The following is a 144,179-nucleotide window of genomic DNA, read 5'->3' as shown; positions in this document are numbered from 1 at the left end:
TTTTTTTTTTTAACTTTTTTTATTGTATAATGTCACATACATGCAAAGCAAAGAAAGAAAAAAGCAGTAGTTTTCAAAGCGCTCTTCAACAAGTAGTTACAGGACAGAGCCCAGAGTTTGTCACTGGCTACCATGTTATCATCTCAGATTTTTCCTTCTAGCTGCTCCAGAAAATTGGAGGCTGGAAGGAATATATATATATATTTGTGTGTGTGCATAGTCCAGGAATTGAACCCAGGTCTCCTGCATGGAAGGCGAGCCTTCTACCACTGAACCACCTGTATATTTTTTTGTCACTTTTTTTCATTTTTTTAATTATAGCCATCTTAGTGGATGTGAAGTGGTATCTTGTGCTTTTGATTTGCATTCCACTGATGGCTAATGACGTAAGCATATTTTTAATAGTGAAATAAAATTCAGATAATGGCGGTAACTGAAGTCTCTATGGGTCTGTTTTTGTTGTCCGTTCTTTTGCTGGTGTTCATGTACGGAGAACTTTCATGTATACCTAGTTGTCTTTGACAATCTACTAGTTATTGTATTTGAAACATTATTGGTAGGAAACATTTTTCCCTCAGACAAGGTACAGTTTTCCCCAGATGATGTTAGTATTTACTTCTGCCAGGTGCCAGGGCAGGGGAGGCAGACCAACATTCTGCACCACCTTAAATCAAGTTCAAAGCTTGCGAGTTCCTTGATGATCCTGCAGTTGAACTGCGACTCTGTTCTTGTACCCAGCTGCATCCTCACCCTGAGGTTTTGTCCCTTTGGAAGACCTGGGGAAAGTGACCTACTAGATTCCTTGTGGGATTTTGAGTTCTGCCCTTGTGCGTGAGTGTGATGGTTGGGTTCACGTGTCAACTTGGCCAAGTGACAGTGCCCAGTTGTCTGGTCAGGCAAGCACTGGCTTAACCATTACTGCAAGGATATTTTGTGGCTGGTTGATAAACCAGAAGTCTGGCTTATTAAATCATCAGTCAGTTGATTGCAGCTGTGGCTCAACTAAGGGCACACCTCCCACAGATGAGAATAATCCAATCAGATGGATTTGATTAGTCAGTTGAAGATTTTTAAGGGAGAAAAGAGACTTTTCACTGCTTCTTCAGCCAGCCAGCCTCTCCTATGGAGTCCATCTAGACCCTTCATTGGAGCTGCCAGCCTTGCGACCTGCCTTATGAGTTTTGGACTCCTGCATCCCCATGGTAGCATGAGACACTTTTATACATCTCATATTGACAGGTATCTCCTGTTGGTTCTGTTTTTCTAGAGAACCCTAATACAGTAAGGCTTTCAAGTTAAAAATTGCTATGACTGACCAAAACTGTCAAGGGAAAATGTGCCTTGCAAGATTTCATTTACCATTTTGTTTTGGCGTGTGTTCCTATGGCCTTGTCAGTAATTCAGTACTTTCAAGTATATACACGAGCACATGTCTACACCCTGCATTTATGTATATGTGTCTATGTCTCTCTCTCTCTCTCTCTCTCTCTATATATATATATATATATATATATATACATATTCAGATTAAAAAATTACTTATGACTGACTAGTTGGACCCAAGTTGAGATTAATAAAACGTCTTTATTTAAAATTGCAAAAGATTACTGGTAATACCATAATTTACATTTGTGGGACAATGTTTTCCTCTCTCCTTCAGAATACTTTTGAATTTCTTCTTAAAGAAATTGATAGTAAAAAGTTTTTTTTTTCCCTAAAGGAAAAAGATAGTTCTTATGGTTTGGGGGTTCCATCTAGTGGATGAAAGTTGTATACTCACTTTGGCAAGATTTCTCAAGAAACATAATATTGAAAGCACTTTCACTGCCTAACCGTGTGAACTTGACCAAATTGTTTCCACCTCTCTGAGCTTCCATTTCCACATTTGTAGGATAAAATGAAGGGGTTGTAAAAAGTGATATCTAATGCTCTTTCCTGTTCTGAGACTCATCTGCTGGCTGGAGTGCATCCTATCTGGTCTTTACACAGCTCCTACCCATTCTTCTGGAACCCAGGAGGCAAGGGGTTTGTCTCAGGCTCTGCATAGGAGAGGGTCACTCCTGCCAGCTAAATGTACTCTGAAGCCTCCAATCCATTTTTATTTTACTACAACCACTAGTCTTATAAACGCACAGCTTGGCTACAGTGTCGTAATCTTTAAGCCAGTAAGCACTTTAAGAATGGAATTCTCTTCTGGCATGGTTTGCCTGTGTCCTGGTCCCTGTTTCCTGGCTCTTATTCTGGGCTAGGCAGCTGGTTTTTCTGTTCATGTGAAGTTATGTTCCACAGAGTGTGATCACTCAGAACTGGAATCATAGAGTCCTGGGGTTTGAAAGAATCTCAAGGATGATCTAACCCAATTCTCACTTTACAAATGAGGAGACCAAGGCCCAAGACAGTTGACGAGGTTCTCCATAAGATACACTGCTTCAAAAACAGATTTAACAGACTTAGAAACTGGTCCTCAAGCCACTGCCCTTGATGACCACTGCACGGATCTTTTGCCAGATCTCACTGTTTATTTAATGCCATCATAGAGATAAATTCCCCATGAATTGAGGGACAAATATAACTTTATCTCCAGTTAGAATCCTGTAAATAGCATATACAGAATAATAGCCATGCATTTACATTTAATAAAAAATGTATTTATTGAACTTCTACAATGTGGAAGATGCTAATTCAGTCACTTTGAAAGTGAAGGTCTAGATCTGTATCAACTGTCATCTCGAAGCAAAACTTTGGTCATTTGGTACAGAGATTTAGAAGAAAGACATAATATTATATGGTTCTAATTCAGTCAGATGGGACATTCTTAACAATTTTAAAACATCACCAGGAATACTCCATCAAGGGTCCCATTATAATCTTGAATTTTTATCGATATGTAGAAATTTGTGGTTGCCTATATAAACTATAAATGACCCAAGCCTCAGACTTCCCCCTTCATACCTGACTTAGGTTCTCCTATCCTCATTGGTTTTCTAATGAGCTAAGAAAAGTTGCATCCTCTAACTAGTCCAGATGAACTTTGAAAGTCAGAGAAGAAGCTTCCATCTACTGTGTAAGTGGGGCTCTGTGTGCTCCCTGGCTCTGGGCTTAGAGCTTCCAACACCCCCATCTCAATGATGAATCCAGTGGAGGTCAGGCAAAACAGAATGTGCACATGATACCTGCAAGGTACATTGTTAGGATCTATTGCCAGGTTTCCTAGGATATGTTTTGATTTACAAAATACGGAAAAACTTTGGGCTCCCTTACAGAGATGTTGAGCAATGTCCAGACACCCAGCAATCTAGTTGCCTTCAATGTTGGGAAGAATCTCTCATGTGCCTTTAACACCACTAACTTTATTTCTGTTTTTATAGAAGGAACACTGGCTAATTTATTTGAACTATTCATTTAGTTTTTGTGTGCATTCTGTGTGCTAGGTTGTGAGCTAGTTCTTGGGACTTTAATGGTGAGCAAAATGCCCATTACTCACGATCTATTTTGGTGAGATAAACCAAGCAGATTATAACGTTAACAAATGGACGGTTATAAATTGAGATAAGGGCTTTGAGGGAAAGAAACATGGCTCTTTGAGAGCATACAACAAAGGAATCTAACCTAATTTGGGGTCTGAAAAGGCGTTTGAAGAATTGGTGCTTGAGCTTAAGTCTGAATAGGGATCAATGCACTTAAGGAGAGACACTGGTAGGGAAAGCATTCTAGTCAGAAGGATGTAAAAGGCTGCTTCATCTGTAAGCAGCCCCAGATGCTTATCTTATCAGAACAGGAATTCTCAGTGGCTGCCTCCCCACCCCATGCGCCAAGGTGGATAAAAACCACATTCAATTAGTATAGATTTGTCTCTTTTCTTCAAAGAAAAGTGGAGTGTTCAGAGCTGCTATCTACCTATCCTGACCCGGAACAGCTTTTGGCCACTCTGAGAAACTGGCTATGATGGAACTTATTCCCTTGCTCTTTTGGAGTCTCTGTGTGTTGTAAATGACAGATACGTAATTTGCCCTTTCTATATCTTTATACTGTGCAGAAAATAAACAGATCATTTGCTGAAAGTTGCAGGAAATAAACAGATCGTTTGCTGAAAGTTTCTGTTGTCCCTTGAACCTGTGTTCCCACAACACGAAGTTGTAGCAACTCACTCCACAGGGAGTATGTGGAATTTCATAGGTCAAGGGATTCATATTTAAGGAAAGAGGGGATGGTCAACAGAGTAAAATGATTGTGAGAGGTCATGTAACTTGAGAGCTGAAAAATGTCCTCTGGATTTGGTGACATGAAGTTCATTGGTGACTTAGAGCTATTTTGGTGAGTGATATGATATGAGTGGAAGACAAATTAGAATAGGTTGAAGAGTTAGTGGAAAGTGAAGAAATGTAAAAATGTGACTATAGACAACTCTTTCAAGAAGTTTGGATATGGAAGAGAGATCAGTAGCTTGAGAAAAATATGGGACCAAGGAATTTTTTTTTAATTTAGGAAACATTTGAAGAATGTTTAAACAATTATGGAAGATGAACCAGTTGAGTAGTTGAGATGGAGTGTATGAAATAGGAACTGAAAATATGAGGATCTTAAGCAGGCATGAGGGAATATAACTCAGAGCACAGGCATATGTTGCCTTTAAGTAGTAGAGAAAGCAAGAATGGAAGTAACTGAATGAAGTTTGTTGGTTTTGATGATGGAAAATTGAGTTACTTCTTGTGTTTTGGTCTTTGCAAAGTAGGAGATGAGGCTATCTGCATAAAATAGGTGAGAATGATTTTTTATCAAAGCCTGGACATTTTGGGAATTATGTCTTAAAACTCTGATTCTTACTTAAATCTTCCAGGTTAGCTAGCCTTCTCAGATGCTGTGTAGTGAGGAAGAAGGGTTCTGCCTCATTACTGCCATTTGGGGGGTAGAAGTCCATATTCTCTACTTGGTCTCAGATGTCACCCTTTGGCATGGAGAAAGAGGGACATTCTTACTACCTAGTGAGGGTGGGTGATCTTGACTAGATCTCTACTGGAAACACCCTGGCTGCGTGGTGGTGGTGGCTTCTTCTTCACCTCTTCATTTTTAAATTTTTTTTCTATACAAGCCATTTATTTGAAATGCCAACTATGTGTAGGATTAAGTCAGTGCTACATGCTCCTCAGTAACAGTAGATAAAGAGAACCAGTGAAAACCTTTGTATAACTATAATAGTACTCAGAAGAGAAGTGTATCACTTTACAATACTTCACACAGACCAATTCAAGTCTGGAGGTACCTAAATAAAAATGCTATATATGTCTTTAAAAAACACTATGTACAATTGAAGCACAAACAAGTTTTACAAAGAACCGTTTATGCAGGTTGTAGAAAGCACTTGCATAGGACATGAAATTAGTTTAAGAAAAATTTCTGTGCCTTCAGCATTGAAGGCACTTGACTTTATACTAGTAACAGGACAACCATGATAAACGTGGCGTTGTAGAAGACACCACCTCTCTTTTTTATGGATGTGGTACATAAACAGCAGTAGAGTTCAGGAATCTTTATCTTTCAGCCACCCCATCCAAGACCAGGGTGCCTAGTCATGTGCAGTCATGAAGCTCCCAGAACTTTTCTGCTCCTGTAGACGGAACGCACGGAAGCACACGTACACAAAAGGTAATTTTCAAGACACATGCTTGCAAGATTTCTTTCTATAGAAACAGCCATATTTTATAATAATCGAGACATAGAAAGTTGACACACAGTCTTAGGGTTTTCTAGAGGAAAAAAAATTAAGACTTGCCAATACAATAATTACATGAATTATTGCAAACTATAGGACAAAAAGACAACTTAACATTTCATGAAACATTGTTCGTACATCAGTGTTAATGGAAAATAGTAAAATACGTTTTAGCAGTATGCACAGTAACTTTTAGTAAGATTAGCTGTAATGAGTTTGAAAGCAAATTATTTAATAGACAAAATACATCATTGCAGAATGGGGCTAGCACCCATCACTGCTAATTTTTTTTTTTTATATGCTGTATGGTGGAGGTCACATTTCTCTTTTTCTTCATGTGAGTATTCCATTATTGCACACCACTTGTTGAATTTTTGTTTGTTTGTCTTTTCTTTCTTCTGTTTGCTAGTTTGTTTTGGGGAAGTGCATCGGCTGGAAATCGAACCCGGGTGTTCCTCGTGGCAGACGAGGGTTCTACCACTGAACTACCCTTGAACCCACGATCACTGTTATTTTAATAACTGAAGAAAGTTGAAAGTCAACCAAATAGTTTTAAAAAGTGAAATAAGCATTTCCCTTTGAATTCAGTCCTAAGATAAAGTATTAATGCCTTAGAACTGCAAAGCAAGTATCTCACAAGTGTTTCATGAAAAGCATTTTTCCCTAAAAAGGAAACAAAATGTTTTGAAAATACATCTTTTGCTAGTATAGTTAACTAAGAAATGTAGGCCATGGGAACTGGCATTTTACTTGGTATAGCACTTTGATGAGAACCAAATCAGAAAAACACCAGATTTCCTTCTGAGACCCTGGCCAGTCAGGCTGGTCAGACAATCACCACTTTTGTACCCACTGTATGTTGAAGTTAGAGAGCCAACCATGTAGATTGTAGAATGGAAAGAGAAAATTCAAGTTTCTTAAAGATGCTGTTGGTCCTTTTTGTTACATTTTTGTTTGAGTTTTGTGATTTTGATGAGTAATTTTAAGTTCAAAGTCTCCTGTGACTTCTAAAGAAAAAAATAGCTACATGAAAAGTGAAAGTTATTCCTCAAATGTAGTTTAAATTTTTCATGTATTTTTCATATAAAAATCATATCCTTTCTCACAGTCCCCCCCTTTAGCTTTTTCTAGTCACCAGCCCCTAGACCTAAGCTATCCTGACTTTTTGTTTGTTTTTTGTATTTTTGCATGGGCAGGCACTAGGAATCGAACCCAGATCTCCAGCATGGCAGGCGAGAACTTTGTCTACTGAGCCACTGTGGCCCACCTCTATCCTGATGCTTTGATAAACAGATTTTAAGGATTTTTAGTGAGAGTTCTGCATATTTAAGTCTTTCTGTAGAATTCTTTGTGAAACTTTACCTAATCTGTATTTTGAGCTTCCTCAAAAAATATTTGTTTTTATTACAATTGTCATCCTTTATTGGCTTTTCTTTTGATTTGATGTTCAAATCCTAGCAATGGACACAGTACGTGTGCAGCTGATTTAAGATGGGGATGCAGAATGTAAAGGGGAAAACTACGAATGCAGCAGAGGAATGGAGCTCAAAGCTGACATCCCATGCATTCTCCAGAGGGGAAGGAGGAACATTCCTTTTAACTTTTGAAAGGTTTTTTTTTCCTGCTGGGTAGAGGATTCTAGGGTTACTGCTTTTCTGTTAGCACTTGAAGCATGCTATGCCACTGTCTTCTGATTTGCACTGTTTCCAGTGAAAAGTCTTCTGTTTGCCTTTATCTTTGTCCCTCTATTGGTAATATGTATGTTTCTCTCTTCTTGCTTTTTAGATTTTCTCTTTATCACTGGCTTTAAGCATATTGATTATGAGATGGCTTGGTTAAGTTTTTTTCTTGTTTCCTGTGCTGGATGTTTGTTGAACTTCTTGTGTCTATAGGCTTATAGTTTTCAGCAAATTTGAAAAAATTTGGCAATTATTTCTTCAATTATTTTCTTCGGCCCAAACTCCTCCTTTGGGGACTCTACTTACATGTATATTAGTCTGTTTCAAGTTGTTCCACAGCTCCCTGATGCTATGTTATTTAAAGCTCTTTTTATCTTTGTATTTTATTTTATATATTTTCTATCAATATGTCTTTAATTGATATAAGTTGTATTTTCCTGATAATTTTTAAATTGAATGTAAGATATTGTGATTTTACCTGTTGGATGGATATTTCTATATTCCTGTAAATATCATAGAGATTCTTCCCCCTTGTGATACAGTTAAGATTTTCTGTGAAGAGTTTGATTCATTAATGGCTTGCATTAATAATTTTTAGTAGGAACTGGAGCAGCCCTTAATCTAAGGCTAATTGTGACTTATTACTAAGCTCAAGTCCTTTTGGATACTCTATCAGATTTCTGGGAACTTTTATTTCTTACTTGTGGGAACACAAAATTTTCCACACTTTGAGTAATGCTATTTTCTTTTCTTCTTCAGGATGATTCTCTTCCTGGATTTGAATATTTTCCTCACATGCCTGTGCTATCAGTACTCAGCTGAAGACTCAAGGGGAAACCTATTCAGATCTTCGAAGTTCTCTTCAGTGCACTTCTCTCTCCAGTACTCTGTCCTAAGAACACTAACCATATTGACCTTCTTAGATTCCCAACTTCATCTTCTAAGCTCAGCAAGAATGTGTCACCTGGTTTCCTATTGCTGTGCCCTGGAAAAACTCTTTTTTGGTAGGAATTAAATCATAGGGTTCACCTCATTTGTCTCCCCTCTCTGGGTCAGTGTCTTATCTTGCCTGATAGGTAATGTCTGAAAACAATTGTTTTTATATACTTTGTCTGCTTTTTTAGTTGTTTCAAGTGGGAGGGTAAATTTAGTTCCTATTACCCTATCTTTGCCAGTAGCAGAAGTCTTGCTATGTTTCTGGAGCCATTTTTATAAGCTAACTGACCCTGCGCAAGTTATATAAACTCTTTAAAATGCAGTTTTTATCAACTATAAAATGGGGTCAATATTATTTTATTCATAAAGTCATGTGAATATTAATGAATACATATCAGGTGCCTATTGTTAATGTTTTTAGTTTTATGAAGTAGGGTATCTTTTTCAAGGTCAAGGCAAGAAGGAATTCTTATTCATGAGATAAAACTACTCAAAAATTTGGCTGGGAATTTAGGTCTTGTGGTTTTAGGATCATGGAATGAAAGGGACAGCTGAGTTTTCCTGTTTCCTCGTCATGAAGGTCCTTTTATAGCTGCTGAAGTTCTTCTATCAAGAGTTGATAAATTCAAAAGTTTGTCTGGCATCATAAATCTCATGCTCCTTCAAAGCCAAGTTTCTGGTGGGGTTATGCTGCTATTGAGACAAGTATTGATGTTTAGACTCACCGAGAACCACATCAAGCAACACAGATTCTCCGTGGAAGGTGAACCTGGAATATCTTGCCAGGCCAGAAAGCAAAGAAGTGCTTGAAGACTGCTGGGGACATATAAAAAGACATAGATACTGACATGAGAAGGATCATAATGACCTGATTTGGGCTAATTTGAGCATGAAAAATAATAATGATGGAGATGGACCATGTTCTGGTTTGCTAGCTGCCGGAATGCAACACACCAGAGACGGATTGGCTTTTAATAAAAGGGGATTTATTTTGTTGGTTCTTCAGAGGAAAGGCAGCTAACTTTCCACTGAGGTTCTTTCTTACGTGGAAGGCACAAGATGGTCTCTGCTGGTCTTCTCTCCAGGCCCCTGGGTTCCAACAACTTTCCCGGGGTGACTTCTTTCTGCATCTCCAAAGGCCTGGGCTGAGCTGCTAGTGCTGAGATGAGGAATGCCGAGCTGCTTAGGCTGTGCTACGTTGCGCTCTCTCATTTAAGCACCCGCCAATTAAGTCAGACGTCACTCATTGCAGCAGACACGCCTCCTAGCTGACTGCAGATGTAATTGGCAACAGATGAGGTTCAGGCACCATTGGCTTATGTCCTCAGCAACAAGACTAGGTATGCTCACCTGGCCAAGTTGACAACTGAATCTAACTAGCACAGATCATAACACAATAAAGTTAAAAACAACAATAATTCTTAACTTCATAGTCCATAATGAGACTCAAGAAAAATAAGGGGGCAGGGAAGAACAAAGCTATCCTTTACAGAAGAGAGCAAAAAATAAATGTGGAAGAAATGAAAGAATTTTAAAAGATATTGCCATCTAACCATCATTCACATGATAATTGATTCAGGCAAAGATCATCAGTGAATCCTAAAACCATTGGGTGAAAGGTTGTTGAAGAACAGGATTTAACATGATCTTAAAATATTATATGTAGATTACTCATTAATTATAAGAGAAATGGAAAAAGTATCTTACCCTGATCTAGACCTGGAATTAACCTATTTTCCCAAGGAACTCTTGTTCTTTTAGTGAAGAATGATTTTTTTGAAATATTCTGGGCGCTATGTGTGCTCATTGCTATGGGATAGTATTGCTTCTAAAATATAGCTATGGGATATTTTTTATTATGAATTTATATAGGTACCATTTCAAATACAACCTTATTAGATTTTTCCCAGGTGAGCATACCTTTACCCATCATGCATATATTTTAAATTAGTCACTGTTTATGTAATACAGTGATCATATTAACATTTTACACAATTCCAAAAATTATTTTTAAAAACCTTATTCAAATTGAAAAGGTCCATGAACTTAGGTTTTAATTTGTTTAATTTATTAGGCCTGTTATTTCTGGCTTTCAAAGTTTTATAGCAAAACATTATATAGTCATTTTTTAAATTGAGATATATTATATTTTCACATACTATATAATCATCCAAAGTGTGCAATCAATGGTTCATGGTATCATCATATAGCTGTGTATTATTCATTACAATAGATTTTTGAACATTTTTGTTACTCATCTGTCCATACACTGGATAAAGGGAGTGTCAGTAACAAGGTTTTCACAATCACACAGACAGACCTTAAAAATTCTATGGTTATTCAATTATCTTCAAGAATCAAGGTTATTGGATTACAATTAGACAGTTTCAGGTATATCCCCCCTAGCTACTCCAAAACACCAAAAGCTGACAAGGGATATCTATATACTGCAAAGGAATAACCTCCAGAATGATCTCTTGACTCTATTTGAAATTTCTCAGTCACTGAAACTTTATTTTGTTTCATTTCTCTTCCTCCTTTTGGTCAAGAAGACTTTCTCAATTCCTCAATGCCAGGGCCAGGCTTGTTCCTGAGAGTCATGTTCCACATAGGGGGTTAGGGAAGAGAACTTAACCTCTGGAATTGGCTTAGAGAGAGAGGCCGCATCTGAGCAACAAAAGAGAATCTTTAGGGATAATTCTTAGGTATTATCATAAGTAGGCTTTGCTTGTCCTCTACAGGAATAAGATATCATAAAGTAAAGCCCTGGACCATCAAATTGGCAGTTGCCAATCCTTGTGATACTGTATATTCCCAAGGTGGGTAAGTCTAATATTTCCACTTTTTCCCCAGTCTGTCAAGGAGACTTTGCAAATAGTTTTTAATCTTCTGCCCTGAATACTCTAGGATATATTAGGGCATCACACCTTCCTGTACAAACCAAGATCTCACTCCCTATTCAAGAGTCCATGTAATTAAGGTGTTTGAATAAACTAACCATACAAGTTAAATTAGATTGCTACCAAAAATATAACTTTTGTACCAAATAAACATCTCTTCTTTGGTACCATACAGAAGGTGAAGTTTTAAAACACAGTCAATATCATCCTTTACCCTTTAGTCTGATTTACCTTACTCCTACCCAGATCAGCTTCATTCATATCTCTATTGAAGCTTGGTGACTTTTTCAGTGTTTTTAACAGTAGCTGTATGGGGTAATGCTGACTTTCAGAGTTGCAGAACTCTAGCTCTGAGTCTCAGTTGTCACACAAATACCCAAAGTTCCAAGGAATGACCAGGTTATACACAAGCAGCTCAGCATCTCAAAATTTAGAAATAACACTTACAACTCTGGAATAGATATGTGACTACTGTTAAGAATTTACAATCTGGGATCCTTTACCTTAGGCCTTCACCTGATAACCCATGCTTTCAAATTCAATTCTCAGAGTTTGCATGTTATAGTTAGTCCATATTAGTGAGGTGTTATAATATCTGTCTTTTCATTTCTAGCTTATTTTGCTCAAAATATTGTCTTCAGGGTTCATTGGCCTCGTTGCATGTCTCAACTCCATTCCTTCTTGCAGCTGTTCAACAGTCCATTGTATGAATACAGCACATTTCCCCTTCCATCCCTCTATGGATGTATCCTTAGCCACCTCCATCCATTGCAAATTGCTAACACTGCCACCGCAAACACCAGTGTGCAAATATCCATTCTTGTCCCCACTCATTTCCTCCAAGTATATACCTAACTTCGCGGCTGCAGGATCATATGGCAACCCCACCCCTAGCCTCCTATGGAGCCATCACACTGCCTTCCAGAGGGGATGTACCACTCTACTTCTCTACCAACAGTGAATAGACACATCTGTCTCTCCACATTTACTCCAGCACTTGTATCTTTGTTGATTTTTAAACAGTCTTACTCACATATCATACAATCCAACATAAGTTAAATAATCAATGATTCTTGGTATAATTTCATAGCCATGCCTTTACCACCACAATCTATATGAGGATATTTCCATTTCTTCCCCAAAGAATCCCATACCCCTCCCCCATATCCCCTGTTTACTGACATTTAGCTTTGGCATATTGCCTTTGTTATTCAATTAAAGTATATAACAATGTTACTGTTAACTATGGACCCTAGTTTGCATTGATTGTGTTTCCCCACCCCTCATATCATTCCATTTTCAGCACCTTGCAATGTTCACATTCATTTGTTGTTCCTCATGCATAAACATTCTTATATTTGTACACTTAATCACTATCATTCCTCACTCTAGGCATAGCTAAGTTAAACCATCCCAGTCTTTATCTTCTATCTTTCCTTCTGGTGTCATACATGCTCCCAGACTGCCTCCCTCTACTATACTCATATAACATTCAGTATAGTTAAAATATTGTGCTACCATCAGATAGTACTGTGCTATCCATCTTTGTATCTTCCCAATCATCCTGTTGAACATTCCGTACTCCTTCAGCATCAAATGCCCAACCTTCTAGCCTCTTCCTATCTCTTGATAACTTGTGTTCTTAACTTTAGCTCTCAAAGTTCACTCATTATTGTTAATTCATATTAGTGAGTCCATACAGAATTTGTCCTTTTGTTTCTGGCTAATTTCACTCCATACAATGTCCTCAAGGTTCATCCACATTGTTACTTGCTCCATGACTTTATTCTGTTTTATGGCTGCAAAATATTCATCGTATGTATATGCCACAGTTTGTTTAGTTTCTTGTCCATTGATGGACATTTGAGCTGTTTCCATCTCTTGGCAGTCACGAATAATGCCGCTATAAACATAAGTTTACGAATGTTAGTTAGTGTTCTTGCCTTCAGTTTCTCTGAATATATACCTAGTAATGGGATTGCTGGATCATACAGCAATTCTATACTTCCTGAGGAACCACCAAACTGCCTTCCAGAGCAGTCGCACCATTCTACATTCCTGACAACAGAGAATAAATGTGCCTCTTTCTCCATGTCCTCTCCAGCACTTGTAGTTTTTTTGATATATTTTTGATAATGGCGATTCTAGCAGGTGTGAGATGATATTTCATTTGGTTTTGATTTGCATTTCCCTAATAACCAGATAGGTTGAGCATCTTTTCATATGTTTTTGAGCCATTTTTATTTCCTCTTCTGAAAAGTATCCATGTCTTTTGCCCCTTTTTAATTGGGTTGTTTGTCTTTTTGTTGTTGATATTCTGGATATTTTTTGTTAATATTCTGGATGTTAAACTCTTATTTGATACATGGTTTCCAAATATTGTCTCCCATTACTTTCCTGACAGACCCTTTGATGCACAAATGTGTTTAATTTTGAGGAGATCCTATTTACATATTTCTTTTTTCATTGCTTCTGCTTTGGGTGTAAGGTCTAGGAAACCACCTCCTATCACAAGAGCTATAAAACAGTTTCTTCTAAAAGTTATATGATCTTAACTCTAATGCTTAGATTTTTGCCCCATTTTGTGTTAATTTTTGTATAAGGTGTGAGATACAGGTCCTCTTTTGTTCTTTTGGTTATGGATATCCAGTTCTCCAAGCACCATTTATTGAAGAAGCTGTTCTGTCCCAGTTGAGTTAGCTTGACTGCCTTATCAAAGATCAACTGTTTGTAGATGACAGGGTCTATTTCTGCACACTTAATTCAATTCCATTTGTCAGTATATCTATCTTTATGCTAGTGCCATGATATTTTGACTACTGTAACTTTGTAATATACTTTAAAGTCAGGTAGTATGAAACCTCACTTCATTCCTCTTCCTCAAGGTATTTTTAGTTATTCAGGGCACCCTGCCCTTCTAAATAAATTTGATTACTAGTTTTTCTATTTCTGCGAAGTATGTTGGGATTTTAATTGGTATCTCTTTGAATCTATAAATCAGTTTGGGTAGAATCAACATCTCAACCATATTTAGTCTTCCAATTCATGAAAACAGTATGTCCTTCCATTTATTTAGGTATGTGTTGATTTCTTTTAAAATTCTTGTGTATAGGACTTTTGTGGCATTGCTTAAATTTATTCCTAAATATTCGATTCCTTTGGCTGCTACTGTAAATGGAATTTCTTTTGTTGATTTCCTCCTCAGAATGCTCTTTACTAGTGTATAGAAATATTACTGATTTTGGGGTGTTGGTCTTGTACCTCGCCACTTTGCTGTTAGCTCTAGTTGCTTTGTTGTAGATTTTTCAGGAATTTCAACATATATTATTATGTCATCTGCAAAGAACAAAAGTGTTAATTCTTCCTTTCCAATTTGTATGCCTTTTATTTCTTTTGCTTGCCTAATTGCTTTGTAGCTAGAACTTTCAGCACCATGTTTAATAGCAGTGGCGACAGTGGGCAGCCTTGTCTTTTTTCTAATCTTAGAGGGAAAGCTTTCAGTCTTTCCCCATTGACGATCATGTTAGCTGTGGGCTTTTCATATATTCCCTTTATCATACTGAGGAAGTTTCTTCTATTTCTATCCTTTGAAGTGTTTTCATCAAGAAAGGATGTTGAATTTTGTCAAATGCCTTTTCTGCATCAATTGAGATGATCACGTGTTTTTTCCCTTTTGATTTATTGATGTGGTGTATTATATTGATTTTCTTGTGCTGAACAAGCCCTGAATACCTGGAATAAATCACACTTGATCATGGTGTCTAATTCTTTTAATGAGCTTCAGGATTTGATTTATGAGTATTTTGTTGAGAATTTTTGCATTTATATTCATCAAATTTTCTTTTCTTATTGTAGCTTTGCCTGGCTTTGGTGTTAGGATGATGTTGGCTTCATAGAATGAGTTAGGTAGCTTTCCTTCCTCTTCAATTTTTTTGAGGAGTTTGAGTAGGATTGTTGTTAATTCTTTCTTGAATGCTTGGTTAAATTCACATGTGAAGCCATTTGGTCCTGGATTTTTCTTTTGGGGGAGTTTCTTAATGACTGATTCAGTCTTTTTTTACTTGTGATTTGTTTGTTGAGGTCATCTATTACTTCTTAAATCATGATTGCTTGTTCATACTTTTCTAGGAAGTTGTCCATTTTGTCTGCATTGTCTAGTTTGAGGGCATATAGTTGCCTATTGTGCTGGTTTGAAGGGATGTTTGTATCCTTGAAAAGCCATGTTTTAATCAAAGTCCCATTTCATAAAGGTACAATAATCCCTATTCAATAGTGTATGTTTGAAACTGTAATCAGATCATCTCCCTGGAGATGTGATTTAATCAAGAGTGGTTGTTAAACTGGATTAGGTGATGAAATGTCTCCACCCACTTGGGTGGGTCTTGATAAGTTTCTAGAGTCCTATAAAAGAAGAAACATTTTAGAGAATGAAGGAGATTCAGGGAGAGCAGAGAAGAATGACATAGCCATGAGAAGTAGAGAGCCCACAAGCCAGTGACCTTTGGAGATGAAGAAGGAAAATGTCTCCTGGGAAGCTTCATGAAACAGGAAGCTAGGAGAGAAAGCTAGCAGATGATGCCTTGATTGCCATGTGCCCTTCCAGCTGAGAGAGAAACTGTGACTGTGTTCGGCATGTTCTTTCTCACTTCAGAGAAAAATCCGGAACTTCTATCTTTCTCTGGATGCCTTTGGTTGCACATTGCTATAGACTTGTTTTAATTAAGACATTTTCTCAGCCTTTGAACTGTAAACTAGCAACTTATTAAATTCCCCTTTTTAAAAAACCATTCCATTTCTGGTATATTGTATTCCAGCAGCTAGCAAACAAGAACACCTATAGTATCCTCTCATTATCTCCTTTATTTCTGTGGGATCGGTAGATATGGTCCCTCGCCCATTTCTGATCTTATTTATTTGCATCCTCCCTCATGTTTTTTTTTTTGTCAGCCTAACTAAGGGTTCATTGATATTATTGATTTCTCAAAGGCCCAATTTCCGGTTTCGCTGATTCTCTCTATTGTTTTCATGGTCTCATTTTCATCTATTTCTGCTCTAATCTTCATTGTTTCTTTCCCCTTTGGGGGTTTGTTTGCTCTTCTTTCTCTCATTCCTCCAAGTAAGCAGTGAATTCCTAAATTTTTGCTCCTTCTTTTTTTTTAAGGCAATAAATTTCCCCCTCAGCACCACCTTTGGTGCATCCCATAAGTTCTGATATATTGTGTTTTCATATTCATTTGCCTCAAGATATTTACTGATTTCTCTTTTACTCTTCCTTGACACTCTGGCTGCTTAAGAGTGTGTTATTTTGTCTCTATATATTTGTTAATTTTCCAGCCTTTTGCCTGTTATTGATTTCCATCTTCATTTCATTATGATCTAAGAAAGTGTTTTGTATAATTGCAATCTTTTTAAATTTATTGAGACTTGCTTTGTGATCCAACATATGGTCTGTCCTGGAGAATGATCCATGAGCATTTGAGAAAAAAATGTGCATCCTGCTGTTGTGAGGTGTAATGTTCTATACATGTTTGTTAAGTCTAGTTAATTACAGTATTATTCAAAATCTCTGTTTCTTTATTGATTCTCTGTGTAGATGCTCTATCCATTGAAGAAAGGGGTGTATTGAAGTATCCAACTATTATGTGTAGAGGTATCTACTTTTCCTTTCAGTGTTGTCAGTGTTTGTCTCATGTATTTGGCACACTCTGGCTTGGTGCATAAGTATTTATGATTGTTATGTCTTTTTGTTAATTTATAGTGTCCTTCTTTGTCTCTTATAATTGTTTTACATTTGAACTCTAATTTGTTAGATGTTAGTATAGCTACCGTTGGTCTTTTCTGGTTGTTGTTTGTGTGAATATCTTCCAATCTTTCACTTTCAATCTATTTTTGTCCTTGGGTATAAGTTAGTATCTTGTAGACACCACATAGATTGGTCCTAGTTTTCAATCCATTCTGCCAGTCTATGTCTTTCGACTGGGGAGTTTAATCCTTTAACATTTAATGTTATTACTGTAAAGGCAGCATTTTATTCTACCATATTTTCTTTTGTGTTTTATATGTCATGTCTTATATTTTTCTCTTTTTATTCTTACTGATATTCTTCATTTCTACACTCTTCTCCAGATCTTCTCTCTCCTGACTTTTCCTATTTGCCTGTAATGCTCCCTTTAGTATTCCTGGTAGAGCTGGTCTCTTATTCACAAATTTTCTCAGTGACTGTTTGTCTGAAAATATTTTAAACTCTCCCTCAGTTTTGAAGGACAGTTTTGTCAGATCTAGAATACTTGGTTGACAGTTTTTCCTTTTTCAGAATCTTGCTTCCACGGTTTCTGCTGAGAACCACATATTGTCTTATCAAGCTTCCCTTGTGTGCAATACATCACTTTTCCCTTTGCTACTCTCATAATTCTCTTTGTATTTGACATTTGATAATCTGAGTAGCAAGGGTCTTGGAGTAGTTCTCTGCAGATCTATTCTATTTGGGGTATATTGCACTTCTTGGATCTGTAATATTATGTCTTTCATAAGAGGTGGGAAATTTTCAGTGATAATTTTCTCCATTTTCCTTCCCTTCTCCTTCTGGGTGACCCAAACATATATATTCATGTGTGTCATATTGTCATTTAGTTCCCTGGTACTCAGCTCGTATTTTTCCATTCTTTACTGTATCTGTTCTGTGTGTAGAATTTCAGATGTTCTGTCCTCTGATCCTTGCTTCTGCTTCCTCAAATCTGTGTTGTAAGTCTCCATTGTGTTTTCATCTGTTGGATTGTGCCTTGCATTCCCATAAGTTCTGCTATTTGCTTTTTCAAGATTTTGAGTTCTTCTTTATGTTCTCTCAGTGTCTTATTTGTATCTTTCATCTCTTTTGCCATATTTTCCCTCAACTCATTGATTTTATTTTTGACTTGATTTAACACATTTGATTGAACAATAATTAGTTTTTTCAACTTCTGTATCTCTTTGAAGTATTAGTTTGTTCCTTTGGGTCACGTCTTCATTTTTCCTAGTTGACTTATAATTTTTTGTTTGTGTCTTGGCATCTGTTTTTCTTGATTACTTTATTCTGGGGGTCATTTTCAGTAGTCTTTAACCTCAGTGTGCCTGTTTGAAAGGATTTATGTACCCTAGAAAAGCCATGTTTTAATCTTAATCTTGTGGGAGCACCTTTTCTTTTAATCCCTATTCAATAATGTAGGTTGGAAATTTGATTAGGTTATCTCCATGGGATGTGACTCACCCACTTGTATTAATCTTTCAATAGAAGGAGATGTGACTCCACCATTCCAGGTGTGTCTTGATTACTTTGCTGAAAACCTTAAAAAGAGGAAGCATTTTGGAGAAAGCTTGAGATTCTAAGAGAGCAAAGAAAAATATAGCCATGAGAAGCACAGCATCCATCAGCCAGCAACCTTTGGAGATGAAGAAGGAAAACGCCCCTGGGGGAGCTTCATGAAGCAAAAGGCCTGGAGAGGAAGCTAGCATATATTATCATGTTCACCATGTGTCTTTCCAGTTGAAAGAGAAACACTGGACTTCATTGGCCTTCTTGAACCAATGCATCTTTCCCTTGATGCCTTAGATTGGACATTTCTATATCCTTGCTTTAATTTGGACAATTTTACAGCCTTAGAACTGTGAAATTCTTGGCAGATATGATCAAGAAATCTGGACAAGTAGGAGGAAAAGTGATCTTTGTACAAAATAATGCAGAGACTATTTCTTACTTGTATGTGGATCCATCAATATGTGCCACAGTCTTTTTAAAAAAATTTATTTATTAATTAAAAAAATTAGCAAATGAAATAACACATTAACATAGATAATCAGTAATTCACAATATCATCACCTAGCTGCACATTCATCATTTCTTAGAACATCTGCATCCATTCAGAAAAAGAAACAAAAAGACAATAGAAAAAGAAATAAAACGAAAACAGAAAAAAATAGATTATACCTACCATACCCCTTACCCCTTGCCCTCACCGATCACTAGCATTTCAAACTAAAAGTCTGTATCTTTTAACTGCTGAGTTTAGTCCATTAACATGCAAAGCAATGACTGTAAAAGCAGTTTTTAATTCTACCATCTTGCCCTTTAGTTTTTTTAAAACTTTTTTTATTAATTAAAAAAATTAACAAACAAAACATTTAGATATCATTCCATTCTACATATACAATCGGTAATTCTTAATATCATCACATAGTTGCATATTCATCATTTCTTAGTACATTTGCATCGATTTAGAAAAAGAAATAAAAAGACAACAGAAAAAGAAATAAAATGATAAGAGAGAAAGAAAAGACTATACATACCATACCCCTTACCCCTCGCATTCATTTACCCCTAGCATTTCAAACTGAATTTATTTTAACATTTGTTCCCTCTATTATTTATTTGTACTCCATATGTTCTACTCTTCTGTTGATATAGTAGCTAAAAGGAGCATCAGACATAAGGTTTTCACATTCACAGAGTCTCATTGTGAAAGCTATATCATTGTTCAATCATCATCAAGAAACATGGCTACTGGAACACAGCACTACATTTTCAGGCAATTCCCTCCAGCCTCTCCACTACATCTTGAACAACAAGGTGATATCTACTTAATGCGTAAGAATAACCTCCAGGATAACCACCTCTTGACTCTGTTTGGAATCTCTCAGCCATTGACACTTTGTCTCATTTTACTCTTCCCCCTTTTGGTCAAGAAGTTTCTCTCAATCCCTTGATGTTAATTCTCAGCTCATTCTAGGGTTTTTCTCAGTCCCTTGATGCTGAGTCTCAGCTCATTCCAGGATCTCTGTCCCACATTGCCAGGAAGGTCCACACCCCTGGGAGTCATGTCCCACGCAGAAAGGGGGAGGGTGGTGAGGCTTCTCGTCGTGTTTGTGCCACAGTCTTTTGCACAGCCCCATGGCAGCAGCTGCACCTCCCCAAGGCCGCAGGATCACCACCCGCATCTTAGTCCGAGAGTACACCTGGCCCTCTGGTATTGATCCATGGACAGTAATGACAAATGTATGATTAAAACTTTAATACAATTGATTTGAAAAATAAAATTAAGACAAAGGTTTTATTTGAGCATGGCAGTTTCCCAGAGAGATAGTAGTTTTGATACAGTGGATAATATTATGCAAAGATTTAAAAGGATAGCTTGATGAGGCAAAAATAAAAAAAAAAATTTAAACAAACAAGAATCTTCAACAAAACAACACTTTGGCTGTTTTTTTGTTTTTTTTTTTTTTGACTTGATAATGTCCTTAACATGTCTTCACTTTTGAAGGATTTTTTTTTTCTGAGTATAAAAGTCTAAGTTAGTAATTATCTTTTTCTCAACACTTCAAAGATGTTATTCCATTGTCTTCTGACTTCTACCACTTTCTGTTGGAGGGCCAACTATAAGTCTTATAGCTTCTCTTTTAAAGGCAATGTGTCCTTTTAAATTTGCTTTCAATTTCAATATTTTCTCTTTGCTTTTAGCCTTCAGCAATTTTTACTATGCTATATCTTTGTATTTTTCCTGTTTAAAATTTGTAGTCCTCGATTCTATGTCTTGAGGTCTTCAGTTTTAGAAAATTGTCTGCCAGTATCTCTGAATATTTCAGTTAACATTTTTTTCCTTTTTTCTCATCTTGGAACTTAATTATCTGTATTTTATAATTTTTCAGGTTATATAATACATAATTTATGTTCTCTTCTTTATAATCCATTGATTTCGCTTTCTGGGCCTCAATTTAGATATTTTCTATTGACCTACATTCTAGGTCAGTAGTTCACTATTTATTCCTATCCAAAGGAGGTTAAATCTGATTAAGTTCTTAATTTCATTAATTGTATTTTTAAGTTCTAGAATTTTCATTTTATTACTTTTTCTAAAAAAAATCCAGTTCACTGATGAAATTCCCCATCTTGTAATTTGTTTTTGTTAATATTTTAATCACAGATATTTAAAAAATGTGACTGTTGACTTCAATGATATCAGGTCTGATATCATTATTAGTCTATTTTATTGGCCTCACTGCTTAGTACATCTGATAACTTTTGCTAGAATGTCTAACCTTGCATAAGAAGAATGGTAGAAGCTTTGAGTGATGCTTGTTTCTCACAAAAAGGCTTCATTCAATTGTCTGGCAGGCAGTAAAGAGAAAAAAACTCCTTGATCCATTCAGGATCTGAGCATATTAGAAGCTCAGTGGAGGGTTTGTAAGGCACTGACTACTTGCGGTTTCCACCCACACGTAGGGTTGCTCCTAATAGGGAATCTGGATTGTTTAATATCGTCCCAACTTCTTCTTGGTGGGACTTAAGCTACAACATTTGTCTCAATAGCATCATGAGCCCTCCAGGAACTCTGTTCTGTCCTTTTACCACTTTTTGCTAGGCATCTTGTCCTTTTACAATGCTTTGTGGTAAAACCCAGTGCTGAGAATTGAATTAAAACCTTTGGGACAGCCTCTCCTCTCTCGAGGATCTTGACTCTTAACTTCTAGATGATTCAACATTGCCAGACCCAGAGGCCATTGTTTTTCTCTCTAGCTCCATGATATTGCTGTTTTCTTTACTTTTTAATAGCAGCCCTCTATTTGTTTTCCTTACCTCTTGTCTGAACCAAGAACTGGCAAATGCCTAAAGAGGAAAAGTGGTAAGCAGAATATTTACTTACTTCAATATACCACAATTCTCTTTTGGGGCTTGGCCCTTTGGATCATAGCTTCTCTGGGAGACCTCCTACGATCTATCCATATCTATCTATCTATCTATCTATCTATCTATCTATCTATCTATCTATCTATCTATCTGTCTGTCTGTCTGTCTGTCTGTCTGTCTGTCTATCTATCCAATCTATCATGTATCTCTATCTATATTTTAACTGGATTTCTAGTTGTTTTCATAAGGGTATAGTCCAACTTGAAGCAACTTCATCAAGAACAGAAGTGGAAATCAATTCCAGACATTGGAATCTTATATATTACCCACTCTATATTTAGTGAGAGTATTAAAATACGCAATTATTCTGAAACACAGTAAATCTTCAAATGAAATTAGGTTAAATATATGCTTAAAGTATTACTAAATATAGCCCAGCTTTGTTAACTCTGGATATTTCTTTAACTTTTGAGCCATTATTAATTATTATATTTAACTAAAGATTTCCATGTATCCCTAATCCTTTCATTTGTTAGTTAATTCAGTAATCATTTATTGAGTACAAGAAATGCAGTATAATTTAGGGAAAAGGAGCCCACAATTTGGTGGTGAATAATAGGGTAGAGTTAGGGAAAAATTCTTTCAGAAATTCGAGTTCATTATGTCACAATCACATTGGCCTCAAAAGACACAATAGATAACCTTATTCGTGAGTTTAAAATAAGGTCAAAAGCTAAGTAAAAAAGAGAAAACCAATATAAGGAAACATAAGCATTTGTTTTCCTAACTTTCCTTGAAAATATGCCACAAATTGTGGAAACATCATCAGTTTGTGATTATTCAAGTAGATAAAAGAACCCTTATTACTGAACTATAATTTTCTGTGGATACGTGTTTGACAATTTTGAAGCAAACTATCAAAAAGTGAAGAGTTTCCTCTGAATTAGTTACCTGTTTCATTAATCAATGTAATACATACGACTGCAAAGATAACGTCTCTTGAATGTGGAATTAAAGAATTTTATAGAATTTATTTCTATAAACAGGTCCCCTCATATGGTTTACATTTTCCAAAGGTTTAAATTTAAATATGGTATTTCATTCATTTAGGTGGATGTGGTTTTCTTGAGGTTTAAACTGTATTTCTCTACCATTCTGAATATGGAAAGTACAGGTACACAAATTGTATTACACATTCAGGAAGAAAGAAATTCTAAAGAATTAAAGAACACAACACGTTTCTTTCAAACATACCTTTTTCCTGATATTCGTATTTTCAAGGTTAGAAAATGAGACAATGTTGGGCAACTGATGGCCTGAGTTTTTTTTCTTTCTAATTTTTAAATTTCCATTATGCGGTATTCACATAGCATGCTAGATGGGAGATGAGAATCTTCTCATTGTCTGTTTCATTGCCTAAAATTTTGGGATAGTTTTGAAAGTGTTGAGAAAATTCTGATAGCCAACGGGGTAGCTGAGACTATGGACAAGAAGTCAGCAGTCTGTGTTGGTGATTAAGTTCTGACCCCTATTACTTACCGGTGATGTTACCTTAGGCACATATTGAACTGCTTCAGGCCTCAGTTTCCTCATTTGCTATACCTACCTTATGGGGTTGGTGTGGGAATAATGTTTGAAGTGTGCTTGTGCAGTGTGTGGCTGAATTAGACTTAATAAACAATATTTACCACTAGAACTAGTACTACTATACAGAAAAAGATGTGGAAATCTTTCTGTCAGTTTTTAACCAAATGCTCAAAGTTAGTTTTCCCTGTAGGTATGACCATGCTAAAGTGAAAAAAAAAAAGAAATAACTGCAATGGTAAAGAACCCAAAAACATACAAAGTCAAGAAGATACCACATGCTGTATCTTAGTTAAGTCATTTAACTATAAGAAAGTTGATTTTCTTCATAAAATTGTTCATGATGAATTTAAATGCATAGAACAGTGGTTGGCATATAGTAAGCATTAGGTAATTGTTACTATTAATAGTGCTCTATCTTTTAAGCATTGTATAGACATTACTATTTTTATGACTGTAGAAGCTAAACCTGTGGATTATCATACTGTTTATAGGGAGTGGAGTTTTTTTATGTAGGAAATTTTATGCAGAACTTCAATATTTTTATCAGGTAAAAATGGAACCGAAGCAGGCAGTCTAAAGATACTTTTGGTGAAATTTTATTAAAGTTTTAAGGCCACACCTCTGAAACTTGAAGTTAAATGTGCTCAATTCCCAGCCCCGAAAACTTCCAAGTCAGGAAGGGGAAAGGACTGAAATACCCACCTGAAGTGGTTAGTCAGCGCTTTTCCCCTTGTGGAGGCTGGTTAGATAATATCTACACAGACTGCTTAGCAAAGCCCACTGAGCTGAGCTGAGGTTATGGCACATGGGTTTCAGCCTACAGGCTTAGGATAGAGCAGACTAACGGGTGAGGTTCGCTCCATCAGCTCCACCGAGGACACCTGGATCAGGTTCTTTGGCAAGGAGAAATGAAAAAGTTTGGCAACTGCAGAGTCTAGAGAAATAACTGGGTTACCCTTTGGGGCTGGTATGGCACTGAAAGTCTTCATCATGGCAGCTGCGTATTGAGGTCTTGACATATGTCTGACGTACACGTTCTCATTTCATCTCTTCTGTAGGGCAGGCAACACTGTGGGAAAGTATTCTGGAGATGAGGAAGTAAAGGCCAACAAGTATTCTAAAGGTCATAAAACTAATGAGTGGTGGCGCTTGGATTAAAATCTTGGAACACTCAGCTGCTACACCAATGTTGTTTCAACCATGAGACTTCAGAGCTCACGCTGAAACTTTGAAGCTTCTTTATTGGTGAGCTTTTATCTTTCTAAGCTTAGAATGGTTATTAGCTATGTGATCAGTGTGGATGCAAATTTTCTAAAATATATTAGACTTTTTGTTTGTTGTCTGAGACAAACGTGTGGGAAATTAAGAAAATACCTTGAGAATAATTTTACCTTTTTTTCAAATATTCAAATATCTCAATTATTTCAGTTTTGCTGAGTTGAACATCAGTTTTGGTCCTGTGCTATAATTTAATAAAATCCTTAGTACTTAACAAGACTGAAAGACTTTGCCTATATACCGTATGGCCTAGGAGTCTATATGATTAAAAAAATTCTGATGCCACTTTTTAGTTTTCATCCGTATCTTGAATGTCGTCTGACATTTTTTCATCCATGACTTTTTTTCCCTTCAGCAAGCTGTAAATTTCAGCTGCTGTAGATTTGGAAATGAAATTACTGATGTGCTTTTTTTTTTTTTTTTTTTTGCATTAGGATATTTTTGGTTGTACATGATAGAAACCCAACTCCAACCAGCTTAAGCAAAGAAATGAATCAGTTCACATAATTGGGAAGTCTAGTGGAGAATGATTGGGTCTTATTTCCCTTGTGATAATATTTGTACCTTGTCTTTTTCAACCTGTTGGCTCTTGTTGGTTTTAGCCTGCATGCAGATTCACTTCACATATGAATAGCAATGAATAATTTCAGGGAAGGCAATGAATGCCATTGCTTGGAGGTTTGCGAGGGATCTTATTCAGAAGGAGGGGAAGGGTCTCTATCCCACAAAGGAAGGGAAAGCTCTCTTCAGGTCAGGAATCCGCCTTAGTCCCAGCTCTGTCTTCTGCTGCTCTGGAGTAACGTGACTGTAGCATTCAGGATTTCTCAGCTGCTGTGTTCTAGGAAATCCGTGTTCTGTATTCCCTGAGAGGGGCCAAAATGATTTGTGACCTTTCAGGAGAATTTTCTTCCCTGGAGGTGAGAGTGTTCTCTCAAAAGGAGAATTGATTTGTCACTTAAGTGAGGGGCTGGTGGGACAGAATACCATGATTAACAACTCAACAAGAATTGCACGGGAGAAGGGAGGATTGGCTTTCCTGAGGAAGGATGCTGATAAACCAAAATAATGCCTACCACCCTTGCTTATTTACTGCTCATTCAACAAACATTTTTTTTTTCTTTTAAATGAAATGCTATGCTATTGGAATAGTAAGGCGAATAATATATAAAATAAAAATGTGTAGGTCCTGATGAAGTATCCAGGAGGCTCTCAGATGAGTCGAGTCAGTGGCTTTTACTCTGTGTCTTGTAGTATTTATTTGTTGGCTTGTTTTACTGGTTCTTGGTTATGGTCCATGTAAACCAGATGTGGGAACACTGAGTGCTCCCAGGCACTTTCCATATATGATTTTCACAATGAACTTCTCTGGTGGCTAAGATTTCACTCATTTCAAAAAGGGGGAAACGGGGACTCAAAGAGATCGAATCGAGGGCTGAAGCTCACAAATCTCTTTGTGGTGGGTTGGGATTTGAATGCCATTCTCTTGGATTCTGGGGCCAGGGGCACCCCCACCTGGCCCCTCCTCTTGGCAATACGTGCCATGTTTTAACACACGATCGTGACAGTTATGTGTTATTTATATTTGGACACATGCTGTGCAAAAATATGGATCCCCTGTGGTTATCTGCGTTGTTTAGGTACAGTGTATGTCTGTGGTAATAACTATAAATAAGATCTAACTTGCCGACTAGGCATGGTTCCCCTTTTAGGTAGGCATTTCTTGCTAAATTAACCACAGGATGAAATCAAGTGAACGCTTGATTAGTTTCTGGAATTTAAAACAAACAAAAATACCCAGTGCTACAGAGGCTGCAAACTTTCAATAAATGGCTCACAGTACTCTAATTTAGTTGACCTGGTTAACAAACGGCAAAAGGGCTTATTGAAATTAAAGTAGTTATTAAAGAACCATCTGAGAGTTTCAGTTTACATACCAAGGGATTTTTAACTCAAAAGGATTCAAAACAAATGTGTATATTTACATTTAAAAACTAAAACAAGTTGGGAGGAGTGCCAGGTAAAATTGCACGCCAACTTACTCCTCTTCCTCTTTTACTCGATTACTAGCTGAATTGCCATACGAATTTTTGTGGGAAGAGAAAAGTGCCTTTTGTAATTCAGGAGTGATACTTTCTCACTTTCCAATTTTGATTTTTCCAACTTGAATAAAAAGTTTTCTCTCCTTAAGAGCTGGCTGATGATTTTTTTAATGCAGGTATAAATTTGGGGAGAGGCTCTTCTCTGGGTCTATATATAGCATCTCCTCTGGCCATAAATGGGAGGGAAGGGTCAGGAGCTTGGAGTGAGAAATTAGTTTTGCTTTCCTCAGCCAGAGCTTGAGTAGCTTGGTGAGCTGGGTGGGGCAGGGCTTCGTTCCTCTTTGCCATTTTCATTTTTCTCTTGGTAAGTTTCTTTCTTGTTCTTTCTTTTTCTAATTTGTGGTTTGGGGCAAAGAATAATAACTTGTAGAAAAGCTGGTCTCACTGGAATTTCCTAATTGGCCCTATTTCCAGGTTAAAAAAGATTTTTCCATTATATACATAATTAACCACAGGGATGGGGTGGGGAACCCAAATAATTAGATCTAAGAGCTGTATTTCTCTGACTACAGTTTATGTCCAACTAACCTGTTATTTATATTCTGTTGTCATGATCATTATTGTTCTAATATCCTAACAACCCCCCAAAGTACTTTGTATCTTAACCCTGATTTTTGCTGCGTTGTCCTTTAGATCCTGTGAATTAGTTGAATGAGCTCTTCAATTTTCATGAGTCTCAGAAACAGAGGTCTCAGGGAGACTGCAGAGTCTAAATGGTGCAAAATACAATTGGATACTTTCTTAAGAAAAAAAGAAATAAGAATAATTTAATATAGACTACATTTTACAGTGAATGGTGAAATCACAATACTTCTTGTCCAGTATTTTCTAGTTTTTTTTTAACCTCAAGATGACATTTTGGTCAGAGTTGTTTTTTTCTTTGAACTTTTAGATATATTATGATCCTCCAGATTTTTTCAGCTCAATCCCACTGATGGAGCAGTGCATTCTCCAGCCATGCTTTTGAAACTATGCCTGCCAGAAAAAAGATAGTGAAGTTAGATGCCTGCACTCAGGCAGCAGTGAAAGGGTGATAATGAAGGAAAGGAAAGTTGGAATAGTTGAAATAAGGAAACTAACTTTCTGTATTTCACTGTTTCATGTTCTTTTCCTACTGACTAGAAAGAAAATAGGTGATAAGGGGCAAATGCAATAAACAAAATTAAGAAGTATATTTAATAAACTGAGTCTGGGTGGATGAGTGTGAAATTAACTTTGAATTAGGGAACTTCGCTGATGTATATAGAAACAAGGGTAGTCTACAGGTAAGATTTTTGTGGAATGAAATATTTTTATAAATGCCAATTTATAATTCTCTGAAATTGGGAAGAATTTTGTAATTATCTGAGTTGGGGAAAGTGCACCTGTTCAGGAAGCTGCATGTTCTCTGCTCTATCTAATTTAGTACTGCTTAAGCATTAGGGCAGAATGAATCTGGCTCCTTAGGAAGCTGGAGAACTTTGTAGATATAGAGTGTGAAGTAGTCGAAGGAACACCAAAATCATTTCTACCTCAGTTCTAAAGGTTATTTGGAGGAGTACTTAATCTAGCTGCCAGAGATCAGACATCAGATACTGGATAAATCCAATATCAACCATATTGGATTTATCACTGATGATGGCTTAAAAATTATTTTGTGCTCGGTTATAGCTATTTTTGGTGATACTAGGTTTTGGTTTGGAAAAACCTTGGGGAAAGTACTTTCTAGTATGAATGAGCTCAGATAAACTCTGAATGCGCCAATGAAACCTTTTATTGTGCTGAAATACGTGCTAATTTAGAATGTTCATCTATGGAGACAGTTTTAGCTGTATAAACGACTTCTTTCATTAAATGGAAGTAAATACTTTTTTACTTGAAACATTTTCACAAATTAAAATCCCTCTTGGTAACATGAAAGATCAGTGCCAAATATTCTTCGCAGGAAGGGATTAGTACTAAGCATATTGCAGACATACGGGCTGTGTTCTTGAGGAGAGTGTAATATTTCATTTTGGTGTCTTAATTCCTAAACGTGTCAGGAGCATTCCATGGTGGCTTGGGAAACCAAGGGAGCCTGGATCTGGGTTGTGGTGGAAAGAGGATTGGATTGGAATTTCAGCTCTGTCACTGGCCTAACCCGTAACCTTGGCGAGTTATTTTAACTACCTGAATCTTAGTATCCTCAAATGAAAGTAGAGATTCTGGGGATGCAAGGATAGTTCAGTGGTAGAATTCCTGCCTGCCATGTAGGACAACTAGGATTCTATTCCTGGTCCGTGCACTTCCCCCCAAAACAAACAAGCAAAACAAACAAACAAACAAACAAAAATGCAACAAATGGTGCTATAATAACAGGATACCCACAAGAAAAAATGCTGAAATGTGACCCTGCCATCAGCATACAAAAAAAAAATAGAAATTCTATAAGAATAGAATGGAATATATGTAAAACTGGTGTGAATGAGGTCAATTTGCTGAAAGAAACAAAACCTGTATGTATGGCATATCATTGGTTCACATCACCTGCCTTTTCTCCAGTTTCAGTATCTTAGGAAGGTTGATGTTACAGGTGAAGTGTTGCCTGTAATATTATTCAAGTACAGTCATAGGTTCATATGTTGGTCAAGTTCGGAGGAATCTTAGATGTCACCTAGTTCAACCCCCCACCCCCATTATGCACAGGAGCACGCTGAGGCCTCAGGGCTGGATGGGCTGCTTTAAGTCACCAGATCACCTCTAGAATCCAAGCTCTGAAAGTCCCTTTTGTTTTGAGGAAAGGATATCTTTCAATGTGTGTGTGTGTGTAAGACATGTTTCCAATTTTCTCCTCACTTATACACACACACACTGAAAATTGGAAACATGTCAGAGATAGTTTTATTAAAAAGGAAAATGACTTTTTCTGAAAAATAAAATGAAGGGAAATCTGGGTGCTGATTGGCTTCTGTTATTTCCCTTTTCTTTATCATACAGTGAGTAGTGTAGTGAGTTTGGTCTAAGCTCTCTCTGTGGTCTCTTTCACATACAAATGCCCTGTGACTCCAAGGCTGCAGTTGCTGTGCTTTTGCTCAGCCTGAAGGCAATATGCTTCCGAAGGATTTCATCTCGCTTGGCTTCGAGGAGGTAGCCCTAAGTTGGGCCGGGGCAGCTGGGAAGTTCTAAAAATTTGAGGTCCAATGAGGGGTAAAGAGATTGTAGTACAGCACAAAATAAATGAAGTTGGAGTGGGCTGGAAGATGCGTTGAGGTCCTGCTGCTATATCCAGGTTGGGCATCAAGTTGATAAAAGCCAGATAGGGCAAGTAGAGTAAATGGAGTGAAGTGCTCAATTACCATCATCCTCCAAAGATATGTTGGGGTAAATATCACACACACACACACAGAGGTGCTGGTCTTCAGTAGGTCTCTGAGTCAAGGTGAGGAACACAGGAAACTTGTACACTTGATTCCAGCTCCACTTCTCTAATCACTACAAAGTATATGCTCCTCGCACATGAAGTGTTTGAAGACTTCCAGGCCCACACTGCCATGTGTCAAGTTGAGTCAATGATATATTGAGTGCTGATTGTGCCCCTAGTGTTGAATAGGACATTACAAACCAGTTAAAGGCTATCTAGTCACTGGGCTGTAAGGAACTGAGCAATGCTGACCTTCACCAGATATGTTACATTCAAAACAAGAGCACGAATCTAGCCAGGCGTGGATTCTTCTCTTTGGGATTAGCGTCCAACATTTAGAATTTCATGATCTCTTATTCTCTCTAAGCCATCTTTGGACCTTTCCCTTTGCCAAGAAAGACAAATGCATTTAAATGTTAACCCAACATAAACAAGAATGTTGTGATGGGCGACAACCACGTGGAGTAATAGGGTGACTGAGGATGTTCATGAGCTCAGCTGTTGGATAACGCCCCTTTATTGTGCAGGTATAATCTGAGAAGAACTCTTAGAGTGGAAACTGTGACTCAAAGCAGCGAACCAACATCAAATAGCTATTCAGTGGCCAAGACACAGGGTGCTATTGGTCTGATTTAAATTCAGTGAGCTTTCCCAGTACCACACAGACTCCAATGGTAGTAAATAGAATGTACGATTACAGGAAAGAGGCATTTTTTTTTTTGCAGATCCACCTAATCAATAATTAGAAAACCCCACTGATAAGCAGTCAAGGATATTTAAAATATTAAAATGATAGATTTTTTAAAGATACTTTTTTCCTAACTAGTAATAAAATAATATTAATAAGCAAGTGATAATGACAGTTATCAATTTTTTTATCATTTATTACTCTTTGCCAAGTACAGTGCCAGGTATTATATATATTCATATAGAATATCAGAGTTAGAGACGTTAGGAATTAGGTTAATGAGTTTTTCATTTGAACCTGAGTCTATCAGATGACGAAAACTGTGTGCTTGACCTTTACTTTAAAATATCGCTTTTAGTATTGGTGTAAGGTGAAGGGGATTTTTTTTATTGTGTTTTATTAGAAGCCACACCCTATTATATATTTATAAGCAAATCTATGCTCTCACATTGTAAAATACATGTTGGACTCTCAATGATTATGGGTTGGTTAGTTGATTAGTAAATTAAGAGGTCTGCTAATTAGTCATGGACAGTGGTAATGATAGCACAACATAGAGAATGTAAGTCTCAGCACTGAAATACATATATCTGAATATGATTAAAAGAAGAAGTGTTAGATTATAACATTAGATTATGTATGTGGTAACTGAATAAAAATTAAAAAAAAAATCCATGGACCTATACTACATAATGAATCCTAAATTAAACCATGGACTATAGTTAGTAGTACATTTACAAAAATATGCTATCATCTACTGTAACAAATGCTCCCCATCAATGCAAGATGTTAATAATAGAGTGGTAAATGGCAATCTTGTATTTTATGCAAGATTATTCTGTAAACCCATAATGTCTCTAATAGAGAAAAAAATTATAAAAAAAGAGGAAATACTGAGATAATTTAGTATGCAATAGTCTCAAAGGCCCATAAATAGAAGTCTGATGACATCTGCTTATGCTAACCCCTTCTCTATGCTTTTGGGGAAATCATTTCTCTTCTACGGTCCTTGTATTTTACTTTCGTATTTTCCCCCTGTAGAACAGAGGTTTGGATAATCCCTAAGGATGTCTCCAGCTCTATATTTTTGTGATTCTAGGAAGTCACAGAGTCTAAAGGAAATTGATCATAAAGAGTATACTTGGAAAAATTATGCCTTTTGGTACCCAAAGGATGTGAACAAAGGTGATGAATGGAAATAAAGGATATTTAATCTCAGAACAGGACCATGCCATTTCCAAGTCTATGGTGGGGGTGGGGGCCTCGACTCCCATTGTTGTCTATGTGAATGACACCCCCTGGGACTGAGTCATGGCCCTTGCCTAAGAGTTCCTTCTTTAAATGAGGGCAGATTTTCCAATTTAAATGTAAATGACAAAGCCCTCACATTTGGAAGAGATGTTTTGCATCTTTATTTGGGAAATTGTTGAGATTTAGAAATACTGTTTCTGTATAACTTTTTAGAGAAAATTAAATAACCCAGTAAATTTGCATTTTTTAATTTTGGCTGAGTGTGTGCAACAAATGACTATGTGTAATTGGCGAGACCTCCAATTCTCAAGGTGAGGATGGATCTCAACTATTTCTTGTCTTGGGAGAATGTAACCAAAAAAGTGCTAATTTCTTCACATCTCTGAAGTACTGATGCTGAACTCATTCCCCTACCAAGCTCTTCTACAAGTAACCTGTGAGATATGATTCTAGAATGATTGATCTGGAAGGCATTTTGAAGAACAATCCATTTCTTTGAGTCCCCCCTTTTTGAACAGAAAAGAACTCGTAGCTCCTTAGGCAGACATTGAAATGAGGTTGCAGTATTTGCCGAGCAATTTCTTATTATGCTTCTTCAAGTCTCCTAAGATCCTGTATTTACTGCCTCCTGCTTGTGATCTTGGACTGCCCTTCTTTCCACCCCCATCTCAGTGTCAGTCATGCCCACCCATTACTGCTGTTCTCAAATGTCCCCTAATTCATGGAAACTTCTCTGGCTGCCCTCTCCTCCTGTTACATGTGCTCTCCGCACTTTCCAGAGCATTCTCTCTCTCACTCTCTCTCTCCTCTTTAGCTCTTATCATATCTTTTTACCTACTATTATCATAAGCATTTGCTTACTTTTCTAATCTGTGTTTAATTATTTTTATCCATCACACTCACATTGCTTTTCACATTGCCTTGAGTGAACTTGGTATATTCTGTTAAGGAGTTCACAATTAAGTGAAACATATAGCCTAATCTTCTAATTTAATGGAAGTATAAAATAAAATCAGATCTCAAGGGAGCTAATGGGTTTCTTGACTCCTGGTCCAAGATTACTTCCACTTTTATAAAATTTCATTTTTTCACTGAATGGGGTTCTATTAATTAGAGTTCATTTTTCCCTTTGGAACCATGCAATGCATTAATACGAAATTTGTAGATGTTTGTATTTGAAAAGGAACTCATTAGTATTTGTGTTACTCTTCATTCATAGGAGTACTCAAAGATGTCACTTGTAACCGTCCCCTTCTATCAAAAGAGACACAAACACTATGACCAGTCATATCGTAATATTCAAACAAGGTACCTTCTGGATGAATATGCAGCAAAAAAGTAAGTTGAAATCCACTGAATAGATTCCCAGAGTTTGATGATGGGTGCTCAAAATTTAAAGGCAAAAAGCTTTATCTAGTTCCCTGAAACTTGGAGAACAGCTGGTTTGGGGAGGAGTCTGGGAATAGAGATGGCAATGTTCACTGACAAACATCTCCCAAGCCAAAGGAAGCAAGTGGACCAGACCCAGGCTGTCACCAACACTCCGTGTACGGGTTATCCTAGTAGATGGCGATGTGTGATGTACTGGTTCTGAATCCCTGGCTTAGATAATGAATGCAGGGACTTTTTAGTAAGTGCTCACTGATTTTACTTTTCCTAATACATCTTCCAGAATTATAATCTAAACTCACCACAAATAAAAGGCAATGAGAAGGAGACCCATGGAAAATGAATCTAGGTAGGAGAGAGGTTAATGGGTTGCAAAGTAAAGCTTGAATGGAAGCCAATATTAATAAAAATTTGGCTACATTAATAATAAGTGAAGCAAGGGGAATTTATGCACTGCATAATAGGTTGGTGTCAAGGCTACATCTTTCTCTGCAACTTTCTAAAGTAGTCTTCCCACAGACCTGCAACACGTGCTGTAGTCAACACTGTTTGTATCGTAGCCTATCTGGCAATTTTAATTGGCTGATTAGAAGGCTGTGCTGAAGAATGATAGAGATTGCTGGGCCTCCTCCAACCACTTAACTGCCTGCACATATGTTATAAACACTCTATCTTTAGAAACACTTTATGGTACTTGTATTTGGTTTCCATTCCTTTTTAACAAACAAACATTCCCGGTCTCTCCCAACAACTTTTGGGAGTTTCACATCCTTAAAGAGATATATGAATAATCATGGCATTAGGCCAAAAAGTCTGTGGAAGGCCTAAGTTGACACTGAAGAATAATGGTAAGAGTGATAGAGAAGCTCAGTCCATGAAAACTTCCCATAAAAGGATGGAGCATGGAGAGATGGAGGGTAGATGTGGATGCCCAGGGAGGTAGCTTTGTATTTCTATGTGTGTTGTATTTGGCTGTATGTGCCCGTGTGTGTTTCAGGGTTGAGGTAAGAATTGGGTATGCAAAGAAAGTGCTGCTGTTTGTTATGATAAATTTAAAGCACTTCCAGTATGCTATCATTTTTTTTCAATTTCCATAAAGGCGTGCTTCAACCCAATCATCCACCCAGAAGTCTTTTACTCAGAAATTATCTTCCCAAAAAACCTCCAGCTCGGCATCTATTGGAGGAACGGTTTGCAGGCTTTGTGCAAAAAGAATAAAAACTTCGTCAGCTGAAGAAGAAGAAGATGAAGATAAAAATAGGTAACCACTATGTTGGCTCTTTCAGACTTTGCCCACCAAGTCACATTGTGCTAACACTATGATGACATTGTAAAAACACTTCTTGGTCTTGAAACCTAGGAAGGATCTTCTATAGGGCAGAGAAAGAAGAATGAAGCGGGAGTTTGCTGAAAGGGAAAGTCAGAGAACATTGAGATAAAACTTGTTTGTAACAACAATAATAATTCTACAATTTTCTGAATACTTGCTTATTCCTTTCCAATATTATATCAATTAATCCTAATAAGAACATTGCTTGGAATGAACTTTTTTCCCCATAATTTTGCAGAAGAGGGTATTGAGGTTCAGAGAAGTCACATACATTGTCAGAGCTGGGCTTTGTTCTCAGGACTTAATGACTCTCCTGCACAGAAACTACCTTTTCACATTGAGAGCATTATCAAATCTGAAAAATAGTCAAGATCTAAAAGTTTGAAATTGATTTTGAATTTCTACTTATAACCTCTTCGGCTTAAGAACAATGACGAAGGGTTGTAGACCCAAGCAAGGTCATCTTCTGAAGAGGGAGCCAGGGTTTTAAACAGTTGTCCATGTGGAAACTAAAGAGTTGTGAAGGGGTTCTATAAATTGCCATACTTTGCATTTCAGTGGAGCCAGCTCATGAGGGGAAAATGTCATATGAATGAGATGGATTAATAAAATGAAGTCTTAAAATTATTTCCATATCACAAAGAAACAGCTGGTGTTATTTACTTTGATCTGTTTAGAACAAAATAAAAATTAAGTATCTTATTAATCTTTCATTTTACTATACCTCTCGTATTTTTTTCCTTTGTCCTTCCCTACTATTATAGACATTTTTCTCTGTATCTCTAGAAAACTTAAAACCTGAAGGAAAAATAAAACTGGTAAACATATTTAATTTTTGAAAGTTGCATTATGATCACGTAATTTGTTGAATGAAAACAACTCATAGCTGAGAAGATGAACCAGTATTGAAAAAGTTCAAATTACTTTTGGGATTCCTTATGGGAATTTTACCCTGTAAATAATTGTTATTATAAAGTGAAGACTTTTTCAGTAGAAGAATCACTTCAAAATATGGACATTAAAAATCTGGATTTTATAAATTGATTATTTCAAAAAAGGGTTATACTTAAATTTAAGTTTTTGAAATTGGAAACAAGAAGATGAGAGCTGTATCATTTTATTTATTCATTTTTAAATAATACATTGGTATGACCTTGAACATGAACTTCCTATGCTTTAATTTCCCCACTAGTAAAATGAGGGAAAGGGGGCTTCTATTAACTTGAATGATTAAGGAATGGTTTACTGTGATTAATAAGTTTTCAGCAAAAATAACTTTTGTGACATCTCAGGTTGTTGGAAGTTGTCTTAAAATATAGTTAGTCTACTTTCTTGCAATAGTAAACCTAACTCAAAGGATGTATTTTAATTATTGATGCCTGATTATAATATTACTGTAATTTTCAAGCTCCTTTGAAATGCCAGTACCTCTTGCTAAAGGCAGTAGACATAGATGTGGAAGGCTGGAGAGAGTATTAACTTTATACCAGGCCCACCGCTCCTGACATGGGATGAAATAATTTTTACGAGTCTCACACTGCCTTAGTCTCATAATTCATGTGTATATCTTCCAGAAGAAAGAGATTTTGGAAATTAGTTCTTTCCTCCCTTAAAAGTAAATCTGGGGGTGGTGGGTGGTGGAACAGTGGGTCAGTGGTAGAATTCTCGCTTGTCATGCGGGAGACCCAGGTTCGATTCCCAGCCCATGCACTTCCTGAACAAACAAACAAACAAGCAAACAAATGAAAAATCAAACAAAAAATTCAACAAATGGTGCTGCAATAAGGGGATATTCACGTAAAAAAAGAAGGAAATGTGACCCTGCCATACGGCATACAGAAACAAAAAAAGATAGTAAATCTAAGGAATTAGGGGTTTTGGTTAGTTGGGTCAGAGTTAATTGAGATTTTACTGCAATGCCTCCTCTGTTTCTCCCATGCAGGAGGGCTGTGAGGATGAATGAAAGGGCACCGCTGTGTCGAGTGATTCCAGCAGTTAAATTAATTCTAGCTCTCATTATTACAATTCACTACCTAGCTAGCCTTAAGCTTTATTGAAAGCACTTAATGTATTTATATCTTACCTCCCATGGCAGGTATTAGTTTAACGTACTGGACAAATTGCTCCTTTGTGAAAGATGAAGTTGTGAGTTCTGTAGTTTGAGTTACAGCTTATGTCTTCATGTAAAATAAATACTGAAGAGGCATTGATGTGTTCTGAAGGATGTCAGCCTGTCCTTTTGGAGGACACGGGGGATTTGAAATGTCCACCTGATACCTTTGCTTCTGTCCTAGTGAAAAATATGCCTCCCTTAACCAGGCAGGCTGTCTCTATGGGCTTGTCATTAAGAGTCAATGCATGATGAATGACGTAATTCTGTACAAAAGAGCCGGCATTGTGGTTGTGTGATCACACACATGCGGAAATGCTTTTTCTATGTACTGAATGACGGTATTTGAGGTTGAGAGGGGAAGAAGAGAAATAACAGACTGTGTATTCTATATTATAAAACGTTAGGGAATGGTGGTGCTATTGACTTAAAAATAAACCCAAGAATAAACCCGAGCCTCTGGTAAGTAAAATATAAATAGCATGTAATCATTTTAAACAACTTCAAGATAGGACTCTGATCCTTTAAGCGTATCATGATCATTTCTAGCACGAATAGAGATTTGTCTTTTCTATCACTCCATTTCGATAGGATTTACTATCAATAAGAAGGCTTATTTTCTACAAGGCTTCTTAGGTGATGTGTTCCTTCATTTATTCAACAAATATTTATAGAACCTCTCCTATGCTATTGGCACTGTTCAAGGGGCTGTGGATGAAAGGACCAAACATATACTATTCTGTCCTCTTAGAATTTTGAGCCTAGAGCCAAAGATGGATGCAAGCTTACATACACATCCACGTGATTAAAATGGTGATAAATGCTATCTAGGAAGAGAATATGTTGTTATGAAAGAGAGTTGGTAGAGTTATAACTTAGGTGTGGCACTAATGGAAGTTCTCTCTGAGGAGGGAACCCGTATGTTGAAAGCTAAAAGGTAAACAAGAGTTAGCTGGGCTGAGTTGGGAAAAATCCAGAATAGGCAGAGGATGTGTAGAAAGACCTGTGGTGCGAAGAGATTGTCTCCTTCAAACAGCTGAATGAAAGCCAGGGGTCTGGGTCATGCGAGTGAAAGTGAGAGTGGGAAAGAGGAGGTTGCATGTTAATTAGGAGTAAAGAGGAAGGGTGGATACATATTCAGTTCAGGTTTTAATTTTTATAGTTTCTCAGCCATAGTTCTGTATTAAGAAGATGTACAATTTTCTGAAATTTTCAATTAGATCGCAAGCTTCCCAAATGCCTGTTAGGTTCTAGTTTACTCTATTTAGAGAAATACTAAAAACTGATCTGGGCTGTATAGCATTGTGGAATGCCCATTGGCCATGGAACCCCGGAACCTGGATCCTAGGACAGGCTTTTCACCAACCTACATGCTCTTGGACAATTTTTTTTCTGCATTTCTGTGCATTTGTAACTCATATGATGTCCTCCCAACTCTGATATTCTAACTTGATAATATAATGCCAGCCTTGTCCAGCAAGTCCATCAGCCTCTTCATTATGCAAATTTCATGCCTCAAATAGTTTCTTTTGTTCAATATTGTTACCCTCATGCCTGTATTGCTTCTCAGGTAGTATTATACACTTTTCTGATCCTCGATACTCATCAGCGTTTACCTCTCCTCTGTTCTGGTTTAGACTAATGATAGGCATTGACCATGCATGGAACTGTGTAAAGGAATCTGGGGAATACAAAAACTAGAAGTAGCCAATCCTTTCTCTTAAGGTGCTTATATTCTCCTAGGTGGCAGGGACAGACTTGTAGACAAATTATTATCATAGGGGTCACAGAAAAATAAAAAGAGCTCCGAGGTTCAAAGGAAAGAGGAGGGAATTAGGAATGGCTTCATGGGACAGGCTGATTTTGAAATAGGCCTTGAAGGATGGATATAATTTTTATAGGAGGGGATTAAGAGGAGGTTGTTTCCTGAGGAGTAGGACAGAATCAGCAGAGGATCAGCAAACATCTTAATATTGATTGGACCTAGGAGATGCAATAGTAAAAAGGAGAATATAAGACTGGATAAAGATGGCGTAACCTTTTAAAAGAGGGCTCTGTCTGAGAATGGCCAGTGATCCCACTGCAGTATTGGGTAGGTGTGTTTTGTGGGGCTCACAAAGATGGTGTGTACAGTATAAGGGATGTGCCCATTGTTTATCTTTATGAGTTGAAGAAACTGAATCTTTTCATTCTTTTAATTTTTCTAGAGCACAGACTTATTTTTCATTACACCTGTTACCTCTGCAGGCGTAGTTCAGTCTTAAATTCAATCAGAAAATACACTCTGTATTGGAAAACAAATGGTGTTTATATGATGCCCAGCAGAAGGAAACTTACTCTTGGTTGTGTTCAGCATTTTCTTCAATTGTTGTATCACATTTGAACTGATTTTAAAGGAAGCTCCAGCCCAGTGGTACCTAACCATTTGGAGTCTCAGACCCCTGAAACCAACAGATTCCTTTATTGTATTAGTGAGGAGACTGTGCCCAGAAAAAGTTACATGATTTGTTCACAGTTGCACTATCTTTATCGAGCGCCTATATTCATGAGTTGCCATGTATATAAAGATGAGTGAACAAGTCCTTGTTTTTAAGGAGCCTGAGGCTAATTTCCTGACTCTGAGTTCAGTGCTTATGCTTTGTTTCTTGTCAAGTATGATGTACACATATAAAAATCACTCCAGCCCTTAATACGGCCAGTAACGGATGCCAATTCTTCATATGGGATTTACTCCCACTTGGACTCTTCAGAGCAATTTTCTAAAACATAGCGTGTGGGTTCTCCAGACTGTTTCGGTTGTGCGCTCTTAGTGGTAAAAAGAAATCAGAGCACACAGATCCTATATTTTATCCATAAATTGAATACTTGTCCCTTGCAATTTCCTTTTAAATGTATGGCTTTAAAACAATCACCGAAATGTACTTTTAAGAAAGAGATAAAAATAAATAGAAATAGAACTTCTAATCTTTTCTCCTTGCACCCCACTTAAGAGAACCCTCGGGGAGAGAATGGTATCTTGTCTTTCATATCCTTAATGAAGGCATAATCTTTACGGTGTGTCGTGAGAATAATGGAGCTTCTTGGGTCCTGCAGATACCGGTCCCTGGTGGCTGCTTACGGAGAAACCAAACGGCAGCGTTTTCTCCGAGAACTGGATCAATTAGAAGAAAATGTTCACCAGGCGCGTTCATTTGCTCAGGAGAAGCTGGACAAATATTCCATTCAGCAGATGGTAGGAGAACCTTTGGATCTCTTTGTTAGATGTGTTGATTTAAATTGCAATGTGTCAACATTATGCTTACATGGCATAGGAAAGAGTATCAGTTATTTATGGAACATAACTCTTACTAAAATGCATTGACCTGTTCTGGTTCTGGTTCCTTGGTAACAGGTGGAGAGTAAGATGGCCTGGGAAAGATGCACCCATGAGGAACGGATGAGGAGAGCCCCTGAGATTTTGGTGCGACTGAGATCCCACACGGTTTGGGAGAGTATGCCTGTGAAGCTCTTCTTTACTGTCCAAGGATTTCCTACTCCTGTGGTTCAGTGGTCAGTATTTTTCTGTTCTTAGGGGTTGAAAATGCCACACTTTGTTTTCTTTTAAGGATGTGGCAGCAGTTGGCTTAAATGTACAGATGAAGAAGGTCAAAATGAGAAAACACATGCCAAGGAGAAACTATTCTATGGACTGCTGTGCTTGAAAAGCTGATTAAGAAATTCAGTTATAAAAACCCATGAAAGGGTGCACGGGTAGTTCAGTGGTTAGAATGCCCACCTTCCGTGAGGGAGACCCGGGTTCAATTCGCAGCCCATGTACATCGCCCTGCCCAACCTCCCCCCCCGCCCCCGACCAAAAAGAAAAATTCAACAAATGGTGCTGCAATAATGGGATAGTCACATGGAAAAAGAATGAAATGGGACCCCCACCATACAGTATATACCCCCCCACATGAAATATCAATTTAACATACTATACAGGTAATTTTATTTTAGTGGAATTCTTTCCATTAATTTTCCAGAGTGTTTCTTATTTAAAAATGGGTTCATTGAAATCACATGCATTGACCTGGGCTGCTCTCATAGAGTTTTCCTTTGCATTGTTGTTGATTTTTTGTATCTAAGCCCAAAGATTCTAAAATTTTAATTTTGTGAAAACTCATAAATGGAAAACTTGAATTCGGAAGCTTTGGGACAAAGTGCTATAGTTAATTGAAGTTGGTGATACTTGAAGAATTAAATCTTCAGATCTTATAGCCTCTTTTTATTTCAACATCTGAAAAAATATTTAAAATTGAAAAAAGTTGATATCTATTTGTTTTTCCATGCACTGGAACTGAAGAAAAATCCCCAAAGTTTGTGGCTTGCTACAAAATCCATAAATCCATTAAATGTAATCTGGTTTGGGCCCCTCAGCAGCAGCTTAGAAAATAAAGTCTCAATTCTATGACTGTTTATAAGGCAGGTCTAGGAGACTGGAATTCTCCTATTCTTGACCCCAAAGCTCTAATGGGGGCAGATGTGGTCCCACTACCCTGGGGTAGAGCTATGAAGCTCGTTTCCTTTAGTCATGATTTAGTGTGGTAAGTTCCTGAAGAACTCTCTGAATATATCACAGTTTCACTATGGTCTAAATAGGCAAGTCTGGGATCTAACTAACCTTGAGTGCATTGTTCATACGGACACATTGTTCTGACTTCCTTTGGAGCACGATCTGTCATGGGTTGTGGATGGCACAGGTGATGGGCCGCTTGAATCTTGCAAGTGCTGCTCTCTTAAAAAAGAGAATAGCGGCTCTGTTTCTGTCCTACAGTGTTCCCCTTCTCCCACTCACCTACGGCATCAATAAGCGGAATATGTAGAAGCATAGCAAGTTAGAGGGGGCATGAAAGAAGGCCGGGGCAAAATGGAAAAAAAAATCTGCCTTTGAACTGAAATAAATGTTTCTCCTGTTTAGGTATAAAGATGGTAGTTTGATTTGCCAAGCAGGCGACCCAGGGAAGTACAGAATCGAGAGCAACTACGGAGTACACATGCTGGAGATAGACAGGTAAGGCCTGTAAGTGCAGGAGCGTGTACTCTGAGATACCTGACGGAATAATGAGCATTTAAAACACATAAGAAGATATTAAATCCTAAAAATGGCAGCCAAACCACACCGTATCTGTTTGCATTACATGTGATTTTAAATGCTATCGAAGAGTTAATTTAATTGGTGTTACAAGCTACACTGTTTATTGTTGGTGTTAGGCCAAAGGAATACACAATCAGTGGCTAGGTCAACGCTTCTTATTCCAGGAACAAAGAGAATAAATAGAGACATTGAGGTACAGAAGCTACAGTGAAGTATACGAACATTTCATTTACGCTTCTTTAGCATTGGGGGCTTATCTTGCTACCAAGTCTGAGTAACAGTCCCTAAGCTCAGACTCTTGAAAAAAACGTAGAAAATACAGATAAGTAAAAGAAAATAAAAACCGTTCATATTTCCAATATCCTGTGTCAGCATTTTAGTGTATACGTAGCCTTTCTTTCTTCTACACACAACACGCACACACATACTCACACACACTTTGGTTTTCACAAAAGTGAGATCAAGCTTCTCTCTCTGTTTCTCTGCATATACTTTTACTAAACAGAAATTCATAAAATTATGCAATCCATGTTTTTCACTTAATAGTACATGACACTTTCAAAGTGATTACTCACAAATTTTTAAAATAAAGCTCATTACTTAATGTGCTGTAATAAAAAATCGAATCACTTATCTAGAAACCAGAAGACCTGGATTTGGGTTTGCAATCTACTATTTATAGTGCGATTGTGGATAAGTCATGAACTCTTCTTGCGTTATAATGTTCTCGTATGAAAATAACTATGAACAGACAGATAGTAAACATTTGTATTCGCTCTGTTTGCCTAATAGCATTATTGTGAGGATCAAATAAAAGCATGTGTGAAAACTCTAAAAATAGATTACTATATAAATATATGGCAATTGTATACATGTGTACATGTGTGTGTAATAAATTACATTAAATCCTTTCTAGGCTAAGCCAAAGAAAAAAAATAAAATGTTTAAAAAGTAACTACGACATTTAACTATATGATTTTTAAAATTTAAAGTAGTGATTGCATCATAGTTAGGCTCAGTTTATTCCCAAATGTGATTATAAGAGTCAAATGTGACAGTATAGCACAGGTGTTTATCATTCCTTCATCTCTGCATGGATGGTGTCTACAGAGTTTTGCTGAATACCTTTGCCTTGCAGGTCAGGGTGGATGGGACATCAGCTCTACTTTGTTCCTTCTCCTTGTGTGCAAGCCCCAGCCTCCTCCTTGGAAGTTAGACACAACCTTCTCATGAGCCTCAGTGAGGTGTGGAAGGTTTTCTACTGTAGAGTCATTATAACAAGGAAATAAAAGGTTATAGTTAAAATCAACCTCTGTGATACCTTGTTTCTTTTAGGTCAATTTGAGGCTCTCTAGAATAACTCAAGGTTCTATTGACCTCTTCTCACTTAGTTTCATTTATTCTGAACTATTTATTGGGAGCTAAATATCAGGCACTGTTCTAGATGTTTGGGATACACCATCAGTGACGAAAGATTCCTGTCTTTGTAGTCTTACATTCTAGCATAAGGAGGTGAACCATAGTCATAATAAATAAGTGCTTTAGACAGTAAGTTAGAAGGTGATGAGTGCTGGGTAATGGGATGGGGTGTGTATGGGGTGGCAGTAGGGCAAGTCATAGTTTTACGTAGGGTAGTCAGGGTAGACACTTTGAGAAGGTGTCATTCCTGTGTGTAAGGCTTGAAGGAGATGATGAGGAAGGAGTTAGAGAGTTGGTGGCAGGGGGTGTGTTTGAAGGGGTAGCATTCTAGACAGAGGGGAGAGCAAGCAAAGGCTGTGAGCAGGCCCATGCCTAGCATATGCGAGAAACAGCAAGGGAGCCAGTTTGGAGGGAGTGGGCTGGTGGCAATGGTAGGAGAGGAGAGCAGAGAGGTAGCCCGGGGCAGGGCAGATCACATAGGACCCTATAGGTCATTGCAGGAAGGTAGGATTTTACTCAGAGTGAAAAGGGGAGACTTTAGAGGGCTTTCAGGAGAGAAGTACATGATTTGACTCACAATTTAAAAGGATCCTTTGACTGTGAATAGAGTATAGGGGCAGAAGCAGGCTGCCTGTTGGGAAGCCAAAATTCAAGAAAGATGGTCGTGGTGGGCCAGGATGGTGGCAGTGGAGGCGGTGGATTTTGGACAGATTTTGAAGGTAGAGTCAATAGGTTGGGTTGGATGTGTGGCGTTAGTGAGAAAGAGAAGGTCAAAGTAATTCCAGGGCTTTGAGCCTGCACATCAGCGAGGTTGAGGAGGGCTGCAGTGGAGCAGTTGGATTCAGGGAATGGACCCAGGTAGAAGTTTGGGAGCTCTCCTTGTTTGTGGAAAGTCAATTGGAATACTGATATCCCCTTTCAGAGGGTACTTTGTTCTCCTTCAATTTCCAAAATTCATGGACATTTTAAGATATAATAAGCTGTAATATTTAGAAGGAGAGTATTTGCCATCATTTTAGAGAGGACATTGATCTTTAGAGATGGATGACTGTTTTCTGATCCGAGATGCGTTACCACTGTTTACAGTTAAATCGGTCAGCTTGCATGAACAATTAGCTTATTTCCAAGCTTTATTTTAATAACTGTTTTTAAAAGAAGAGCCCTTTCCCTTTTATCATGCATGAAAAAGAAAATCACACTCATGCTAGCATTGGCAACTTTTAACTTTATATTGGGAATAATGTAGGCTTTGAACTAAGTGAATAATAAATCAAGCAGATGATTAAGTGATTCACAATTGGAGTCTCTTTTGACATACTGGATTTGTGTAAATATGCAAATAATAGAAAACCTTCCCAAGACCAACTTCTGTCAGAATTCCTAACAACATTGGGAGGTTTTTCGCAGATGACATATTAATATTCTCCAGAAAAAGCAATGGGGGAAAGCCCACAAGTGGTGGCTCATCTCAGCTGTTCATACCAAAGTGCTGAGCTACACATCATCTGATCTGTGGCCATTTAAAGTGTGTGGAATGTGTTGGCTTCCCTCCTCCTGACTGGCATTGAAATGAGCTTTTCCTTCTGTTACAAGAGTGACATTTATTCCTATGAATATTCTTTGGCTACAATAGCTGAATTCTTTAAGTGCCGTAAAGGAAGCTGACCCTTTGGTACTTGTTGAATTTAAAATTGTACTTGACACTATTTTGTATGCTCATAAGACTTTCTCTTGGGACTCATAATGTGAGTTCTGTTCTTCAAAGAATTTTTATATAGTTCTCACTTTTTATTAAGGTGTTTAGAATAGTCTTTTTTTTTTTTTTTTCCTCATTAGTAATAGCATCACTCACCATTCCCCACTGCCCTGCAGAATGATTTTAGGACTAAAATGTCCTCATATATTATTTCCAGAAGTTGATATTCAAATTCTGATTTGAGTTAGATTTTAAATCCAATGTCAAAACTCCTTGTGATTGGAAAACACTGAGCCTGGCCTATACATAATACATTAATTTGCCAGTTAACCTTTTTCCCTTCATCAGTCTATCTGTAAAATAGATAAACTATCACAAGTTTCTCTCATGGAGTTATTTTGGGAGCACTTCAATTTGAGATTTTGGGACGCAAATGTGCCCCATGGAAATTTATATAAAAAAGGAGACTATAGAAAACTATCTCTGTCTAATCTGGGAACCTGGCCAAACAGAAAAATAAAACCCTTTGCTCTTAATCAGTTGCTTGCAAATTCTCACAGCATGAAGTGAAGGCTAGAATTAGACTCCGTGGGTTAGCTAAATGCTTTTTCTTAGTAAAGCATTGGGAAGGAGGAGGGAGTATGTGGAAGGAGAGAAAGAATGTAGTCCTTTTAGAGTACAATATCACGTGTGGGACACATCTCTCAATCTCAAAATTACTGACAGACAAGACTTTCAGTTAGTCTAAGAATCTTCAGTGGCGGCCTAGTCCTTCCTCTCCATCTAACTAGTATCTATTCATGCTATTTTTGCCCCCAAGTACCTAGGCTTCTCCAGTGATCTCTAGTAAGAATGGCCTACAGCTCTACCACTGGAACAGAACTGTATAAATATTTTTTGGCTCTCACCTTCAATCTGTGTATGCATGCTTATTTATAACCCCTATATATGTACCTCTCTTCCAGTATATTTCATACAGTTTAAAACATTTACAAAAGAGAATTATAAAAAGAATGAAATAGAAATTAACATAAATAAAAATTCTAACTTTTTTTTCTTTATATCAATGGGTGATCTTGTACTCTCCCCTTGGCTGGGTGCATTGGAGTCCATTGCGGTAGATCAGTGGGTGTGAAATGTTAGGGACTGTGGATTTCTTTAGAATCAATTGAAAGCTGTGGACACTGTCTTCTGAGCAAATGAAGATAACTACATCCATGCAAAAACTTGCGTATCATTGCAGTAGGTTCAACACTCTCTAAATCCTGCAAAGATCCAAAGGATCTGCCACTTGCCTCCAATGTACAGGGTTCTTTTCTTCCTGATCCCATTCCTTACTGCTAAGTCTTATGTGCTAACTAGTTTCTTAAAAAAATAATCACTGCTAATGTGTTAGGTAGCTTTCTCCCTGGGATCTTAGTGCCTTCAGTCAATTGAAAAATAAGCTGGGAGAAGCTGTTCTATACTTGGGCCTTGGAATATAGTACTCAACTTGTTACTTTTTGCCTCTTATCCCAGGCACAAACAGCTCATTTTCATCCATTTTCTCCAAGCTTTATTCCCTTTTTGAGTTCCTTCCAACTATTCCCAGCTAAGGAATAGTGAGGGAGCAATTAGTTGCAGGTCTCAAAATACTTCGAAATCTGTGCTGTTTTGTATGACTATTTGGGCAACGAGAAATCCTTTCTGCAGAAGAGAAGTGAGGGAAGCATTTCTGAACTTTAGGTCCAGGACTTTGGCTAATGAATTTTATCTAAAAACATGTCAGATTAATATAGTACTTTGAAATTGTATAATGTTTTCAAATATATTATTTTATTTGATTGTCAATGAAATCTACCAAGGTATAAGTACTTGGTGACAAATTTTAGAAGTTTAAAAAATACATGTTAATTATATACTATATATTATTATAAAATCAATAACTGAGAATTACCATCCTGTTCTAACGAATGCACACATTTCGAAATGAGAACTCATGGATGATTGTCAAAGTCTTCTAATAGTCTAAGCACAATGTTGAAAAAAATCCTGATTCACAAAGATAAATAGTGTTGAAAAAAATCCTGATTCACAAACATAACAAATGGAAACATTGTTACCTTGGTATTTCGGAATTGTATTCAACTCAACAGCGATGGTAGGACAAGCTTTGCCTTTAGAGGCATGTAAGGACAAATTAAGCTGCAGCACACAAGTCATGTTGCTGGGCTTCAATGTTACTAGTACATAACATGTTTGAACGCATATTTTTACTAAAATTTTAAAAACTGTTAAAATACATATGGAAGAAAAAATTTGTAGCACATTTGGAAATTTGCTTTGAAAAGTATGGGTCACAGTCTGAAAATCACCAGTGCTGAGTAATTTCTAGGAGGGTTCTTTGGAGTATTTAAGAAGATAAGATTTAAGGGATACTGCTTGGACATATATTAAATAAAATCTATAGATGCTTTCCTCTAATGACTTAATGTGGGTTTAGGTATTAATAGTTCTCTTACTCAGGTATTAGCAGCAACCCCAGCCAGTTGGGCTATGGGGACAATCTTTGTCCTGGTACAGCTGGATCACTGCCTGCGAGTCCCGTATTCCATCTATCCTACTTGCTGTGCTCTGGGCTGAGATGTTTCTTTTTGGCTTGTACCTCCTCTAAGCCTTAGTTTATGTTTCGTGTGTCTAATGTACAGACACCAGGTCAGGTTTTAATTTTTACAGAATGCTTTGCACCTTTCCAATATGGCGGAGTTTCTAATCCTTCCAGCTGGGGCTGCAGGACTTTATAGCTCTCATTTCTCTAATCTGTCGTATTGTTAGTGGAAGTGGGAGTGTTGTAGGAAAAGGTTTAGGGCTAATCCCCAAAGAAGGAATTTATGAAAATTTAGTGCTTTTATTGTTTAGCAAAAGTAACACAAGCACAAGGTAAAAAATTCAAGCAATACCAAAGGCTATATAAGAGAAGAAATTCTTCCACTCTAGACTCCCGGTTTCCCAGCAGTGTTCTTGAAAGGCAGCTTCTGTACCCGGTAATCTGTTTGGGTATGTGTATGCATATATTAAAGGGATAGATGAGCATCTAATGTTAATGTAAGCAATGGAAAAAGCATCTACATTATGGGATTTTTATGTATGTTACAAACATTCTCTATTACTTTGCCCATGGGGATATGGCTATACCTGCAGTGTATTTGTAAGTTGCATAGCAAGGTAATTTCTAATGAATTCCAGCTATATTTGCAGTTTTGTTGATGGGCTCTGTAGTTTGGTTTGTATTCCTCCAAGGTGAACTAGAAGATAATGAACTTAGTTTGTAAATCAACATGGATTGGGCTCTGTTTGTGCAATTTCTCCCTTGAGCAGTGGCAGTTAAAAGAGGCCAGATGGCATTCACCATCACATTAAAGCTGGATTTGAACTTCATGGAGGAAGTGAAGGAGTTCTAAGTTGATCGCATGGGTCTCTAAAAACATATCTCTCCTTTATTGGAGACACTGTGTGCAAAATTTTAGGTGAAGAAAATACATTCAGTTGAAAGCTAGATGGAGAAGAAAATAAAATAACTACTGACCTCACAAGAATGGGCTTTGTCTCCGGAAACATTAGATCTGGAGTGCATTTTAAGAAACTTGAGTGACCTTTTTTTTTTCTTTAGTGGTATTTTTCATGGTATTTCCTTTCCCAGGTTAACATCATATTCCTTGTACCAACTTCTGAGGGGCTGCAGAAGCTAGCAGACAGAGTACAAAATTTGAAGTCATTCATATCTTGTTTACCTAACTTCTTAAGGTGTCAAGGTTCTCACCGTTGTTAACAGGATAATAATATCTATTTTCCAGAGTACTTAAGTGTATCACACAAGATAGCAAGTGAAAAGTACAGAGCAGAGTATCTGGCATTTAGTAAAAAGTCAATTTATATTAGCTCCTCCCCCTCGCATCTCTCTTGTTTCAGTTTTCTGGGGGAAATTGAAGGGAAGGCAGTTAAGAGCCAAGAAAATCAGCTTAGTCTTTTGCAAGATGCATGTGAGAAGGCTGAAGAGGCTGCACTTTCAAAAAACTGGGGTCTTTGAAAATTCCTAAGTGGTTTTACTCAGGGATGAACATGCATGATGCCTACCCCCCTCCCCCCAAAACTCTTCAAAGAGGGATATCGCAGGTGTTGTCCAGCTTATTTTCAATATAGTCTTGACTGGAAGATTCATACTGGGATATTATTTTGGGTTTCTGCATGTAATCTTCGATTAATATGAGAATCCTTGGTAAGGAGTGAAGTAGAGATGTAGACTTCACCTTTCCTAGCGGGAGGTTTCTCATTTAATAAGCTAATGTGTCTCTGCACCTATGTCTTCAGGCCAGACAAATACCAGGCTCACTGGGACTGCTTTAGTTCCGGTCAGGGACTTTGATGAGCTCTCAGCTGCCTCATCCTGGGTGCATTAAACAATGCGAACGATCCAAGGCACTGTTCTCAAATGTTTGCTTGTAGAAGGATAACCTTGTGAGAGTTAGTTAAAATTGCATGTTCCTGGGCTACTTTAGAAGTGGCAGTTTGGGTAAAATTCTTAGGCGAGTTGATCAAGGTACATAATGATATAGGGGTTGGGCTTTTTATCATGAAATAATTTCCTTGTCTTCTATGGAGAACAGTTACAGCTGGGAAGTACGCTCATCGATTGTTCCATCATGAGTAATTCTGCTAGACCATCAATTGAGGTAATGGAGCCTGCCCATTGAAGAAATAAAACAACTGATTCTATAGGGATTAAAAAACAGGACAGAGTGAACACAGATTTCTCTTTGAGAATAAAGCTAGAGGATTTAGGAAGTTCCAGTTCCTTTACTTCTCAAAGCCAAAGCCAAACCATTGTCCAAGATCAAATGTTTGCCCGTGTCTATAATTAATTTTCTGTGCTGCCATGCCACTCCAAGGATAGAGCTGGCATTGTTCTTGGACAAATCACTCATTAACAAATGATCTGGGTCATAAGTTTTGCTTTCAAGGAATGCTTTGTTCAAATTTGGGTCATCGACTATTACAGAACAGTCCTGCAGCAGGTTTAGGACTTTGTCTTATTTTTCTTTTAAAAGGGCACACTTCGATGATACTGCAGTATATTCAGCAGTGGCAACTAATGTCCATGGACAAGTGTCAACCAATGCTGCGGTGATGGTGAAAAGTGAGTATTCACTTTCAAGGAAAGAAATAAGTTCACAGTTTCTATTTTCTCTCTTAACAATTTTCATTTAACTGTTCTTCAGGGTTTAGAGATGACGACCCACTCCACTCTGTGAGACTACCAATTGGATGTAAGTATATTTTTTCTTTTGTTGTACAAAAATGTTTAGTGACACAGTACACATATTTAAAAATTACTAAGGGTCAAATCTTTTTTTTTTTAAATCATATTTCTAAAAACTCGTCCATGTTTTCAACGGCCAGTGTTAGTCCACTGATGTTTTTTCTCATGTATTTATATAGATAGTGACATTCTTAAAACACTGCTGAAATTGTGACCTTGAGAGACTTTATATTTTTGAATTGGACAAAATAATGACTTCAAATCCTTGACCTGCATAATACTACCACATTTTAGCTTTTAGGACATGCTTTTCCAAGAGTCTTTGTAGTCATTTACAATGACCAGGCACCTCAGAGCAAAATGGTGATGTGCAGGAGATTGTAGAAGCTGGAGTTCTACAGGTTGAGGTCTTCCTTTAAGTCCTTCAAAATGATTTTTCCTTACAAATATAATATATCCTAAATTTTGGTCCCGTAGAGTGTGCAGCTTTGTATCTTGCTATTTCACTTACTGTTATATTGTTAACATTTCCCTTTTTGTTACACTTTTATTCATAATATTTACTGCTGTATACTATTCTACGTTGCAAATATACCATAATACATTTCATCCAGGTCCCTGTGGCTAAAGCAGCCTGTAATGGCCTTGCAATGATGGCAGCCTATTTCTGAGTTCCATGGCTAGTGTTAGACTAGGAGACCCAAGAAGCTTGCTGACCTAAATCAGACGAGAATGGAGGGAGGTGGCCATGTTGATGGCATTTGAAGAAACAAGACATGATGATGAATTTACTCCAAATATAGCTTATTTAGGGCTTGAGGAATGGGATTTAGATTTGATCTGAACTTCCAAAAGAATAATTATGTATTCCAGTAGAAGCTTTTAATTTTTACCACAATTTGAGGTCTGGATGTTATTAAACAATTATTGAGGATAAAGCCTCTCCTGCAGTCCCTGATTACTTTGTGTATGGTTTATTTTTGATATTTCTCATGCTGTTTTATTGTATGGGCTTACATACAAACTTGGTGGGAGTTGAAGACCACTAACAGGCAAGTTTGGAAGAGTTCAGGTTAAACACAAAAGAGGTGGGTTGGGGAGAGTTGAGAATTTGTGTGTGCCCATGCAAAGGTCTGAGAGTCTTTGGATTCTAAGGACAAAATATGTCTGATCTGGAGAATTGCCTCTATGTATCAGTGAACCTGGAAGTGACCTTAGAAGTCATTGGATTTCATTTCCTTGCTTTCTTCTATTTACTATTGTTTTTCTGCCTTTCTAAAAACTATATGTAAGTATCAATAACATGGTGAAAAGTATAAATAACAATGTGATAGATGCTCATGTATTCACGACCCATACTTAACAAATGTAATTTTTTTGCCGTGTTTTCCTTTTTTTTATTGAAGTAAAATTCATGTAAAATAAAACGAACCATTTTATACTTTATAATTCAGTGTCACTTCAGTTATTTTTAAAGAAACAAAAACATTTCAGAAATGATTAAAGCTCTATGTGCCTTCCCTGACTCTTCCTCATTCTTTGCCTTCTTCTAAAGAGAAAGTCACCATCTTGAATTTGCAGCCATTTTTAAAACTTTCACTAAGCGCATATATTTGTAAATAAAAGTTTAAAAAATATTTTGCAAGTTTTCTCCTATATCTTCCTTTGTTTCACTAAATGTTATATATTTTGAGATTTAAGCATGTGGATACCTATGGATGTAGTTAATTTGTTTTGGCTGCAGTAGAAGTAATATTCTACCAATGAACATATCACAGTTTACTTTGATGATGGGACAACCTGTGGTCTCAGGGTTGAAGCACCTGGCCTACTTATCCATTTTGGGACTGACATAGGACTTTAATGCTTTACTCATAGCATATGGGCCAGATTCCAAGCTGCTTTCATGTGCAGCTATGCCTGTATGTCTTCCTTTGGCACCCATGCAAGATATAATTCTATGGATGTTATCCTGATGCTCTAGAAGTGGCTGTTTTGAGAACGTGAACTTACTGTGGTGGTGAGGAAATATAATTTTGCAGTAATAGCATGGCATTTATCTGTAGTGCTCAAAACTATCTGATGTGACTGTGTTTGATTCACTTTGTACAGTGCCCTTACCATCTGTGATTCCATATACCCATTTTGATGTTCAGTTTTTGGAGAAATTTGGGGTCACTTTTCGAAGAGAAGGTGAAACTCTTACCCTCAAGTGCACTCTCTTGGTTTCGCCAGACCTGAAAAGAGTGCAGCCGCGAGCCGAATGGTATCACAATAGTAAGTACAAGGGCAACTGAAAATGCCAAGAAAATGCTCCTGTGTGAATAAAGCTACTTGTGCAAGCTCTACTAAGTTATTTGTATAAAATTAATGTTTGAAACTTTGTACAACAACCATACTGGCTGCAGGTAGCAAAGTACAACAACTGAGTGATGAAAGAGAACTTGGTAGTGGTGTAACTGACCTTGAAATTCATCCAGATGAATTTTCTGGAGGTTAACTGGGAGGCATCTGAATTTAGATGAGTCACTGAGAGATTTTTTTATAGCTACATAGAAAAGATATCTATGTAATAGAAAACTGAGAGAAGCGTCAGTTTCTCTCCTTTTTTCCTCAGCTAAAACAATAGCTAACATTTATTAGAGTGTATTATGTGCTGGACTCTATTCTAAGTGTGCTAATTCAGTTAATTTTCATAACAACTCTATGAAAAAACTATTGGTGTTCATTCTGTATTATTAAGGAGGAAACTGAGAATAAAGCTCTTTGACTGGTAAGTGGCAAAGTTGGGATTTGAACCAATCAGTTTGGTTCCAGTGTCTGTAAACTTAACCACCATGCAATATTGCCTTAGCAGACACAAATAGTTCTTTGCTTCTGTGTTTATGCAAATTATAGAAGTGAATATATCTTTCATCTTTTCTGGGTTGTTGTTTCTAAACGGAACTTTCTATGAACTAAATCGCACTATTTACTTTATATACAATTATTCAGGACCTAGCAGGTCGCAAAATATTACAAAGAAACATATGACTCCATTCCTACCCATGAAATATTTATAATTTATTTTGGTGAAAAAAAATTGTGAAACATTGTTCTTCTAAAGCATAAGAAATATCTCAGGATAGGTTGCAATGGTTTGCCAAATACATGGTACTGGCTATATGCGCAATTGAAGTTGAGATAGGAAAGTAGGTTTGGAGTGTTGAAGGAAAACTCTTTGGAAAAAAAAAAGATTCTTGAAAGCTGAGTGTAGAAGAAGAAGCATTCTTGTGTGCCAAAACCTGGAGGCAGAAAAATGCAAAAACATGTTCCAGCCACAGAGAATATACTTGTAACCCTGTATGCAGCAAAGTAGGGTGAATTGGTAAGTTGGAAGGGGCATTGCCCTTTAGAATTTTCTGTGGAACATAATAGGTATAACCATGGTCTCTTCTCATATGACGTGATGTGATATGATGTGTGTGTGTGTGTATGTGTGTGTGTGTGAGAGGGGGACTATTTGTGCTTGGAAGAGAATATTTATCTTTCTAATTTATCATTTCTGAAGAAAAATGGAATTTATCCTGAAAGGATGGTGACAACAATTTTACAACTTTTCTGGTAATTAGGAAGTGCCTAGAATTCTGGTGACATGGCAGTTCTACAAACCTTGATCAATTTGAACGGAAAATAGATTTTTTCAGAAAAGTTACCTGATACTTCCCTTTCCATTTCTAGTTAAATCCTTGTGAATTGGAGTGGGATTTCGTCGTAAAAGTAGCTCCACATTAGCAATCATAATCAGGTCTTCCTAGAGTTTATTATTCAAATGGAAAGCAATGGAGGCAATTCTCTATGGCTTATTTTTAGACATTAAAATGCAAGGGGATATTTTTTACTATTTAAAATTAATAAGCTTCAAGCCACCAGGTGGCTGGTAAGCCCCAGAGGCAATGTCAGTCAACCGAATGAAATCCTCAAACAGGTCCAAAGAAATTGACTATGCAAACAGGAAATTTGGAATTACTGACACAATCTAAAATGGATTAGTGCTCTAAAGCTACCGTACTGAAGTGATCACAAAAGAGAAAACCTCGGTTACTTATCATAAAGGCTAAGACCACTTTTGGGTGTGCTTTGCACTTGAGGCTGATTTGGTAGGTAATAATAAGGCAATTACAAACGATGGGATGGGCCTCAGTTCCAGGAACTGGCTTCTAAACAGACATCTTGCTGAAGTCGAGCAGTGAATTTGGCCTGTAGATCCTGTTCAGTTTGTATATATAGGCCGCATATTTAATAATGAGAAACAGTTTTTCCTTTAGTGTGTCAAGAACTTTACCAGAGAGAAACAGGTTCTTTGCCGGGATAGTTCCCCATTATGAGTAACCTGGCCTCATCTTGGAAATTCATATCAATTCTGAAGTTCTCCATACCCCAAGCTATGCCCTCCTGAATGATGTTTCCAGGTGTATTAGTGACCCATAGCCCCTGCTTTCATCTTTACAGGGAAGTTATATTTATGTAAAAGGGATTCTGTGATGTATAAGGAGCAGTTCATCGGCTGTAGCAAGGCGGCTGTGAGTTCTCTCAAGAATGGGTGCCTCTTCCCAATGGATCTGGCAGCAGGGTAAATGCGCTTCTGTAATCATTAGATAAAACCATGCATGGTGTAATTTTCTCTAGATTTGTCCTTAGTAAGGTTTAGCAGAGGTGAAATTAAACATTTTTAAAGCAACCATTTGGGGAAGCGTGATATGCCATGGCTGGTGAACTTGACAGCACATAAGACCCACGCTATCCCTACCCGTGTGAATCTCATGTTTTAGCCAGGGTGGTAACAAATAGCACATAATTCCTGCCAGCTACCCCACAGCAACATATACAAAGGGGCACCGGGGTGCACTTTTCGTGTGGTATAAGGCATTTGGATTGTTCTCCATCAGTCATTTGACAACTATTTATTGAACTCCTACTAGGTGCCCAGCTCTCTTTTGAAATCAGCAATAAACAAAATGTCCTCTCGGGTCCTATATTCTGTCATGGGAGATAGACAAAAGACAAATAAAAAGGTAAATATATAATGTAGTATCTGCTACTGATGAGTAGCTAGGAAGCAAAGTAAATCTAGATAAAGAGATGGAGAGTAGTGTGTGTGCATGTGTGTTCATGTGTGAAAGATTATTGGAGATGAGGTGGCCATGTAAGACCTCTCTGAGGTGATATTTGACAAGATGCCTGGATGAAGTGAAAGAGCAAACTGTGAAAATCTAGACAAGCATTCCAGGCAGGGAAAACAGTAAGAGTAAAGAACGCGAGACAGAAAATTTGGCTTTTTCAAGGACCAGTATGAGTCATATGCCTGGAGAATAATGAGTGAGGAGAAAGGAAGGAAGTGAAGTTTAAAATAAAGATGGTGGAAGACCCTCTGAGGTGGTTGGATTTTATTTTGAGAGTGATGGAACGTTGCTGATGATTTTGAGCAATGGAACACATATGACCTATAATTTAAAATTACACTGTAAAAATGTTCCTCTGGTTCCTGAGTGGAGAACCACATGGATAGGGGAGGGGATGTTGTGGAAACATGGATACCATTTAGAAAGTAATTGTAGAATCTAGAGAAGAGGTTGTGGCAGCTTGGAGGATGTGTTGGAGGTAAGAAATAGTGAGATTTAGAATTTGTCTTGATTCATCAGACTTGCCAAAATATTGGAGATGAAGCATGAGGAGAAAGGAGTCACTTGTGACTCACAGGATTTTAGCTTGAGAAATGAGGGAGTGGATGCTTTTAATCTCACTGCTGAGTGGGGAAGCTTGGGGCAGAGAAACCAGTCAGGGAATGGGAGATCAAGAATTTCATTTTAGACAGATTAATTTTGAGATGTCTGTTAGACCTCTCACTGGAGATGTCAAGTAGGCAGAATGGTATGTGCTTCTGAAGCCCTAGGGAGAGGTCAGGGCTGGAGATTTAAATTGTGGGAATCACGGCCATCCAAAAGTACTTAAAACCATGGGACTGGATTAGTCCACCTAGGTTGTATAGACAGAATAGGACTGAGAACATTCTTGAAATAATCAGAAGTAATAAATTGGTGTATGTTTATATAAAACACCTAATCTAAGCATATGACCCTGCTTAAAGGGTGGAGATAAAATATAGAAATCATGATAGAAATAACACTCTGAAATACAATTTAATTTAATGAGCATCTACTCCATAACAAACATTGTGTTACTGCTTTCATATTACCTTTAAGATGAAAACTGCACCTAAGGTAGGCATTGTTATCTTTTCTTTTAACATGAAGAAATCTAGATTCACAGAAGTCAGTTATTTTTCCAAGGTGACCCAGCAAGACTGTGACAGAGCTTGACTTTAAAAGCAATCTGATAATGAATTCCAAGCTCTTTCTACCTTGTCTCTCTCGTCAACAAGTAACATGCAGCTTCTAACCTAATGATCCTATAATATTAATATCTACAAAGTTAAATTCTGTTTGTATAATAAATGGTAATATATGACACAATGGAAAACATAAGTATTTAAGTAGGCATGTTCTATAAACTTTATAGAAGAGAAAAATCACTGTGGGTTGGAGTTATCAGGGAAGGTGGCATGGAAGAGGTAGAAGCTGAACTTGTCTTTGAAAGATGAGAAGCTAAGGATTCCCAGTAAATGTTTTATCTCATGTCTCAACTAACTGCAGGCAGTGTAATTGAAGTTAGACCTGACATTTTGGGAGAACTCATGACCTGGAAATAGGCATGTCCACTAGTGCGAGGATGGAAAAAGCACTAGCAGAGCACAGTTTTGGAGGATGTGACTATTGTAGACGACTGAAGCTCCAGTAAAGGCCTAGGAATTCAGCTGCAAGATTTTCATCCTCAGTGAAAACATGAAAAACATGTCATTACCAAAATGGAGATGAAATAGCTGCACTGAAATTATTTGAACAAGGTCATGGAATTGGGGGAACAATCTGAACTTCATGTTCACTCACTTTAGTAATGAGCTCCTTAAATACCCCATAATGGACTCTTCCATTGATTTTGGTTTCAATGAATTTTCCAGATGATTACCAGATTTGAAATCTCCTTTTTTTTTCATTTAATAAAATACCATACAAACATACAAACAAACAAAAATATCATACATATGTTTTTATGACATCAGGTACTCCTTTTTTTTCCTGGTTTGTGTTACTTTATTATTATTATTTTAAAAATAATGTATATATTACAAAATTAACTAGAAGCAAAGTATATAGAGTGAAAATGTATTTTCCTTCTAAATCCAGATCAGTTGTTTCTTGGTTATCCATGCAGAAATTTCCAGTTTTACACACTCACATACCCAAGCATATAATGAGATATTCTTGAAAAATTTAGTTATTTTTTTGAGTTTAATAGAATACCTTAAAGATCTTTCCAATACAATACATACAGATTTATCATATGCTTTTAAATCAAGATTTATGTTTGACTATCTTAATTCTTAATCAGTTTTTATCTTTTTTCTTTATTAAAGAAGTGGGTTTATGGATCATACACAAAATACAGAATTCCCATGTACCATCCATCCACAATACCTTGCATGGGTGTGGAACATTTGTTACAATTGTTGATAGCACATTTTCATAATTATACTATTAATTAAAGTGCATGGTTTAACTTAGGGTCACTGTTTGTGTAGTGTAGTTCCAAGGATTTTTAAAAAAGAAATTTATTCTGTTAGCATATATACAAACTCACATTTCTCCTATTAATTATTTTCATATATATATTTCAGTGCTATTAATCGCATTTGCAAAGTTTTACTACCCCACCACTACCCATTACCAAAAGATTTTCATCCTTCCAAACTGAAACCCCATACATTTTAAACCTCAACTTCCCATTTCCTATACCCCCCCTGCCCCCTGGTAACCTAAATTCTGGATTCTGACTCCATGAGTTTGTTTATGCTAATTGTTTCAAATCAATGACATCATACAATAGTTGTCCTTTTGTGTCTGACTTATTTCACTTAACATGATGCCTGCAGGGCTCGTCACTAGCTTTAGGGTTCTAAAGGGTTCATTTAGAACCCTAAATGCACCGTGCTTGCCTTATAGTTGGATGTTTGGGTTGGTTCAGTGTTTTTCTGTTATAAAGAACTTTGGAACAATAGTCTCATCATGCACCTCTATTTGTTACCTTGGAATAAATTCTTTTAATTTTTATTTTGTGTTCAAAAATTACATTTTTGATAAGCAGTTTTTCATAACCATTCTCACTTTGCCCTCTATGTAATTACACTCTAGAAGGAGATATGACTTTCCGCCCTTTCTAATTATAGAAGTTGCTCATTTTTTAACCTACCAAATTTTGTAGGTGAAAAATAGTTTCTCAATACTTTATTTTGCCTTTTTCTGATGACTGACATTGAATATTTTTTGATAAGTTTATTTCTCATTTGCCTTTCTTCATTTACAAATTGCGTGCTTAAAAGTTTTTTTTTTTTAATTTACCTACTGGTTTGATGGTGTTTTTATTATTTACTCCTAAGTGACAATTGTTTGAGGACTGTCTCTTTGTTGGTGTCTAGGTTAAGTGCTTCATGTACACCGGAGCATTTACTTCTAACAGAAATTTTATGAGGTACATACTATTAGAATCGCCGAGCAATAGATGAGAAAACTGCAATTTAGAGATCAGCCACTCCGCTGAGAAGCAGTGAGCAGCCATGAATCAGATTTATCAGGGTGCCAAACTCGTGAACTACCTGTGACACATTCTATCTTTATACAGTTGGTTATATACATAATGTATCTTTATATGCTTTGTCCTTTATGCAAAAGGCCATTAACCTTTTGTTCTATGTTGCAAATTATTTTTGACAGCTTTCATTTGTGTGTGTGTGTGTGTTATATAAAACAGCTTTTAGACTTTTATGAGCTCAGAACTTTTCTCATTGGTGTTGAGTTTGAAATCTCTGCCGCAAGATTATGCAAATATCTGCTTATATTTCCTTCTATTTATTTCTGAGGCAACTTTTGCATTTTAATGCTCTTTCAGATGTACTAGTAAAAGAATCGAAGTGGACAAAGATGTTCTTCGGAGAGGGTCAGGCCTCCTTGTCGTTCAGCCACCTGAATAAGGATGATGAAGGGCTCTACACCTTAAGGATACTTTCAAGAGGAGGCGTGAGTGACCACAGCGCTTTTCTGTTTGTCAGAGGTATGGATTTGTGGGTGTGAATAATTTGACAGCAAAGACCTAAGAATACGCAGTAGGGTGAGATGCCATCAAGATGGAGAAAACTAAGCAAAAGCAGCATGAGAACCGAAAAATTAATTTTCCTTCTTAGAAGCTTAGCTGACTGTGAAGTAGATGTTCCCGAGGCAGAAACTCATTGGATTGCATCCTGACAACAACCAGATGGAAAGTAGGGTCTTTGGAATACAGTACAATCAGAACTTTTTGTCTCTCCACTAATTTATGGAGTTACCGGAATTTATAAATGGCTCATAAGAATGAATATACATAGCTTACTCATTCTGGAGGGACTTGAGCACAGTTTGACATATCTGGTAAGGATGGCTGTTGAGAAGCATGCTTACATCTCCCAGTTTATCTCTTGTACTCCCTCTAGACTTTTGCTTAAAAAGAAGAGGCAATGATGATGTCAATTATTGCTATTATGACCACTAAATTCCATTAAATTAGTGTTTAAGACAAGAATGATAATGGCAGCCAATATTTACTGAATGTTGTCTGCCAGACAATATGCTAGTGTCCTATAGTGTTGCCATGTTTAATCCCCTCAACAGCCCTCTGAGGCAAATATTTTTGTTCTCATTGTTCAAATGAAGGTATTGTGTCTCAGAGTCCTGAAGGAACGTCTCTAAGGTGGAGGAGCTGGGATTTAAAATCTTTTGGAATGCAGAGCATGAGAGTTTCCCCTTGCGGAATCACTTTTGGCCTTGTGGTACTCTGCAGAATGGGGCTTAGTGATGCTTGCTTATTTCAGCCCCAATCCTGTGGCTCACCCCAGCATCTGCCTCATCTCAGCCCCTGGGTTTAGATCCAATCTCCTCTCTAGGGAGCAGCTGAACTTATTAGTAAGCTAGTTGGTTCATGTCTGCTTTACTGAGTCCTCTGAGTGTCCCTCTCCTGGCCCCACAATGCTCCCTGTCCTTTTGACCAGCTCCAGAGCTAGGCCTGCTGTCCATTTTGATTGACAGGGCCCAGTCCATACCCACCATTAAATGTTTTGTTCACCTTTAAACCCGTCTTGAGCTTTCAGAGCATCTGTGCAATGGTGATAATGCCATCGGTGTATTATTTTTTCTTCAATGGGTCAGTTAAAACACATCATAAATATGTATATATATATACATATACATAAACACATATATATATTGGGGGTGCAAAGGTAGTTCAGTGGTAGAATGCCCACCTTCCATGCAGGAGATCTGGGTTTGATTCCTGGTCCATGCACTTTCCCAAAAACAAACAAATAAGCAAAACAAATAAACAAAAAACAAACTTCAACAGATGGTGCTGCGATAATGGGATTTCACGTGGAAAAATAACGAAATGTGACACCGCCATACAATATCTCTGTATATCTATCTATATCTATATATATCATGATATATCACTATATATCATTATATTCACTATATCACCAGTGAATAAATTATCTTAACAATGACAATAATGCAAAACAAACAAATACATCTCACCCTCCCCCCCAGACAAGGTAGCATACACTTGACTTAGATTTTAGACACTTACACAAAGTTTTACCATTTTTATTAGGTTGGCATTAAACTCTATCTTCTGTTCTCTGTGTATTCCTTCTGGCAAGATGTTTCACCCCATAAAAATGCAATAAATACAACATAGCTTAAATTGCCCTGCTTATCCAGCACCACCAACAGGAATAAAATAATGCAAGTATGGGGGAGTTTAACAGTTCTGGTTACTTTTTGAAGATTTTGAATGTGAGAGAAAATATTTGGCTCAATGTCAAGAAATCCTTAGCTTTTAATATGTGGAGGAGACTTGAACAAGAAACCATATAATGCTTACACTGCTACGAATGTATAACATAACCATGGTTACTCAGTAAATCCATATTTTAGATAAGGGAATTAAATGTTCAGTGTACTAGTTTTCTAAATAACTCTGACAGCCTTCAGTGCAGCTGTAATTAAAATTCGAAAACAAAACAACTGCATTATAATCATACATCACAATTTCTCACAACTTGCAGAACAATTTAAAAAAATCTCAAATTTTCTCAGGATTTTGAAACGTAAAAATGTCTAGAAACCTACATTTCTCAGATGTTTGAAAGGACAAATTATTATTATCATTTCATCAGTAAATTTTCGACAGCACATAGTCCAGAGGTGAGCTTCAAATTTAGATCCAATTGTGAAAAGTCATAGTCAAGCATTTTATAGAGGCTTCAATTTTCTTTAGTTTTAAAACATATGAATATATTTATATTGCTTGTCACCAATCCATCGTAGTCAAGAAAATATAAGATTTTACCAGCTGGATTACTAAAGGCAATATATTCAAGCCATTTGAGCATTAGGATTAAACAGCGGACCAAATCAAGCAGATAGAATTTTGAGATTGAGGAAGCCATCAATAGGCTTTACACGGACTTTCAAACATTTGAATGATCTGAACACGTGCCTTTTCTATATTCCTTTTGCCACAGATGCTGATCCCTTAGTCACAGGAGCTCCCGGGGCTCCCATGGATTTGCGATGTCATGACGCAAACCGAGATTATGTCATCGTGACTTGGAAACCACCCAATACAACCACCGAGAGTCCTGTCATTGGCTATTTCATTGACAGGTGGGTGCGCATGGAATTCCTACAGAGACAGTTAATTCCTGAAATGAATGCTGTCGTGGATCATATATTTGGATGTTTTTCTAAATGCAATTTCATTTCACTAATATCGATTGGATCTGGGTACATTGCTATTTTGGTTATTTAACTTTACTGACTAGATAATTGGTCAATATTGTCAAATAGGCTGAACCTAATGCAACCACGGATATCTTTTTGTTGTAACTGGAGACTGTCTGTTTAATACCCTGCGACAAATCCCGTGCTATTTCTGCAGTCGTGCTCTGAGCCCTGATTTCGCAGCTTTGCTGAGCACTCAGGCCTGTGCGCTATGCCTGGGAAAGACGTTCTAATTTAACAGGTTTAATGTTCAGCATTTTGTTTCTCCCTTCCAAGAAAAAGAAAGTAGAGACTGTTTACTGTTTTTTGGAGGTAGAGGATGCAGCTGAAAACAATGCTAGTTCATTTCTACTCAAATTTCTATTCTTCTCTCTACTAAGTAATAAGATTTTCTTCTTGGTTTCAAGTTAACATACTGGAATTTCTAAGTATAAAAATTGAAATTTATCTTTGAGTTAATAACTTAAGTTTATATCATCATTAATATCAATGGGGTTTTAACTCTTGAATTTTCCTTCATTTGGTATAGTGCTCATAGCCTGGGAAGAAACCTGAGAAGAGTCAATTAATTTACTAGATATATAATTATTGCCTTAAATATAACTTTCAATCATTGAAATAAATTATTGTTAAAGAAAATAAATTTAGAGGTAAGATGGCAGGATATAAGTTATTGGATATAAGAGATGGTGCCCTATAAGAGCTTAAATACACATGTATATACATAAATAAATATGGTTTTTGTATCTATATAAGATTAAGTAAGTATTAAGTAAATGTATAGTTTACATATATATAATTTAAGAATATGCAGTTCACATATATATGTAAAACAACAAAATGAGATTAATATTTCAGGAAAAAATCAGTCAGCTCTATGTGTTTTTGGAATATGTTGATTAAATTTTATTTTCTGGACCTCAACAATGCTACTTGTTTAACTAAACTATTTACCACCATGGTGATATTTTAATAATCTAGAGATAGATTTGCTGTATGTATTGCTCAGAATTTAACTTGAATTATAAAACAAAAGACAAAACAAAAACAAAAGGCAAAACTATTCCCCTTTGATGTTAGACAGCTTTTTCCAGCCATGTTGGCAAAAACGATTTTATGCCCCTTCTCTGTTAATAAACCACACTCCTTTCTCGCCTCATTAACAACAAGTAAAAGCAACAGGACCAATTTTGGAGGTAGAGTCTGCAGCCCCTTCCCTTAGCTAACTCCTGTCCCAACATCCTGCCTATTATCGATGTAAACTGAATATTTTTCCCTGCCCAAACTTTCAGTTTTGACATTGTCATACTCTTTTGTTAAAACTGGACATCAAAAATGGGTCTGAGAATTTTGGTTTAAAAACTGTAAATAGTTATGAGGAAAGAGGGTTGATTCTTTCAAAAATGAAGGTACAATTCTGAAGTTGAACAGCTCAGAAAGACAACATTTTCCAAACTTATTTTCATGCTAAAAAATTAACATGAATTTTTTTTTAAATTTAAATTTCTCAACCTGTGATAACTGGAAGTTAATATTTTCTACAGGTTCAGGTTTCTAGTTAAAAATATTAATTTTTAAAGAAACAACATTAGTGGAAATAGGCCGTGAGACTGCATTCCAATGAGAATTGACACCTGTGGCTCACTAGAGTGAGAAGTGTCTTTGGGGACACAGAATGAAGAGCTGTTTCATTTTTGGAGCCTTGGCAACAGACATGCTAGGAAGCTTAAGGGAACCTTGTGATTTTGGGATATAATTTGAAAACAGAACTTAACAGGATTGATCCAAAATAACTTTTTGAAAAGGACTTTGCCTAAATGTGTTTGAGGTAGAAATTGATCTTCAGCTATAAATTGTCAAGGTTTAGGATGCACACACACATAATGTTTTATTACATTTGCTTAGTACTGTATTTATTTATATAACTACTTATATAAATCAATATTTTGACACTATAGATTTTGCCAACTTGATATATTTTCTTAATTTATAATTGCTATATATCTGTATACATTTTTAAAATGGAGAGATATGCTATTCTCTGCTTTATTTTTTGTTTTTACTTATTTGAAGGTGCGAAGTGGGAACTAATAACTGGGTTCAGTGCAATGATGCACCAGTAAAAATCTGCCAATACCCTGTGACTGGACTCTTTGAAGGAAGGTCTTACATATTCCGGGTGAGGGCAGTTAATAACGCAGGAATTAGCAGACCTTCCCGGGTCTCTGAAGCTGTCGCTGCCCTTGACCCTGTGGACTTGAAAAGGTTACAAGGTAGGTCCTAAAATTTTAAGTTCCAGCTGTGTCTTGGGACCTTTTGGCCATTTTATATGAGATTTGCTCCTTCTCTCTCTTTTTTTTTTTTTTGTATGTTATACGGCGGGGTCACATTTCATTATTTTCCATATGAGTATCCTCTTATTGCAGCACCATTTGTGGAATTTTGTTGTTGTTGTTTTGCTTGTTTGTTTTTTGGGAAGTGCACAGACCAGGAATTGAGCCCAGGTCTCCTGCAAGGCAGGTGAGAATTCTACCACTGAACTACCCTCGCACCCCTTGCTCCTTTTTTTAAACCTCCAACTACATGTGAAATTTTGAATGTGTTCAGATGCTGAGCATAGCAGATCTCTATTGTCTCCATCAATGTCATTTTAGGGATGGATATAGCCAGGCTGACATTTATACTTTAAAACCAATGTATTTCACCTTCATACAGCTCCTCATTGAAATCTAGTTAAATTGGTTCAGAATTAGACCTTTAACACATTCATAGTCCACTGATGATATAATTTCAATGCATAATGAGCCTCAGAAGACCTTGAAACTGAGTCGCTCAGTTTCTGAATTTTAATTTCACATGACACAGATTCCTTAATGGGATTGGACCCTTAATTATGGTTTTAAATGAGCCACTATATTTTCTGTTACCAGCATAGTCTTTTGAATCCACTACAAAGAGGTGAAAAGTACTTAATATTATTAGGAACAGCCCCCAAATTCAACTCTGATTAATTTACAGGAGTTTATAAATTGCGATTGTAAGGCAAAAGTGATTCAGATCTTGTCCTGAATTAGGGAAAGTAGGGCTTTCTTTAGGAACCATTTGGATATCAAATATAATATCAACTTTTCTCTCTGCAGCAGTGCATTTGGAGGGAGATAAGGAAATTGTAACCTATCAGGATGAACTGGAAGGTAAGTTGCTCTTTGCCATTTCATTTCAGCTCTTTTACCCTAGGGATTTACCCTAGGATTATAATTAGAGAAATGAGAGGTGGGGAAAAGAAAATCCACCTGGTGGGAAGACTCTTTACATGCAAAAATAATAATTGCAAGTCAAGCCTGCAAACTTAATGTTTGTAGAAGCTAAAAAAAAATTAAGAAGGCAAAAATAAGGGAGCATTGCATTTTTTGGTGACAAGTAGAGAAAGAAACCAAACTGTAGCTAAGATTTTATTATTGGTTGCCAATTGGTGTCCTGTTCTCACAGATTCCACTGGTTGGAAGAGCATTTCATTTTATTTTAAGCAAAAATCTTATTCCTGAATTAACTTAAATAGAGTAATTCTTTCTTATCAAATAATGTTTCTGGTTTGAAAGTTTATATTTACTTCACATATATTGGATTTTGTGGATATTTTTCCTTAATATTCCTTCTAGAGACAGCCAAAATGAATGCTTAAGGAGGAGAAACTAATATTATTAATCAGAAGTCCAAAGAGATTAGTTGGATTTCAAAGAAAACCACATTGAAAGCTTAAACAAGAAGATTCAGAATAAATTTGGAGCCCCTGGTTAAGGAGATAATTTTGAGCTCTTTAAAACTGCAGCATTTTCAAGTTGTTTCCCCCAAGAGACTGCAGGTCCTTCCAGGAGAAGTTTGTTGATTCATTTTCAAATTTGTGGTGAATAGGCCCAAAAATTGTACACAGAAATTGTATCTGCTGTTCCCATAAGTGTTTTACTTTGGCACCTCAAAAAGAACACATATCAATGATACTCAATTAAGCATCTTTTAAGAATTTTGATTGATCCTACAGTAACACTTAAAGAGTAAGCCTTAGTTAAACTTATACTTCCAGAAGAACTCAGAAACCAGGAAAAAAGCTTAATAATTAAGTAACAAAAGGTAATAATTGGGGGAAGGTTGACTTATTATGACTTCTGAATGGTTCTGTTCTCCACTGGTGCATAATAAACTCCCAACATTTTTTTGATGATTAAAATATAGATATTCGAGAGAATAAAAATGACTCCAAATTATTTTGGAAGAGATGCTTTTGCAGTAGACCAGTCTGTATAAAATGTGACCTTTTGAAATGCCAGAGGAAAAGGAAGTTCTCTTTTTCACTCCCCTTGGGCATCTGGGACCAGTGAGGAGAGCTGTGATCTGGGTTGTCCTACCAGGAATTCAATCTGGTAAAAAATGATCTAAAATGAGAAGATCTAAGTTGCTATATAAATGGCATAAATCTATGATAAAATTTGCATTATGCAAAGGTCATGATGACAAGTACTGGGGATAAAAAATAATATAATCGAATAAACCTTTCAAAGGCAGTAACTCTGCCCTTTTACAAGAGACAAGCTGTTTATGTATATATAGATATAGATGTATGGGATATAAATAGCTAGCTATGTTTTAAATACCAAATGAATAACTAACATATCTTCAAAGATCTGGTTTTCCAGTTGGTAAAATTCCAATTTCAGTTTAGGTAGAACAGGTTCAACAATTCTTATTTACAAATGGAATGAAGTAATGGATACTATTTTTCATGTTTATTCTCATGTTCCCCCTCTTTTAAGAAGGAGATTTGCTGGTTTCTTTGGTCTGTGGCTTTGTTTTGTTTAATGCATGCTTGAATGGGCAGTTTTGTATTTATAGTTTGTATTTATACTCTGGGAAACATTTTTTGAGGTTCTGTTTATGTAGCGGATCACGGAAGGCAGAGGGTAGGACACTTAGATGGAGAATTATTTGACTTGGGACGTTGATACTGCCTGGAGATCAGCCACATTTCTCTGGTGTGAGCTCTCACATGCAGCTAATGGAAAATTTCCATAGCCTCAAACAAATGAGCTTTGAAATACAAATTCAGTACATTGATCCAGGGATTTGGACAGTTCATCTGCTCACCTCATTCATTCTAAACAAAGAATAACTTTTCTAATTAAAAAAAATCTTTAGACAGCAAAAGATTCCATAATGCTTTTCAGCAAAGGATTTCTGCTATCAAAAATTTGCTATTAGGAAATTCTTCCCTTTGTTTCCCATATCTCTTCTCTTCATCTAAACTCATTTTTCTCTGCTAAAATAGTTTTAGGTAGAAAAGAATTGGTAAATGCTATTTGTTTTAATGAAACTGAATTTTATTACTTTTGTTGCCTAAAAATGATTCCACTGCTATTTTAATCTTTTTTGCTAAGTTTTACTAATGACTTTAATCTGGCTTTAGTGTCTTCCTTTAAATATTTTAATTATTATCAATGCTTTCTTCCTAATATCATCCAACTTTTCCACTCTTCCTCGAGTTTTTTTCATTAAGAAATGAAAAAAAAACCCTCTATTTTTGGAAGGGCCAGAATAGACTTTTCAAAATATAATGAAATTGTTTTTGTGCTACTAATTAAGTATCCAAGTATTCAAAGTACCATCTTGGATAAGATCATTTGTGGATTACATGTTTAATTAATCATTTGCTCTGAATTCTTTACTACTCATTTATAGTTGCATATCCTCATGAATTCTGCCATCTTGGGGGTTCTACAAATTTCATGTTTCATTGACTTAGGTAACATATCTCCTGAGGAGGTTGTGATTTCCTTGGGTTGATAGAACAAAACACAGGATTTGAAATCAAATGACCTAAGCTTGAATCCTAGTCCCACCACCTAATAGCTGTGTGATCTGAGGAAATTATTGCAGTTTTCTTGAGCTTCATTTTTGCATTTCTAAATTGGAGGAGAACAATACTATCTTCCTCCATAAGTGATAAAAATCTTATAACGAATATGAAAGCATTTTAAAACAATACTTGACGTATAGGTATATGCATGTGTGTATCATCAGTTTGACCCAGTACTGATATGAGTAATTAACCCAGAGCTACAGGGGAGCATTGTGATACAGAAGCAGAGACTAAAGGTGGCATCCCTGACTAGGAGCACATGGCATCACAGTGAAAAGTAACCTAAGGATAAAGTCTGTGGCCATTTTTACTTATTTTATTGAGCTCCCATTTTCCATTCTAAGCACTTTTCTCTCAGCAAAGTTGTGTCAAAGATGAATAGTAATGAATATAATTTCATTTTCTTGGCCTTCTCTTTGACTCATTGGGGCCATTAAAAAAGCTTTCTGATTGTGAAATACTTTAAAACTTACAAGACAATTACAAAAATAATACAAACCCCATACAGACAGTTCCAACATACTTCTATTCCCCCAGATACCCAGATTCACCAATTCGAACATTTTTCCACATTCACTATATCTCTCTCCCTCTCTTTTGCTCTCTCCATCCATCCACCCAATTTCTGAACACTTAGCTATAGGTTGTATACATCATGCTTCTTGAACATTCAACATAGCCATGTACATTTCCTAAGAACAAGGATATTTACTTATGTACCCACCTTAAGTGCCATAAGTTCAAGAAATTTAACATTGATCAAAAATTTGCAGTCTATGCTCCAAATTTTTCATGTCCCAATAATGTCCCTTTGAGTCTATTCTCCTCCACTGCCAGTTCTCATCCAGAATTATGTATTGCATTTACTTGTCATCATTTCTTTAGTGTCTCTGTCTTTTTTAATCATGATAACATATATACAACATAAAATTTCCCATCTCAACCATTCTTAAACCTACCATTCAATGTTATAGATCACATTCACAATATTGCGATACCCTCAGCACTTTTCATTGCTAAAATTATCCCATCTCCCCAAAGAGAATCCCTACATTTATTAGGCATTAACTCTATATTCCCCTTGCCCCTGCCCATAGCAACATGTACTCTGATTTCTGTCTCTATTAGTTTGCATGTTTTCTGATACTTACCTTGTAGTTACCATGGGATGCAAATTCAACATTCTAAGTCTATAGCAATCTCAATTGCTTTTATACCAACTTAACTTCGATAGTATATGCCAACTATGCTCTTCTAGTTTTCTGTTCCCCTACATCCATGAAGTTCTTGTCATAAATTACATGTTTATATATCATGAGTCCAACACCATTGATGTATCATTACATTTTATGCATTTGCCTTCTAGATTTTGGAGAAAGTAAATAAAAGTGAAGTTACAAATCCAAAATATTACAGCACTGGCATTTATATTTGCTCATGTTGCTACCCTCACTGGAGATTCATTTCTTCAAGTAGCTTCAATATATTGCCCATTTATCCCTTTTTTCAACATGCAGAACTCTCTTTAGCATCTCTTGTAGGATAAGTCTAAATGGTAACAGATTCCCTCAGCTTCTGTTTATTTGTGAATGTCTTAATCTCTCCCTCATTTTTGAATGACAGTTTTGCTGGGTATAGAATTCTGGGTTGGTGATATTTTGCTTTCAGCACTTTAAATATGTCATCCCACTGCCTTCGTGCCTCCATGGTTTCCGATGAGAAATGGGCACTTCATCTTATAAAGACCCCACCCACCCCCATATGTGACATGCTGTTTCTCTCTTGAGCATTTCAGAGTTCTTTATCTTTGACATTGTACAATTTGATTATATTATGCTGTTGAATAAGTCTATTTGGGTTTATTATGCTTGAAGATCATTGAGTGTCTTGTATCTGTATATATTCATGTCTTTTATTAAATTTGGGGAAATTGTCAGCCATTATTTCTTTAAATATTCTCTTTGCTCCTTTCTCTCTTTCTTTTTCTTCTGGGACTCTCATAGTGCATATATTGGTAAGTTTGATGGTGTCTTACAGGTTCCTCAGGTTCTGTTCTCTTCTCCCCATTCTTTCTTCTTCTTGCTCCTCAGACTGAATGATTTCAATTTTATTATCTTCAAGTTCACTGATTCTTTCTTCTACCAGCTCCAATCTGCTGTTAAACCCTTATAAGGAATTTTAAAAATTTCTGTTACTGTGGTCTTCAGTGCTGGTTGGTTCCTTTTGATATTTCCATTTCTTCATTTTTATTATCTTTGTATTCATCTTTCACTTTTCTGTTTGTTCTTTAACTCTTTGTCCATGTTTCCCTTCAGCTATGTAAGCAGATTTTGGGCCATTTTAAAAAAGTCTTTGCAATATCTTAAGGTATTACACTGGAATTTAGACTCTGAGGTGTCTGTTCTTAAGCTTGTGTCCAGCTAGTCTTTGACAGGGCTTTCCTTGAATGTCAGGAGCTAACAAAACCAAAAACAAAAACAACAACAACAAAAAGAAAACAAAAATCACTCATCCAAGTCTTTGTAGATGATCTGTGCAAGTAACCTTCTTTAGGTCTTCCCAACAAATTGCAGTTGAACTCTTTCTAGGGTGGAACCTGGAGCATTTCAATGTCCTCAACTCTTAGAAAAAATACCTGCTGCCCAGAATTTAGAGAGTAGCTCCAGGTCAAGTGTAAGGGCCTATCTGATCCCTTCTGTGCATGAATCTTGTCTTAGACATGCATTAGGGGTCCTAGAAAGTTCCCTGCTTACATCATTCCCAATGTCTCCTCTTCCCTAGATAACAATTTCCTCATGGTCCCAGATACAGCACCATATGTCTTTCAACCAGTTTTGCTTACCCCAGGCAACATAACTTGACTGCTCTCCTACAGTGTTCTGTAGGAGGTTCTGTGAGCTGCCTTTTACATGTGGTGCAAGTTCTGGGATGAGTTCCTTAGGCCATGAGAGATAGATTGGGCCTGATAAGCTTGCTTTCAAAAGGTGTACTTTGCTCCCTCTGGATTGGAACCAGGAATCTGCAGTGGGTGCATGGGGTGACTCTGTGTTGAACTGATGAATTGTAATAGAGAGTCCAGACAGGGCATCAGAAGATCTACCACTTTTAAGTGCCCTTTGTGTTTCTTAGGTGCTAACCCTCAAGTTCTTGCTGATTTTTCTTAGCTTCTGTGGAGGGATGGAGCCCTGATGCATCTCACTCTGCCATCTTGATCAGAACAGGGCGCTGAGGCCATTTTGAGACCTATTCTCTTTTGTTCTAACTCTTACGTCCGTGGTTGGGGCCACATACAAATCTGCAAGGCATGTGCTGTGGTCTTACTAACTCAAGTATCTTATGCTGATTGGGGATTCCCTACAGAAAAACCTGAATTCTTCTTGCTTTGGCATGAAATAAAATCTCTTCTTTCATTTTTCCTGTGCCTAAAGGTTATGTTCCAGGTCTAAAAACAGCAAGATCTTTCAAATCTGAAAGTGTGTGAAAGACTAAATTCTGCGTTTAAGTATTCACACTTTCACACTGCTTTTTATTATTTGCCTTGCTTCCTTCTGTTCTCTTGATTTTCTTCCTGTGTAGTTTAATACATCCGAGATAAACTATGATTCCATTTTGGAAGTTTAGAATATAGTGTTCTAAGACAAGCTTTCTCCATCTTATCTCTTTCACATGCTTCTCTCTGGATCTGTTTCATTGTGGACACAGTATATGGATTGAAAACAGGCTAGTGGAGGGCTCTGCCCAGTCATTCTCCTAGCACTTTCCTGGAGACACTCTTACTACTTGTTTGAAATTCAACCCACTTGCCAGAAAGGATTCTAGATTAGGTCATGGCAGCGTTTACATGCCCGCGTTGTCTTTAAAGGTTGATGTGCTCTGTAACAGGGCTCTTATGAAATGAAACTCAATCCTGTTTTGGGCCATTTCCATGTGGCTGTTCAATTCCTCTCATGCAGCAGAGTCCCCAGGGAGCAATTGGATATTGAGAAGTGCTCAAAGATGTCCTGAGGAAGTTACAAACCATTTTAATCATGTGCTAATCTAATCTGAAGTACATACTATTTTTATATTACAATTGCAGGGATTGTGGGTCTGGAAAAATGCCACCTCTTATGAAAAGCTTTCAAAAATCCAAACTTAACTTCCCCTTGATACCTAACATTATTTTTAACAAAAGATGAATATCGGAAGATAACTTTACCGGGACATCTGAATGCAAATATTCTGTTATTGTTATTTGCAAAAGTTTATCTATACTATCCCAGAATTTCAAGTATATAGGCATAAAATGCTTGAAAATGTGGTACAGATCTACCAAGGGAGGAACAAAACAGCGTGCTTTAGAAGTTGATATATAATTTAAATGCTTTGAGGGCATAGAGTATGACGCAAACAACCAGAGAGCGTCATTAGAGACATTACAATTACAATCTGCAGTTTCCATATTGCAGAACACAGACTGTTAATACTTTCTCTGCACAAGTTCCCAGGACAGCCAAAGCTCCATTTCTGGTTCAATTCTCTATTTCTTCTGAGGGAATCCTTTCCCCACGTTCAGTCAAAACACTGGAGGACTTTTTTTTTTTTTTTTAAATGAAGTGGTTTATATTAGAAACAAAAGTCATCGGGTGATCTTTACCAGTATATTTTACTTTGATCCTGAAAAAATAGTTCTTGTAGTTTATGTTCCCAAAATAGAAAGGAAACAAGTGCAACACTGATATGGCAATTCTTTAATATCCTGTAATATAACCAAAGGACTGTGCTTGCAAAGATGGGCTCAAGCAAATGTGCTGACATGGTGTTAATCTACTGTTTAGCACTCACTAAGTTTATTACTCCTCCAGGCGATGTTCAGATTCCAGGACCTCCCACCAATGTACACGCTTCAGAAATCAGCAAAACATATGTTGTCCTCAGCTGGGATCCACCTGCTCCCCGTGGCAAGGAGCCATTAGCGTATTTCATTGAGAAGGTACTGTGAAGTCACATTTCCTGAGAAATCAAACCGCTGAGTGATCAAATATTATTTTCTTTAATGCATGCAAAGAGGAGAAGCTATCAAATCAATCATCACAGATGCGTCATCATTATTACTTAATAATACACTTAATAATGCACTACAGGTGGGGTTGCTGAACTGATGAAAGGAGTTCTAGAATGGGAATTGACGTTAAGATAATTGTGTCCCAGATTTGGCTTTGCTGCCATTCACATGCCACTTTACAATAGAGGAGTTGAACTTGCTAGATCTAAGTGTGTTCTACCTGTGAAAACATTCACAGCTATTAAACTCTGAGGTTTACCCGAGAAGCTGGGAAGAGAAAGACTGCCTCTGCTTGCAGTGTTAGTCAATAAGCCCTTTGACCACTTGGTGGCGCTCTTGTAGAGGGAATCCACAGTTCAGCTGGAGAAGGGATAGCATCACTAGATCATTGGCTTGAAGAGGTTTTTGGACTTGGTGACATATAAAGAAGTGGATGGTGCTGCAGCCCTGTGTGCGCACACACAACCAAAGGAAATTTCAAAAACTAGATCCTACTATGTTATGCATTCTCTCCTTCTTTAATATAATTCGTCCTATTTCATAAAAAGAAAAAAATGTTGGTTGGGACCCTCTAATTCGAATTCATGAGTCTCTACTTGCTATTGGATTGTGCACCATAGCTTAAAAAACTTTTTAAAGTCCTACCAACCCTGTAACTATGGTTTTGTGATACGAAATTTATAAGGTAATATGTAATGCGATATATAATAAATAGTTAAAATAAAATGAAATGATACAATTTATAAAATACATAATACAATAATGTACTATAATACAATTAAATGAAGCACAGCAGAAGTGGAAATGGAAATGAACAAATACATTAGACTCCAAAATGTATAATGACCCGCTTGCCTACACTAGTTACATGCAACAGTTAATTACCTACAGGACTGTAACTGGAAAGTATTAATCTTAATTGTAGGTTGTAAATTGCAGTATTTATGAGAAATCCCAATGTCCAGCCCTGTATGCAGACTACCTGAGGGTGAGAAGTACTCCCTCATCCCAATTCAGAGTTATTTCCCTACTTATCTGCAGCCGATGCCAGAAATGTCAGGTATTAGTGAAAATAAATAAAATAAAATAAAAATTAAAAAAAATACTAAATCATAGAGTTTGCAAGTTAACAGGAATTCATTTATTTAGGTACCTGCTGTCAATAGTGAATAGGTAGCTTCATGGAATGCAGAAGACATACGTTTTGATGAGCAAGAAGAAGCTGCCAGGACAGCTTCAGGCAAGTGATGCTCTGAGAGATCCTGGGGAGCAAGGAATAGCATGAGGTCCCAGACTGTGGTTGGAGCTTAGCCACACAGAGATGGAAAGAAAAATAGACCTGATAGGTGGGGACAAACTTCATCTACTTCTGTTGCAGTTAGCTTAGAGTGGACAGCACATCTCCATCTAGATAACATTATCTCTTGATGTGCTTACATCCCATCAAGGTTAAAAAGAACCACAGGACTAGTTGTAATTTTTTCCCCCTTATATCTATAGTTTCATTCTACATTAGATCTTGTGAAATTATATGAACTGCACTTAAGCAATTAATACAACTGATTATAGTCTGTTCATTATGTCACATTTTAGCGTATAATTAGAAATAAGCACGGATTTCTCTATAAATAAATTTAGCATATAGTTAGGAGTAAGCATAGATTTCCCTATAAATTAGCTGTATTTGATAATTCCAGATTTAATGATAGCTGAATGCTCTGTTTTTCTGAGTAGATTCACGTATGGCACATTGCCTATTTCTTTGTATCTTGAAGCTTATAAGTTCAGTAGTCTAGTGGCTGCTTATTTTTACTTGGATTTTTGTTTATACTTAAGACAGAAGTGTCTTGTTCATATTCATAAGACCCAAACGTATACGATAGACAATTTCCCCCACCGAAGGTATCCAGGGCTACACAATTTCCTCCAGTCTCTGCTTAAATAGCTGATGACTTCATTTTGACTCTCAAGTTCTTCTTTGGCTTCTGGGAGATCAGTGTTAAGCTCCTTACATATTTCCCCCCTCTACTCCTTCACTGTCTTCCCTTCTCTAATATGAAGACTCTTTTCTCTGACTGATCGCAGCTAATTGCTGAGGCTTTCATGTCATTTCCCATTTCTGCTCCTCCATGCCGCCTTTCATCTCCCCAGGATGCCACGGTCCAGGCTAACAGCACAGCTGTGATTATGGACAAGGAACTTATAGCGACGTGGATGTGGGAACCTCCTACCTTGAATACCTGATTTCACCTCCACAAAAAGGAGAGAGCCTTCTCCTTTAAACACGAATCTGATTTCTAGAAGGCCGTGTTGTTATTTGAAATGTTTTGTTACCATTCCTTTTAGTAGCTTTTAAAAAGGGTCAATGTACAGCCAACTTTTACTACCTTTGAATTACTTTCAAAGTGGATTTTTTATCTCTACAGGGGAAAAAAATAGTTAAATACAAACATGTAATCCAGGTTTTAAAAATCATTATCAGTGACAAAAATTAAACAAACAGTATAGAAAATTTGGAAATTACAGAGACCTTCTATAGAATAAAGTTAAAATCCCCAATAATCCATCATATCAAATAACCACTATTAACATGTAGGGCATTTTTTTGTAGTCTTTCTCTCTATAGATTTTAAAAACTGTACTTGATTTTATATTATATATATGATTTGCATCCTCCATTACACCTGACAAAATAGATACAACAAAATAGCTTAATTCCTTTAATCTGCTTAAAGATCTTTATATAATAATTTAAATCTCAACATGTTATTTTAATATAAGAATGCGTACCCTCTTGCTAGATACTTAGAGTGCAGCCACTGTTTCACTACCAAAGCAGCTGCAATACGGTGATATTTTAAACCGGAATAGTTTAGTTATGATGCAGCTTTACAAATACACTCCCAAATGATCTTTATTTACAGTCCACTCCATTTTGCTAAAACTACAGCCTAGCATTGATTGCCTGGAATTTGCTATGGTTTCTTCGCTTTACAGTAAAAATTTGCATTAGTAAGCCATTTTGTTTTACTAATGGGTCATTTTTCACTTGGAGCCCCAAATTGGCTTCACTCTTTGAAATTAAAATAAACAAGCAAACAAACAAATATTCGATTGCCCATTATCTGCAGGCTGATATAGACATACCTGAAATATCACTTGATTCGTTAAAATGCCATATTTCCTTTGGCACACTTCCAAGGAGCTCTAGATTTTATAAAATTGTAGCTCGAGTTTCTCTTTGCAGTCCATTGTAGGCAGTGGGACGTGGCAGCGCGTGAACGCGCAGATGGCGGTGAGGTCCCCGCGCTACGCCGTGTTCGATCTCGCTGAAGGGAAGTCCTATGTGTTTCGAGTTTTGGCAGCCAATAAGCACGGCCTGAGCGACCCGTCAGAAATAACTTCTCCCATCCAGGCACAGGACACGATTGGTAAGTAGTTACAGGGAGTCACCCAAATTCCTGACAGGCCCCAGATGAAATGGCACGGGATGAAGGTGAGAAAGCCAATGCAAGTGCTGTTGTGCGTGAGTTAAAGTTCAAGTTGCTGTGAAGTTTCATTTTATGAGCGATTTGGCAAGTTTTGGTTGATACTCAAGTTTTTCCCAAAGTTCCATCACCTTATGAAGTCGGTAAATGGGCTAAAAATATTTTTAGGCAATGGTCACTTTTTAAAAAAAAATCCCAACCCTCTTTATAGTTAAAATGCAATAAAATTCTGGATTGAAATCTATTCAGGAATTGTAGCAATCAAAAAAGAGGGCTTCTGACAATCCTTCTGAGCGCTTGTGTTAAAGACGCCATTTTGGTTTGATTATCGGGCATTCTAATTTTGAATAGTAAGATGCTTGCTTCACCTCTCGCTTTACACCATATTGTTATAAGACAGATACACAGATAAACAAAATGCCAAACATATCATTAGGAATCTGACCTCAAACTACCTCCTGTCGTAATGGGCTTTCAGTTTGATTCCGTCCAGGCCTTTTGGCGTCCCCACCCACAGTTCTTCGCAGTGAGAACTCACATCAAGTTAAGCACCACAGCACACATCTCACTTCATCACACATAGGAAAATGACCATAATCATAAGGAATACTGGGGCATGAGGGAGAGGTGGCTTGTGGACCTGAGTCCTCTGGCTGTACCAGGGCCTGGTGGCATCTGTGACCACAACTCACCATAGCCCCTCGGGGAAGCCCAGTGGCAGCCCCAGCTTTGGGGGAGAAGCGCTGACAAGTTTGAATCCTTTTACTAATTTTGAGGAATCCTATAGAAAGGTGTTTTACTTTCTTAAAACTGATCATTCACTTTCCCCAAATTGCTATTGCCCAGTCAGCTAAAAGCATGATGTCAACAAAAGATCTTTTTTTGACTAATCCTGGTGGGGGTGCAGGAGATTTTATGATTGCAATTCTTTTTCTTTCGTGAGTCAGGACCAAGCAGGGACATGGAAACGGAGAGGAGATAAGAATCTAGTAACCATTCCCATTCCCCATTCCCACCCCTCTGGTGATTAGTCCATCGTTTGTATCCTTACTTCTTTTTATATCATCCAGGTTTTGTTTAAAACCACAGCTCTGTCTTGCAGTCCCTGTGGAATAATGGACTTGAAGATCTCTGGTGTATATTCCAAAACTCTGAGGCTGTGAACTGAATACAAATCGATGTCTTAGTTTGCCAGAGCTGCTGTAACAAGTACAGCTGCCTGGTTGGCTTGAACAACATGAAAGTGCCTCACAATTTCGGAGGCTGAAAGCTCCAAACCTAGGCCTTGGCAGGGCCACCCTTCCTCCGAAGTCGGAAATGTTCTTGTGCTGGCAGTCCTTAACTCAGTCTCTACCTCTGTCGCATGGCCACCAGTCTGGCTCTTTCTGTCTCTTACTACGCCTGTGTCCCGTTTTTTTCTGCCTACAAGGATTCCAGTCATTTTGGTGTGAGGCCCATCCTGAACCATTTTGGCTTCACCTTAACTTATCACGTCTTTGACGATTCTGTTTACTAATGAGTTTGCATCCACAGGACTGGGGCTTAGGACTTGGACGTGTCTTGTGGTAGACTTGATTCAGTCCACGACAACTGGATAGAACGTTTATTCAGTTGTGAATTAGTGTGCTATGATATACTAAAAAATGCATTTTTTCTTACTATATTGCCTATTAAGCTTAAGAAATCATTTTGTCTTCTCTGCAAGTTGTTCCTTCTGCTCCTGGGCGAGTACTTGCTTCAAGAAACACCAAGACATCAGTTGTGGTTCAGTGGGACAAGCCAAAGCATGCAGAGGACCTCCTGGGGTACTACGTGGACTGCTGTGTGGCAGGAAGCAACCTGTGGGAGCCGTGCAACCACAAGCCCATTGATTACAACAGGTAACTGCTTCGGCGTGACTCCCTCTCACTTCCCCAAGCCCTCAAAGTCACTGTTTAGAAACATGGTACGTCTCTTCTTTAGCAAGAACTACAATCAAATATGAACTACACGGTACTCATTATGAACTATGGTAGAAAAATGTCTGCAAAGTTTCGTTATACTTGAGTCCATTTTCTAATTCACCCATAGGGAAAAATATTGTGTTAAAGCTTTGACCACTCACATTTGACAAATTGGATGAGTTAGTCGTTAAACACTTGGGTGAAATGATTTCTCTTTTTACGAGAGAACAGTTCCAGAATCTTGGTGTTCTGGACATAATTAGCATTTAAGATTTATCTTTGAATACAAGAATTAAAACAGCAGCTATAGCGTGAGTGTAGTTTTATTTGTCCTTATTGAGTTTTCAAACTTGCAAGATTGCTTTGTTCAAATAACTGCCAGTCCTTTTCTCTAGCCCTCTGATTGAGGAAAAATCAGTAAGGCAATCTTCTGCTCCTGGACGGAGATGAGAAGAAAGATGTTACCTCTTTTGCAGAGAAAAGGAATGTCTCTACTTGTGGAATTGATTTATTCCTGTTTCACACTGAGTGTGCAGGGCTTGTCTGAGTTTATTAGGTTTTCTCCTTGACATGCTTTTTAGGAAAATATAGGCAGCTGTCAGAATAGCATTTGTGGATAGATTATCAATTACAGCTCAACTGTTTTTTTCTCTTTAACTCTTTTTTTTATTATTAAATTGGAAAAGGCAGTGGCTAGAAAAAAAAGACGTAATCGACAAGAATAATAGATATATTATTAGATAGATAATAGATATAATACAATAGATATAATATAGCCAGAAGGATCCATCAAGTTTAGAAGATTATTATTCTAGCAGGGATATTGAAAATGGTTAATACACGTTTGCTGAATGAATAGGGTAAATCATAATTGCTTATATTTACTGAGTGCTTACCATGTGCAAGACAATTGTGCTAAGTACTTTACATTGAATGCTTATGACACTGCTATGAGATAGGTATTATTCTCCGTGTTTTACTGATGGGAAAAATTTTCTTGCAAAGGTTAAGAAACTTGATTAAGGACATTAAAACTCTAACTAGCAAAACTAGCATTCAAGCCCAGTATGTCTGACTTCAAAGTCTTAGCCTTCAGCCACTACATTATAACCACTTCAAATTAGGTTTTTATAGTTCTTTTGGGTGAGGAGCTGAATACTATTTTATAATAGACCTTTGATCCCAACAAGATCCAGAAAATGCAGAAATAAAGGGAGAGTCACCAAGTAAGTGACTCTGTCAAGGTCACGTAGGACTTGTGAAGACTGTGCTTTCCGTGATCTTAGGCCCTTGTCAAGCAACCAGCAACCAGTTCCTTCAGCCCCTGGTATAATTAGGTGCTATCATTTACGTTTTGACCCTGGAATGTTGATTTAAATGAGCCAAAATTGGAAATGAAAATGGATTTTGGGTATGCACACATAGGCACTCCAAAAGTCAACTTCGTTTAAGATCAGGTGAAAACTTTTTATGAGGACTTCAGAGTGGTTTCTATTTCTGCTGTGGGGAAAGAAAAATTGAGTTGTTGGAAACATGACCCTCATTCGTGTTTTCCTTAGGTTCGTTGTGCATGGCCTAACGACTGGGGAGCAGTACATCTTCCGAGTTAAAGCCGTTAATGCTGTGGGGATGAGCGAAAATTCACAAGAGTCTGACATCATAAAAGTCCAGGCTGCCCTCAGTAAGTAATTCATGGCCTGTTCAGAGCCAATTTCCAGTTCTCCAGTACATTTTAATTTCTGCATGAATAAACATTTATGATGCCATTTGGGATATTACCAGAGAAAAAAAGTGGATGTAAATTGTTGAGCAGAGAACATGCAATTCTTTGGAAACTTCTCGTCAAATTGGGTACTTGTCTTGGAAATGCCAGTGTGAGAGGGAGAAATGATAATATGCTAATAAAATGCAAATTAAAAATAGAAAGTATTATTAGAAATCGCTTGTTTCTGAATGCCTGAGCCCCCTGTTAAATATATGCCATCAGGTATGAAATTCTCTTTTCAAATAGATGCAATGAATAGAATAACATTAGCAGACTTTTTAGGTATCCTTAGTTCAAGAAATTTCAATACGTTCTTTCAGGGAATTTCAATTGTTTATATAACTTTGTGGCTTTGTTCATAAATAGAGATCTTTAAAAATTATTATTATTTTGATCAACATGAACAAATCAGGTCCTAAATCTCAATGATGGTCTGTAGAAAAAGTTGATCTGTAAGGCTTTGTGTTTAACAATTGTTGCTCTTGGCATTTGGTAGTAAACACTGTACTGCTGAAGTATATTTGGAAACATTTTGAAACACTGTCACACATTACAGTAATGTGAACTACAGTAATATCTTTTCAGTTCTGAGAGGAATGTTTTGTTCTTTACCTTTTGTCTCTAATTAAATTTACAAGCATTTTAAGAAATTAAGATTTCTCTTTTTACAATATTATTACCAGAATTGTCAAGGAATGTGAAATCTGTTAATACCCGGGTGGCCACAATAGCAAAAAATATTTATTATTTTTTGTATAATATTTTATGGTCAATATTCTTATTTCCCCTCAATTTTTTCTCAGAATGAACTTTCAACATTCCCATTTACCTCTTTAAGTCCTTCCTACTAAATAAATGCCAATCATTTCACCTTGTATTGTATAATGAAAAAAGCTCATTTCCAGTTCCCACTATCTCAGGTAACAGAGGAAGGTCATATCTAGGTTACTCCAAGGGAAAAGGAGAGACACAGTCTTCTTCAACCTGCTTGGAAAAGATTGCCCATTTCCAATATGGTGTTTAAAAAAGGGGAAAAATGAATTCATACACATTTAAATTAATTTGAAGTTTCTATAAATATGGAGAAAAATGGAAACTTAGTAGCCCAGATAACATTTATTACCATTGGTAGTGGAATAGGTAGTTGTTACTTTTCATGGTTGCAAGTGAGAATGCTCCCTTCTCAAAGTTTTCTTTAAGAGTTGGTGGCAGGGGGGCAGGGGAGAGCAGGGATCTTTTGTTCCAGAGCAGATTTAAATAATCCATTGGCTTAAATGATTGAAATATTGGAAGATTGTGTTTAGAAATTGAAATAAACATGTATGTTTTACTTAGTCTCTTTAAAGGAAGAATTAAGAGATGGCTAGAAGGTAGGTCAAGAAAGAGATGGAAGGCACAAGTATTCAGGGTAATCTCTCAGTTGACTCATTGGCTTTCTGAAATGCTGAAGCTTGCTGTATAGTAGGATAAAGAATATTGTGCTAAGATTTTCAGTAACTTTCATGCTTGTTTTAATTTGTAGCTGCTCCATCCCATCCATATGGAATTACTCTTCTGAACTGTGATGGCCATTCTATGACTCTTGGTTGGAAGGTGCCTAAATTCAGTGGTGGTGCAGCAATTCTTGGCTATTATATAGACAAGCGTGAAGCACGCCATAAAAATTGGCATGAGGTCAATTCTTCACCTGTTAAGGAGACGATATTCACGGTTGGTTTTTGTTTATATATGCATATCTATCTATCCAATCTATTTATTCATCTGTTTTTCCCATGTGATTTTATATTTTGGGCAACTCATTCATTCACTTTTTTTTTTTTCTGAGAAGAGATGAAGAAGTTAAATTAAGCAACTAGAACGGGCTTAAAAATTAGTAAATGACACTGAAGCAATCAGCATCCAGGTCTCTTGGGCTCCACTGCAGTGTCTTTTTTTGTTCAGCTACAAGCTTCTTGAAGACAGATATTGAGTCTTATGTGTTTTTTCATCCCTGGTATATGGTGTGATGCCTGGTGGATAGAATATGTACTTAGCAAGTGCTTATTATAAGAATAAGGCTGACTTTGCCTGTTTGCCATTTTCCTAAGAAATGAGTGTATTTCATGCCTCTGAGTAAGTCACTTGCTCAAGTACACATTGTGTCCAGGTGGAAAGATTAGAAAGAACATTGACTTGGAGTAATAAAGATCATCGGGAATCAAAGCCATACTCAAACCCTCAGCAGCTACTGGGCTTTGTATTTAATCTCTTTGAACCTTTGATTCCTTGTTTGAACAATGTGATCAGTAACATTTACCTCACAGGGATTTTCTGTTTTAGGATAGAAACAAATCAAAAGAAGTGCTTACTATAGTGCCTGGCATGAGGCAAGTTACTGACAAATGGTGGCTCATTATCATTACCACAATGGAGTGGCAAATCTATTTCATATGGATTGTTTAACTTGTCAAATGAGATTTTCATTATTTTGGAGGAACAATGTCTTAGAAGATCTCGTCTCTGTCTTATAGAAAATTCTGCTATACCATATAACAGTATTGCCTCAAAATTAAATTTTGGTGTGACAGTCTTGATACTTTGCCCACATTCAGTATTTACTATGCCTAAATGTTCTTTGTTGAGTCATATATTCCTTAGAAAAAAATCCTCTTATTTACTAAATAGTAGTTATTCCAATTGGAATAATGAAGTCTGTCTTTCAGAAGATGTAGTAGTTAGGTTCAGGTGTTAGCGTGGCCAGGTGATGGTGCCCTGTTCTGGTGAGGTGGATTTAAATCATCTGCATGTGAAATTCATCTACGGCTGATGTGGTGGGCTAAGGGGAGTGCCTTCTGCAATGAGTGACAGTCACTTTAGTTAGATGGAGGCTTAAAAGAGAGAGGTCAGAAGAGAAACAGCCCAGTACAGCCCAACAGAACTCAGCAGCAGCCCAGCATGCCTCAGCATGCCTCAGTCAAGCGCTCAGAACCAGCTAAGACCCAGACGTTTGGAGATGCAGAGAGGATTCGCTAGGGAAAGCCGTTTGAACCCAGAAATTGGGAGACAGGGCCAGCAGATGTCGCTGTGTGCCTTCCAGAATCGGTAATTTTGTAGCTAAATAAATCCCCTTTAGCAAAGCCAGTGCATGTCTTGTGTATTGCATTCTGCAGCACTGGCAAACTAAAACAGAAGGTAAAGCAGTTTAACCTAAAAAAAGTTGGCTTTAGATCCTCACAATCTTTTTCAGAGACAATATTTATCTGAAAATGACTTTTATTCCCAGTGACTCTGCAGTAAATGAAGATGAGTGGTTTTGGCCAGGAGACCACCTTTGCTTCGTTTTTTTGTATTACAACCAGGCTTCTCTAATGTGACTGTTAACCATAGAAATTTAGCAGTCTAGGTAATCCCTACCACCTAAGACATATCCTTATCTTAGAGATTAGGTTGAGTGTGTTGGTGAGAGGAGTTGACAGAGTTCCCCACTGTCGCGCATCTAGCTCACAGGACTGGAAAGCAGGTTAATCTGTCTCCAGCGCAAGGGTTTCTTTCCATTTTGTTCCATGTCTTAGTTGGTCAGCTCAGAGCTAGAATGTGGGTTGGAGAACCAGGCTCAGTTCATATCTGCTTTTCTATTTGCTGTTTGTGGGTTTGGGACAATCATTTCATCTCCCTGAACCTCAGTTTCCTTATCTGCCAAAAGGAGATCATGTCATCCTCATAGGCATATTGTATGGAAGGAATGAAGTAAAATATGCAAGATTTAAAGAATTTCCTGCAACATAATGGGCATATCAATAACCCTACTTAAATTATTTAGTCTAATTTACTGACAAGGTTCCTGACATTCATATTTCATTTGCTAAATCAGTTATAAACACTCCTTTCCCCAGTGGATTGTTATGAATCTTTATTCATGTATTAATTTTTAAAAATCTGAATAGGTGGAGGGCTTGACAGAAGGCTCATTATATGAATTCAAAATTGCTGCAACCAACCTCGCTGGGATTGGGCAGCCGTCAGACCCCAGTGAACTCTTCAAGTGTGAAGCCTGGACCATGCCAGAGCCTGGTAAGAGGCATCTTTTGTGAACACATCACCAAGTGGATTTCCTTTCTAACACGTGGGGGCTAATCGAAGAAGGGACTCTTCCATGGTGTTACACTTATTTCTCTAGCTCAGCTATGACTAGCCTCTTGCAGCTAGCAGTCATTCTTTCATTTGCCATATGGAGTGATGACCATTGTGCAAGCATTGGAGTAATATAGTGATTAAGATGGACATATTTTCTGCCCTCAGAGAGCACTCTGCGTGATATAAGACAAGGGAACAGATGGTAAGAACAGAGTAATAAGCTTAGAAGTGTGGGGTAAGAGGGAAGCATTTGGAAGAGAAGTCTAACCCAGGTTTGTGGAACAAGACACAGTTTCCAAAACGCAACACCTGATAAATGACAAGGAATTGGTCCAGGCTAACATCTCCCAAGGGAGTAGAGACAGGGAAGACAGGGGTAGAAGGTAATACCCGTGGCAAGCCTCAAAGTAGGGACAGCATCATATCAGGATCCCATTTATTAGCTAAAGTGGCGTCTCTTCTCAGATCATTTAGGAATCTTGAGGCCTCCAGTTCTAACATAGTAATTGTTGAAAATCTGTGTTTATTTCAGATTCTACATTTTTAACTGTTTTCACAAATCCTCAAGTACTGGGTGTTAGTTTCTTTGCATCCAGTCAGTCAGGAACCCAATGAGTTGGAGATACTCTCACATTTTGAAGAAAAAAAAATTAATTAAATATTGAAGCTGAAAAAGCTCAAAATTCTATTTTTCAATTTTGTGGCCACATTATATTGTTTTCATAGTTTTTGCAACTTCCTTTAATAAAATTAATTTTGTCCCCTATATAAACTAGTGAAAGGAAAAGCTGTTAAAGTTTCCAGAACCTCTTTGAGGACTTAATAAAAAATGCCTTAGCAACACTCAAAGGAGGGAGCATGATTTAATTAAGATGGAGCTAGGCTACTGCACCTTTTCACTTTACTGCACAAAGCTTATCTATACCTAGGGGATCAGCACCACACACACCTTTGGGATTGATTTGGATGTTTGCAAAAAGCAGGCTAATGTGATAATGAACCCGGTTGCTTAGCCAGACCAGGTGGTCAGGTGCTCTGAATGATTTGTGCTGTGATTGACAGGTTTTCCATCCAGTGGGTGGGAGGCATGAGGACCCTTTCCTGTTCTTCGCCCAGTTTTCTCTCTGTGATACATATCTGCTGTCTCCAGTGAACGATACGAACTCATGAATTATTCCAAGTATAACCACAATTACCCAGCTGCCTAACAGAGAAAGCTGCAGAAACGTTAGGCTGGAGTTCTCCTTCCCAGCTCCCCAACATCATGCCAAACATCCCTTCCCGTGAATATCACCCTCAGAGAAAGGGGGGGTGTATACATTTAATGAGGAAAAATAATGATGTCTGTGATGCAAGGTGTTCTAGTCAAGAAATAGTAAGGTGACAGGGGCTTAGAGTGGCAGGCTTGCCATTTGCCGTGTTCGTTATGGCTGCACATGTACACAGATTGAATGTGAATTTTCAGGTCCTGCCTATGATTTGACGTTCTGCGAGGTGAGGGACACCTCACTGGTCATGCTATGGAAAGCTCCCGTATATTCTGGCAGCAGCCCCATTTCTGGATATTTTGTGGATTACAAGGAAGAGGATTCAGGAGAATGGCTCACAGTAAATGAAGCGACAACTGCAAATCGTTATTTAAAGGTGATAGTGTTCATTTGTTCATTTTCTTTTGTTGAAAGTGTTTTAATCCCTGTAGCAAATAAGCTCAAAGACTTAAGGTGAACCTGCTCCCACGAATATTCTCTACTGGGTTATTACTGCGGGAGCAGTGCTGATGCCACTTACAGATGAAGAAACAATGTGAGGGGGTGCTTTTCACCTTGGTGTAGACTTGTATAGCAATTACAACGATTTTCCAGCAGATGGCAATACAGTGTCTTGAGGAAGTGGCTTCATTTTCTTATTCTCACAAAGTTGCCATTTTGGCTTGTTGGGAATTGTCTAGACATGTCTATTTTTCTGGCCATATTGCAGTGTAACAACTGTTAACAGTAGCGCTCTAAGACTTGTATGTTTATGGACTGCACTTGTGCTTTCCACAAGGATCATTAGTGTTATATTATGTCCTTTCACTTCATGCTACAAATTTCATTTTTTTTTTAAAGGAAAGACAGAGAGAAGGAAGGAAGGATAGAAGGAAGGAAGGAAGGAAGAAAGGGAAACATTTTTTAAACATTTTCTTGTTTTATTGTATTCTGTTTCTCCGTTTTTGTTACATGGGCTGGGGCCGGGAATCGAACCGAGGTCCTCCGGCATAGCAGGCAAGCACTTTGCCCGCTGAGCCACCGCGGCCCGCCCCAAATTTCATTTTTTAACTTTCTTAAGTTCATATGATTAAGCAATAGTTATTTATTTGCTCTACACACACATCTGTATATAAGTCTACATACATACATACACAGAGAATTCACGCTGTTATAACACATTAGGCAAAGTTGTAATTTGGAAATTGTTATATACTCTCTCTCTCTAAATATTTCTGTTTTATGCACATACAATTTACTAGCCCTTGGATAACTTGTGACAAGTGATTTTAGACCTAGTAGCCCATATACTCTGCTAATTTGCCTAGTTGATTTAGTCTATTGCTTTTGTCTTAGATTTTGTTGTGCCGTTTAGATAGAGGTGCAACACACATCCTTATTTAAAGAAAGGATTAGATTAATATTTAATCATTTGAGTTAGGTACATGGATACACATTGACAGAGGTATAAATAGGCAGCAACCTTTGGGGAAGCAATTTGACAACAGATCACAAGCCCCAATTGAGCCAATCAGCTTCTAAGAATCTATCTAAATAAATTAATTACAAATGTAGGTTATGTATACATTACAATATACAAAATCTGTATGTGTATAAGAAGAGATTGATTTAATTGTTATGTGGCCAAATAGTGGAATATTTTATACAATTAAAAAATCATTATTAAAATAATATTTGGTCATATAGAACATATGTTAAATACATTACCAATTGTATTATTACAAATTGTTCAATATGATTTCAATTCTACTTTAAAATATGCACAGAACAAAAGAATGAGCAAATATATCAATTGCTTAGCAAATTTGTGTATTTCTGGAAAATGAGATTATGAGTGCTTTTCTGTGGTTTTCTGTTAGTTTCTGTATCTTGCCAACTGAAAAAATAAGTTGTGATTGAAAAATGTTATATTCATTATTAAATGTGAAAATGAACAACATGGGCTTATCGAAATATAAGCACGTATCCTTTTCTCTCCCATTTTAAGATCAATGACCTACACCAAGGTAAAATCTATGTCTTCAGAGTCCGGGCAGTAAATGCCAGTGGGGTGGGAAAGCCCTCGGATACCTCTGAACCAGTACTTATAGAGGCCAAAGCAGGTAAGATTGTTCCTCTTAGCTATTAAAAAGAGCAAACTGTTTTGAACAGCAATAATTTGGAATAAGGGTATGAAAGTATGCTGATATGCACGGATGGAAGGCTGGATAAATGAAAATCTTGCCATATTTTAAAAAGGATTTGGATTTGCAAAGGAAATAAATTATATACTTTAAGATAGGCTATAATGTCCCTGCATTAGGAATAGAGCACAGTAGAACATCATGCATGCTTGGCAGAAATTTTTCTTTGGGGCAGTAAAAAATAATGTGCAGGAATGAAAGTGCTTTATTATTATTATTATTACTACTGAGCTTTCATCAGAAAATTACAAAGCCATTGAGAAGTTTCTTGGTTGCAAGTAATAGAAACCCACCTGAGGCTACCTTCAAAGGGCAAGTATTTATAAAGGCTAAGGATAAATGCACAGGGCACATGGGAAAGTGTGTGCCTGTGTCTCAGAAGGTGATGGACCCAGAGACTCTAAAACCACACTTTCTGCCTCTCCAGTGATCTCTTATTTCTCATTCTGCTCAGGTATTTGCTTATTCTACCGCCTGGTTTTCTATGCTTTTCCATATTCTTTAACACCCTATTTATGTGGCCACTGTTGCATTCATGGGCAGAGGCTGAGATGGTCTCATTCATTTCCTTATTTCTAAAAAATAGAATTTAACTGGTCTGTATTGGCACCTCCCCCCCACTTGGTCAAAAACTCACAAACAAGAAGCCCCTCCCAAAGCACAAACCAACAAAAACAAATGCGTGAAGGTGGAAGCTTGTGTGGATGAAATCAAGTAGAGAAAACAAGGCTGCATCAGGCCCGTTCTTATGGATGGGTGAGAGGGTTTAGATCTTATAGAGAAGGGGGATGGTTATGGCCTGGGATGGCAGACCCAAAATGTATTGAGAGTGGTATTGGAAACTGATGATTTGATATAAAATACACCTTCCACCTGTGCCATCCCCCTCCAAAAGAAAAAAAAAAAGAATTCAAAGAACACTATGTTCCTAAGATATTCAAATCGTATCCTTGCTATGCAGGCACCAAGGAAATCAGTGCCGGTGTCGATGAGGAAGGCAATATCTACCTAAGTTTTGACTGTCCAGAAGTGACAGATGCATCTCAGTTCACTTGGTGTAAATCCTATGAGGAAATTACAGATACTGGGAAATTTAATATCGAAACTGCAGGAGATCAGTAAGTCATACATTTATGTTGGTGATCGTAAACTTTTAGAAACTCTTACAAACACATAATTGTCACTATCTCTTCTTTCTTTTTAGTTCAAAACTGTATTTTAAGAATCCAGATAAAATGGATTTAGGGACCTACTCTGTGTCTGTAAGTGATACGGATGGAGTGTCCTCCAGCTTTGCTTTGGATGAAAAAGGTAACATGTTAATATGCCCACCTCTTTGGTTTTATAGTGCTCTTAAAGTTGACCCTGTTATAATTAAAAAGGCATTTTTGTGGGAGGCTGAGGTTGGGGGGGGGTATAATCAAGCGTATAAATCACCTTGGAAATCAAGCAAGCTCTAGAGTTTATATGTAATTCACTCAACAATTAATCACTGGTCCAGGACATATTCGCTTATATATTCCTAAACCTACTCTTGATTTTAGTAACATTTTAATTGTTTGACAAACAGGGAGTAGTATGAGGGCAAATCAGTCAATAAAATTAATAATAAACATACAGGTGAATAGTCACTTCCCTTCCAACACTGAGTACTCTGGATGATAAAATAAAAGATATTTTTGTGTGTGTGAATTAATTTTTAACTACCATAGTCAAAAATCTCTTGATCTTTTACAAATAGAAGCCAGCAGAGAGAAATGTGAAAAGTCTGTTTAGTATGACCCAGGAAAAAGCAATAATTTTTCTTAGGGAGGTTCACAGATTTGTGTTCACAAGCAAATGAGAATGGCCTATGAAGCTGATACTTTTTACTACCTGGGATTATATTTATTTGTGCCCACCCCTTATCTACTGTACCTCTAGGCCAAAGCCAGCCTTACAAGTTTTTAAAATGAAAAATCAGTGATGTGGAGTGAACTGTGTAGGACTTGGGCAGAATCCTCATATTGCTAGATTTCTTTGGGTTTTTAAGGCTTTCCATTCTTTGAGAGTGCTCTGTTAAAATGCACAATGCTCTTAAGTTTTATAAGTCAGTCCTCCAGTTATCAATTGGCGTCTTGGTTGACCTCATGCATTGGGTGTGATCCCAAGGAAACCTAACGCAGGATGGGTGCCTAGAGTGGTGGGGTTGGGGTAGAAGCATGAATCCATGGTGAAAGGAAGCTAGAGACAGCTGTCAGAGACAGCCTGGTGCAGCTCTGATGGCTTCACAAGTTTGCAGGTCTGGCTCAGATGCTAGTTAAATTTGGATGAGCGCATGCAAATTTAATAAGAGGCAGCAAGAGAACAAGGGAAGGGTCCCCTCAGTCTCTGTGCTCTAGAGTCTTTGGTTTTCTGCTCTCAGACAGGGACAGGAAGGCAGCTGGAATCTACCAGCATCCCTTTAAAGCTGCTTTTCTGACCTTAACTTAGTGGTCTTCAAACACCTTTGTATTCATGCAACATCCTTACAGAAATTTGAAAAGCTATGTTCTCTGCACCGTTTTTAAGTTGCCATACAATCTTTGCATCTTAATTCTAGATAGTTGTAAAAGGTGAATTTTCCAGCATATTTTATATTGTATGTAGACTCTAAAAATACTTTAAGACAAACTTGGGAACTGTAGATTTGGCTCATTTGACATATGGAAATGTCCTGACATATGGAAATGTCCACCATAAGACCTAGTTGGAATGTCAGTCCAGGTTGGAATGTCAGTCCAGGCTGTCAGACCAATCACCCAGATTGGGTTTAATCTGTCAGGAAATGTCTGACTTAATTTTTCAGCTCAAATAGACAGGTTCATCCCCATGACCACCACCTCATTTCTGATAGTCATCTAATTTTAAAAAGGAAGGAACGAAAGAAGACTAGAAAAATGGGGGAAAAAAAGAAAGAAAAGGAGGGAGAGGGAAGGAGAGAAAAGGAAAGAAGGAAATAAATGAAGAAATGGCTTAGAGCCTTCAATTTTTCATAACCTGCTCCTCACGAGACTCTCATGAGGAGCAGTGCAGTCTGACTTTTACATTAGCAGCAGTGCAACATAGTGAGGTCCTGAGTGGGTGAGAGGGATGTACATTTTCTTCAGTAAAATTGGAAGAGGCCATTTTAAAAGAAAAAGGAAAGGAAAATCAGCAGATCCCAGCACGGGCTCAGCTAGATCAGTTTTAGCAAAGAGTTCGTATGGAAATTGAGGACCTCGCAATGGATCTCCTTAAATCTCTCCCCTGAAAAGCCTTCCTACATTCTAGGAATGTACCTGTCCCCACACATGCCCCAAGACCACTGCCCTAACTTTTCCTAAACTGTTCCATTAACAAATAGGCTATTTAAATAGTAAGAATCTTAATTGGAGGCAGATACCAATTGATTGAAGAGAATATTCAAAGTTTAAAGTTGTTCTATATATCCTTTTCTTTAATAGTTTGCAATTGTTTTCACCAAATTAAATTTGTGGGATGTGAAGTCTCTGATGTTGTTTAGACTCTACTATTGTTTACAGATTTCTGAGTGTAGGCAAAAATAAACTATTTTTCTTCATTTTAGAGTTTGACCGCTTGATGACACTGAGCAACGAAATAAAAAATCCCAGTAAGTAAATCTATAACCCCGAATATGCAGTTGCAAATTGGGTAGGATCATGTTCATGAAGACCAACTTTGGGAAAAGGAAGTGCTCGTTGTATGCTCCCAGTTTACAGGCTGGCAACCTCATCATTTAAAACAAATTTGAGTTTACGGTGTAACTTGTGCAACTTTTCATTGTAGGGAGAGTGTTTTGAATTGTGGGTCTAGCAGAGATGTCCCTAATCCAAGAGAGCTGTCTATCAAATTAAACCTTCAATCACTGAATTAGATTAAACACAGAAAGAATATGTACATGTTCAGTCACTGAATGCATGAAGAAAGCTAGATTATGCATGAACACATGCAGAACTCAGTGTGAGGTGTTTTTTTTTATTAATTAAAAAAAATTAACTAACACAACATTTAGAAATCATTCCATTCTACATATGCAATCAGTAATTCTTAATATCATCACATAGATGTATGATCATCATTTCTTAGTACATATGCATCAATTTAGAAAAAGAAATAGCAAGACAACAGAAAAAGAAATAAAATGATAATATAGAGAAAAAATAAAAATAAAAATAAAAAATACAAAAATATATAAGAAAAAAAAGAACTATAGCTCAGATGCAGCTTCATTCAGTGTTTTAACATAATTACATTACAATTAGGTAGTATTGTGCTGTCCATTTTTGTTTTTTAGAAATCATACCATTCTACATACGCAATCAGTAATTCTTAACATCATCACATAGACGCATGATCATCGTTTCTTAGTACATTTGCATCGGTTTAGAAGAACTAGCCATATAACTGAAAAAGATATAGAATGTTAATATAGAGAAAAAAACTAAAAGTAATAATAGTAAGAACAAAACAAAACAAAACAAAACAAAACGAAAACCTATAGCTCGGATGCAGCTTCATTCAGTGTTTTAACATGATTACTTTACAATTAGGTATTATTGTGCTGTCCATTTTTGAGTTTTTGTATCTAGTCCTGTTGCACAGTCTGTATCCCATCAGCTCCAATTACCCATTATCTTACCCTGTTTCTAACTCCTGCTGAACTCTGTTACCAATGACATATTCCAAGTTTATTCTCGAGTGTCGATTCACATCATTGGGACCATACAGTATTTGTCTTTTAGTTTTTGGCTAGACTCACTCAGCATAATGTTCTCAGTGTGAGGTTTTTAAATGTAACAAGAGGCTAACTAGGGTTTTATTTTTTACTCAGTGTGAGGGTTTCACATTGTCCAAAAGTTTAATAACTGAGATTGATATTTTCCTAAAATATGCAGCTTCTTTCTCCAAAGGATTCATGCATTATTGACCTGTGATTTCTTTTCTTCCTGTAGCAATTCCTCTGAAATCAGAATTAGCTTATGAGATCTTTGATAAGGGCCAGGTTCGTTTCTGGCTCCAGGCTGAGCACTTATCACCAGATGCCAGCTTCAGATTTATTATTAATGATAGAGAAGTCTCTGATGGTGAGGTAAGTGCACGTGTGAGGAATCTTCACCTTTGGATAGAGCCACGTTTTACTTTGATAGGTTATTTACTTAAAGACAATATTCTGGGTTTGTTTACATCCCATTTTGAGCTACAAAAATTGGGGTGTAGAAGGTTGACAAGACGAATGAGACGGTTGATTCTTGCAATGTTCAGAGATTTGGTTTGGGTTAGATAAGAGAACAGGAGTCTTTAAATCCAAGCCTGTTTGAATTAAAAAATGACAAACCATATCTTAGAGACATTGAGTTTGGTTTTATGAAAAGGTTCGGGTTACGTGGGGAACATAACCTCTGTGAATACTTTTATGTGTCCTTGATAATTGTTTTTTTTTACATGGGCAGGCACCGGGAATCGAACCCGGGTCCTCTGGCATGGCAGGCGAGCACTCTGCCTGTGAGCCACCATGGCCCACCCCCTTGATAATTGTTTTGAAGGCATATATTTTTCCCTATTTTGAGCAATACCTTTCCCCCAGTGGATACCTTTCCCTTGAAGACATGGTCCTGGAAACAAATCTCTGCAACATCTCTAACCACCAGACTGCCATCTGGGTATGGCGGGTCAGCAGAGCAGTCAAATTGTTAAAAATATTATACTATGATACACTTTTGCCCCTGTTCTACTTTTATTTGTAGAAAAGGAATCTTATAGTTATTATATGCACTCCTTATTTGGCTTTATAATATTTGAGAAAACCTTATGTTCAGTTATATTCCCTTTTTTCTAGTTATAGTACCTCTGGGGACCCAGTTAAAGGACAGACTATTCAATGGGGTTTTCTTTATTGTTCATGATGGAGTTGAGATCTTTAAATTTCCACCATGTTTGCCTGCTCTGCCCTCTTTTCCTTTAACAACCAATTATAGTGTCACTGATATAGCTGCTTATCCCAAGTCCAAGCGGTCCATTCATTTATTCACACTATAAATACTTATTGAATGTGTGAGATGTATAAACCTCTTGTGTCTCAAGGGCAGACCCTTTATCATTTCTCTTAGCAGGATTCTTTCTTTCTAGTCCAGATATTTAGTAAAGCTTTGCTGAATTCATGAATGTCTATCAGGCAGAAATTTTGCATGGGCAAAGATAGTATGATTTTTCTTATCTGGTCAATTTTACCCATGGGAATAATGACACTTCTTTAATGCTCATGCAAATGGGCCAGTTGGCTAATAAATAGAAGGCATGTAGTTTCTCTCTGACTATAAAAAAAAATCAGTGGTATGAATATCGTCTGTGGGAGAGCACTGCATGAGCAAGGTAATTGGGAAGTTTTCTTTGGGCAGAGAACATGCTATGAAATGAAATGGAAGTTAGTGTAATTGCACTTTATTTGCAGAGTATCTTTTGATTAACATTTCCTACCTGCTATAGAGCTTGTTTTAAAAATGGATGCCATTGCTACATGGCTAATCTTCTAGAATATGGCTGTACTATTTCACTTCTTTAATTAGTAATCCACAGGTGACTTTTACATTTGAAGATTGATGCTATTTTGTGAAAGTCACATAAAAGCCTGTATTTATGGCACCCATAAAATCATTGAACTTCAACTTGCTGCATAATGGCAATAGCAAGAAGCCTAATTATTTTCTAAAACCTGCCCAAATACTGCCGTGCAGAGCTCAGAATATTGAAAAAGCTATTGTAGTGTTGAGAATCTGGATGGCGAGAGTCGTATCTTTTTCATTTCTTAAACTTGATTGTAGTAAGTTCCTATAGTCCACCACTTTCAGATGTTTGAAGCGAACATAAATGTAATACAAATCAGAGCAGTTCATTTTTTTAATCAACTTGAATTTTGCTCTCAATATTCAAAAGTAAATACTCAAAGCCATAAAGAAATTGAAGGAACAAGAATAGTATGTTTTCATTACAACCATCATATTCCTGTACCTCTCTATATTACCTCTAAGAACAAGTTTGATCCCCCAGGTCAGAGACAAATATCTCTATTGTGCTTCCAGTAATTGGTGTAATTTCTTGAAATTAACTCTTTTACAAAAAGCAATCTGAGGTCATGCTTTCCCATTCATTTCTGTATCTCTCTATCATGTTAGCTATACCAATTTCCTGTTCCAGTTTTCCATTTTAGAATTACTCTAAGCGATCTTATGAAAGTACATATTGCACCATTTACATATTTGAAATATTGTTGGCATTTCTAATTGTAAAAGTGAGTGTTCATGTTTATTGGAAATCAAACGTGAGATGAGGAGACTTTATTCACTTAAAACCTGAAAGTCATATTTGAAATCAAACTGAATCTGAAGCATCACAGTTACCCTTTGGACACTTGAATATGCATCTTCCTTTTCTGGTGGATGGCAGCATATATTCTGCAAATCTTTGGCTGTTTATCTGCCATAGCCAATAATCCAGTACGGACAGAGAAGCAAAGCAATAAATCTTGCCACCATGGTGTTTATCATAGAGTGGAAAAAATAAATCATAAAATGAGAGAGAAAATTATAGAAGTAAGGATATGTTGAAACTGTTCAATAAATTCTGTTGGGATTCAGAGAAAGCAGAGATTTGGAGGAGCTGAAGTAGTTGGGAGAGGTTTCAAGGAGGAGTAGTTTATTGAAATGGGCTATGAGAAGGTAGAATTTGGGGTTGGAATGAAGAGAACGAGGTATTCCATGCTGCCTGTGCATGCAGAGAGCTGGTAATATGATCCATGCAGGGGAGTGAAGAGGCTGGAAGGACTGGAGAGAAATATTCGTACTTGAGGGATTTCAGGAAATATGGTTGGATAAGTAGGAGTGCGACCAGAAGGCAGAGGTTTAAATGTCTTGGAGCAGAATTGGGAAATGATGCAGAAAGAAATAAAACTGAGAATTTAGAAATAATGCCAAGGGAGATAAACCCTGAGTAAGGTTGCTTTTATGCTGATATTGATATTTCATGTTCTCTCTTGATAAATTGGCATTTAGAATTTCAAAATATAAGTGTAGCTTCAAAGGGAAAGAAGGGCATTGTAATAATAGATATACATGATATATCAGAAAAGAAGTGCTGTTTTTCTGGTTAAAGTTATAAATTGTCTATTAGGGTTACCTATAGATAGAAATTATTTTTGATGTTCTTAATAGTATCTTTTAAGGTAAGAGTGATAAAAGATGCACAATTTCTAAAGGAATGATGGTGTTTCCTTGTGGTAATCCTGCTTTAATTGCTGCTCACTAAAAATTATTTTTATTCTGTTTACTTCCCTGCTCACCTTTCTCCAAGGGCCTCCTACTTTGATGTGTGAGATCAGTGTTCAGGTTTCGAAGTAGTTAAAATTCCAGCTAGACAGAAGGAATGCAGGCAGGAAATTTCAATAGCAGAAGTTATCATCCTATTGTTAATTCAGAACATGGAAAAGTCCTTTTATGATTTCCTGAGGAATTTACTTAGCAGAACCCCGAGTCCTGATGTCCTCTCTGTTATGTTATCCTTCCTCTGTATTATCACTGCATTTAAGATGACTCATTTATTTCGATGTGGTCATTGTAATATCTTCAAGTCCCCTGTTCAATTTCAGGTGCTATATTATCCAAGGGTGTTATAAAACTTAATCCATTAGCAACCATAAAACATATCAGTATTTCTTAGCTCATCACAAATTATGAGAGGGCAGAGTCTTGAAGGAAAGGTAGGCTTTGAATGGGCTGGGTGGCCTTCAGAAAGATGTCTAATATCAAATGCAGTCTAGACAGGAGAACTGCAGTGCCGTGGGCATATTCAACCATGGTGGTGGCTGTGGGCAGAATGGGGGCCATGGGTGTTGAAGGAAGGGAAGTGACAAAAGTAGAGAAAGGTCAAGAAGGGAAACACTTTGACAACCTCACAGTTTAACCTGAGGCTTGATCTGAAAAAGAAAAACACCTTTTCCAAGAAGGTGTCCCAGATTCTGTAGCTGGAAGGAAGTTCTGGTTCACTCACCAGCCTCTGCTGACTCTTCCCATAACTGTGCATTGCTGTAGTTCTTACATCACTTTCTGCCTCATGTTAGAATTACTTACGCACTTTTGTTTTTCCCCCATGAAGCTGTAAACTCCTGAGGTCAGTTCATCTTTGTGTTCTACATGGTCTCCCAGAATTAAACATAGAAGGAGCAACTCGATAATTCACACTAGATGAATGATGCCCAGTGCAGAATTTCTTACTGGAAAATAACAGTGGAAAGATGCAGGGAGTAAGAATGTCCTTGAAGAGAACTTTGCTGAACATGAATCAATAGTGTCAGGAGACTGAATGACATAGAACCCAAAATGAGCTAACCTTTCACAGGTTGCCTGTCTCATTGACAATTTGACCAACATTTATTTACTGTTTATTACCTCCCTGGCATTATGCAAGGAACTATATGAGGATGCAGAGATGAGTAAGATACAATCCTTGCTCTCAAGGACTTATCATCTGGCAAGGTAGACAAATGACAAGAAGATAGTTATATCCAAAGTGTGATGGCTCCAGAAAGGGGCGGGGGTGGGGGGGAGGCTAGCAGGGTACAAGGAAGATCACCTAATCTAATTCTAAAAAGTCTTCTTTGAACCAACAATGAGGGTTATTATTCATGGAAAAGGCCTATGGCGAGAGTTGAGGGGCTGTGAGGAAATGCGTAGACAGGCTTAGAAATAAGAGGAAGCATGGCATGTTCAGGGGAAATGTAAGGGCACTGGGATCTCAAAAACATAATGTCTGCATGGAGAGTAGAAGGGGCAGGTAGACCAGACATTCTGTAGACTATGCCAGATTGCACCATGCCAATAAAGCCATAAAAATTAGCAAGACCTATTGAAGGCTGTGTTTATACTTTCCTTATATGAGATTCCTGAACCACTGAAATAACAAGCAGAAATCACAAAGCTTGGGGTTGTCAGAATCCTCAGGAGCAGATTTAAAAATGGTTGTGAAGATCATGTCAATGTTGCTATCTAAATGTAGTTTAGTAACTAGCTTATAATATACTATAAGGCGCATCATTTTGTTTTCTAATGCGTATTTAAATTATTTTACATTCAGCATCTGTTCTTGGGGGAAGTTGTAGATAAATTCTGCTGGTAATAAGCAATAGGCTGTCCAGTCTTTTGGGAGCACTGACACAGAAAGAGGGCTTAGTCACTGTGAATGAATATTTGTCACTTTGTTTGATCTTTGGTTCACCAAGAGACTTAGTTGATAAAATTTCATTTTTATGTGTGTTTCACTATCCCTTAAGATGTAGTAAACAATGCAGCTATTAAATATTGATATATAAAACTAGAAGAAGGAATTTCATTGTATAATTCTATATTTCCCTTACCGCTTCCAGAGACACAAAATTAAATGTGATAAATCAACTGGCATTATTGAGATGGTAATGGATCGGTTTACTACTGAAAATGAAGGTACCTACACTGTGCAAATCCATGATGGGAAAGCCAAAAATCAATCTTCTCTGGTTCTTATTGGAGATGGTATGCTATTTTGAATATTTTCATATGTACATAAAAGTTAATTCAAAAAATTCCTTTGATGAGAAAGAATTAAACGTATTTCATATTTTTTTTCTTTACATGTTGAATTTAGCATTCAAGGCTATCTTAGACGAGGCTGAATTTCAAAGAAAAGAATTTCTCAGGAAACAAGGTAGGTAGCTGAGTGGCTCCCCTATCACTAGCATAGAACAAAGACTTAGGATTTGAATGTTTGCTTAAAGCAAACGTACATGGTGACAACTCTAAATACTTTAAATGTTTAAGAAAGTAGGCCATATTTAACTATATAAATTTAGACTCTGTTCAGTTCGGAGACCTTTGAATTCATTTTTTGTCAGTATTTTTTGTGTTGCTTCTACCTTCAAAAGTCCCTGGATCTATTATTTAATTTTCATATTTCCTATTACATTCCTATGTAATTTCAGTTCCTTCCCAAGAAATGATCAGTCTTACGAGGCTCAGTGATAGACTTGGTGATTAACTAACTAGTCTAGTCTACATACTGCTGGGAGATAAATCTTCCCACATGTTTGTTTTTTAAGGTATTCCCTTGCCTAAAAGTCTTAATAATTCCTTATGGACTACTAGATAAATTTAGACTCTTCTTCTTGACTACCAAAAGCTCTCCATAATCTGGACCCACCCTGCTTAGTCAAATTTTATCTCCCACCTTGCCCCAATAAAACTTTCTGGATGATTCCTTGAAATGCCTCCCTTTTATCATGCCCATTCCTGCTTTTCTGTACTCTTGTAATTCTGGAATGTTCTTCCATTGCTGCCTATTCAAATTAAGCCACCATTCAGAGTCCACAGAGGATCTTCTCTGCTGCCTGTAGCTTTTCCCTACTGATTCCCTGCTTTTCTGAAGTCCTTTAACCTGCTTCATCTGAGTCCTTGACTTTGAAATTTAATAGTAACTTGAGCTGCTGAGGATGGCGTCTATCAGTCCTGAACCTTTCTCAGCACCTATAAATCTTCTTAGTGTTCTGAACACATTGCAGACCCTTGGTACCTCTCAAATGGATGTTGTAGAAACTGACTTTACAACCAGATAGTGATAAGGAAAGGGGGGTCTTTCCTTGAATGTCTAGATGGCTTCTAGCAATGTTGAGAAAAAAAGAATAAACAAAGAAAGGAAGTGGGTAGTTTGAGAGCATTATTAGACCTTGAAAGGTAAAAATGGCAGAAGTTATTCCAATTGTCAGGACTTGTTTTTTCTACTTAAAATTTGAACATTTTCAAGGAATAAATTCCAATTATATTGTTTTAAAAATGCATATTGAAAAAACAAACAAACAAAAAAAACCCAAAAACCTCATTTTGAAAAGATTCAAAAGAAAATGGATGGATTTTAAAATCTCAAAATTTACCCAATGGCTCATGTTTTAAAAAATTTGTATGTGAAACTGCTCCACCTTTTGCAAAAAAAAATATATATATATGGATTATGGAATATTAAAAAAAATCAAGACGTTATTCATTTTTTATTGTTTTAAAATATATAAAAATTTTAATTGTCAAGTATTCTATTTTACCTATTTCCACATTGTGAATTTTATATGAAAGAAATAACTACCTTTAAAATCTATGTATTTTTGTGTTGAATTGGAGAATGGTGGTGTTATTAGTATATAACTTACTAATTTTATTTTAAATAAAAATGATGGATATCTTGAAAAATATACCTAAATCCATCTTTTATTTTGAAAGCTGTGTAAAATAAATTATTATGTGTTTGGGAAATTGCTAGATTAAACTGCATTTTCTAAATCTCATCTCTATTAATTCCCCTATTTTAGAGGTTTTATATACTATGCTGTTGAATATTCTGTTACACATACGTCTTGAGAAGGAAAATATAATGGCTTCAGTAGTTTTCCTTCTAAAGAGCAGTAGTATTAGATGTTGGCAAAGAGAGATCAGACAGTAGGTCTCTACTAGGATATACAGAGTCCAGAGAAGAATCAGTATTACATACAGTTGACTTTCTTTTGAGTCAAATGAACATTAATTATCTTGGTGTCAAATTGCACCGCTATTTTCTTCTGGCAAAAATGCATGTACATGCATACCTACATATATCTTTTTTTCACTTTTATTTTTTCAACTTAAACAAATATACCTCTTTTTCCCATTAGGTCCTCATTTTGCTGAGTATTTACACTGGGATGTTACAGAAAACTGTGATGTTCGACTTATTTGTAAGGTGAGACTGCAATAAGAAGCTTATTCTTGTAACAATTCATAGAGACCTTTCAGGAAAGTAACTATGGTGAAATCATATAATTATGATGAAATGCATGGTATTGATTTAGATGTGAATGGACTCAGCAGTTTTTGGGTCTTGTAGATTTTTTAGAATTTAGAGATTTAATGCTTGTCTTTGCTTCTTCATGAAAAGGTTACAGGTTGTGGCATGCAAAAGAAGATTCAAGTAGGTATTTTATAAAAAAAATATTTACCTAAAATTTTAGTAAGTGAATGTATGAGACAGCATGAAGTCATCAAATTTTTCTGACAATTTTCATGCTGCTCATATTACTATTTCATTAGGAAATTAGAAGTATATTTTGGGAATAAGATGCATCTTAAGTTTTGTTTTTACAAAAATTTAGTGATGAAGTAAGCTTAAATTACTACTAAAAATAAAAAAACTTGCAATTTGACATGAAACAATTTAATGAGTCCAAGCTGTATGACCTATATAAAGTATGGAGGTAAAAATTAAATCGATGATGCATTGTTTTGTCGTCCTCAACTTACCTACAGTCTTAATGGATAAAACAGGAAAATGAACAGAAAATTTCAGTGAGTTATGACTCCTGAGCTGAGTATTAGATGATGAATAAGAATTATACTGGCAAATAGGTATAAAAAGACTATTCCAAGAAGATCCAACAGCATGAACAAAGGAGCCAAACTCTGAAACAACAGTCTGGGGAACTAACTGTCAAATTATTAGAGTATAAATTATGAAGCTGGTAGGACAGGTGGTGGCTAAATATACAGGGCATTTTATATCACGATAAAGAGATTGACTTACAGTCTGTAGACACCAGAATGCCATTGAGAGGCTTTAAGAAGGAAAGTGCTCTCTCTGGATGCTCTTTTATGATGGGCAAGTCTAGAGGCTGCAAGGTTAGATTGAAAGATGTTTCACTTGGCTCACTGAGAGATGATATGTACTTGAACAAGGATAATGGTAATATATAGGGGATAGAATTGAGACATATTTAGGAGTTAAGACCAACAAGAACTGGTAAATAATGAGATGCGAGGGTGGGCCACGGTGGCTCAGCAGGTAAGAGTGCTTGCCTGCCATGCCCAAGGACCTGGGTTCGATTCCCGGTGCCTGCCCATGTTAAAAAAAAAAAAAAGAATAATGAGCTGTGAAAGAGCAGGAAATATCTTGGGAGTTGCTCAGATTGCTGTCCTGGTGGACTGGATAGTGGTGTGATATTAGTAGAAATAAGCACTAAAGGGAGAGGACCAGATTTCAGGGGGGTTGAGGATAAATTCAGTTTTGCAAATATTAAGTTTATGTCTGTAGAACTGGCACTTAGATATAACACGCTCGCAATGGATACATGAGCCTGACACTCAATGAAAAAATGATATGTAGATTTATATGGTATCAGACTACACAGCGTGGTAAAAATTGTGCAAGTGGATTAGATTGCCAAAGGAGAGAATTTAGAGACATAAAAATAATGAGAAATGTAGGATTCTGGAAAATGACAGATTACTAGCATAGAACAGGAGAGAAGCTCAGAGATTATTAAGGAGAAACAGAGAAGTAATAGGAGAACTGACAAAAATAAGGACTTGGTGACAATTAGGAAGGTAGAAAATTTCAAGGAATCACATATTACAATGATATAAGGGCTAAATTATCACTCTGGATTTGTCAATGCTTAGGCTATTTTCTGTCATCATTTAGTGACATAGTAGTTGGAGAATCTAAATTGTATTAGGCTGATAAATAAAACAATAAAAAATAAAACAAAAAACAAATGAGGACGTGGATATGTCATATATTCTACTCTTTAGATGTATATGTGAATAGTAAAGGAAAGAGCAATCAAGAAAGGTTTTCTTTCCCCAGTGTTTGGATTTTATAGGTTAAGGAGAGTGAAACAGAAGACAAGTCAAGAGTGAAAGTAAAGGAGAAAGTGGGTGATGAAGTATCTCCTTGAAGGAGATGAGAATGAATAAAAAGATTTAAACCATCAGTTCTTCTTTGGAGTACTAAATAGGGGTGAGAGAAAAAAAGGAGAAATAATGGAATATATGTCAGTACATCCTAAGATGGTGATCAATCACTTTGGGAAATATGAGAGGGAACCCATTAATAAGAATTAAATGAATTGTTGAGTGAATTTGATGACTAACAGTAATTGGAGATAATTGATAGTAGTATAAATCTGTGCATTTATATTGATTTTCTAGATACACTTAGAGACCCTTGTGTGAGTGGAACTTGTGAATTTTGGGATGGAGCCAGGTTTGGGGGGTTGCTGGTGTATGTGGTAGAAGGGAAGATGTAGTAGGTACTTTGTCTATTTTCTAATATTGGTTCAATTAATCAGCCAGTTGTCTAAATTGAAAAGAAAAGTATGGTAGGCCAGGTGGTAAACTGAGTGGAAACAGAGATGTCCTGGAGAGCTCCTTTAGGTAGAGAGTTGGTGCGCAAAGAGCCACAGGGATGAGAAGAGTGAAAATAGGAGGTCGTTGTCTTAGAGTGGGACACTGGGATGTAAAGTTTTTGGATGTCGGTGTCAGAGGCCATCAAGAGGAAGTTGTGCTCAATGTGCAGAAGACTGGAAGATGGTAGAGCTGGAAGAGCTGTCATTTGAAGACAGAGTTCAAAAAAAAAAAAGCAAATCATTTTTTCATTAGAGATGTTGTGGGTTTTCAGAACCCTTACACCACCCCACCACGAACACTAGCACTGGTGTAGAAAATTTGTTACAATTGATGATAGCACTTTTTTTGTAATTCTATTTTTTTTAACAGTAATTTCACTTGTTACAATTGATGAAAAATTATTAAAGTAGTACTATAACTATTGTCGATAGTTTATGTCGGGGTATTTTTCCCCATATTCCTGACCTAATATTATTGTTATTATTATTTTAATGCAGGTCTTTATTTTATTATTTATCTACCCATACATTGAATAAAGGGAGTGTCAGTCACGAGATTAGAAAGGGGCTCTATGTGAGAGTATAGCATGATGATTTGAAACCAGGAAGATGCTGACTATCCCTTGGGAAATTTCCAGGTTTCTCCTTGAAATCCATTTGATTAAATTAATCTTTCTAACTATTCTTCACTATTAGTGTTCGTAATTAATTTGCAACTAGATTTCCTGTTTGCATATTTCTTTTTAGAAATCACTATGACTGAAATTTTGATATTTAATGTGGTCAAGGTTGTTAGCAATTTACTTTAGAAAAAAATCTAGTTTTTTTTTTGTAGTGGATTCCTTTCTCTAATATGTTTGAAAGGAGGACTCAGAGACAAATGCGCTTATAAAATAAAAACTTTCATGTGCAAAGAAGTTTTAAGGTGGAAAAAAGGATCGATTCCATAAATGAAAAACTATATATATATATATATATATATCTGAAGGGGGAAACCCCCCACAAGTTTACTAAGGAAAGACTGTTTACTTTAGTCTGTTAGAGAAACAGCAATTTTTCTGAAATGATTATGAAGTACAAAAATATGTATCTTCTAGTTTTTAGACATAATTGCAAAATTTTGTTCATTTAGTATTTATTGCCTCAAGGAAATGGGCTGTGTGTAATTTAGTTATAGACCAGAAATAGGCAAAGTGACTGTTATATATTTTTTTCTGAGCATGGGACATTACATGCATATTTACTCACAATGGTGGCAGGAAAAAAATATGAATTCTGTTTCTGCATATGCTCTGGTTGTATTTTAATGGTATATAACCTTTCATAAATATTTAAAAATATTTTAAGTTCCCTCACTAAAGTGGTTCATAAATCTTGAAACATAGATAATAGAGAAACTATATAAATATTATGTGATATTTGAATATTTTGCAATTTAATGCAGTTCACTTGCATACATGTGGCCACTATGAATCCCAGCATTCTGCAAAACACTTTTCAACATAGTTTTTCATTAATAATACAATAATGATTTTTTAAATGTTATTTACACAAAAAGGTCCAGTAGAGAAAAAATTTATGTGAGGACACATTCATAATATAACCTTATAGAAAATCATTTTTTTAAAAAAAAATTACAGATAGAAGAAACCTCAATTACATTCTCAAACAGAACAATTATGTGCAGAACCATATTCTCAACAGAACAAAATCTGTCTGAAAAATGTTGTGTAGTGCACGAGTGGAGAGGTAGAGAGTGCATAGACTTAGAAAGTTCGAGTTAGGATGGTACATACGATGTCTAAGGAGCAATCTTGTTTTCATATTTTCTAGAAACTTGTGTTCATTTTAGATGGCCATATTTTCAAAAGTGGTAGAGAGAAGTTGGAAAGGGCTCAGAGAAGACACAAATGAGCTATTTAGAAGATAAGAACCTTCCGTCTGTAGGACAAATAAATTAATTGACGACATTTGTCTTCAAGAATAGAGGTTGAAAATCATTGGGAAATTTTTTTTATTTAGAGGACAAGGACCAACAATTAAAAATATCTTTGAAGACGAGAGTTAGAGGAAACAGTATTAAATTGTAGAAGGAGAAGTGAAGGAAGTCTTCCAGAATGGATTGGCACTGGAAGTGGTCACCAAAGAAGATTTTGAAATGTTAAAATGAAGAAAATCACCTGCTAGAATTATTTACTATAGTCCATCCTTCCATTTATTGTCAATTTGTGGTTCTGACTTTGGAAAGAAGGCCCGCTTTTCCAGTCAAATGGGATACAATCCATCCATTCATTCAGCAAATATTTATTGAACACTTTCTGTGTGTCAGGCGCCCTGCCATGCACTGGGCGTACAACTGTGAATGAAACGGGGAAAAGTCCCTGTTTTCTGGAGATTGCATTTGAGTTTTATTATTAATTGTGCCAGTTGACAGCTGATTTGGAAATTTTAAAATATCTTGCATTGCACTCTCAGAACTCATCATCCCATATAATTATTTGCAATTTTTCATAATTGACATTACTTTTAGCTGAGTCCATATGGGATTTGAATGCAGAATTTTCAGTCTTATATAATCCAGTCTGTTCAGTATGCTCCACTCATATGGAATGAGAATTTCTACTAATCTTTGGCAGTCTGCAAAGCTTAGTTTCTGGTATAAACTAGTGTCAGGGATTGAACTGAGAGGAACATTAGTAGACAGAAAATCCTCCCACAATGCATTAGTTTCCTAGAACTGCTGTAACAAAACGCCACAAATTGTGGCTGAAAACAATGCGGACCTATTCTTTCACAATTCTAGAGGTTGGACATCCAAAATCAAGGTGTGACAGGGTTTTTCCTTCTCGAAGGCTCTCAGGGAAAATCTATTCCAAGTGTCTCTCTTAGGGGTTGTCAGCAATCCTTAATGTTACTGGATTTGTGGCTACATCACTCTAGTCTGTCTAGGAATTTACAAGGTGCTCAGAACTCTGTGCATATGTGTGTCCAAATTTCCTTTTTATAAGAACACCAGTCTTTGAATTAGGCACATCTTGCTCCAGCATGATCTCATCTCAATGTGCTTAAAGCTGTAAGGATTCTTTCCAAATAAGATCTCATTCACAGGTACTGGTGATTAGGATGTGAACATGGCTTTTAAAGGGACACAATCCAACATCCACATTGGGCTTTTTTATTTTCAGGTTTTATTGCCTCTCTGTGGTTGCAATCTGAAATGTCATGCTGTGGAAAGAGCACCCACTAAACAATTTTGTAGACCTCTAAGAGTATTCTATATTATTTATAAACCTCAAAATAAATTGCTTTTGACTTGTCTTTATTATTGACATTTATATAAACCAAAAGATCTTTATGTTGTCTAATTTCATGGGCTTGGATGATGAGAAATTATTGTCCTTTGGTATGCAACTGTGAGGACTTAATTATTTTAGAAACTGCAACTGAGAAAAATGTTTTCCATTATTAGGAGTGACAGCTTTTCTGTGAGCCTCTAACACCATGTCTGTAATAAAAATTAATAGTTTATCTTTTAAGATTGAAATTCCTGATAGGCTTTTCCTTATGAGCCAGAGGGAGTCACATACTAAAGCTATGATTTCAATTTTGTAGGTTGCAAACACCAAGAAAGAGACAGTTTTCAAATGGCTAAAGGATGATGCACTGTATGAAACTAAAACAGTGCCTAATCTGGAGAAGGGAGTCTGTGAGCTACTCATACCAAAGGTACGATATATTAAGTAAAACAAGGTATAAGCAAACAAAAATATTTCTTTTAGAAAACTCATAAATTCTGCATTACCTTCCAATATGCATCCTGAATTTCCATGGTTTGCAAAGAAAATGTATCAGCATTTATTATACTTTATGTCATGGAATTGTTTTTACATAAATATGGGATGTGTTTTATGTGTAGTTGTCAAAGAAAGACCAAGGTGAATACAAAGCAACCTTGAAAGATGAGAGAGGCCAAGATGCATCTATCCTTGAAATAGCTGGCAAAGGTAAAATAAAACCTTCTTTGTTCTACTAAAAAAGCAACCCATTTTGCCAACACGAGGAGATGTGTTATGAAGGCACATTCCTCTGAGTCTTTAGCTATGGTACATATTGTTGCTTTAGCAGTAAACAGTAGAAGAAACATATTTGTATGTTAGTTGCATTCAAAGCTGTTATGCAGTATTTTAGAAAAACGTATGCTATTACTTTGGGTTTATAGGAAATACCATTTTAGTCCATCATCATAAGCCAAGTTTTATCCCATTACTAATGTAGTTAAAATGATTGAAACAGTGATGAACTCATTCAATTAAATGTATAGTTGGATTTATGTTGAGTAAAATGTTCTTGTTCCTTGTTCAAAAAGTGAATGCTTAGACGGATTTATTACACATGTAAGTCTTTTATGGATAAATATTGAGATTTTAATGTTTCATTTTTCAAATGAACATCACGATTTCCTGTATCAATTTAATTAAACATGAAAACGCTGCTTTCTGATAAAATTATACGTCGTAATGGTACATTTCCCTTTTCCCTTTCAGTGTATGATGATATGATTTTGGCATTGAGCAGAGTCTGTGGTAAGTAAATGCCTTCTAATTTTCAAATCATTTTGGGTGCTAAAAATCACTATTTCCTGAGATGGGCATTTATACCACTGCAAAGGAAGAAGCTAATGGAGTTACTGCAATAGGCCTGGCTCAGTGGCAGAACAGTTATCTGACTGCTTCCATGATGCTTTGCTAAGGGCTTTTCAGCTATTAAGCTTAGTCTCTGTTTTACTTTAACAATCCCAGTTTGGATTTTCTGATTACCTACTTCTTCCAATTTGCCTTAGGTTAATTTGGATGACTGCTTTGTACTTAATTGCCATCACCATTTTTATTACGAACATTGAATGGTAATAATGAATTTTTAAGCCTCTGACTTTGTGTCATATTTATTAAGCCATTTTTAAGCTTTGTGAAAAAAAAACTCCCCTCCATTTACCTTTCTGTGGAAACTGTGAGAACAAAGAAATTAGCTATTCGTTCGGTAATCTTACATTTGTGTGGTGCTTTATGTTCAGAATTATACCATTTTATTGCTGTGGGCTTGTTAGAGATTGTTTAATTTATATTTTCAGATCAAGTAACTAAGGCCTAGGCAGTTAAGTGGCTTCACCAGGGGCATTTAGCCAGCAGGTGTCAGGATTCTAACTAGAATCTAAAAACAAGTCTCAGTCCCAAGCTCAGCTGCTGTCTTACATTATTTTTTTTTTTCTGAAAACCGTTTTATGTTTATTTTGTCACTGATTTCTCAAGTCAGCTCTGTAAGATAGGTTTCATACTTTTCTGCTTTTGCTTGGTGAAATCCATGGGTATGTTTTAAATGTGAGTTTTACTCTGGGCAATTATTAATGGTTAAATACATTAACATGGGTGTGCAAACAACTCTGTGGAGGACTTTTAAGCCATGGGAAGATGTATTAAGTCACCGCCAAGAATTAATCGGAATTCAGATATTATATAATCGCTAAAAGTCACCATGATTCTAATGCAATTGCTTCCAACATCTTGAAAAAGCCAATGTAACTATGGAAGGCATTAAACTCATGCAAAAGAAAGCTTTTCTCACTTGATTGTTGTAACGTTGGGTGAGAGATGGCAATGGCTGCAAGCACCATGAGTGTATTATTAGGAGTTACATAAGCGCAGGACTTCCCACATCACCAGATTTTTCAAAAATGCAGTTTTATTGAGATATGTTATATATTCACACACCATATAATTATCCAAATTGTACAATCAGTGTGGTTCATAGGATCGTATGGGTGTGCATTCGTCATAAGAATTGATTTTTGAGCAATTTCATTACACAAAAAGAAATAAAAATAAGAATAAAAGTAAAACAGAACACTCAAAACATCCCATATGCTCCTCCCCCTGTATGTATTTTTTTGTCTTTTTGATTTTTTCTTACTCATCTGTCCAAATACTGGATAAAGGGTGGGTCAGCCACAAGGTTTTCACACGTCACTCGATTTTAAGTGTCTGTTTTCCTAGGAAACCAGGCTTATGGAAATACTGACATAACTAACATTTCAGAATGAAAACTGTTTGTTTTTAGGTTCTGAAAGTCAAAGGATGTTCTTAGCCATAAAGCAGATTTGTTGTACATTATAATAGACATAGATACATGTATAGTTAGAGTCTCTGAGTCTCTCTTAAGCTCAGTCTCTTCATCTATATAATGAGGGATTTGGAATAGATGATATTAAAGTGCTCTTTCAGATTTAAAATTTTATAATTCTGTGGATATAAATAAATACATTAAAAACTATACATATAAATTACGTTGTCTGAATGTATGATGACATATATGTATATCCCTTGATTTTTTTTTTTTTTTGTATGGGCAGGGATGAGGGATATGCCTTGCTTTTAAATAGGTTTCCACAGATATGTAGAAATGCTTTTAAAATTTCTATACTCTTCAACTTTGATATATGATGATGATATCAGTGGTGATGTGGAGAAAGCAGAATAGAAGAATCAAACTCTTGAGCTAAATTTTGCTTATCTCCTTTAAACTATACCTAGCAAAATGTACTGAGGGTCCATTTGCTTTCACAGAACCTTAGAAGATGCTATACAAAATATCTAGAGGAGAACTTGGATCGCAGATAGATGGTGTAATTTGTTTTGGGTCACTCGGTTGATTAGTAGCAGAATAAATGTGAGCCCCTAAACTTCTAATGTTACTAGATTAGGAATCTAGAGTACCATGTAAAATATTCTAGATGACTTCTTTACACAACATTTCTAAGACATTATCCACGTGATTATTTAAAATAGGTAATCAATTTTATTAAAAAAATCTAAAGAGTATTATCACCTACTGTGGCCAAATTTAAAGGGCATACCTTGATTTTTAATGTTTATAGGACTTTGAAATATCTAGTCAAATAGTGAAAAAATCACTTGGTGAAACAAACATCAATGACAAAATTTTCTTTTGGCATGGCATATTGCATAGATTAAATATATACCTGGATAGATAGATATCCACTCTGTTTAATAAAATATAAATGCTCCTTAAATTTTAAAATCAGGTCTTAATAATGATGCAGTTGATATAAAATAAGAAAATCAGAATACACCTTATTAGTTGATGTTTGCCATGGCCAGTATCATTCTTGGAAATTAGATCCACTTGTAATCTGATTACTTGGAAAATGTGTCCTGTTGTCCTTTCCTCTCTGTGGTTGGCAAAATTAATTATCCACTGATTTGCTAGCTGTAATGAAACCCACATGTTTCTGAAGGGTATATTTTAACTCAGTATGTAGGACTTGATTATCAATATTTAGGGAAACTGCTCAGCAAGGTCCTTGCATTTGAATTGAGAAATTTTGTCTCATTGTTCTTCCTCTGTCCAGTCTCTTGTTTCAATTGTGCTACCTTTGCCTCCTCTCTGCTTAATTGGAAAATTTTCTGGGTTCATGATCATTTATTGATTCCAATTGTTTCTGAAAAATTGCTGTGAACTTTCTACTGGTTGACCTTGTTTAAAACCACCAATTTCAGTATCTTTGTGTTTGAGGATGTCTAGTTTGCTAAAATCTGTGGCAGGCTTTGTGCAGGGAGGAAACTTAGGTATTAGTTGGTCCATTTCACCATACTCCTTGTGTGTGTGTGTGTGTGTGTGTGTGTGTGTGTGCTGCGGAGGGAGTGGGGGTCACATTTCACTCTTTTTCCATGTGAATTTCCCTTTATTGCAGCACCATTTGTTCAATGTTTTTTTTTATTTTTTATTTGGGGTGCATGGGCCAGGAATCAAACCTTAGTCTCCCAAGAATTCTACCACTGAACTACTACCTGTGCACGCCACTCCACTCCTTTTTAATGCCGCTGATGAAACTATAAGGAGAAAAAAATAGGAGACGTGTTCAGAAAACTACTTTTTTGTTTGCAATTTGTGTTCCCAATCTAGCAGAGCCAAAGTATTTGATTCATCCCCTGTATTAGTTAGGGTTCTCTAGAGAAACAGAATCAACAGGGAACACTTGCAAATATAAAATTTATAAAAGTGTCTCACATGACCACAGGAACGCAGAGTCCAAATCCACAGGGCAGGCTGTGAAGCTGACGACTCTGATGGAGGGTCTGGATGAACTCCGCAGGAGAGGCTCTCCAGCTGAAGCAGGAATGGGGCCTTTTTCCTCTGAGTCCTCATTAAAAGGCTTCCCGTGATTAGATTTAGCATCACTCATTGTAGAAGACACTCCCCTTTGGCTGATTACAAATGGAATCAGCTGTGAATGCAGCTGATGTGATCATGACCTAATCCTATGAAATGTCCTCATTGCAACAGACAGGCCAGTGCTTGCCCAATCAGATAAACAGGTACCACAACTTGGTCAAGTTGACACATGTCCCTAACCATGACATCCCCTGTGGTCTCAGTTTACATTTTTATCCTCTTTCCCCTCTTTTATTATCCTTCGTTACCCTCCTTTCTGCCCTCTAAGAACATGCAATAGGAGAGGCCAGGGAGAAAGAAGTCTTTAGGATAGTATTAATTCCAAGTATTTTCTCTTTGACCTCACTAAAAGCCTGGAAGCAGATGAATCTGCCCACCTTCTCCTCTCCTCTCTACCCCTCTCCTTTCTTCCATTGCCTTCCAACAGTCATCTTCTTACCCAGCTTCTGTCACCTGCACCCCCTGTACCCCATCCAATCACTTATATTTTGTTTCCTTTGCCCTTAAACAATTGTTTGCTTGTTTGTTTTTGAGCCCAAGACACTCGTCTCTGAGTCCTCAGAGCTCCGTTTGACTCCCTGACCATCTGATTGTAACGCTGCTGGTCCCTGACCATCTGATTGTAATGCTGCTGGTGCTGGCCGAATGTCTAAGGTGTTCTGCTTCCACACTCACTGTACGGTGTGTTTTTTTATTTGTGAGTGTGTTTGTGTTTCATTGTAGATTTGAACTAAAGTGAGGTCCTTGTAAATGACATTACTCACAAGAAATAATGGTAGTGAGTTTTTATGTCTGACAGTGATCTAATCAATCCTAGAGTGTTGGATCATGATGTATAAAGTATTAATTCAGATTCAGGCAACCAACAACTCATCTCCTTGCCCCTGTTTTTCTTAATACTCAGGAGAAGAGAACTTTATTAAGCACAAGGTAAAAAACCTAAGTGTATTGGCAACCTAGCTATCCCCTTATGTTCAGCCTGATTTCTAGAGAGTATATTGGCAGACCACCCATAAATTACCATCTTATTTCGGTCAAATTTAACTAGTTGAGCTGCCAACCACATATTTGGGTGTCTATGGTTAGCTCATTTTGATGTTGAGGGAGGCTTTGGTTTTCCTGAGTCCAATCTTAACTTTTTCTTATTGTTTTGAAGAGCAAAGGGCCTATCATTGCTCCTTTAAAAATATATGCCTAGAGTGAGTGCATGGGTGGTTCAGTGGTAGAAGGCGTGCCTTTCGTGTGGGAAACCTGGGTTTGATTCCTGGATCATGCACTGTCCCCCCCCCCCCCAAAATATATGCCTGTTTATTATTATGTCATTTACAATTTTTAAGGATATGATTATGCCAATTACAAATTGATAATGGCCCAAGAAACTGAAATGACACCCAGAAAGTGTTTCTTAAAGGAACTTCCCATGTCACTCTAACCATTTCCATCGATTAATTACTCATTGTCAACTTATGTATGACTACATAAATGCTTCACGTATTGACTGTAACTCCCATAAAGATTGTTTTCTCAGCAAAATCTGAAAAAAATTTTAATAGAGCAATTGTGGCTTTAGAGAAAAATCATGTGAAAGTGTACAGAGTTTCTGCATATTTCCCTCCTTGCACGCATAGTTTTTCCTGTTTTTAACATTTTGCATTAGTGTCGTACATTTGTAACAATTGAGGAAGCAATATTATTTTAATTATATTATTAACTATAGTTCATAGTGACATTATGGTTGTACAGTTCTATGCTGATAACAGATATATAACCTCAAATTAATCGTTTTAGCTACTTTCAAGTGTACAATTGAATAGTATAAATATACTCACAATGATATGCTACTGCCACCATCATCCATTAATAAAAATTTTCCATCATCTCAAAGAGAAATCCTTTACCAAGTAAACATTAACTTTCTATACCCTACATGTCCCTCAGCCCTTGGTAACCTGTATTCTAAGTTTGGACTCTATTAATTTGCATTTTCTAATTATTTCATGTCAATCAAGCCATGCAATATATTTCCTTTTGTGTCTAGCTTATTTCACTCAACATGAGGTCTTCAAGGTCATCCATCTTGTAGCATGTATCAGAACTTCATTCCTTTTACTGGCTGAATAATATTCCACTGTAGGTGTATACCAGATTTGGTTTATCCAGTCTTCCACTGGTGGACTTGGGTTGGATCCCCCTTTTGGCAATTGTGAATAGTACTGATATTAACATCAGTGTGCAAATATCTCTTCCAGTCCCAGCTTTTAGTGCTTTTGGGTATTTATCTAGAAGTGGGATTTCTGGGTCATATGGTAAATCAGTATGTAAATTTCTGAGGAACCACCAAACTGTTTTCTATAGCATCTGCACCATTTTACATTGCCACCAGTAATGAATGAGTGTTTTTATTTCATCACATCTTCTCCATTCTAGGCGATGTGAAATGGTATCTCATTGTGGTTTTGACTTGCATTTCCTAATATTTAATCCTGTTTTTTTGGTCCTATTTCCTCTTAGTGACTTTTCTCAAATATCCAAATATTCTTGGCTGCGTGATCGTCTTTAAGGTTAAAGCAATTTAAATAAAGCCGCATTAGAAGCAATATGTTTTGGGGATAGGAAAGTGGGAAGGTGTTTGTCAACTTTTGGACTGCATGGCCTTTTCCATGGACACTTTCAAAACCAGTCCCTCCTTGTTTTTTCTATCAGGCTTGGTCAGATCTTCCAATTTTCTTGCCTATGGGATATAGGTGCATGTTATAGGACCTGAGCCAGTGTTGTGGGGTAGGTGAGGGCAGCTCCACCGTTCAGTATACAGACTATCACTCAACTCTGTTTAGCTTCTTGACTTACTGCACCCCTCCCCTTGTCATAGTTTTATTCCTCTAAAGGGTAAAATCTCTAGTCTCCAGATGGAAGAAAACAAGGTCTCACCTGACTGAATGGCAAGCAGGTAGTGATCAAGGCAGTCTCTTTGCTCCTTTTGCATTTTTTTTTTCAAACCATACCTTCTGTTCATGGCCCTATTTCTGCGTTTAAAAGGACCTCGTGCCTCCAGCTGTGGAGTCTCAAGAATTCTGATACTCAAGCTTGAGCCTCTTGGCTTGTTCCTTGGTGGGCAGTTCTCAGCTTTCTCAGCTCTGCATGGTCCATTGCAATTTTAAACTTCTCTACAACTTCCAAAAGTTTGATGATGATCCCAAGCTTTATAATTTCCTCTCCTTGATGTCCATTGGGTTTATACATGTTTTATTCCTTTTTTTGTGAAACTAGTGAGGTTTTAGGAAGCCATAGGGATAAATGCATGTATTCAATCCTCCATGATTTTAGTAATTCACATTTGAATTACTAAAAACCTGTTAAAAACAGTTTTATATACGTTATTTCATTCGATTCTTCGGATAGCTGTCAGGAGAATGTTTTTATTTACATATTTTTAAAATATTCTTAATTTATATGTACATGCTTGTTTAAGAATGAATGAAAAATAAAAAAACAGAGTCACAGTCATTTTTATTTCAATTTTTTGCTTATCTTTATAGGAATTTTTCATGTTTTATTACCACTGTTGTTAATAAATACATAATATTTTATGGAACAGATGTACCATGATTTATACTCTTTCCTGTAGGAAAACTAATAATTTTTCCTTATTATGTATAACTTTACACCGTACACCTTTGGGCAAAGAAGGAATTCTCAGTGTTTAAGACTCATTCAAATTGTTTACCAAAGTTAAGAAATAGTCTTTTAAAAATCTCCATAACACCCTCACCAGTTTGTGACCATATTATTTTCTTTTATCTTTGCTAATTCTATAAATAGAATTTCTAGGTGAGGTACTATCATAAGTTTAATAAATTCTCTAAGATTATATATCTAATACCAATATCTACTTCACATTCAGATCTTTTTCCATGATATGCTACCTCCTAGTCATCTTCATTCCTGACCTTTCACCTTGTAAGCCATGTACCCTATCAAACTGGTCTAAAATTTTACTCCAACACTAAATATGTTCTCATTTCTTAGAGTTTTCTTATTGTTTATGGTTTTTTTTTCTGCATTTCCCCACTTTACCAACTTTTTCTCATCTTGAAGGACCAGCCTGAGTCCTAATATCTCTTTGACTCCTTCTTGGATCATTTTGGCTTCCTCAATTTTTCTTTTGCTGATTTTCTACAGTACTAAATGTCTGCAGCAGTTAGTGTAGCACTTACTATATTTCAGAGTTATCCACACTATTTGGTTTCCTCCTCTTAAGCTGACCAAGCTGTTAAAAGGCAGATATACTAGTTATTTTAAAAAACCATATATCCCTTCTAGTATTTTACAAAGTGCCTTTCTAATAATTGTGGTATAGTAATACTTAATGAATGGATATGATAGGAAAAAAGTATAAAAATCTGTGGTATTTATTTTTTATTTTATGTTTTATTTTATATTGTAAGAAACATTAAAATATGCAAAGGTGAGACTATACTGATGGATACAGCAGAGAGCTCTGGCAACAGCATCTTTCCATTACAGCATAGCATATATTGCTTTTCTTAGATCTAAGTATTTTTTTTTTCTGCAGGTGCATCTGCTTCTCCAATAAAGATACTCTGCACTCCAGAAGGAATAAGACTTCAGTGTTCTATGAAATATTTTGCAGAAGAAATGAAAGCAAACTGGTATCACAAGTAAGTAAAAGAGCAATTGACTGTGGCCTTGTTAAAGACAAGAACTGTGCATGGGGCTTTGATAGGAGGACCTGGGACTCCATAGCAAAAGCCCGTGGCACTGTCCACACTCTTAGAATGCTATATTTTCGGGAAATCTTGACAACCTTTGGCTTGATGGGATGAGGAAGGAAAACCATGGCAGTGGGAAGGGATATGGGAGAAGGAGCATGGGAAAGGAATTCTTGAAGGGGCTAGTGAGAAACTTCTTCAACTTCATGATTTCAACAAAGGTGGCTCTATTTGTAGCACACATTTTATCTGAATCTAGCAGAGAGCTAATTGGAAACAGAATATTTAGAAAACATGCCCCAAATTTCCAGTCTTTTGGTTTCCCACTAGACTTGATTAAGGAAAGAACCGAACCAAACCCAATAATTACAATAAAGGAAGAAAGAAAGTAAACAAGATCAAGATGGAATAGGCAGCAACTTTCTTAGTATTTTGGGTTTGCTGCTCTGCTGTTTCATAGTAGGTGGGCAATTTTCACTATTTAAACAACTTCTAGACTTTCCTTCTTAGCAAGTACCACATAAGTCACAGCCCACAGATGTATCCCACCCAACTTGGGCCTCTTGGGGGTCTGGCTTCTTTCACATCTCTACTGGAAATTTAGACCTACAACAATTAGCCAAAGTAATACAGCTGAATTTAAGAGCCCTTGGAGAAAATAGGATCAGTTTCAGTTATATTGGTTGCAGTTATATTCCCTTAGAATATAACTGCAGAATGAAAATGGAGGATATGATGTGTGGGAATGGATTAGTATAATACCTTTTCATCTGTCTCTACTCTAAGAACATGAGGGCAGTTTTTAGACTAATTTTTAAATGATGGCAACATACCAAATCTTATGCTCCTCAGTAAAACATCTCCTATCATGTACGCAGCATGCCTTTAGATATTATCCTTCTCTAATTAGTATTTCAAAATGCAAGCTGCATGGTTAAGATTATTTTATTAAAAAGACACCCTAATTTTGTTTAAGTGAATTTATTTGTGAGTAAATTGAAGTGCTACAGTTCTTGGGAATTTTTTTTTGACCATTTAATTTTGCCAAACTATGCTTTGTCTTAGATGTAATGTTTTGAAACATAAAGCATATTGTAAATAAAATATAAAATCGTAAGATACATTAGACTCTTAATACATCTGCATTTGGAATCTTATAGTATTTCATATTTTAATAGTGTGCAATTCAAGATCAATTGAGTATAAATCCTATGTTAAAGGAGTTTGTTGGTGAAACGTATTAAAGACAGGGTCTTTTTTTATGAGGAATTCCAATAGCAAGGGCTGAAAAGACTGAAAATCAGGTATATTTTTGCAATATAATTGTTTATAAGGATTTATGTTTTTAAGAAAATGAGTAAATCTATGCTTCTAGCTGAATCAAACCTTCCCCTAGAATAGGAGAATTAATCATCTCCTTCTCTATGCTTCCATTTTATTTATGGCATATTGTCTTCTAGTAATTTGTAATATAGATCCTGTATTCAGTTGTAAACATGTGTACCCCCGCCCAGGGGGAGGTTATCTCTTCTGCAGCTCTGTAAACCTAATGTAGGGCCTGACACAGAGAACAGGAATACAGAGATCTCACCTGTGTATAAATAAGTTAGTGTTATTGAATAGTGATTTTTGCATTAAACACATTATTTCATTTAATTCTCACACAAGCTCTATGAGTTAGGGGTTTCTGTGTATATTTTGTATATGTGGAAACAGGTTTAATTGGAAGCAAATAAATTCATTGTGTTCAAAGTTGCACAACCCGTAAGTGAGAGAGCAGGAATTTAAATGCATGTTAGTGTTTCCTCTAACCACTACTGTACTAAGGAGATGGTTATAGCTAGAAAGAAAGACAGACAGGTAAGGGCACAAATCATGTATCTGACTTATCAACAAATTTGAATCAGGGGAAACAGTCACTACGCCCCCTCAAAAAAGAAGGAGGTGCTATTGTAAATTTCCATAAGCTCTTATATTTTCTTTTCCCAAAACAGAATTTGTTATATAGGAATTTCTTTAGTACTTCTGAACTAAAATTTAATGTTTTGTTATGTTTGATTATTAAACAATATTGAATTCTATTTTGAACAATATTAAAGTATATATGACTATATTTTGTGGTTGTTTTATAATTGAAATATAACTTTCAGTTTTATTTCACTATTTGACTATTAAAGTTTATATCGGACAACTAGAAAACTACAGAATTATATAAAAATTTCTTGAAATATGATCTGTGTTTTTGGGGCTAAATGATCCACTTAACACAATCTGTAATGCCCAAGAGAGGTATTTGTTGAACATTTGTACAGTGGACACAGGAATGTTTTGTGTCAGTGGGTGACATTGAATCAATAGTGTGTGATGAGAATTTTTGTGAAATGCGAACGTAAGCAAGGGCAATTGTTCTTTGGTTAAAAAAGTCGAGTAATATATCAAGGAATGGAGAAAGTGCCACTTTAAAGAAAGGGCTGGACACCTATTAAAAATGAGTTAGAAGCATACAAAGAGGAAGTCAGCAAAAACGTTTTCAGAAAAAGAATTTTGTTGCCTTGCTCAAAGGTGAATGCCATCTAGAAATGGCTAGCTCTCAAATTGTTGAAGTATTGATCTAGAACTTAGAAGTAGATCAGCCATTAAAGAAATTTCTTGGAGTCTTGAAGGAAGGAAAAAAATAATATGTTTTAACACAGAATGTACATTTTACTTCAACTCAAGGAATTTCATGCATAGAGCTTTAACTGTGCAAATTCTCCCCCCGAAATCTCAATGAACTCCGTAGCTGGCTGGGGGAGGACAGGGATAAGGATCAATGCCTGTCTACTGTGGTGCCTAAGAACCCTTTTCCTGTCCTCCTCCATGGCATATTTGTTGTCACTTGGCATAGCTGCACAATGCGAGGGAATGGTGATGTGACTGGCGATCGGTCAGCAGTGGGAAGAGCTGAGGGAAGGGGTGTGACAGTCTCTAGAATCACATGAAAATTGCTTTGAAGTGTTGTCCAACAAGGTGATTGGCCTGCAAGAGCAACCAGATTGGCAGGAGGCTCCAAGTTTACATAGTTTCCTGCGAGAACGTGCAGGATTTCTCAAGTTCTCTACTTGTGTCCATGATTTTGCCTAATATGAAAGTAGTAGCAGAAAGTTATTGGGTATTTTAAGTTCTTCTCTGACTGTGGCATTTTGAGAGTCTCTTTTTGCAAGACGTTAGCATTCCCCTACCACCTTTTCCAGCAGGGAGGCAAATATTTTTGAATTTTTTGTAATTTTTCCATTTTTGTCTATGCGTCTTTTCAAATGGAAATGCAGAATCTGGAGGGAGTTCGCTTGAGTGTCTGACTACACTGAGAAGAGCAAACGTATTACTTTCCAACTTTGATGCCTCACTGCTGTACAGCTCAGATCTCATTTAAATGCTATTCTTAGTTGATTCAAATTCTACCATAATCTTTAAGGACTCTAAGATGTGCTTTACTTGCGCATGTCATTATCATCCTTTCTCCATTTAGTACTTTTCTTAGACTTAATTTTGTCCTTTGCACTTTAATATTAAATATTAAAACTACTTTTTTTTGTACTATTTATAAACTTTTAATGTTGAGGTAATTTTGGACTTACAGAAAGGTTGCAAAGAGAGTACAGGGAGTTCCCATGTACCCTTTGTGCAGCGTCTCCCAGTACTAACATCTTCCATTATAACCATAGTTTAATCATCACAACCAGGAAATCAACAATCCTATAATGCTTTTAACTGAACTACAAGACCTTATTCGAATTTCAGGAGTTGTTCCACTAATTTTTTTTTTTTTTTGGAGTCTGAGGCGGGATCCCATAATTGCATTTAGTCGTCATATCTCCTTAGTCACCCCCACAGCTTGTCTTTCTTGACCTTGATGCATAAAGAGTTCGGGTCATTTATTTTATAGACTGCCCCTCAGTGTGGGTTTGTATGCTGTTTTCCCTTAATTGGACTGAAGTTGTTAATTTTTTGGTAAGAAATACATTTCAGAAAGAAAATAACAAAACTAGTTTGTATCCTTAAGTCAGGTGTAGATGGTGTCAATATGTCATCTCTTGGTTAAGATGGTGTTTATCAGTTTTCTACCCTGTAGAGGTACAATATTTCCATTTGTAATTAATTAATATCTTGGGGGAAATACTTTAAGGCTTGCATACCTCTTGGTTTTTCTTAAAATTTCACATATGCATTTGAGCATTCAACCATGCATCTTGCTTGCAACAGTTATCACAGAAGATTTTGCCTAATGCTGATTTTCCCAATTTCTTCTGCATTTATTAATTGGTGCCCTTCTGTGAAGAAAGCATTCACAGAATGCTTTGTTCCTTATTTATTGACTTATTCAGCTATTTATTTCTATCACTATGGACCCATGGTTATTTATTTTACCTATGGACTAAAATCGAAAGCTATCATTATGATCATTATTATTATTTATGTATTAGCTTACATTGGTCCAACTTTGGCCATTGGAAATCCCTTTGCATTGTCTCTTGTATGGTTTTAACATGCTTTATCTTTTTATGAGCAATTCCTTACTTTCTGGGTCCATATGCTTTTCAGACTTGTATTTTCCTAGCACCAGCCTTGGATTTCAACCAGTTTCTAAGGAACCATGATCTCTTTTATTGTATGGTAATATTAGAAACCAATACCTGTGGTTTGGGTGCTATTGCTACTGGATTGTCCTTCCTCATAGACCCTCTCAGTTAACAGAGCTTGGCAATATATATATTCATATATACCAACTCATGCATATACACATATCTCTATTTATTTTTGTATCTAACTACCTACAAATATATTAAAAACTATGAGTTTATATTGATACCTTTGATTCCAATCAAATACACAGGTTCGTTCATCCTTTCCTTTTTCCTTACGTGTAACTTTTTCATTCCATAGTGAGAAACCTGGCTCTCATCTCTAGTGTATCTAATTACTTTTTCAATCTGAATTTTCAAGCATTCACTTAAAATAGCTTCAGAATCACTCATACCCCTGTGAGAATTTTTTTTTTTTTTTTTTTTTTTTACATATTAGAGCCTTTTTGTCTTTAGCCCTACAGTATCCAGTTAAATATTGTTTTCCATACTTATGTAGGGTATTTCTTTTATTTCTCCCTTCAGGGTGGTATGTAACTCATTTGCAGCGTAATATTAAGTTCATTTGTTACTGTTTCTATTCGGATCCTGGTTGATTTTAATAGTTTTTTTTTTTTTTTTTTTTGAGTTTGGAAAACATCCTGTGGTTCTAAGTATCAGAGCCATAAAAAAAGCATTCTCGGAGAAGTGACATTTCCTCTTCAATACCTTCTAACCTGCTCCCATTTCCCCATTATCCTCACCCCTTTCTTATCTTCCCTATTTTAGGAAACCAATCTTTATTTCTTCTGTATATTTGAGCAGACAAATGTATGTTTTATTAGATCCCATTCATTCTTACATTCTTAGAAAACATGTTAAACTTAGTTTGGAATGAAGGAATTTGGTCATGTTTCATGATCAAGTAATAAAACCAAGGAAGGGGTTTTGTTGACTTGACCCATTTAAGCCTCAACACAAAAAAAATTACCCTATAAGCCAAAGGCATTTTTTTAATGCAAGGTAATAGCAATAAGTAATTCAATAAAAATTCAAAACAGTTAGACATTATTTTTGATCACTGGCAGTTATTTGGCCTTCTTACTAGTTGACCAATTCAATGAAAATCAGCCACTGAGGGTGTGGAATCCAGAGTGAGACTGTTGACCGAGGGAAGGACAGGATACCACAATTATTCCCAGTAATTGGCTGAAGAAGACATTTAAGCAGGTGGACAACCAGTGTCAAAGAAATGAAGGGGAATCTGAGCTTGGGGAGAGGGACTAGGTATTGGGGGTGGGTGGCTCTAACCTCTCCTTACAGGCATCTGCATTCTGAAAGTGCCTTGGTTGTAACATCTGGGAAACAGAATTAGAACCCCATAGAAGAAAAGTGTGGAAATTGTGAGAAAAGCTGGAGTCAGAACTCAATCATGGTCAGTGAAGCCTGAAATTAGGGCTGAAGACATGTTCTTGATCCCAATGTTCAAAGCAAGAGACCTTTTGTTTCTGGAGCTGGAGGGCAAGGAATGAGCAGGATTAGCAGTGGATGAGATGTGGAATTGCTGACTCAGGATGCCTTGCATTCTTGTTAACCAAAGCCTTGGGTTGTATCAGAGTCTGGAGCTGGGAATGAAGAACTGTGGCTCTAGCAGCCCAATGGAGGGGATGTGAAAATGTGAACCAAGCAGATCGTTGCATGATATGATGTTTTGTTGACATTCTTTTCCCTATTGCAGTGATTTTTACCCTTCGTTATCAGTTGTGTTAATGCTGCATGGACAGTAATTCACTAATGGTCTTTACCATAATTGTATCACTGTTTTAAAGAAACTCAGTGCAACAGAATGTTGTTTTCTTTTGTCACACTTGAATGACAAATAGTTTTGAGGGCCAAGGACAGCTAACATGAGGCAGTGTGAACTTTGTTCATGAGTACATCTGTCTTTACTGCCGTTGAACCAGTGGTGTTCAATTGCATCATAGCCAGTATCACATCTGTATCTATTTATAATAATATTGTGAATGGTTTAATGTATTAACTGATTACTATTCAAAAAGTTGTTTTCTTCCTTATCAGGTATGTCCAAAGTAAAAATAATTTGTTTTATTTCCTATAAGAAAGTTGATAATTTTGTAGGAAGAACACATAGCTGTCAGAATGGGGCATATTTCAATTGAACCTAAATACCTCAAAGTCTGAATTGATCACTCCTTCTAGGAGCATTTGTGAGGTGAATTTGGGGTCAAATGAATTTCACCTTTGAACAAAGCTGTGTACGGTGTGGCTGATAAAATGGAAACTCTATTAACGTTTCTACATGGCCTCAAATATAACAGCTTATGATTTCAGGGCTGTTTTCTGCCTCACTTACTGAAGGAATTTGAGACTCTCACACACACAAAGCACATGTTTGAACATCTTTTCTTGTACATCTAGAGCAAAGCAGTTTTGCTGTATGGTTTGGCTCTCTGTGTTTTTGAATTATGGGGGAGAAGCCACCCTCTCTGGTCCCAAAACCCATCCTTGTATCATGTTGCATAACAAAATAAAACAGCAACTGCAGCAGTTGGTGCTGCCTTGCAACGAAACTCTCACCAGCCTAAGCTTGAATACAGCAAACTCAGGCAATTTCGTTTTCTTTACCTGTCACCACCAGCATGTAGTGCAGAATGCAAATACTGAGGCGTGATTGAAACCATACCCTTCTCAGCATAGCCAAGAGCACATTGCGAATCCCAGAGCAATATCCAGTCATTGCAGAGAGGGACTGGAACATTGTTTCCATCATAGGATCTAGTTAGCTGGGGCAGGCAGAACTCCGGACCTTATTAATGTGTTGCAGCTAACTCGGAAACCCTACCTCATCAGAAAGTCCTTCTTTGCTTAGGAAGCCAAAAAAAAAAAAATCTGTTGGAAATACATAGTTGTGTGTGATATTTGTGCATGTGCGCATGTATCTATTTGATTCATTTCATTCTAACCTTCACATTATTAGCTCAAGCAAAGATGGTGTGACAAGATGACTAAGGACAATTATTGTTCTAAAGAATGAGTTTTGCTTACTCTTTTCAGAAGAGACACACTTGTTGAATGATTGTTTTCTTGAATATAGTATGTTAGTCAGTAAACCATTACAGTAGAGTCAGTTCGCAACTGATCTGCAATTGCTGTATGATGTATCCAATCATACAGGGGATAAAGAAGGCTTTCTTAATCACACTGTGGTTTTTCTATTGTGTGTTGATGTCTTTTTTTGTCTGGGTGTTTGCACAGACATGATTCTCGCTATTCCAAGCATTTTCAGGGTTTGGGATTGATTGCCCAGTTGGTTGCACAGTACATTTTCTTTGGAAGATTTTTTTCTGTGCAGGACTGAGAATCACTATTTAAAACCTAATTTTTTATTTTGTAGATAGGAATGAGTAAGCTTGAGTGTTGGGATGGCCCATTCATTACCCTAATAATAGCTCTCCTGCTTGGCACACTACCTACCGCCTGCCTGGCATTGGTACGTGCCTGTCACACTGAAGTCTCCCAATATCTCACACCATTTCACAGACGCATAACCTGGATTGGTTGTGTTGCAGTTTTGGCAAGGGATAGGACTGGAATTTGAACAGTGCTGTTTGATTTCAACCTGGAATATTGACTGGAGATTTTGTTGCAATGGGTAGGACCTTGGGTTTCTCTTTCTTACTGCTTTCTACCTGCCACTTTGCCCATGGTTGAATGCTAACAAAAAGCCAATTAACAAAAAGTAGAGGAGCAGGCTCTGTTGTAGGGTCAGAATAAAGTATATGAGATGATAGATGGTTCTGTCTTTAGTGATACTTAAGGCCAGCTACAGATTTTTAAGAATCTCAAGATTGAATGATTCTTTAAAGATTTTCTAGGTTGGTTTTACCAACCCCTTCTTTTGCTGAATGGCTAATGAAAAGAGAAATAGCTAACAGGTTTGAAATGGCTACTCTGTGCTATATATTGGGCACAATTTTGATATATCTTCGTGAATCCTTAAAACAGTTGTATGAGGTAGGCAGTGTATCTTCCCCTTTATATGGAGGATCAGAGAGGTTAAGTTATCTGACTGAGGTCCATTCAATAAAATGAGGGTAGAAATGCAGATGTGTCTGGTCTTTAAGCACTGGGTTTTCCCCTCCTGTGTTTTGCTTCCTCGTTGTTTTTGCCTGTGATGGTTAGGTTCTGGTGTCAACTTGGCCAAGTGATGGTGCCCAGTTGTCTGGTCAAGCAAGAACTGGCCTGACCACTTCCGCAAAGATATTTTGTGGATAGTTGATAAACCAGAAGGATTGTGTGTTAAATCATCAGTCAGTTGATCTCATCTGTGGCTGATTACATATGCGATCAACTAAGGCGCATCTCCTATTGATGAGATAATCCACACACTTGAAGGTTTTTAGGAAAAAGAGAGACTTTTTCACTGCTTCTTCAGCCAGTGAGCCTCTCCTGTGGAGTTCATCCAGACCCTTCATTGGAGCCACCAGTTTCATAGCCTGCCCTGTGCATTTTGGACTCTTCCATTCCTATGGTTGCATGACACACCTTTATAAATCTCATGTTTATAGGTATCTCCTGTTGGCTCTGTTTCTCTAGAGAACCTTGATTAATACAGCTTGATAGTCGGGAGTGATTCTTGAGAAACAGAATCTTAAAAATGGGTTTTTACAATTGATTTTCTACTCTGATTAGACCCAAAGGCACTTATAACTCTGTTTTCAGTAATCAAGATGGCACTTACAGTCCATGGGGTGAGTTGGTAAGAGAGATACACAAAATATCACCATTAAATTCTGCTAATTGTATGCTTGCACAAGGCAAGGCTTTGGGTGAGAGTATTTGACTTTATGGAGTTTTGTGGAATTAAGAGGTATAATGATGTTTGTGGGTGGTTGTTATTAGATATGCTGGATACAGTAATGAAGGAAAGGGATGAGCTGAAGGCTTCAGATTTGCAACTTAAGTGCCAGATGAATAATGTAAAAGTTTCCATGTGTGCCCTGAAAGAAAATCTTATTTCCTGTAGTTCAGACTTGAGATCTCTGAAAAACAAACCCAGAAACTCATTGTGTAAGGAGGAGATTTACAATGTAAACTAAAATCTTAGCTTTGCAAGGTGTCTGCTGTTAAAGTGAGAGCTTTTTTGGAAAAGAATGGGATCCTGAAATGTGGAATGGGGATATATGGCTTGATAATGATGGTGATGGGGAGAGTCCATCAAATCCCTGGAATCTGCTGAGCCTTTGCTAGATACACCTGTACTGGACTGTCCTGAGGAAAGAGCTTCCTGACCTCCAGCCTACCTTGAGGAAATAGCCTTCCAGCCTCTAGTCTGCCCAGAGGCATCTGCCATCCAACTGCCACCTAAAGTGATTAACCCTTCAGTGCCTGGTAATCCTGTAACCATGGCCCCTGGGGAAACAGCCCTCATTCCTCTGTCTAGAACGATTAATCCTGTTTCACCAGATGAAACTACTACAGAATGTCCTGCGGTAATTGACTTGAAAGACACTTCTATTTCTTTTCATGACCCACCACCCTTCTTTTCATCAACACCTATAACTGGACTAAAGTCCCAACAGGCCCTGAAAGGTGAGGTGCAAAGTGTGACCCATGAGGAGGTACATTATATTCCAAAATAACTGCATGAGTTTTTCAATCTATATAGTCAGAAATCAAGGGAATATGTGTGGGGATGGATATTTTAAGGGTGTGGGATAATGGTGGAAGGAATATAAAGTTGGATCAAGCTGAATGTATTGATATGGGCCCACTAAGAAAAGATCCTATATTCAATGTTGTAGCTTGAGGGGTTGGAAAGAGCATTAACAGCTTGTGTGGATGGTTGGCTGAAATAAGGATCAAAAGGTGGCGGACATTACCTGAGGTTGAAATGCCAGAACTGTAGATGGATGATGGGATCCAGAGGCTTAGACAGATTGGAATCTTAGAGTGGATTTATCATGGAAGACCTGCTCACAAACCCCAGGAATATCCAGAGGACACATCCATCACTGGAATCTTTAGAAATAAATTCATGAGACTAGCTTCATCATCCCTGAAGAGCTCTATAGTCAGTCTTCTCTGTGGTCAGATATTACTGTAGTAACTGCGGTCACTGAGTTGGAATCCTTAAACACAGAGAGGATGATCGGATCCCAAATTGGCAGAAGCCATGTGGTGACAGTTAATTACTATAGACAAGGTGGGTGTGGTCACCATAATGGACAGAAGACTCAAAGCAGCTGTCAAAATAATCTGACTCTCAGAGAGTTGTGGCATTGGTCAGTAGATTATGGGGTACCTAGAAGTCTAGAAGTAAAATTGGTGGGCAGTCTACTAAATTCTTATTTGAGCTATATAAGAGAAGAATTCTAGGTCAAATGAAAAGAAAATCTAACTTGAATTACAAATCAGAGAGTCATGGCTCCTTATTCAATTTCCAAATTTGAAACAGTTTATAGATCCAGAGCCTGTTGAGTGAGGGGATGGCTGAGTACCCTTCGGGAAGGACCCTTTAACACTGCTGCAAATTTACACTGTTAATCTTCCTCCCAGACTTCCCCAAGGAGACCTGCAGCCTTTTACCAGGGTGACTATGCACTGGGGAAAAGTAAATGATCAGATATTTTGGGGATTATTAGACACTGGCTCAAAAACGACACTAATTCCAGGAGGCACAAAACATCACTCTGGTCCACCAGTCAGAGTAGGTGGTTATGGAGATTAGGTGATCAATGGAGTTTTAGCTCAGGTCTGTCTTACAGTGGGTCAGACCCATTCTGTGGTCATTTTCCCAGCTCCCGAATGCATAATTGGAATTGACATACTCAGCAACTGTCAGAATCCCCACATTGGTTCTTTGACTTGTGGAGGGCTGTTATGGTAGGAAAGGCAAGTGGAAGCCATGAGAACTACTCCTACTCAGTAAAATAGTGAATCAGGAGCAATACCAGAGGGATTGCAGAGATTAATGCTACTCTTAAGGACTTGAAGGATGTAGAGCTGGTGATTCCCACCTCATCTGCATTCAGCTTTCCTATTTTATCTGTGCAGAAGAGAGATGGGTCTTAGAGAATGACAATGGATTGTTGTAAACTTAACTGGGTGATGACTCCAATTGCAGCTGCAGTTCCAGATGCGGGACATTATATCTTCATTGTCCTGTCTCAGGGGTATATCAACTCTCTAACCTATGTCCCAATCTTGTCCACAGGGATATTGATCATTCCTCCCTCCCTCAAGATATCACATTGGTCCATTATATTGATGATATCACATTTATTGGACCTAGTGAGCAAGAAGTAGCAACTACTTAGACTTATTGGTAACCTTATCAACAAAAATACAGAGGCCTTCCACCTCTGTGAGATTTCTAGATATCCAGTAGTATGCTGCATGTTGAGATATCCCTTCTAAGGTGAGGATAAGCTGTTGTGCATGGCCTCTCCTACAACCAAAAAAGAGGCACAATGCCTAGTTGGCCTCTTTGGAATTTGGAGACAACATATTCCTCATTTAGGTGTGCTGCTCTGGCCCATTTACTGAGTGACCAGAAAAACTGCTTATTTTGAGTGGGGACCAGAACAAGAGGAGGCTTTGTGATAAGTTCAGGCTGCTGTGCAAGCTGCTCTGCCACTTGGGCCATATGATTCAGCAGATCCAATGGTGCTGGAAGTGTCAGTGGCAAAAAGGAAGGCTGTCTAGAGCCTTTGGCATGCCATAAGGGGGAATCACAATGCGGACCCTTAGGATTTTGGAGCAAAGCCTTACTGTCTGCTGCAGATAACTACTGTCTTTTTGAGAAACAGCTTTTAGTCTGCTACTGGGCCTTAATAAAGACTGAACACTTAACCATGGGCCGCTAAGTTACCATGAGACCTTAGCTGCTATCATGAACTGGGTGTTGTCTGACCCACCAAGCCATAAAGTTGGACATGCACAGCAGCGCTCCCTCATTAAATGGAAATGGTATATAAGAGATAGGGCTCGAGCAGGTCCTGAAGGCACAAGTGAGCTACATCAGGAAGTGGCCCAAATGCCCATGGCCCCCATTTCTGCCAAATTACCTTCTCTTTCTCAGACCATGGCTTCTTGGGCAGTTCCTTACAATCAGTTAACAGAGGAAGAGAAAACTGTGGTTTACAGATGTTTTTGCATTATATGCAGGGACCACCCGAAAGTGGACAGCTGCAGCACTACAGCTCCATTCTGTGATGTCCTTAAAGGAAAGTGGTATGGGGAAATTCTCCCAGTGGGTGGAACTTTGGGCAGTGCACCTGGTTGTTTGTTTTGCTTGGAAGGAGAACTGGCCAGAAGTGCATTTGCATACTGAATCATGGGCTGTTGCTAATGATTTGGCTGGATGGTCAGGGACATGGAAGAAGTATAAGTGGAAAATCGGTGATGAAGAAGTCTGGAAAAGAGATATATGATAGACCTTTCTGAGTGGGAAAAGCACATGAAGATATTTGTGTCCTATGTGAATGTACGCCACAGGGTGACCAGCAAAAGAAAGTTTTAATAATAAAGTGGATAAGATGATCCATCCTGTGGATACAAGTCATCGTCTTTCCTCAGTCACTCCTGCTATTGCCCAAAGGGCTTATGAACAAAGTGGGCATAGATAGAGGTTATGCATGGGCTCAGTAACATGGACTTCCACTTACCAATGCAGACCTGGCTATGGCCACTGCTGAGTGCCCAGTCTGCAAGCAGCAGAAACCCATACTCGGTCCCCAATATGACACCATTCCACAAGATGATAAGCCTGCTACCTGGTGGGAGGTTGAGTACATTGGATCACTTCCATCATGAAAGGAGCAGTGATTTGTTCTAACTGGAATAGACACTCTGGATATGGGTTTGCTTTCCCTGCCCACAGTGCTTCTGTAAAACTGCCATCCATGGACTTACAGAATGCTTTACCAGCATTATGGTACTCTACCCAACATTGCTTCTCATCAAGGAACCCACCTCACAGCGAATGAAGTGTGGGAATGAGCACATGCTCATTGCATTCTCTGGTTTTACTGTGTTTCCCATCATCTAGATGTAGCTTGGTTGATAGAACAGTGGAATGGCCTTTTGAAGACCCAGTTATGGTGCCAACTAGGTGACAATATACCTTGCAGAGCTGGGGCATTGTCCTCCAGGAGGCTATGTATACTCTGAATCAACATCCACTATGGTGCTGTTTCTCCCGTAGCCAGGATCCATGGGTCCAGGAATCAAGGGTGGAAATAGGAGTGGCACCATTCACTATTACTCCTAGTGATCCACTAAAAAAAAATTTGTTTCTTTAGTCCCTTAAAACTTAAGCTCTGCTGGTCTACAGGGCTTAGTACCAAAAGGAGGAATGCTCCTACCAGGAGACACAACAATGATTCCACTGAACTGGAAGTTAAGACTGCTACCTGGCCACTTCCAGCTTCTCATGCCACAGAATCAAGAGGCACAAAAGGAGATTACTCTTCTGGGGTGATTAATCCTGGCTGTTAAGGGAGAAACAGGACTGTAACTACACAATAGAGGTAAAGAAGAGTTTTCCTGGAATACAGGAGATCCCCTAGAGCATCTCTTAGTACTACCATGCCCTGTGATAAAAGTCAGTGGAAAACAGCAACAACCCAATCCAGGCAGGACTACCAGTGGCCCAGAAACTTCAGGAAGGAAGGTGTCTGTCACCCCACCTGGCAAAGAACCATGGCCAGTGGAAGTACTTGCTGAGAGTAAAGGGAACATGGACTTGGTGGTAGAGGAAGGTAGTGATAAATACAAACCACGACCATGTGACTAATTACAGAAATGAGGGCTATGATTGTGTGAATATTTCCTCCCTGTTTTGTTATGTATATGCTTGCATTTATACATACGCAAGTATCTTTTTCCTCTCGTCATATAAGTTGTTTTGTTCATGTTATAGTATTTAAGTCATAGGATATAAAGTTTAAGAGTGAATGTTACCTAGGGACTTTCACCCTATTCTGGAGAGATGTAGTGCATTTTCAGTTGTACGCAGGACAATTGAGTATTGTTAGTTCAAACATATGTGTCTTATTGTGTTCTTTTTGGAAATTAAGCATGTTTCAAGGTGATATATATATAGCTGCCAACTTGACAAGGGATGGACTGTGATGATTAAGTTCTTGTGTCAACATGGCCAAGCGATGATGCCCAGTTGTCTGGTCAGGCACGCACTTGCCTGACTGTTGCTGCAAGTGTATTTCATGGCCAGTTGATAAACTGGAAGGCTGGTGTATTACATCATCAGTCAGTTTTTGCATCTGTGACTGATTACATCTGTGATCAGATCAACTAAGTCGTATTTCCCACAAACAAGGTAATCTGATCAGTTGAAGACTTTTAAGGAGGAAGAGAGACTTTTTCACTGCTTCTTCATTCTTCAGCCAGTGAGCCTCTCCTGGGAGATCATCCAGATCCTCATGAGAGCTGCCAGCTTCACAACCTGCCCTACAGATTTTGGACTCTTCCATTCCCATGGTTGTGTGAGACAGCCTTATAAATCTGATATTTACAGATCTCTCCTGTTGGTTCTGTTTCTCTAGAGAACCCTGCCTGATATAGTGCCATGTGACTCTGCTACTCATTGGTTATTCATTGTGTTCTTCTTCTCTGCCTTTGCTTCCTCATGCTCTTCTTCCCAAATTTCCATGCTCAAATCTCACCAATCCTTCAAGGGAAATCTCACGTGGTACCTCCTCCATTAAACTTTTTTCTTGGTTTCCTAGGGCTGCACTAACAAAGTACCCCAAACTGGGTGGCTTAAAACAACGGAAATTTATTGTCTTACAATTTCAGAGGCTAGATGCCTGACATCAAGGTGTCAGTAGGGCCATACTTCTTCTGAAGCTGATAGAGTTCTGGTGTTGGTTTGCCGCCACTCCATGGTGTTCTTTGACTTGTGGCATGACTGGATCTCTGCATCTGTCACCTGACTATCTTCTCTCTCTGTCTTCTAACAAGGACATGGGTTAGACTGAATTATGTCTCACCCTAATCCAGTTTGGTCTTATCTTAACTAATTACATCCTTAAAGATCCTGTTTCCAAATGGGATCATTGTCATGGGACTGGGGTTACATTTTGAACATATGATTTGGCAGAACACAATTCCATCCATATCACCTATACAGATAGATGCCCTTTCTCCTCTTCCTTAAACTTCATTATTTGATTTTTGTTTTTTGCTCCCATGGAACTTATCACTTTCTGTCCTAGATTAAGTTCATCTGTAAACACATATCATGAATGTAATACACTAAGGGCTGCTATTTATACCTTCAGGGAATGTAGCACAAAGCTTTGCATTTGTCATGGGCTTCATAAATATTTATTCAATGAGAGGAAAACTGAATAAAATGCTGTTATGGTAAGGAGGGTTGGAGAATTCCTTTTGCCAGCCAAATCCAAGAATACTTGGTCCTGGTAAGGATAATAAAATACAATGTATGTTCTACAGCCAGCTCTCTGCAAAACCCCAAAGCAGTTGATTTTACTGTGGTTTTGTTCTTCTGGAGCTGGTAAATGAGAGAAATAGATCCATGTTCTAATTTCTAACTGACCCTGAAACCCTGTTTTTTATAATTCCTCTGTAATTCCCACAAATCTTTCATAGCTCCCTCTAAATCAAAGTAGCATTGGGAAATCGTTTATATACATTTGAGTGACATAAACAGGGAATTTATATATTACAAATGTGGCATAGAGCTTGTGTTGCCTTAGAAGGCAGGATGGTTTTGAGCATTTGTAAGCCCATTTTGTCATACCCAATAAATATATAGAAATAATATTTTACTTTTAAAATACGAATTTCAGATTTAATTTTAAAAATTTTTATATCTTACTGATATAGTTGATAAATTTAAAATGGCCAGAAAAATTTGTGGCATTAGCAACAATTTGGACAAGACTCAACACTTATAATATTCCCCATAGGTATCTCATATATAATATGGGGATTCTAAATCAAAACCTGTTCCTGTTACTTTTTAAAGAGATGCTAAGATTCCATCTAGTGAACATATGAAAATTGGAGGGAGTGGAGAGATGGCCTGGCTACAGATCTATGAGCCTACTGAGAAGGATAAAGGAAAATATACTTTTGAGATTTTTGATGGCAAAGATAATCATCATCGTATCCTTGACCTATCTGGACCAGGTAAGATAATTTTTCATTAACATCTAATAATTTCGTATTTAGTGATCCATTTGGAATTCCAAGAGGGGTGATGTATGTTCTGAAACAATATGGTTTTGTTATTTTTAGTCAGAAAAAAATTATTTCTTGGCTACTTATCAGTTTTTATTAACCAAATTAACTAACAGAGCATCTGAGTGAATGAATAAACCTAAACCATCAAAATGGCTAATAATGTGAAATGTTTCTTTACAGCTTTTGATGAAGCATTTTCAGAATTCCAGCAACTCAAGTAAGATATGCACGTTGGACTATTATTACATGGAGGTCCAGTTGATTCGGAGTTATTTTGGCTACATGTGGGAGCAGCTATAGATGCCTAGGGAACCTAAAGCAAGTGATATTGTTAGGGACTGGGGAATTTAAGCAATTCGTTATGTAAAAGTACAGACATTCTCCTACACTATAAATGCATTTATACATTTATTTTCTAGAGTTCTAAAGAATTACTTTAAATGATTACAGTAGTGCATTTCTGACATGTATAACAGCTTATTATACAAAGCACCTTTTTAAAGAATGACTTGGGATTTTAGAATATCCCAAACTGAGAACAGCTCATGGCCCCTACAAGATATAAATATTCATTAAATGGGTGAATACATGACTAAGATAAATCAGAAACTGGCAATTTCAAAATATCTAAACATCTCCAATGCAATTTGGTGGATTTAGTAAAAAAAAAATCTCTTCAACCTATGATTTTGGATGCTAAACTTTTATTTGTGTTTAGCAACCAAAAAACAGGGCATTTCTGCTTTCAAAATGGACAATAGGACTCATCAGGAAAAATATATACATGTATAGCCCCAGATCTTGTCACATAGTGTGTTTCTTCTAAGGAAAAGCAAACATATCTCCTTTACTTGGCTTCCACTCTAGCAAATCTCTCAAATGTGTGATTCTTTTGGTCATTAGCATTTTCTCAGTACTCTTTTTTTTTTTCTCTCCTCTTTGTCACCTTTAATTTTAGGGCTGCTGCTTTTGCAGAGAAAAGTAAGTAAATGTTATATTATAGGAGGAGGACTTATGTTTTTAGGTAGGGCAAAGGGATCCACATTTTAGAGTATTAATTTTGTGTATTACATAATAGTCAGCAAACCTTCCAACCCCAAATTGAAAACCTTATGACTCTAAAACACCTATATGTGTAATTCTTCAGCAGCACATCCTGTGCTACCTGGCTCAACGTACCTGTGCAGCTTTAGCTCATTGTTAGTTCCTTTGGCCTTCTTTTCCCCTTCCATCCTCCATCTAAAATCCTGCAATCCAGTTACACAGGATTGCTTTCACTTTCCAAATGCATCATAGATTCCCATGGCGTGACTTTCCCTGTTTTTAACCCATGGCGAATTCTTACTCATCCTTCAAAGCCTGGTTAATACGCTCTCTTTCCTCTAGAGCTTTTATGACCTTCCCTGACACAGATTCTTTCTTTATCTGTGTTTCCTTGACATTTATCCCTTGGTTTATACCCCAGCAAAAAACTGTTAGTTTTCTTGACCTCTCCCCCAAGTGTGCAAACTTCTCTTTGCGTTCCTCTTTGTATCCACATAGTAGCTTAGACATTGCCTGCTTCTAGGATGTCCCATTCATGCTTTCTCACCTGAATTGCTTTAATTTTACAGATCGTGGCAAGGTGATTGGAGGGTTACCTGATGTTGTGACCATAATGGAGGGCAAGGTAAGACTCAAGAGCAGGGTAAAAAGTTAGATCTGCAGGGGGGATTTGAACATAGCATAATGCACTCTCCTCTTTTTATGACTGAGTAAAGGGACGCCTACAGAGTTTGTTATATGTTATTCAGCCTGCGTAGAGCTCAGAGCCCGTTATTCCCAGCCTTGTCTCTGCACCTGCCTTATTCTGTGCTGCCTTTGAAAATTTTCCTATTTTCAAAGGACACAATGTTTTGATATTCTGAAGCCATAAGCAATGCCTTTAAGACTTCTGGAAAGCTGTTGTGTAACTCAGGTAGCTCGAAGCAGGAGTTTTTAGACCCTTAGGACCACACCAGATCCTGATGCCATCTGGTTCTGCAGCCATTCAAAGGAATAATTGAACAGGGATGAGGTGGGCACACACCTACACACATGTGCACGCACAACTCACCCATCGTGTATAAAAATGTAAGCCACACCACTACAAGTGTAAAATATCATAGCTTTTAGAAATAAGGTTAAAAAAAAATCTCTGCTCTAATTTTCAAGGTCATTTTGGAATATAAAATGGAAACTACTTATTGGAGTTTTAATTTGTTGCCTTGTCAGTGAAATTATTGATATCTAATTGGTACTTCTCTGGTTGCTTCAGTGATTCTAACTCAATGTCACTGGGACATAGATACTGGAGAGAATTTTATTAGGCCAAAATACAAAAATTTATAGACCTTTTCTTTAGCAGTTAGAGAAAGCAGCGCTAGCTCCTGAGACTGAATAATCATGAATCTCATAATAAAGATGTAATTGAGAAATTAGAAATAGTTTTACTTTATCATGGGCTGCAAGCATGCTTTAACTAAGTGTCAAGAATACATTTTCTGCATCTAATTTCCTACTCATAAGACAATATAATCTCTCTGGGTTTGCTATAGGAGCTGGTAAAATGGATCCATAAGTCTGAAGATAAAGGACATTTAGAAACAGGCTAAATGTATCTATTGTAAAGTGTAGAGCTTAATTACTTTCTAATTCTTTAATGAACTGGGGCCATGGATTAGAACTGAGAATAAATAGAGAACATTATCATTGATTTTTCTGATCAACTCCCTTATGAAACTGTGAACTTTGTGATTTGTTCTAGTTAGGTGACCTTGCACCTAACGTGGTGCTTAGCAAATATAAAGGGCTTGTTAACTAAATAAGTGATGTAAAGGACTGGAAAAAATAACTGAGTGTGACTGAGAGCTAGCACAACCTAAAGAGGTAGCATGACAAGTTTTTCTAACTCATCGTTCTCTGGCCCCCTTTTACCTTTTGAAGACCTTGAATCTGACCTGCACAGTGTTCGGAAATCCTGATCCAGAAGTGGTTTGGTTGAAGAATGACAAAGATATTCAGCTTAGTGAACACTTTGCAGTCAAGGTGGAGCAGGCCAAATATGTCAGTTTAACCATCAAAGGTGTCACTTCTGAGGACTCGGGAACATACAGCCTCAATGTCAAGAACAAATACGGAGGTGAAAAAATTGATGTCACTGTCAGTGTGTACAAACATGGGGAAGAGATGCCAGAGATTTCACTGCCCCAACAAGCAAAACCAATGCTCATACCAGCATCTGCCTCTGCATTAGCCTGAATCAAAGTAATCACTTGGCTATAGAAAAATATGCTTGGGAATCACCTGAATTCCATGTATTTGTTCCAAACGAATATTGATGATCTGAGAAAGTCATGTGTGGGCCACTAATTGATCATAGGTTATGCTTTTAATTTTTGCTCTTGGTGATTATTATTGTACGTTTATTGAAGGGGAAAAACTAATGTTTTCCACAACGCTGAACAACTTGTATTTACATGATGGTAAATGATAGATACCTGACAAGGAATGTGTTCAAAGATGAATGCTTATCATTTTCATTATCATCGGCACCCACAGTATAGAGGACATGTGTTGGTTCTGTGTAAAGACACTGTTACGCACTTAGCTGTGTTCTTTGTTAGCTAGCGAACTTTCTAGCAAGTCTTTGCAATCATGGCTGTGGAGCCATTTGAAGCATGTGTTACCTGGTTACACTCTATTTTCTCTTGCTTTAGGCTAATAAAAATTTAAAAGGCACCTTGTTGTAGTTCTCCTGTACCAAATCATACCTAACTACTTCTGTTTACACTCCTGGCTTGTTTAATTATGGATTATTGTGCAATTTCACAGCTGGTAGCATGCAGACAATGCACTTATGGTCCAGAGAGGCAGTGATGGGAAATCACACACACACTGTAGAGCTCCCTTAAATAGTTTTACCTTTTAAGGCTTGGTGACAAGGCGACTACAGCTGGCCCCTCCAAATGATTTTGGCCTCAAAGCCATAATTCCTAAGAAGGTATGTATTTTGTGAAGGGCTTCGAAATGTTAAGTGGTTATCATGCTGCGAATCTAAAAATCTCTGTTGGGGAAAACAAAATGCATAGATGGCCATATTCTTTTATAGGGTGGTAATTATTTAGAAAGAGATTTTAGAAGAAGGAACATACTCATTCTAAATGGCCCCTGCAGTAGGCATGGGGGAAAATTAAAAACTTGGGCTGACTATAGATGGCCTCTTGGTGAAATTAAAAAAAGAAAATGTACATATACGATGAACCCTCCTTTCTTTGAACATTTTCTTCCCTTTTTGGAAAGAGGCTGAAACCCCACTGATGTAAAAATCTTACCTTAATATTTTAGTTTTATTGTAAACATGTTGCTTTATAACAGAAAATAGCTTTTGTAGTTTAGCATAGTTAACCTCCCTCTATCATTAAGGCCAATCAAACCCTATGCTGTTTGGTTACAGTTTCCTAAGGTAATAATATAAACACTGAAATTTAAATACGATCCTAATAACACAAAAGCCAGCTGAGCAAGTTTCCGTTACAGGTAGAGTGAGTATCAGCAAGAATTTTTCATTATTCTTACCTTCTCTGTTGCACAGGTTAACTTTAGCTGAGTTTGTTATTATTGCATGGTGCAGCAGCATTTCCAAAAACATCCTTGGGAAAAGTAGGAATGGCTAGATTTCTCTGTATTTGACCTTTACTCAGTTAAGTGGCGCTCGCTTATGTCCCAATTTAAATAGTCATTTTTGTTCAGCAACTGTGGTTCATTTTTCCTAATAAATAATTTTATACTGTTCCCAGGAAAGAATTAAAATGGCTGTGAATTTCCAAAAGCCATGTAATATTTTGAAAATAAGCATTTTATTTTGGAGTAACTTTACAGAATTTGCAATAGATCATGTAGAGAGTCCCCAAGTACTCCTCAGACAATCTCCCCAATTTCATGGCACATATGTCATAACTGAGAAACCAATGTTGGTGCATTACGATCAGCTAAACTCCACACTTTATTTGGAACTCACCCTTTTTTTCCATTAGCATTCTCTTTGTGTTCCAGGATTTAATCAAGGTGCTGCATTGCGTTTAATTGTCATGTTTCCCTAGTCTCTACTCCATGACAATTTCTCTATCTTTCCTTGTGTTTCAAGCTCTTAATGGTCCTGAGGAGTACTAGCCAGGAATCCTGAGGATGTTCTCCAGGCTGGGTTTGTCTAATGTTTCCATCATTACTAGATTGGGCTATGGTGGAAGTTTGGGCAGAACACCCCAGAAGCGAGTGTCCTTCTTTACACATCTCATCAAGGGTTGCATGATGTCCACAGAGCCTTGCTAGGGGACATTACACTTCATCACTTGGTTGTAAGCTGGTGTTTGTCAGATTTCTCCACCGTTTTTACTCCTCTGAAATTGCTGATTTTCCCTTTCACAATTCCAGTCTCTGGAAGTGAGTTATCATATCTCAAAGGAGAGGATATATGGAATTAAGCTCCACCTTTTAGAGGGAAGAATATCTACACATCCAGAACTCTCCTGTAAGAAAGATCCATCTCCCATTTATGTATTTAACCATATATTTATATCAGCATGGATTCATGGATGTTTTTACTCTTGGGTTATAATCCAATATTACTTTATTCTGTTGCTAAATTGTTCCAGCTTTGGTCACTGAATGTTCTTTCAGCTCGGCTCCTGTGTTCCTTCGACATGTCCCATCCTTTTCGTTTCCTTGAGCACTTTCTTACTTTCTGTTTCTGTGAGGCACTCCTTGCTCATTCTTCTATTTTTCCTGTCTCAATTCTACAATCAGCTATTTATGCAAGGAGCCCTATTTCCTTTTATTGGAGAATGGTAATTTAGAAACCAAGGTCTGGGTGCTGGGTGTCATTTAATAATTCTTTTTCCCCGCACACCTTCATGCTTCTGTTTTTATGCAAATGGATAATTTATGATATAGTTAATGCCACTGTGGTGCTCAGTTGTTCCCTCGAAGAGAGCAACTAAGCAGCAAGGCCATCCATTGACTGTCTTTAGAAAATACTGGGCTCCAACTCTCTTGGAAGGAGTGTGGTCTACCCTCTTACTGCTTTTTTGAATACCTGCATGGAGCAGTAGGAAACACTGACTTGGAGAGAGGCGGTAGTTAGAGCTCACTGTAAGGCTTGGGAATGCCGCTTAAGCTCTATGAACTTTGTTTTCTCCAACTGCTTTGCATATTTCACTTCATAGTTGTGAGGATGACACAAGATAATGAAAATAAAAACACTTTGAGAAGCACAAAAGAGTTTAATGTATTGATTTTGTGAAAAAAAATTTTCTGAACTATATAAGAGTACATTTCATATATCATACTCTTTTATCCCTAACCCTTTGGTTTTCTAAGAACAAGTTATCCCTTTATTTGCCATGGTATAGTTATCAAGTTTAAGGAGTTTAACCTTGATATAATCTATATTGTGATTTTGTAAGTCATCTCAATGATATCATTTAGAAGAGGACTTTTCCCCTTGTACTCCAGGGTCCAGTTTGAAATCCTGTGTTGCATTTAGTTGTCATATGTATAATTTTCTGAAACGTGGAACAGCTCCTTAGCCCCAGTTGCACTGATATTTTTGAAAAGCACAGGCAGTTATTTTATAGAATATTCCTCAATTTGGGTTTGCTAATGTTTCCTCATGATTAAGTTCAGGTTATGCATCCCTGGGTGTAATGCTATTAAACTGATCTAATGTCCTTCACCAGGTAGCACATACAGAAGCATACAATATCATTTGCCTTTCATGGGTGACGCTAATTCTCATCATATGTTCACGGTGCTATTAGGTTTCTCCATACACTATTGTATAGCTAACTATATTTGTCCTTGTAACTTGTAAGCAATCTGTGGGGAGACACTGGAAGATCATGTAAATATCCTGTTCCTCATTAAACATTCCCATCCAGATTTAGCATCAGTTGATAATCCTTGTCTAAACCAAGTTTTATGATGATGATTAAAAAAAGGGTCATATTTCCAACACCATTATTCCCTCCACATTTATTAATCAACATTTTGCTATAAAATAGCCTTCCCTTCTCAACCATTTATTCATTTATTTGTTATCTATTTCTATTTATACATGTGTATATATATAAATGCACACACATGAATATATCTATCAATTATCTCTGAGATAGGACTTGTGGATTCCTATTTTATTCAATAGACTGCAATGATTTACTGTTCTTATTGAATTTTTATGATCACATTATCCACATTCAACCGATGGAAAGTACTTCATGCTTGAACCTGTGTCCTTTGCCAAGTCCTGATAATTTTTTTGAACATTTCTAGGCTCATCTTTACCTCCCCTGCCTTTTCCTGTAATCAGCCATTTCTCCAAGTATTAGGGCCAGTACCCGTGTGAGGGAAGAGAAAAACTTAGAGGGCAAGCTATAAGTATTTGCATGGCCCTTAGAGTAATTGCCTTTTTAAATTTTTCACCATAGGAACCCCTCTTGCCTTACCTCATTCCTGGTCTTGCCATGCAGCCATGATTCTTTACAATGGAAAATGGTTATTTAGAAATCAAGATCTAGGTTTGAGTTGTACTCATTGATATGGGACTATCATTTCTTCTATGCCTTTTCAGTTGACACAGCTACTCTACTTACAATTCATCCTCAACCTTCCAGGACTCTTCCTTGCTATTTCCATTCTATATGTGTATTCCCTCTCTTCTACTGTAAGTTCCATATGTATACCTATGAAGGTCTATTTTTTATTACCAAGAGAAAAGTTCTATGTATATTCCTAATATCTATTTTATTGAATATAACTTAAGTATTTTCTATCCATTCATCTTTTTGTCCACTTAATCTGCTTTGCACTGGAGGTGGTGTGTTACATTTTTCTATTAGAGTGTTTCTATTTCTTGCATCTATCGTAGTTTCCACTTCACAGAGGTGGTAGCTGTGTTATACAATGCAGGCATCTTCACAACTGCAATGTCTTTATGGTGATTTGTGACTTTTAATATTAAGTGCCAATTCTTTTGGACTAACTTTTACTTTGTCTTATGCTTGAAAACTCTACTTCCTCATTATCTTTTTCCACGCTTTAATTTTCAGTCTCAAATACAGTTTAGAATATGTCTATAACTGGTATGTTTGTTCCCAACTCTGCCATATTATTTTACCTTATAATTATTATGTGTACAATATTATATTTAATGTTTCTTTCTCTATGTGTCATGTCATTTTGTTGTTTAAGAAAAATTTTGTTTTAGAAGTTAGAGGTTCGTATTCTTGTTCTACTGATTACCTTTTTATATATATCTTTTAGAGTGCCTTTAATTTGCCCCTTTTTTCCTTATTTGATTTTAAGTATTTGTCTGTCACTTTTAAATATTATTCTTTGATTCCAGTCTATTACTTATATAAAGGTCAATGATCTTATTCTTTTTCCTCACATTTTTATTTTTTAGTGATTTTATATATACCTGTTCAGAGCACATAATACTTTTATAATATTTACATAGTGATCTTCTACCCATGTCCCCAGTCTTGTTTAATTTCGATTGGATTAGGATCATTCTCTAGTAGATTCCTCAGGAAGGGCACGCATGTTCAGTACTCCATGAGTTCTTGTACACTCAAAACTATTTTTCTATATCTTGTTTCATGAAGTACAGCTTCAGAGGATATAAACTTCTTGGCTTTCATTATCTTTTCTTATATATTGTGGTAATTAGATTTAGTTGTCAACTTGGCCAGGTAAGTGTACCTAGTTCTGTTGTTCTGGACATAAGCCAATGGTATGTGAACCTCATCTGTTACTGATGACATCTGCAGTCAGCTAGGAGGCGTGCCTGCTGCAATGAATGACATTTGACTTAATTGGCTGGTGCTTAAATGAGAGAGCACAACGTAGCACAGCCCAAGAAGCTCAGCATACCTCATCTCAGCACTCGCAGCTCAGCCCAGGCCTTTGGAGATGCAGAAAGAAGTCACCCAGGGGAAAGTTGTTGGAACCCAGAGGCCTGGAGAGAAGGCCAGCAGAGACCATCCTGTGCCTTCCCACATAAGAAAGAACCTCAGTGGAAAGTTAACTGCCTTTCCTCTGAAGAACTAACAAAATAAATCCCCTTTTATTAAAAGCCAATCCATCTCTGGTGTGTTGCATGCTGGCAGCCAGCAAACTAGAACATATGTCTTGAAAATGCCTTGTTTTTTATGTTGATCTTGAAAATTGTGTTGCCAACTTAATTTTTTAATGCTTTGATCTTTTTTTTTTTGTATGGGCAGGCGCCAGGAATCGAATCCAGGTTTCTGGCATGGCAGGCAAGCACTCTGCCAGCTCAGCCACCGTGGCCCACCCTGCTTTGATCTTTTTGCATGAAGCCCTAATAATATTTTTGTTTATTTTTAAAGACTAGTAATTTTACTAAAATATGTCTAGGAGTTGATTGTACTGGGTGAATTTTCAGTATGTCCTTTCAATATGTAGATTAAAATGTTCTCATATCTCTGTAAAAATCCTCTTGGATTATAGTTTTAAATAATAATCCTTTTCCAGTGCTTTGTTTTTCTTCTTGATGTTCTCCACTTATATGTGTATTGTATGTCCTTTGCCTGGATCCCATTTCAACCACTTACTTCCTGGCTATTTCTATTTATTTCATTATCTCCTTTCATCTCATGGTTGTTTTCCTGTTTTTCTTCATGATATCCTATTAAATTTTCAGTTGGCTGTATTTTCATTTAGGCATATTGTAATTTTTTTTATATGAGATAGTTTTGTCTTTTTCTTCTGTTTCTTTACTGAGTTTGTGCAATATCTATGGTATTTCTTCTTGATCTTTGAAATTTTGTTCTCAGTTTTAACTTGCTTACTCTTGATAAGTGTTTTTCTAACCCATTATTTTCAAATTCTGAATTGAGGATATTTGATTCAGTTTGGATGATTAAATTACCATTTCTTCTGCTTTGTAGTTTTATTTGAGGGATGGTATAAATCAGTCGACATTTAAATTTTTTTTTCTTATCTTTTTCCCCTACGGTAATTTTGGGTGGCATTAGTTTGATTTTTTTTTCCTCTTCCAAGCTATTTGTGGACAAGGTTCCTAATTCAAGAGCATCCTCTTCTGTCAGTAAAGTGCTGTTTTTTGTTTGTTTGTTTTAATGGGTAATGAGGTGGTGGCAGCATGCTTTGTTTCTTTCCTTCCTGTGGATAATTAATTTTACTGCTTCAGTCTTTCCCTTCTTTTGTCAACCCCTTATTCATCTTTGGATTCTCCCTCAAAACAAGACTTATTGGAAATTTTCACCTCTGTTCCCACTTATTTTCAAGTCCCTTTCCTTGTAGTTCTGAAATCCCTGTGCTCAGTATTTGGCATTTAGTGTGGGAAATATCCTTTCTGGGATGATTTTGTTCATGCATCAGCCTTGTCTTTCTTCTCTATTCTTTTGAAATACTATCTCTTAAGCCTTCCCTCTACCACTTTTAGCATCCACAACTTGTAGGAACAGTGGGAGCTTTGTGGAATTTGGAGTTTACTTATCTACTGCCAATGTGAAGTTTATGATTATCTCTGTCTCTTAATAACGTAGATGCCAAGGTTCTCGTAAGTTTCATTTTCACTCCTTGTTGTAGTATGACTGGGACATGGCTAAGATTCAACTTTCCTTCTGTTGTATTCAAATAGACTGCTGGTCAATGAAAACTCCATTTCAAGAGCAAGGAGTTGAATCTCAACTCAGCAATTGACTTCCTTTTTTAAATTCTGGGCAAGTTAAGTGGCCTCTCTAAACTTTATTTATTTTGTCTGTAAAAATGGGAAAAATGATACTTCTAGGTAGAAGTATGATATGTATTCTGACAGCTCAGTTATAAAA

At 37.1% G+C, this 144,179-nt stretch overlaps 1 protein-coding gene across 1 annotated transcript; it reads left to right on the top strand.

Moving 5' to 3' along the window:
• The first annotated feature begins 27,032 nt into the window (after positions 1 to 27,032).
• MYOM2 (myomesin 2) lies at positions 27,033 to 137,049 on the top strand. Its single transcript, XM_077152993.1, has 37 exons — positions 27,033 to 27,147; positions 33,381 to 33,499; positions 34,650 to 34,811; positions 40,084 to 40,222; positions 40,382 to 40,539; positions 41,945 to 42,037; positions 50,321 to 50,409; positions 50,492 to 50,539; positions 52,645 to 52,809; positions 59,575 to 59,736; positions 62,240 to 62,381; positions 64,572 to 64,771; positions 65,639 to 65,692; positions 73,254 to 73,381; positions 76,701 to 76,884; positions 78,647 to 78,821; positions 80,444 to 80,565; positions 82,172 to 82,359; positions 84,573 to 84,699; positions 86,228 to 86,406; positions 88,018 to 88,132; positions 89,175 to 89,331; positions 89,418 to 89,524; positions 91,800 to 91,844; positions 93,187 to 93,323; positions 98,646 to 98,790; positions 98,903 to 98,962; positions 100,950 to 101,017; positions 107,070 to 107,183; positions 107,374 to 107,461; positions 108,002 to 108,040; positions 116,278 to 116,383; positions 133,073 to 133,236; positions 133,471 to 133,507; positions 134,249 to 134,271; positions 134,904 to 134,959; positions 136,255 to 137,049. The coding sequence occupies exons 2-37, from the start codon at positions 33,393 to 33,395 to the stop codon at positions 136,567 to 136,569; spliced, it is 4,398 nt and encodes a 1,465-aa protein (XP_077009108.1). The 5' UTR covers positions 27,033 to 27,147; positions 33,381 to 33,392; the 3' UTR covers positions 136,570 to 137,049.
• Positions 137,050 to 144,179: the final 7,130 nt, after the last annotated feature.

Source organism: Tamandua tetradactyla, chromosome 3 (genome assembly GCF_023851605.1).
Source record: "Tamandua tetradactyla isolate mTamTet1 chromosome 3, mTamTet1.pri, whole genome shotgun sequence".
NCBI classification, from domain to species: Eukaryota; Metazoa; Chordata; class Mammalia; order Pilosa; family Myrmecophagidae; genus Tamandua; species Tamandua tetradactyla.
The sequence above is the reverse complement of the archived record's forward strand: the minus strand, read 5'-3'. Positions and strand labels throughout refer to the sequence as shown.

Excerpts from the sequence above, each read along its gene's own strand:
- MYOM2 (XM_077152993.1), top strand. The coding sequence starts at position 33,393 with ATGTCACTTGTAACCGTCCCCTTCTATCAAAAGAGACACAAACACTAT. Across the intron at positions 42,038-50,320 it reads CACATGCTGGAGATAGACAG|GGCACACTTCGATGATACTG; the intron begins GTAAGGCCTGTA and ends TTCTTTTAAAAG. Across the intron at positions 91,845-93,186 it reads CAACGAAATAAAAAATCCCA|CAATTCCTCTGAAATCAGAA; the intron begins GTAAGTAAATCT and ends TTCTTCCTGTAG.